Genomic DNA, 122,577 nt, shown 5'->3' on the forward strand with positions numbered 1-122,577 from the left:
CTACTCTGAAACACTTTCATGTGTTGCTAAGCACTTAGCAGAAGGATGGATTCATTCTTTCTGTCCACTCATGCATCTTTTATTCTGATGTTCAAGGATTATACCATTTTTTTTTGCAACCTTCAGTCTGTTTACTACATTTGATCTGAAAAGTTTGCTGCAGGAACATGATCACATGTAGTAGGGGCTCAGACTCCAGATACAAACTCTAATCTATACTCTGATCTCCTTCATGGAAGTGAGACATTCAACACGCCCTTACACCACACCACACACTACTTCCTGAGTAACACCTAACGTTAATCGTTTGGTCTGGAATCATACAACATGGACCTAATTACTAGGGAAACTGGGCTGGCAGTATTTAAGTGGTTTTAGAGCTAAAGTACCAGTGACAAATTTGGGTGACACACTGATTTCTTGAGAATTAGTTACTCAGGGTTCTATTTTAGGCCCACTGTTTACTTTTCTCTTTTATGTTTTAAAATATATCTTTTCGTAACATATATCTATCAAAGCATACAAGACAGCCCACTGTGTTATCAGCCACTCTTTAACTTTAGCTGTAGAAAATGTAATGGTAAACATTATCTGACTGATGTTCTGCTATTATTGCTACAAATGCGAGCTCAATTATATCCAGACTGATTAATTTCCAGTGTGGAATTTATACATGTGAAGTCAGTGTCACATCAAGCAAAAATAATCAATTACACAACATTAATAATATATCATATTCTTTACTAAATGTCAGAATATTACTGGATATTTCTCAAAAACTAAATAAACAAAAAACATGTTGCTCTTGGAGGCTTTTGAAAAAGTTGTTTTGGAAACAAGTGGCCCAGGATATAGTCATCATGGTTTCACAGCTGTTTCGTTTTTATGAAACAGTTTTATGGGAAGAAATCTCTTCGGGCCTCAAAGCATCACGCGACTTGCATGTGCAACTTGTGATTTTGCCCACTCTGCCAAAATCCCCACAGTTCAGCTCCATCCCCGGGGGCACCGTTCTTTGGCTCTGCCCAGTCGACAAATGTGATTATTCTGCTGCCGGTGTTTGTATAACTAAAATTACAATCTGCAGTACATGTAGGCCTTCTGTACACATGTTAATGAAGCAGTCAGAGTTAATAAACATGGTTGCTGCCTTCTACAAACATGTGGTTTAGAGATGTTAACTGCAGCACTGCAGCTGTTAAAATATAAGGTATTCAAATGTTTTCTTTTATGATAGATGTGAATGCTGAATAATTTGTAGACATGAAAATGAAATACTTTGAGTGTGGATCAGTATACTTTGTCACAACCATCCTGATTGTTTGGTAATCTGTCTTCATAGTACTGTCTATCAGTGATAATACACTGTTAGCTGCCAACATAATATCTTATACATGGCACCAATTCTGCAGCACAGAATGCTTAGCAATGCCAGCCACATCCAATCAAGACATTGTTCCACAACTCTGCAGAGGTTACCAAGTAAGAGGACAGAGCAAAGGAGCTCCATTTGTAATGAGTCGCAGTGGAATGCAGAGCAGGTTAGATAGAGAACGAGATAGAGAAGGAGAAAAAAAAGCAAAAGACGAAGCAGGATAGGACTGGATGAGGTTGTGAGAGCGGATCGCAGGATTGTGTCAATGATAAGAGATGGCGAAATCAATTTGGGACAAAATGAGAAAGATTGATTTGGGAGTGAAACAAAGAAAATAGTGATAAGGGCAGGTATGGGAGGAAGGAGGGAGTGAGAAGGAGGGAAAAATGGACTGGTGACAGAAAAAGAGATATCACTTATAGGTGACTGGATATGACAGACTGACAAAATTGTGAAAAAGCACTAAAACTGCACATAAAATACTTTATGTGCACACATTTAATGTGTCAACCAAGGATTTTTTACTACAGCTTTATAATTTTCCAAAGTTTATTTTTCATTCTTTCGATTTTTTTCCCATTTAAGTTTAGTTTCAGCTGAAGCTGATTTTATCTTTTTTACCTTATAGTCTGTAGATCTGAAGCACTGCCATCGCATTTGTTAATCTATTTATTCACTTTCTTACTTACAAACTCAAAGTAAGATTATTTGTCCCCAGTGGTTGTTTGGATGAATGAGAAAGTCCACAGAAGAGGAAGCAGCATCATCCACTCGCCTCCTCATGGCAGAGCTGCTGAAATGTGTGGGCTGCTTCATGTATTTAACACTGTGCGCCCTTGTTTGGTTTTTAATTTTCTTAACCATAAGAATCTTGGTGAGGCAGTTAATGGAATTGTTCTGAAGATCCCAGATGGCTAAATAGTTTATCACACTGGAATTATTAATACATTTATTAATAATACATTATGATTGAGTATAATACGTTATTATATTGTTATTATGAATATTGTTGAAAGTTGTACCATATATTTCTATTTAAAAAATTACTAATTTAAACACGTGGTCCTTATTTTTGACACAAACCCACCACCATACTTTGACCTTGGCTGACGGTCACACTGTCCGACATGAGTGCATTTGTGAATCAGCTAAATTCATTATTGCAAACGTTAGTACAGTCTGTCAGTTTGTCTATCTGTCTCCCTGGCCCTTGCTCTCTCTCTCCTTCACTCATCCATTTACTGTCTTTTTACACCTCAGGCAAAAAGCGAGGTTGCTATTCTCATTAACCTCCCTGCCTCTCTCCAGCTCACCTCAGGCCAGCCCCACCTTAAGCTGCACTCATTACTGCTGAATCAAGCTGGGGAGACGGAAATTGAAGCTGGGAAGCAGAGAAAGTACGAAGGGGATAGACAAATAGTCGGCTGGAGAGGAAGACTGTCATAATGGGTGACAGAGAGGGAAATAAAAGGAGGAAAGAGACAACAACTGGAAACAAAAAAAATCAAAGAAATGCAGTGAAAGGGAGTGATTCACTTTAGTGTGGTTAAATGAAAAAAGGACAAAAGAGACAGATGACAGGGGCAGAGAATCCATTAGGGAACTCGGGAGTGGTTAAGATGATATGTGAGCCAGTCATAAGCATCCATGCTCAAAGCTTAAAACTATGGCACTTGGCATGATTATCCATGATAGATATCTACCTTCAGATACCAGTTATTCATCAATGCCACACTTTTGTTGGCTCCAAGACTACCAATTCAGGCTCGGAGCAAAGTGTTTCATGGCCTCTCCAATCTTTTCTAAGGATTCTGACTGGACTAATCTCAACCAAACTGCTTTTGTGGACCTTTCTGCGGCTGCCTTATGGCTGAGTCACAGTTCAATAATCCCTCCAAACGTATCATTGATTAATGAATTGCTGCTTAAAGTGCAACAGTTATGGATACAAATGGATGCAAAAGTACTCTTGATGATAATGAAGCACACAATTTTTCCTTCCCACCACGGAAAAATTCTGTTTTTTGCTGCCCATTTGTTTCAAGATCTATGGGATATGTGAATGATTAATGGCATAAGGACTGCTCTTGAAGTACTATCATTAAGAATTTTTTAATTAGTAGGGGATGGTTTGCGGAGTGAGACACAGCACTTATTCCCGGACTGAGGGAAAATGACAGAGCTCAGCAGCAAAGGCCTCCTCATGGCCTGAAGGCAACCAGCGGACGCTAACTAAGGAACTGATGTGACATGAAACATGACCAGCCGATCCGACATCAGTCTGCACTAATAAAGTAATTATACTGATGTTTTTTTGTGTCATTGTACTTCAGTAGCCCATGTCAGTGACTTGCATCTAAGTCAGAGTGTTTCAGTGATGGAAAAAATTTGGCGAAGTAAAGTGAACGAAAAATAGCAGTTGCATTTTGAAAGCCATAAAACAGAGAGAGAGAGAGAGAGAGAGAGCGTTAGGCAGCAGACATGATTAAATTCCATCATCTATTACAGCTCGGCTCGTGGCTTTGATCTGGCTTCAAGGCCGCACTCTCTGACGCGCTCAGGCTCCATTCACTTCTTAAAAGGTGACTCTCCCTGCACTGTTTCATCATTCATTTACTATCCATCATTCTCTGCCTATGGGGAAACACATCCATGTATATATGCCTGCGTGCGCCCACATACACTTACCCACACACTCATCCTTTGGTTAAAGCAATTAGCAGCCTTGACCAAGATGGAGTACATTTACATTTTGACCCTCTAAGGGAGAAACCTTCAGTTTTTTCTGTATTTTGACTTTTTCTTCTCTCCCTTTTCTTCGACTTCTCTCCATTTCCTCCATCTCTCTGCAGGCTCTCTTTGTCATCTCCTCTTCAGATTCAGATGCAGTTCCTCAATTTCAAGGTACTTTACAAGCGTGGCGTGTTGCGGCGGCAGCAATCAGCAGTGAAAACAATTGTGTGCTTAAAGTGGATATAACAACATCAACTTGTGAGGCGCTAACAGCAAGGGTTGTATCGGCGGTGGAAATGAACCAAATTAATAGGTTATGGTTAATAAATCAATTTTCCTGAATTACAAATGTGAGGCATGTTCCCACCTGACTTTTTCTCTCAGTTTGGAAAGTTTACTGGATGATGGAAAGGATGAAAACCAATTAAATTACAGCAGGTAGAGCTTTAATGTCAATCGACCTCTGTCATCTTCTTCTGACCCACCACTGCCCTCTTTTTCCTTCTCATCTTTTTCATATCGATCAAACATCCTAAACCCCAATCCGCTACCCTTTTTCCCACCGATCCAACTATAAATCTCCATCCATAATCCCCTACATGAATCTCCCATCCTATTCTCCTCTCCTTCCATCTGTACTCCTCCATTTCTCCAGGAGCAGGAGAGCTCACAATTTCCTCTCCAGCTTCTCCCTTTTTTTTCCCTCCTTCTTCCACATCTTCCTCTCTTGCTTTTCCCTCCCTTTCTTTCTGCTTCCTTGCATCTCTTGGGATAACATAACTCAGAAGACAAGCCTTCTGAGACCAAAGGCTCTCGCTCGCTCTCCCTCCGTCTCTCTCTCCTTCAATCCTTCTCAGTGGGGTTCTCAGAGGGACAGTGATTACAACCAAGTCACTGCCGCCTCTGCCATGCCAATTAATGTGGGGGGCTTAAAGACGGAGCAAGGGGAAAGAGGGAAAAAGTGCCCGTGCCCGCATCTCCATACATTACCATACTAAACAGGTTGGTGGGGTGTCTCAGCCCAACTGGTGGCTCTACAGCAGACACTTCAGGGACAGGTTCCCCCTGCCAGACATACTCCAAGTCAGTTATGTTTGCATAAACTGCCCCGCTCCTCAAACAAGCTCGGCGAGGTGTCCTTCTGTGTTTGTCCTTACAGTCAAGGTGCCAACATCTGACATTATAGTATGTGTCTGCTTTATACTATATATTAATTGGGTGTGAAATTACTGTCATTTCAGCCCAGGCACTCAAGGTGTCTCAGTGACTCTGATCGCAGGCGAGGTATAGTCTCAGGCATATACCCTTACTGCTCATTTGAGTATAAGCCTATACAGGCATACATATGTACACATATGCTACAATGCACCTTGCAGAATTTTAAATAGCTTGCTGCAAAGTGTGGTTAACTTACAATCCATCAAACTAACCTCACTGTTCCTCCCCCTGAAGACTGATGATGCACTCAGTGGCATTGTGGCCAGTCAATCACATTCTAGTATGCCTCATGACCCCATCATACATCAAACAACCCTGATCACTGTGACTCACCTCATACTCAAAGAAGCCATAGGAATTAAATAATCATTCTATTTTCTTAACTGCACCATGACAGCGCCATAAAGCTCAGTACAAGAAGGACTACAAGAAAATGGTCACTCACCGAAGTCATGAAAAATGCAGATAATGAGAGTGTAGCATTTCTGCAGCAATGATTGGGATTATTAAATCCATTTTTTTTACAATAACTGGTTGCTGCAGCTATGAGAACCTTCACTTAAGAAAGGTTAAGAAATTAAAGACTGAAGGTCAAAACAGAAAATATACAAAAGGTCAAAGCTCTAAGATGATTACTCTAATTAGTGTTACCTTCGAAGAAGATGAGGTCTCCCTCTCCAGAAAAAAGTCTCCTGCTCTTCTGTCAGTAAGAGGGCCTGGGAGAAGCTCTGAAAAAGCTCTAAGCCAAGTTTTCTCTGGCTCATCTTATATTACCATACCATTTTCTTTTAACAGACCTAAGAAGCTGTCCTGTCCATTGCTTTACATCCTCTTTAACCATTTCCCCAATACAAAGCCACTTGTTGCCACTTGTCAGCCCACATTTAAAATTACTGAGCAAGCACATACACACTAATTTCTAACCTCAAACATGTACTTTCCTACTATTGTCTAGTCACCTACTTTTTCTTTTCTCTATTTTATATTTCTTTTATCTATATTATAAGTGTCTTCCTCCAGCATGTAGTCTGAAATGAGGGTCCACTATCAATCTCTGTAAGTCATCTTACTGAGTTTCTGTGGGCCCTCCAAGTCTCCAGGAGCCCGCAAGTCCACCTCGATGCTCATATTAATGCTGCACATTGATGAAGGACTAATATGATTGTTCACGTTCTTCTAAGCAGAGTTGCCCTTTAAAACATTGCACCAAACGTAACAACCAAGATGTCTCAAAACTGAGCAGTCAGAAGATATAAAGAGTTAATAACTGGCTCTTATCCATTCCTGTTTATTTGGCTTCCTTTTTGCATAGCGGAAGGAAGTGGTGACCCGTTGTCTTCATATACAGTCTATTCTTTGCACCCAGTGCTTTTCCAGCCAACCATCAGCATTGATTAAGTGCAGAGAAGGAAGCTTCTTTAGGATATACTGTTAAAGTAGAGAACCACGGTAAGTAACATAACAGACACTCAAAGTAACAATGTTTATGTACATGTGAGCATGTTGTGTATCTACAGTAAGTGTTGCATGTGTAAATTTGTTTTTTGCCTTTAACTACAATGGAAAAAGCAACACCAGTTCCTTATTCTGATGCATGTCAGTCTTTCCAAAATTGAGAAATATTCCTCTGTCTCAGCCCCCCTCTAAGCCAGCTTCCACTGTGCTCAGGATGTCATACAGTATGATGGGAGCTGGCGAGGTCTGAGGGTAATTGGCTTTGTAAAATCTGAGTCAAAATGCAAATTTATGTCAACATTTTCGCAGGTGTTTCTACTTTTATTGAATAACTTGGAACAAACAAACTGCATTTTGTGTCAGGTCTATAAATAATATCCATGAGTAGATGGAAACCCAGCTGAATTACTGATTGCAATCATGAATACCATTAATGAAGCTTTTCTACTGCATATACAGTATCTCTTGTTTGGATCAGAGTTTTAGTGTCACGCAGAGGCAATGTTTCTATGCTAATGTGGAAGCTGTACAATAACTGTCCTGCGGCATTTCAGTGCAAATACTGTATGTCCAGATGAAGAGGAGGAGGAGGAGGGCATGCTGATTTGAGCAATAGTGTACCATACTGTGCTAGGCTTAATTGTTTTGTACAAACAATAGCATTTAGTTAAGGGTGTGGGAGCCATGTTGAATTGGGTTTCATCTAGCTATCTATTTATCTGTCGCTGTCATATCATCTGCAGTATCCATAAATCATACACTTTGCATCAGTTTGCTAAAAATCAGAAAGTAACATTCAAAAATAACACCCTAATGAGCCAGTGGTTAACATCATAAACATGACTGGCTCCTGATTCACTCCACTGTGTCAAATCTAATTAATAGTGAATAATAAGTATTTACAAACAAATCACACACTGTAAGTAACTAATGCTGGGCTTTGATTAGCTGAATATTAATCTGTCGTGGGTTTTCTTAGTGCTTGCCCATTCATCTTTCATCTGAGGCAGATATGCAGTCAGCTAATCCCCAACTGTATTTATTGTAATTCTGTCCAAATACCATAAATCAGCTAACGGTGCTTTATAACTTCTGCACTCAGCAGTAATAAAGCATTAATTGGTTATTCGGGGAATAAAGAAACAAGTGTATCAGTCAACAATAGAACAATACATCAGATAATATAAACATCATTGGCATACAGTAAATATTTCAAAATTGACCCAGTGGGCACTGCATGAGCTGTATGTTGTGTGTTTCTGACCATGGAGGTCTGCTGATATGATGCAATATGACCGTACTTAATGAACTGTCAAATGTTAGGGAAGTATGCATAAATTTGGCAAGTTTTCTGGGACTTTCACAGCTTCCTGTGTAGTAGCTGTGTCTGTCTTGGGCTTCTAGCTTTCACGCAAGATGATTAGCTCACCATGTGACTAGCCTTTTAAAGAAAATTAGATCTTCACTTTAGACAACTGCTTCTCACACTTCTAGTACCAGATGTAGTGCACAGACTAAGAGACTTACATGTTTATAAATGGTTCATTAGTACTTCTGCATAAAAGTCTTCCTACATGGGTTTATGTTGCCTGCCATTAAGTCAGCAGTGTGATTAAGTCAGATGGTGTGTTTTCTCCAGTGCTGTTACAATCTGCTCTAACATTCTACCCAGTCCACCCAGTCTACCCACAACTTCTATGTATGTGGGCACTTTTCTCACTGTCTTTACAGGCTTCTCCTCCTCTGATTTGACAATATTCATTTTCAGCAATTGAGCAACATCTGCTCATCAGCAGCACAACCTGTCATTCTAACTCGTTCTGTTCTGTTTCCATTCATCGTCTCCAAACGTCGCGCACCGAGCCCATATGGCTCCACCTGCCCCACACTCACCCCCGCCCCACCTCTGTCCCTGTAGTTATTATGCCTGCCTGTCCCCCAGTGGACTGTTTTCTCTGAGTACTGCAGCAACACCGAACCGGCCATAAATCACATTGCATTATCACCGCGCCGTGCTTCGCCTTGTGCTCTGCCCGCCCACCGCGCGCCTCTGATAGGCCGGTGAGGCTCCTTGGCCGGCCTCTCCGAGCGCCACATCGGTGCAATCGTAAATCCCGCCTCCTGACTTGGGGCCGGTGATTGGGAAATGGGCTCTCCTTGAACTGTCAATCATGCTCTTTCTTGTGCGCCTCGCATTCAGTGCTGCTCCCTGCGACGCGCTGAGTGTGGAGCGACGAGACGCGCTGCATACCAACAGAGACATACGGGAGCAGGCTAATTAAGGCTGAAGTGGCGACTTGCGACTGGTCAGGACGCACAGACCCCATCCTGTTCTCTGACAAAAAAACATATTTATGTCAAGTCATTGGACAGTTTCAATTTTACCTTTTCTTCCCATGCATTTTCTAAAATATTTCCTCTTTCCTTCAAGGCACTGAGAGCCAAACTAAGTGTCTAGGATATTTGTTTTTTCTGCTCTGATATTTTTCTGGTTGAGAGATTCCACACAGGAGAAGACAAACAGCCCTCTCCGTCTCTCTCTCCGACTGGGGTCATCAAAAGGAAAAGTCAAGTGGACAAGACTGATGTTTTCGTCCAGTCACATGTAGAAAGCGTTGGACGATTGCTGTTGACATTCATCCACTGGGTCGTTTTTTATATACATATTCCCTGCAACGGTAACATAAAAGGAGGAATAGGCATTTGGCTGCAAAAACAAGCAGAAAATCTATCAGAACTCCATCATGGGCTGCCCCCTCTTGCGGAACGCGTTTGCTGGTTTGATCCTGGTTCTGCTGTCGAAAGGTAAGTTCTTTCGAGCTACTTTAGTGATGTGTTGACGGTTCTGTGCTGCTGCGCCTCTACGCATACGTATCTTCGTCTTTCATTTTCTGAAGACGGTTGTGGAGGTGAATACTAATGATGAGGAGGGGGGCTCTACCTGCCTGGGAATCACGCGTGTCTGCTGTGCCACTGCGCTCCAGCTTTCCATTTGCTCACGCAGCGATATATACAAATGTAGAGAGAGAGGGATGCTGTGTGTGTGTGTGTGTGTGTGTGTACGCGCGCGCATGCGTCTGTCTGCGTGAGCGCGTGCACGTGAACGCAGCGCCAGGTTCATCTCCAAGTCCACTTCGTGGTTCAATGTAAGCAACGAGTGATGCATGTTAAGATGTTTATATGAAAAAAATAGACTCCCATCGCCAGTCTTCTGTGAACATTCCTTTACGTGACATGAATTGCCTGGTATCCCACGCACACGACGCACCACCAGTGCAAGGGGGGGGGGGATTGTGGGTGGTGGTGGTGGGGTTAACATAAGTAGAAGCAATGCAGAGAGACTCAGGAGATAAAGATAGTGTTTTGTTCTCTCTTCAAGACCAAGGTCGAGAGAGACACAGAGAGAAATAAATGGTGAAGGGTGGACAGTTGGGGGGCTGAGGGGGTCAAACATGCGCTGGGTAGTCAAGCCTACATTTCCTCTTTTATCACTGGCATAAACATCTTCCCACAGCTCAACAAAAGAGATAAACACACTTCATTCATCTGCTCTAAAAATCCTGCAGTTAAAACCTTTTACAGTGTCCAGATAACTTGCACAGCCAGAACATTCAGATTGCATTTTAAACTGCTTCATTGTGAATAACATAAATAGATACTGCTGTTATGTTGTTGTTGTCCACAGGGAACGCTGACAAGGGAACATTTAAAATCTTCTTGCATTTTTCATCATGTCATCCTCTAATATTCTAACCACGCTATGGGATGTCCCACCATGTATTAGTTGTGCGCAGCATGCTCACCATGTAGTCTAATTTCCCCCTGCCCATCTAGCATGAACACACACACACAGATACACACACCTGGCTCAATTAGTCCTGCCTTCGTCCTTTGGGAAATCAGTATATAAATAAATTACTCCGGCCTTTAATAACAATAATTGATGTGTCAGTGCAATAAGATGTGAGGTTAACAACCTGCAGATGCAGACGGGCTATAGCCTCCTGCTCCTGAGCTCCTTGTGGGCAGGGGAGCCCAGCTGGTCATGGTTGGCTTGCCACAGCAAGCCCCTTCTCCACACCAGGCAGAGAGCAGACGGACAGCCCTGCAGGACGTACACAGCACACAAACCAACCCTACAACCATACTGAGTCTCATTTCAGCTTTCAGCCCTCTGAATTTGTAACCTGTGGGTTTTTGGAATATGAAAGTATGACCAATCATGTAAGCCACAGTTGAGGAATGATTGGATATTGATGTGAGTTGTGCACATTGCAGCACATGTGAATCAGATTCATCTCGGAGAGGAATCCCGCCTGCTGCTGTGAGTTGCTGCAGGTCCACAACACGTCCGTCTTTTAAGGTAGAAAGCATGCATTATAAAGGAAGAACATGACTGTTAAAAGGGCACAGTCCACTGCTTGATAAATCATGCAGCAGTGGAATAATCCTTTTTATCTGTGCTCCAGAGAGTCGGCCCGGTGTGGTATGTGGTTGCTTAAATGCTTCACCATTGTTTAGCGGATTGTGTGTGAGTTATTATTGCCAGGTTAATGATGTATAAGAGAAATTTCTCTGAATGACTGTACAGTAATTTGTTCATCTGAAGATATTTCTTCCTCTTGATAGTGATTTTCACCCATTTAGCCACTTGACCTTATGCACGACAAATATTTATTAAGAGAGTGTCATTTTTATCTTTCATACCCTCAGAAACAGATAGTAAAATGTGTTTCAGACCTGTGCAATGGCATGCCAGCCAGGTTGAAAAAGGGCTTTTTCTATCCTGCAAAACACAATTAGGCTATTCAAAGGTTTCCTACTGGCTTGGCGTGCACAAACCAGTCCATGGGTGAGATGGCCAGCTCCTGGCATGCCATCATGCCTTTCCCTTCCACAGTTATTCTCCCTTTTTTTCCACTTAAAATGTCTGAGAACCATAATTCACTTGGATGGCCAAGTGCCCACTTATACATACAGTTAAAATATGTACATATTTCTGACATACAAGCTGTCTGCAATTAATCAAAACCTGTTTCATCTATGAGACCAGACACTGCGAGGCTTTGCTGTTTTCCCGATGATGGAGCATTAAGGCTGTGAATGTATCACACATACCTCCAATTAAACAATTTACCCTCCACTCAAAGGATTTCTCTTGTGACAGAAACTTGCAAGATCTGAATGAGAATAATGCTGTCATTGATTTAGTGAAAAGTGAAGATGACAAGAGAAATTGCTCTTGCTTACAGTGCTACATGGTCACAGCAGAGGATGTTTAAGGTTATACATTTCTGCCTTACAGATATCCATTAATGCAATTATTGCAAGAAATCCCACTTTCACACTGTACTGTATACTGTCCATATATGTCACTAATGTTCATATGGTCCAACAGATGGGTCTTCTCACCAACATGCACTGCTGTGATGGAGGTTCTGGTAAGAGGAAGTGTACAGGGCAGAAACACAGGTGAAAACAGACGGGGTCTCTTTGTAGCCCGCCATCGGTCTTGTTTCAGCAACATATGGGGGCCAAGTGGGGTCAATGCACATTGCACATGTTAGCATGTAGCCACCTTCCTTCTTCCCTGCCCCCTCACACACACACACACACACACACACACACACACACACACACACACACACACACACACACACTCGACTGGATCACCAGTGTTGGCTTGGAGATGAAGAGAAGGGAGATGCCAGCATCAACAGATGCCTTGCTCCTATTCTGGAGGGGCCTCTGCTTTTTCTCCCTCCCTTTGAAATCCATGGTTTCTGTGTGCTGTTGTTCTCCATGTTTGGCTTAGAAATGCTGTGCCATTTTGGCAGGCTTTATTTATCTGCAAGTGTGTGAGTGAGAGGGCCTGGATTTGGTCTCAAGAGCCTCAGGGACAAGGGTTGGAGGTTTAACCAGCCTGGAGTGGGTCTGTGGTCTGAATGTTTTTCCCTTGGGTTTCACTTTTTTTCTATTTCTCTTGCTGCTCTGTAGTGGCCTGTGGTGCTGTGCATCCAACATCTTCCACTGAATCTATTCCTCACACATAGTTGAGCCAAGATAGTACTGTAAGAAAATCCAGCTGTGTTTTGACCTAGGACTGGCAGAGACAGGTGCTGTGGTGGAAAATGAATAGATGAGTTCAGTGTTTTATGGTAACTAAATTTTAATTAATGGTTGAGGATTGATATATCAAGATTAAAACACCCTGATAAAGGCAGAATGTTTGGTGAATATAGCATGGTGTACTGGAGAAGAGTTGATTTTGATATATTCCAGTGTTGTTGTGTATAGCAAAGTTAGGAAGTGTTATTATGGTAAAGGAATCAGAGCGCAAGAACAAGTTTGAGATTTTCTAATCTTAAAGCAGCAGAAACATTTGGGAAATGTACCAGAAGTTACTGAAAAGAGTAAATACCACCACTGATGATTTAGTAGAATCACTTTAGAAATGAAACAGCTATTATACCATGACTTTAGCCTTCTGAGTACAGTGCAGCGAATCATGTCATACCTAGCAACCATTGACATTGTTTTTATTGGATTTCAGGTGTTAAAGATTCACATCAAGTACTGTGAAATACAATCAGTTCAGGTCAGTCTTTATTGTCCCGCAATGGACATTTGACTTGCAGAATGTCAAAAACAGAAACACCAAAGCAGTCATCAGTAAAACAGATTAAAAAACAGGAATATGATTTAGAAAGAGTAACAAACCATAAGTAAAAATACAATTGTAAGAATAGATTAAAACTGGTAAGACCAGCAAGTAAGAACAAGTTAAAAAAACAATAAGACAATAAGACAATGTCTTTTTGGTAACTACAAAGGTTGTAAATTAAGTGATCTTATTGCACATTAGGGCTGCACGATATGGTAAAAAAAAATCATATAGTGATTATTTTGACATTATTTTGATTTTACAATTGGGAAATGATTCACGATTAGTGGGAATGGTGTTTTTTGCATCACTATTTTCATTTTCACTGAAAAAACTATTAAAATCACGATGAACAAACATGTTTTCTTACATCTGGAGAACAAGATTTGTAGGCCAGGGCATCTCTGTAGCACTACAGTACTTCATTATAATGCTGTTTTGTCACACATTTACTTTATCAAAAAATTGCAGCTTATGCGATTTGGATATTGCATATTGCCGTATAGCCATATTGCAATTTCGATAATATTTTGATTCATTGTGCAGCCCTATTGCACATACAAATTATACATTTGTGAATCTATTGCACCTGGCTTTGGGGAGTCTATACCGCTGCCCTAAAGGAAGCAGCTCATCAAACTCTTAAGGGGTGGCAGGTATCAGTGGCAATACCAAATGACCAGAACATAGAGGAATGTTGAGTTGTATTCATTATCATGCCGTCACTATGTGGATTTTGAAGCATTTCCAATTACAAGCTAGACACAGATGAATAACCCCTGAGCTGATGACCCCATGACCTGCCAGGCTGAAGCAGAAGACTCTCATAGCAGCTATCTGGCCAGAGCGGTGACTGAGAGGTCACAGGTTCAAATCCTTTGAGGATGGTTAGCCACAGTGTTGCTGCGGACGATAGGCGGGTGCAGCACCACCTTGCTGCCCTTGAGATTTCTCCTGTCGGTTTTGATAAACACTTCACTGGGCCTCACATATTGGTTCGGGGTGTTGGCAATTACATATAGTGTCAGTGTCATAAATAATGATTACAGCAAGGCTTGTTTGCAATTATAATTACAGTTATAATATATGGAGTTCGGTGTAATGGAAAGGAACTAGGGCTGTTTTCAGCTCGGGACAGGTAGTTATACTGTGTTTAATTACTGTAGTAATTCGCTTCGTTACAACCTCCCCTCGTCCTCCCCGTGTCCCAGTCCCAGCTTAAAGACCTGCGTCAGTCCGGGTGTGAATATGAACATTAGCTGAGAGTTCTCACTGTAACAAATGAAAAAGAGCTATGTTTTATTTAGTGCAGGGGAAGGATCATTCAAGAGGGAGCAGAGTGGCTGTAGAAGCAGGAATATGTGGGGGCTCGTGTACCCACATCAACCACTGCCCACACGGACACACACACACCCACACACACTCTCACACAGAAATAAACGTATGCATACACTGTGAGGAATAGCTCCTTTACTTGGGCCACTGGGAGGATGAATACAACAATTCCCCTGCTAAAGGTGTGAGCAGTAAATCTATGGAAAGCCAATGGAGCCCAGCAATGAAGGAGACAAGGGGACGTCTTTATATATATATATATATATATATTCAATAGCATTCATATAGAGAAAATCGAATAAGTCTTAGCACAGTGCAAATTTCTTCTCTTTGGTTTCTGAGGCTTCAGTCCACACTACAGATTGAGCTATCTGCAGGGAAAAAGAGGGGGGGGGGGAGATGTTTTCTTGTTTGGTGATGTGCAGATGTTACACATTTACGAGGAATGAATACTGTTAGAGGGGGAGTGAGAGCGCTGTGTGATTTTCTTCCTTCTATTCCTCTTCCTTCTAGTCTTTTTTGTGCCAGGGAGGGATTGGAAACACAATTCAGATTAGTGCAGGCGGCTTGTCCTAGGGGAGCCGGGAGGGACGAGGGTCCCGCTTCTCTCCCTGTCCTCATTACCAAAAGACAAGGAGCTCGCCGGCAAATCAATGGAAAAGGCTTAGGCACTAATGCAGGCCATGCCTGGTGATGGGACTTAGCTTTGTGTGTGTGTGCTTTTTTGTGTCTCAGTGTGTTCATGTGTTTATGTGTGTGATCTTTCCCTTGTGTGTGTGTATATATATGTGTGTGTGTCTGAAAGTTTAATCATTTGTGCTACAACAGAAGGCTGGAGAAAAACATTAGTTTCAAACGACTGCTGAATTGCTCGCCGTTGGAGTAACCTCAAAACTCCCGGTTAACTGCGCTGATATTTACCACGGGGACATACGATAGCACGGAAGCCCTTTAATTACGCAGAGATAACGTCAGATTCATCAGTGAATCCATTTAGTCCAGTACTAACACTGTTACCGTTGTAATTATAATTGCTCAGGGCATTGTTGCCATGACTACTACTACTTCAATAGCCTGCAGTTGTGTACAACTTCCTTTACACTGACAAAAAAAGAGCAGCACCTTGGTGTTTCCTGTCAACAACCCCCTGCAGCGGATGTCGGCATCAAAATATGCCGAACAATCCACCTGTCTCACGGCTCAATCTGTGCCGCATCTGTTCTTGCTGTAGCTGATGCTGTTGTTGTTTTCACATTTGCCTTCATCCCACACTCGTGCCTCTTGTTTTGTTTACACAGGTAAAACTACTGGGTGCAGCAAATGCTAAATAATGGTTTCATGTTGTGGATTTTCAGCCCCTCCGCCGCCTCTGACATCTCATGGTGCTGGAGGTGTTTCTGGGTCTGTGCAGAGGGGAATGGAGGGCAAGAGGGAAGAGAGGGAAATAAATAAAACTGAGGAAAACAGATCAATAAATATTTCAGCAGCTGCTCCCATCACAGACTTCTCCTGAAGCCATAAGAGGTGGAGAGAGAGCTAGAGAGAGGGAGGGCGGGATAAAGTGCAAGAAAGAGAGGGAGAGAACAGGGGTAATTGTGTTCCAGACTCTCATTCACAGTGAGCGAGAGAGATGGAGGGTGAAAGAGAGAGACAGAGAATAGGGATAATTGTGTCCCAGACTTTAATAGACAGAGAGAGAAGGCATGAGTGAGGGGTGGAGAAGCGACACAGGGTGTGCTAATGAGCACTACATACCAACATTGTCTCCTATGGGAACAAAAAAAGGCATATGAGAGGCTGGGTCCCTGGACTTTGGCACTACATAATAGTGACTGTAAGAATCTCTCTCTAATTCTAATTCCTGTCAGGAGTTAGCGACAGACCGTGTGGGTGTGTAGTTTGTGTAGCAAGCAGTTCTAAATGATAATGAGCCAGTCAGTAGCTGAGACAGCTAACGTGTTGCTGTGAATCAAGCATGGCCAGCGTCAATGCCACCATGCTCCAATCATTAGCTGATATGTTCTCACATTGCCATGAAATTTGCACATACAAAAAGCATATTATATGCAGTGTGTGTAGTGTGGTATGTATGTTTAATGCACACAGCGAGAAGCAGGGCCGGGGGGGGGGGTTATGAGGGTGGACAGGCTGGAGAGATGGAGGAGTTATGAAAAAATGATTGAAGGAAGGCTGCTGGGAGGAAGCAAGGGAAGAGAGACAGATGGTGTGAGGGAAGAAGGGGATGAGGGATTCAAAGACCCGCAACAGGCAGTGATCGAGATGGATTGATTTCACAGGCAGATGATTAGGTGGTATAAAAAATATGGCAGGTTTATCCTGCCAATGAATACTGTCTTTGGGTGATATTGCTGTGAGTGGGAGTAGTAAAATTGTTTCAGGGTCACTTGTTGTGTGATATTGCGGCATTAAGGAGCTGTTGCTAATGTGATATGGCACTGGTTAGGGAGTCATTTCAGCGAGGCAGCACACCTCTAATAAGATGCTTATGCAGTGCGCCCACATCATAATAAGTGGTTTGGAGCTTGTCAAGAATCCACAGATTACATAAAATATTATATTTAGATATTCTTTAAAATTTCCAGCATACACAGCAATCAAATGCTGACATTACATGTTTCTGTTGCTATTTAGAAAGCTACATATTTAGGAAAACAAACCATGCCGTTGCCCGGTGGTAGTCAGTACTTGGTGTAGTCATTGCCCTCCACTCAGAGCGTATGCTGCAATTTAGAGATATGCCACAATTCTCCTGTCGTTTAAGGCTGGCACATGGCTCCAGCTCCAGCTGTGGAGGTGCCGGTAGGATTTTCTTGTAATAAAGTGTCCATATTAGCGCGACATCCTGACAGTAAGACTCAGTTAAGGAGAATTTCACCAAGGATTTGGCCATGACAGCCCATAAATGGACTTACCGGAAATGTTCCACAGTGTCTTTAAATATTTTGATTCCTTTCTCCATGTCCTCTGGGTATTGGGTGTTAAAGATTGCTGCACACATTTTGAAGCAAAAGATCACAGGAATAATTTTTGAACAAAACATATTTGTGATATTGTGGTGCTATTGTGGTAATTGGGATGTTAGGTGAGATTTCATCAAACATTTGTGCTGCAATAGACCATTAATTGGGTTTGGGAGAAGACGCTGCTCTGTTATCGTATTATGATATTTCACTAATTAGATGTGGGGTTGGATAACGCCAAAAGTCTGTGCTGCTCTTCCCAGTTTTGTAATGCAGTGAGTGAAATTCCATTAGTGCTTGGACCTGCATGGGGGCGGTTGTGAGCAAAATATTCGACTCAGACATTATTTAAGACATTTCCAGAATATGGTGTGCTTTTAAATTATGCTTCAATCATACACTTTATTCACTGAGGGATGTGAGTGAATAGGGCTATCTCATTTGTTGTGCAATATCATTCCTGGGGTGCCAGTGTGATTTCCACATTCTGATTAAAATCTTTTTCTTTAGACATTTCAAGGCTGTGGTTTAAAAGCACATGTCAGTTACTTTTTTTTCCTTTCCTCTTGTGTTAGAGCAGCACTAAAGATGAAGGAATTTGGCCAAATTGTACTCATTAAAATGCATATCATTCCAGAGATGCAAGTCAAATTTGTCAAATATGCTGGAAGCGCCAAATAGGTTTAGTACATAAAAACAAAAACAAACATTTTAGAAAATCTCCCTTTAGAAATTACTCTGTGAAATCATTTTGTCACAGCAGCAAAACATCACACTCTTTCCCCATCAAGGGGGTACTGACTGTATCGATGTGACCTTTATCTGGCCAGCAGACCTCCAATTCCATTAAGAAATAATGAAGGTGTCAGAAAAGGGCAATTAGCTGCTTAATGTTGGGCAAAAGTACTCTAATACAACATGTTTTTGCTGACAAGTCAATATCTATATCTGACAACAACTGCTGTACTTTGAGACACTGTAAGAGTTATTGGAATTGTTGATATTATAGAAATTAATTTGTAGATTTTGGTTCCACTGAGCCTGTTTTACTGCCCCTTTAAAAAAAACTGTTGTGCATTTCTGCTGCGATAGACTGGATGAAAACAATTCGGTGATAAAGATGCCTTCAAATGGTACAACAAAATGAAAAATCTAGACTGAGCGATGATGTGATGAGAGGCCACCAATACAAAATAAAACGTGAGAAGGTTTAAGATAGAAAAAATGGAGTTTTGCATGATATCTGAACCATAGAAGATAAACAACCCAATTCAACACTTGTTAGTAAGATTCAAGTTAGTATTTATCATAAATAAATATCTGCTTTATCAAACCTGCAGTTACCTTTGTTTGTTATTTCGGGTTTGACAGCTGTAATCAGAATTGATCTGTATACTGCAGGGAGGCAGCTAAATCAGACATGACAAATGTGGGGCAGACAGTGCAGGTGTTTTCTCAATCAGGCCGACGTGATTGATCCTCTCTTGAATCCATCATGATCAAGCCTTATTGACATTGGGCTTCTATTAAGATTGTGTTTTTTTTTTGATGGGGGAGAGAGAAAAGAAAGATAGCAGCTGATCGACTACAGTGCAAAAAGTTTCAGCAAAAAAGTTGCATTTCAATTCAGTCCTACAGAGCATTTATAAATCCAAAAATGTTGGAAGGAATTCTGCTGCTGCTATTGATTTGCCTTTAATTAGATTTTTTTACCACACGGGTTTTATGTGGTGGATTAATGTGAAGAGTTATGATGGCAGGTGAAGACTCGCCTTAAGGTTCAATTATTTCAGACAGTTAAAGCAATGACATCATATGTGTAATGGATTGTACTTGATTAAAACATGTTTTGTCTCTAAAATTTGGTATGAAGTGCTGAATATGATGCACTTAAGCAAATATGTTTGATATAATGTACTGAATAAGAAACACTTTAGCCAATGCCTGTTACATTTAATGCCTCATTTGTGTTCCCTTCATCACAGCGAGGTTTTTATTCTCAAGTATATAGATGTCCGTTGTCAGCATTTTGACAGTGCAGTTTGATGTAGCGCAGTGATTTCTTTCTTAAAGCAGGGACTTCTAAATGAGCAGAGATTCTCTTTTATACAAGTGTGCTGTGCAGACTGAAAGCAAAGATGGCACAACACAAGTTGTCAAGCCATATAGACTGAATGGCTTTGAAATACTGTGTCTTTGAAACTGCAACATTTCAATTCAAGTACTGCAATTACACAGTCAAACATGGAAGTGGATAGAATTGCATTACAGTAGTGCCACATTTATTATAATGTAAAACCCAGACAGTTTGTGTTCCATAAGTTATGCTTTAGTGCTCAGCCCCGGGGACCCCATGTCCTTCCGACTGTGCCCACTCACCCGTTGCTACTTCCTGCTCTCAGCTCACACTTAAAGACACGAGCGCACAACCTAAGGCCATCTGTTTGCTTTTTCTGGGGCAACTCGACGCCTACAGGGGTATGGACATATGTGATAAAAAGTACCATCAGATTTGTCAACCGTCTGTGTATGCCCTGATTACCCGGGGAACACCACATCTTCACAACTTGTAATAAAAGCTGTGCTTCGCCTGCTGTGGTGCCCCCTGTAATGTACTCCCTTTGCAGCAAGTTTAATGGGAATGTGCACAGATATTAATAACTTAATTCATGCCAGACTCGTTAAAAGATGACACCTTCCAATAGTCAAAAATGGTATATCACAGCAAATGTTGGTGAATATACTCTCCATGATGACAGGCTTACATCACTCTCTTGTTTATATTTTTATTTTTATTCTATTCTAATTTAAAATATTTGTATATATGTTCTGTGTGTGTAGCGTGAAAGGGGCTATAACTTTAATTTCATTGTGCAGCCTTGTGTTGTAGAATGCCAAATAAATGTACCTTGAAGCTTGAGCAAAACCATTTCATTTAGTTAGTTTTTAACACGATATGAACATAGTGTCAAAAGTTGAGATACGATAACATTGAATTATTGCCCAGCCTTACATCATACACAATACATATACAAAAACAGCAATGCTATGATGGGTTCCTCACTGAGTAGAACCAGGAACTAGCCATACAAATTACACTGTAAATAAAAGTCACACTTTTAACACTAGAACCACCAGGAGTCGCTGTATACCTAAAACCGCCAACGGGTAAAATTTACGCACCATTAGAATGCATTGATTTTGTGATTGTTTTATGCTACATGTTGCTCAAACACACTTTGCGCAGACATTCAGCACCTTGGGTGTGCACTTCCCACAAATAGCATCCCAGCACTTCAGGCATTTACAGAATGTTTTATTGTGTTTGCATTCCGCCTTCATCATACAGGTAATTTTCTCCTGCACTCTTCTGCACGTGTGAACGTCCATGCGCGGTTGATGCCATCCACTCCTCGCTGTTATAGTTATATTCTAAACACAGTCAGAATTTAAATGCAGCATACAATTTACAAAAAACAACTGACTATTGCAATGTTTTTATAGGCCTAAATGAAAATAATAATGTAGACTAAGAAGCTAAGGTGTTCTACCTGCTTGTTTGTTTCGGACTGGCGTGCATCTGAACAGTTACGCATACAAAAATATTTATTTAAAAGAAACAATTCTAATCAATTCAAACATTCAAATTAGATTTTTACCCAATGAAAAAAATGTATAATGATCACTTTTGCTAAACAATTGGCCTACACTGCAGTCAAAAAACATAATGAGGGAGTCACACGCTACCTGAAGGGAGCACAAAACACACCTGTGTCAGAGGGAAAGACTACTTTAGACCAAGTCTGTTTCATAAATGTTTATAGGCTACATTTGATAATATTAGTATAATAGTTATGCCTCACTTTTCACAAAGGCTCTGGATTGCTGTCAGATGATGACCCGTCAGAATCAACCCAGGACATGTCGCTCAGTCCTGAAACCTCCCCACCATCAGACTCTCCTTCACTCAATGCATTCAGCAAGTCTAATGCATTGAGTCCTGTTTTGCATTCATAACTCTCTTTCTCTTATCCAAATTAAAGTTTAGCCAATGACTAGACAAAAGGCGCCAATAGAATGCTTATCTAAATGCTCAAAATTAATAGGGCGAAAATTATGCTTATAGGTATAAATGCCCATTTTTTAAAATCTGGCTTTATCTTGACAATTTTTAACAATAGGGGGTGCTACGTAACACACTTATAGGAAAAGTCAAAGACTGGGGGACTTGAATATTGTATTGAAACAAAGTTGCATACAATCGAAAAACAGCCTCAGGTAAAATTTACCCGTTGGCGGTTCTAGTGTTAAACACAAAGGTGATATCTCAGATATCTCTAATGTCTCTGATAAGTGGTTTGGACACATTTTGCTATACATTTTGTAACATGTTTATTTTCCTGTGCAAAAGTGTGAGAAAACAAAATTTGCATTTGATATTGGGTTATGATTATTATTATTAATAAATAGTATACTCAAGGGATGCTGGTGTTGCACAGAGGAAAACAGTTGTCAACCATTTCAAAGACACACGTTTGATCCCTTATTGCAGTGATTCCGGCTTGACTTGGTGATCCTTTGAACATATTTTAATGTTGCTGATGGGAAGCAAGTGAGGGATCTATATGTTTTGGAGATGTATGGTCTATACCTCCCCCTGAACTACTGTTTGAAAGAAGCTCAGGGGGAGGCAGCACCTGTAATGGCTCCTGCATTTAAGGAAGTGAAAGGTGAGAAGAGTGCTGCATTACAGGAGTTAATTGGCTGGGCTGGAAAGGGTAAGGCTACTCCTGGGATGGACTGGGCTTTGCACAAAGGATGGAATATAGTTGGTTGAGACAGAAGCACACCATATGGATGGCTGTGTCTGGCTGTGGTTGGTTGTCTTATTTATTAGCTCTGCCAGGTTGGTTACTACATTCATTTCATGCCTGTGTTACTCCACCTGCTTCTTCGGTTAAAGCTGCTGATTTTAAGTAGCTCCATAATCAGGGAACACTCCCTCAAAGTGCAGAAAAAAATAATAAAGCAATACCAATGTGGTGTTATAATATGTAAAATCTTTCCGTATTAGCTTTAAGCTTTTGTGCACACATTTTGCTTTTGATATCATATGTTCCCTTTTCAGATATTCTGGGTTGTATTGTGCAATACAGATGTGCTTTGATATAAGCACAAAATCCTGATTTGAGCAGCAGAGTCACAACATAACTTAACGTGAGAAAAACGCAGCAGTGCTGCACTGACTAATACTGACTTACATCATGTTCCCTGGCATGTTAGCTTTATTGCCATTTCTCACCAGTGTTCCTTGCAGTTACTCATCATAATGTCAATCACCTCTGAGTCACTGAGTGATTGAAGGAGAACTTATTAGAGTGAAAATAAAAATACATTAGGACTAAATATATTGAATATGACAGCCCTCCATTTCCAAAATAAGACACAAAGAAAATATCTGGGTGTTGGATTTGAGTTGCATACAAACCCACACATTTGTTGTGTCACATGCCCATAAAATTGCCTGGACAAATTCGGCCCTGTCCAGAAAGGTGAGTTGTTTGTAATTAACGACAAACCAAACTGAAGGGTGGTGGAGTCGAGTGGCTCGAGAGAGGAGAGGAGTAAAGTGAGGAGTCTGACCTCTTGGCCAATCAGTGAGGATAAGTTTGGAGGGAAGAAGAGGCTCTCAGCTGCAAGCTTTTTCTCTCATATTGAAAACAAACCTTGAACAAAGAATTAAGCCCAGCCTCAAGCATCCAAAAAATAAGTTGCGCCGTAAGATTTGACACAAGCATTAAATCTGGACCCAAAATCTGTTGTTCCTCCTTTGCAGGTTTCCATAAATAAGAGAAACTGCAACAAGTATGTCTGAGAACTGAATCCCCACTTGGCCTCTTTCTGTGTCTGCAATAGGATGACCTACCTGTCCAAAAGATTGTCTGAGTCCATGATCCAGCTGCTCAACCCTAGTCTCGTCTCATGGTCTGTCAAAACCCACTGGGGAAGCAGCTCTCCCCTCTCTTTTTTCTCTTAGTCCTTCCCCCATATCAAACAGACAGCCACTACTAAAAGATTCATACATGTGGACTTTGGGTCATTAAAGAATGATCCACAGCAAAGCTGTTTTTCACCCTCATAATGAAATCCAATATTCATGAAATGGATTTTCCTCTCTGCTCTCCCACTCACTCTAGCCACAGATGTGTGTTTGCTGGTGTATTTAGTCTATGTTTGCACAGCCTTGTTAGGCAAGCATGGGTTAATGGTATCCTAAAGGCGCATTTTCAGGCCACCCATTTAATTACACAGGGTTGACGGATGACCTTGCCATACATTATCTGTGTAAAGCAACATAGAGTTAGGGCATATGTGGGCTTTTCTAAGATTGGGGTCAGAGTAAAGAGTAAGTAAAGTTAATCAAAGCTTTGTTTATGCAAGTACGGTACTCACGGAGAGCTTCCAGTTAGAGGTAGCAAGACAACATAATCAGCTACATGTGTATCTGAAACCTGCACTATGCAAATTTTGACATTAAAATAATACAAAAGAATTTTCATACCTCATCAATCCAGTTTCTGATCCTGCTTGTGCACATTTTTTATTTTGTACTGTTGAAAACATTGTGGTGGGTTGTGGAGATGACTTATCAGTCACTGGTTGTCTTACCCAATATCAATTTATTTCTTTTGGCCTTATTATTTTGTTGTTGGTTTTTTTTGTTGCTGTCATGTGATTACCTCCAGATCCTATTTCAAAATGTAATTATTTCTCATGTAGTCAAAGAATGTGTTTCTACCCAAACAAACTTTATATTAAGTCTAAATACAACAACACTTTTAAATGTTGTCTGTATCAGCCCTCCCTTACCTTTACTGATGTCAAACTTTCAGTTTGTGAAAAGCTGATTAAATTCAATAGAATTTGATTTCCTGCATGCATGAGGATCAAATAATCACACAACATGAGTCAGAAGTTAACAGACACAAGTCCTTCCCACTTACAACACCCGATATCCCCAATCCAGACAACACAATGTAATAACCCTCTTGTAATACCAAGGGACCAAAGTAAAGATCCTTCCTCTAATCAGCCTGTAATTCACTCTGGCACTGGAATTGTTCTGGATCTGACCACTAGATGGCCTAAAAATGTAACCACTTTTTTGGCACTTGGGCTAAACATATGCAGAACTTGTTAATAAACGTGTGAAATTATTTATCTATGTTGCATATTCCATTTTTACTGTTCTTCCACACCTGTGCTGGCCTTTACAGATGCTGATTACCTCAGCCTCAGGCTAGATAGTAGACAGCTCATCAGTATGGGTTACAAGAGTTGGGGTGGGACCTTCACCAACTGGGGAAAGAGGGTGAAGAAGCTTAAAAGCTTAAAGTTAATTCAGTTAAAAATAATTTGCTTCTGTAGGTATAAAATGGCCATGTATCCCTAATTTAATTTCTAGGGTTAGCAGTCATACTAGATTTAAAATAATAGCAAGTGAGTGACATCAGTGTTGATACCCCAGGGCAGTATTGGTGGTTGAATATTCATTAAGTCATATGGGGGATTGCGTTCTAAAATGCAAAAAAACCAAAGGGAATTATGTGATGCAAGACAGTCTTCCTGCAATACTGAATTAAGGAAGAATATGTAAAATCTGGAACCTCTGTGATTAAAATTGTGCCAACAAAATACCACTATCATCACTGGCATCAGCAGCAATTTTAATCAAGTCATCTTTTTTTGTCATATCATCAAGACATTATGCCACGTTTGATCCTCACCACCTTCATTATGATAACCACCAACACTGTTATCATCAACACTGATAATCAGCCGAATCTTTCCTCCCCATCTTCTCACTGTTATCTCCATCTTTATCACTGCTGCTAATTCCAAGCATCACACTCTGGTCTCTGCGGCACAATTGTGTTTTGTTGTCACAGCGAGACAGTGTTTTTTACCACAATTACATACTCCACTGAAGCAAAGGAGGTAATCCTTTCTCTCACTGTCTTTGATTATATTTCATTGCACTCATTCTTCAACCCCCCACCCCTCCCCCCACCCACACACCATCTTCTGGAATCTGCAGCAACCTCCAGATGTAGACATCTGTCCTGACCTCATCTATGTCAGGGAATGTCTTTTTAAAAACTTGTTTCTCCATGTTTCTCTCTCTCAGTTTCTCTTGTAAAGTCTCTTTCTGTGCCTTTGGGTGTTCCTCTCTCAACCCATCTGCTCCCCATTTCTTTTTCATTCAATTTGGCCCGTGTCTTCATTCTTATGTGCTGGACCTCTGTTGCTCTTCCACTCTCACTGTGTCATAAACTGTGAGATTGCTGTCTAGCACTGGGCATACTGCTCTTTATGGAGCTGTTTGGGTTGTGTAAAAGGGGTACAGGCGCTTGAATTGGAGGGGTAGAGTGTGATTGTGTATGCATGTGTTTGTACACATTTGTATGTATGTGTATGTAGCCGTCGTGCACACATGTACATGTGTACATTTGTTGACCAGTCCTATTCTCAGTATGAATCCAGACTCCTGGAAGAAGGACTGATATCAGAGGGCTGTTGTGCATACACACTGGAGTATTCATATGTGCATGTGCAGCATGCGCTCATGGCTGCATCGGCACGTGCATGTGTGTGACAAGAGAAGGATGGATCACGACTGTGATGCCTGAGGCTTTGAGCACAGCAGGAGGCAGGGTTAAAAGGTCAACTCATATAAAGCATGAGTCACCACAGGAAGTGGAAGCCAGCGGAGGGTCCAGTGCAATGTGCACCCCCCACCTCCTGAGGGGACCTCCACCCACAGGGACAAACACCTCGTTATCTCCTTCGTCGTTATCTCTGTTACTGTCGTCCACACCTCCATTGCTGTCACTGCGAGGGAGAATAAAGTCATCACACCCACACACACTGTAGCGGGAAGGGGATCGTTTCCTCCATTAACAAGTGTTTTCTAATTGGCTCTGAGCACTGACAGACAGCCACACACTGAACAAGAACAAGAGCTTTCTATAAATACAGTCTAACAGGCTTGCTTCGCCCCAACGTGAAGTGTACTGAGAGGAACGCACACCTGTCTTCACACACACACACACGAAGCACAAGTTAGACAAACAAGTGAATAAATCAGAGCCTAAATATATCGGGAGATCTGGATATGTATTTTTTTCCCCTCTTTTCTTTTGCCTCACCCTTTCCTGCCTTCTGCTTGATCTTTCAGCCTCAACAGGAAAAGAGAAATTGAATTAAAAAGTGCTTTTGATATCTCTTCCTTGCTGCAGATAAATAAAATGATCAGACTGTCAACAGGATGACTTCCGCCCCTGTTTCACCCTCCTCCTTCCATCTCTTCGCCCCCACCTCCTATCCCACCCCTCTCCTCTGATTGGAATCTGGAAAACCATTTGCTGTCTTGCTCTCAGACCCAACTCAGGCTGTGTCGGGTAGTCTGCGCACGTCCCCCTCAGTGCTTCTCCCCTCGTTCCCCTCCCTCTTTCCTCCCTTCCCTTTTTTCTCTCTTATTGCTCTCTCCTTTCGTCTTTATCCCCCCGCCGTCTGCTGCAGGCTCTGTGGAGAATTTGCCCAAATTACCTGTCATACTGGCAGCTACGTGTAAATAAGCCCGGAAAGTGTGTCGCTTTCTCAGTGTCCCACCTCCCTCCATCTTCCCTTCTTACTCCCCTTTCCTCCCCCCACCTTGACGCTATCTCATCTCACTTCAAACCGCCACCCCCCCCTTCTTTTCAATCCATCCACATCTTTCCCCCATTTTTTTTTTCTTGCCCTCAACCTCAATCTCCCCTTGCTGTTTATACCTACTTCTCTCTTTCTCCATCTCCGCTCTCTCAGTTCGCCAACAAAGTCTTTGTGATTCTTTCTAGTGGGGAAAATGAGTTTGTTACCGACTCTGTGGGAGATACAGCATGCAGAGAAACAGGACATTGACTACCTGTCATTTGGCCTTGGGGCTTAGTGAATTAGAAATCGCAGCCTTTGGTCCACTGTCCTGCTAGCGTCAAACAACTTTGAGTTGTCCATCCTGCCTGGAGGAGCTCCCCAACCAACCAGGAGCTGTGTTGCATGTGCTTCTCAATGGACAAAGCATGACTGCTCATGACTGCTCATGACTGCATGACTGTTAAGATGTACCGACATGGTGCAGCAAATGTCCATCCTATTTACTATGTTTATCCTATTTTAATTCTGTAGGTGTACACCTTTCTTTAATGGTGGTTGTTTTGGTGTTTCAACACATTGTTAGTCAAGGTGGGTGGAGGTGGAGGTGTGCGAGGGAGGTCAGGGCCAAGCTCTCAGTTCAATTTCTGCTTCGGAAGGTGTAATCATCTCTCACCCAGGGGTTACAGGTGCAAAGACTGTGATTTGGAGAGAGGGAAGCAGAGGCAAAACCTGGAGGAGGAAAGCAAGTGAAGTGGAGAGTGATAAGGAGGAGGACACAGAAAGTGGGGGCTCTTAAACCTTGTCCAGGTAACAGAGCTGGGCTCTCACCAGCCATTTTGTAAAATGTATTGAGCGCCCCCCCTCTCTCAAAATTATAAGCCAATAGAGACGTGTCATCCTGATAAATGAAGAGCGTTCCGGGTTATTTCGATTTTTAAAAGGAGCCTGTCGGGGGCAAACACTCCTAATTCAAGGACAGAGGTTTTTAAAAGCAGGACTACTTCATTCATCAAAATGCAGTGTCAATTTCATCTCTTTAGACTGATTCAGTACAGGCCAACAGAGCTGGAAATCACCAGGGTTTGCCTACACAAATCCACGAAACCACCTCCGCCTCTGAAATTCTCTTATGAAATGCTCTTATCCTGAAGTCCAAAAGCTCACTTTCAATTATCATTCAGTCCGGGATTTCACGCTGCGCCTCTCTTTGTGATCAGATAATTCATACATTTGTTCTTCTTTTACACCTTTTGTGGGGACCATGAGTGTGAGGCGCCGGTTAAGGTTTGCAGAGATGATAGCACCTGTTAGCTAAAGAGGGTTCAATCATGAGCAGTCACACATCACCTCACTGCGATCCCACCATGTGGGAAAGAGGGCAAGATATGCACACTGGGCCCAAGCTGCAGTGGGGAAGAAGTGTAGCTCTCCAAATTGGAGATGGGCTGTAGCTCTGGTAAAATATACTGTATATGGAGAAGCAGCAGGGGATAAAACATGGTCAGGTAGAAAATTAAGACCTCAGAGCATCCTTTGCGTGTATAAGTTTCTCGGAGGGTATACAACATAGAGCTTCTGCACAAACATATGGATGCAAAAGCACATACACATACATATCATTCCACAAACTCACTTCCACAAATGCTAATCCTTAGCAGTAATTTAATATATGCATAGCAGTCCCCTGAGGCATGGCACATACATGAGGAAAGAAAGAAAAGGGAGAAATCCTCCTTCTAGTGACTCTTAATAGCATACCTGTTGCAACAACGCACTTCAGGGCCTTTTTTCACATGTGCAGTTTTCTCAGACAGGGAGGAGATAGGTGGGTGAGCATTTGTGGAGGTACACTGAAAGAAAACAACACGCGCTGTTCCCCTGCTGGACCATCTCTTACCTGTGCAGCTTTTTCTCTGAACTTAAAAGACAACAGTGGATCTAAAAGGCAACAAAGGGTAGTGGGGATTGTGAATTCCAACCTGCTGCAGCTCCAGACTCACACACAAACTGATTACATATAATAGTGTGTTGCAGGCAGTGTCTTCAGATTTTTCTTTTGGGGCTACTCTCCATTCACATTAGTCCAGTACCTCTGCCAGTCAGTCAGCCAGGCCAGTCTGAAGCAACAGAGAGGACATTAGAAACTGTGACAGCAAACTGAGATAGACGCCTTTGATCAGGGCAGCTTTGTGACTCCACACAGCCCTATTTACTCTGGTCTCACTGACACACAGCTGCCCTACTGTCACAAAGCATGGAGAGGCCTCAGGACCCTCTTCCTCACCTCCTCTATGGCCCACTGTTAGTTTGACAAGATGAAGCCAGGCTTGATTTCTCCCACGGCTAGTGTGCCAAAGAATATCTGCAGAACAAAAGCCCAAACAAACATTCCCAATTAAAAAGCATTCATGAAAATGTGGGAGCTAGAGAGAAAAATATTCTATCAGCATATTGTGCACCATTACGGTGCACGAATAAGGTAACATGCTTTTCCTAATGAGCTCAGGATAAAATTCCCCACCATGCCATGTTGGCTTTTCATGGCTTGATTTCACATCCATTTATCCGCCCCCTCACAGCAAATGGGCTTGAGAATTTATGCTTTTCCACAACAGTGGTGCTATCAAAGCGGAAAGCTGCCTTTGGATGGGAGAAGAGATAATAAAAGGGGTGTACGACTGGATCAATACCACAGCACTCGCTTGTGTTCAGCCAACAGCATAAAGGCGTAACAGGGATTGAAGCGCTTGAGCCAGATGGCAAGAAGACAAGGTCTTGTAAAAAAAGTTTTGTAGGTTTAATTTCGTTTCCATTTCCTGAAAGAGTAATTTAGGTGCACGCAGCCAGGACATCTTTGGCTTTTTTGAAAGGCCACTGCATTATGTTTACGCTCTGCTGCTGTTTGGTTGAATGTCTTTCTCTGTTTGATCTTTTTTTTTGTTTGTTTGTTTTCTTTTCACTCGTGTACGCAGGACACAGACACCAAGGCGGAGCTGGATCACATTCAGCTTTGGCTCTCCAAAGCTGATTGAATTCCTAAGCCCATTTCCCTTCAGAAAGGGAACGAAAGAAAGCAAAAATGATGCATCTCCCATTCGCTCCAAGACTATCTTCTGCCGTTTCATTCTCTTCCCAGTTTAACTGTGTAACAAAATCCCAAGCTCAGATTGAATGATATGACCTTCTTATTCACTCTGCTGTTGTACATAAGATAAGCAGGAGCCTTTTTTCAGCTGTGAGAGTAAAAACAAAACTTTCATTTGATTTCCTCCGCAAACCTAATTTGAACTTTTTAAAAAGGATGAGCTGAGTGAGGGCAGGGTTTTGAGTTATTGATTTCTGCATATTTCCTCGAAGGGAATGCTTTGCAGCTGTACAAATGAGCACATAATGGTATCCCCATGATGCATTTTGATTGGATTACTCCAGTATCCAGGAAGATGCCTGCTCAATATGTTGGCAGTGCAGTGAGAAGAGAGTAAGTGGACATGCTCAGATTGGGATTGATTTGGCAGACCGCGTCACTGGAGGGCTTGTTGCTCACCAGTGTTTCCCTGGCTGCCAAATTATCCTGAAAACCCAAGCAAATTAAACCTAATGTCTGTCTTAAGAGCTCGCCTGTGTGTGTTTGTGCAGCACAGTCCAACAAATGCATCATCTGTGGTGAGTTGTGGTGGAATTCTCAGAGAAATTGTAGTTGCAGTTGTGAATCTCTTACAGGAAGTACATCTGCAAGGACTATTAGTCATGCATTTGTTTTGTTTTCTTCATACAAATGACACATAAAGGGCAATTCTATTTGATGTGATTCCCCAGGTGGATTAGCGCTGCAGCTCAGTGGGAGACTGAAGCCTGTCCACCATAGCCTTCCTTTGCTGCTAAGAGGGGTCGTGGATGCGCCACAGAGAATGGCTGCAGTCCTGTCAAGCCCCGTACATTTTATTAGGAACAAAACTGAGTGGGAGGAAGAAGAAAAATAAAGAGAGTGGAGAATGGGGAGAAAGAAAGACAGAGGTTGAATAATAGGAGTATTTGTTGTAATGGAGACAAGAAGTCATGGCAGTGTCAAGGGAAAACACTTTGCTGATGATGGAAACACTGAAGAGTATTGTTAGCCTTTGTGGAGAGTGGTGCAAATGAGAGTTAGGGGGAAAAAAGGATTGGCGTAGGGGGATAATGAGGTGGTCAGGGTTGAAAAGACAGCCGCACATTGTACAGTGAGGATGAGAAAGAATCACAGAGGGAGACGAAGAAAAAGTGAGATACAGATACAGAGGCAAGCTCGACTCATGTATTATTACTGACCGTATTGATTGAGCTGGGAAGGTAGAAAAAAAGAGAACTACTGACTGTCTGGAAACCAAGTACTGATGGATGGGAGGATGACAATAGTGTTATTCAGACGAATGAAGCGTTCATTCTGTGAACAACATCTTAGAGCCTAGTGAGTATTCGGAAGCAGTTTATATAGTTCATCCTAACTTTGTAAACGACATCCCTTCATAGGTTTACATAAGAGAGTTGTTGTTATCCCTTTAGGTTAGAGGCAGATGATCTCCTAACAGAATGATTGTCATAAACACTCCCAGGGAGGGCAAACTGCATGTTTACCATCGCTGATTGTTTTTTGAATGACTAATACAAGCAAATACAAAATGGTTGTTGTTGTCTGTACCACTTTCCCCCCACAGGCCACAACCTCTCACAGAGGCAATTAGGAATCAAGCAAAGATGTAGACATGCGAACAGAGGGAGTTGCACGTCTGGCTCCCTCTCCCCCCCAGGGGAAAACCACTGTCTGTGACCTTGAGCGAGGTATGCAATTTTCAGTCAGTGAGCATGTGACAAGTGCAGCAATTGCGATGAACAGAGAGTCTTATCAATGTGGGAGTCATCTCATCAAGCTGACATGCAGATAATAATACGGCTGAAATAGGAGAAAGACAAAATGTTTGGGAAGAAAAGTTTTTGGCTCAGCACATCTGTCTGCGGACGAGCTCTCGTCCTTGGCCCCAGCCAAGGTTTAGTGCATGTTTGTGTTGATTCTCTGTGAGTACCTTCAACGTGCCCGACAATGTGTTTCGATTGTGCTTGCGTGCGTGCCCGTGTGAGTCTGCACATGAGCGATCTGTGGCTGGAGCCATCCCTCAGGTGTCTGATATCTGATCGCCTGGATTGATCGGCCCAAGGAGAGCGTGACATTCAGCTCGTACTATCATGCCGCAAGCTCACCCTGTGAAGCAACGGCGGTAGAGCCCTTTGTTACAGGAAGTTAATTAGGCCTGCTCGAACTGCACAAGTGAAAAAAAAGAAAAAAGACAGGTTAGCTACTAGGAGTTGCGTTGATTTCCCAGCAGTGAATAACTGTACAATGGAGCTTTCCAGAGCTATGATGGGGGGGTTGCGGGGGTTTTCCCTCTTTCTGCTCTAAGGCGAGTCCCTGGGGATGCCAGCTCCGTCTTCAGACGAGACGCAGAGGCTTTTAGTGGGGCTCCAGGCAGCACAGGTGGTGCCCCTGCATGCATTGATCTCTCAGTGCTTTTACTATAGGGAGTGTCATCCGTGACAATGGAATACACCCAGGCATGGCTATAAGACATGGTGCATTAGAGGCACATAGTGGAGGCTGCGCACGGAATATACAACGTTGCTGTCAATACATCTTTATGTCAAATGAATACTGCATGAAATGCTGACTTTACTAATGGAATTTAATGGTCCAAGATAGTGTACAGTACTTTTACCTTACTGAATGCGTAACAGCAAATCTCAGGATTCCAGGATGGCATCATCTTACAAATACTGCCACTTTTCTGTACATTTTTGTAATTTTGGAGTAAAATAAATCTTTTGACTGGCTTAAAACAAGGTTTAAACATTTCATGTTCTCCTCTGCCCTTAACTATTCAGCAGTAAGCAGACCATCCTCAATCTTACATCCTCTTAATTTATTTTCATCTTTGTTTTTGTGTTTTAAATGCCTTATGCTGTATTTCTTATTCCTCCTTTTTTTCATTAACGTAACGAATTGCATTTGAAATACACTTGACCTTGCCTTACAAGGCAGTTCTGGTTTTGTGTTATGGCCTGACGTAATATAATGTTCCTTTATGTGAAGGCATTTAGGACGAGAGGTCATGCCCAGGCCATTTATTCAATAAATGTTTTTTTCTTTTTCACAACAGAACACTGGGACACCATGACAGCTGTCTCCCATTCAGTCAAACTGTTTTTCTTCTTCTATAAGATCCCTCTGACAAAACTCTCTCAGTAACTGCCAACTGGGAAAAGTTCTCCCTCTGCATACTCAAGAAGACCTTTGGTCATATAACTTAACATGATAATCATCCTATGGAAAGGTTTTTTATCAAGAGTTTAATTCTATTAAAGAAGAATTAATAGTGGGAGTTATCGTGAGCTCCAGAGTGGTGCCAGAAGTCGCAGTGGATCCCCCTGGATCTAGATCAAGAGTCCTTCTAGTGGAGGATCCCACAAGACATAATTAACATTATCTTGGCTGACTGGCTGGAGGGACATATTCTCTCTTTAATTCCACCACAACGTCCTGAGTAATCCCCAGTCACGAACCCCTCTTTAAAATGTGCAACCAAAGAGCGGTCATTACCGACTAAATGAGGGAACTCAAGGTTAGTAAAAGCAGACAAAGGATTTCATAGATAACTGATGAGACATTATTCAGTTTTTGTTTCTGTGTGTATCCACTGTGTTGTCGTGGTGCCAACAATAATAGTATTTTTCTAGCTGGCATTGCCTTGATACGGCTCATCTCTGCTGACATCGTAGTCCACATTGTGCATTTGGTCTGGCCAGCAGCCATAGTCATCAGTGGCAGTTATGCCTGTCTTTGATCATCAGCTGGAAGGGCAGAGCCTCACACTTCACAGCACCTGGTTGCCTCATGCCCCTGCATACCGTACACCTACCTGTCTTTCCCTGCAGTCTGCCGTGTCCTTCCAAACTCCTTTAGCTGCTGCTGCACTCCAGATGTCCACCACGGCAAACAGGAGCAGGGTGACTGTGAAAAAATGTGTAAATATAGTCTAGTCATACAGGTACATGCTGCAAGACTAGATTAGATTCAACATAACCACAAGACCCCTGTGCCTTGTTGTTAAAATGATTTCAACTTACATAAAAATCTGTTTCCTACTAAAAACAATGTCAAAAGTATGCAAACTCTGCATTATGTGTAATTCTAATTAGTGGCTGGAAGAATGAACCACAGAAGCAGCAGGTTCAGAATAAGATGAATAATAATAAGATAATAATTTTGTGGTGAGGCAGACTGCATGTGACACTATTGAACATGTGGCCTCAGAGGCTGCCCAGCTGATGTAATTGCATATGTTTTAGTCACTACTTGTTTAGCTCCCTAAGATCAAAGGCCATAACCGACATTTGTTTAATGTGTGTGTATTTTCTGAGGTCAATGCGTCCTTTCCTCACCAGTCATTTGATGCAGGGCACCTACTAAACCTTTCATAATTTGCTAATGTAGCACTTCAGTTCTGAGGTCAGTTGTAATAACGTATTTCTCTGAACATTTAGCCTTATCTGGAGTTTTGCTCAGAAAGCACTATTAATGTTCCATTCCAATTTGTTATTGGTAAACACTGTGAAATTGCATGAGTCAACAGCTTCACTGTGGACCTGATTTGCATGACTTTGCCTTTTGAAACAACATCCTCCCTCTTAAAGTATGTTTTAGTCTGCACCATCTGGTCCTTAGTTCAGTGCTGTATCAAGCACTGAATAGTCATTCTCCCATCAAGAATGGAAGGTTTCAATTTTCTTCTCACTATGGGCGTCTGTAGCATTGAGTGTCAAAAACCAGAGTAAATTATATGATGTAGGACTGTATTTCATCTGCTGTGCAGAGTAAATCCTAATGACTATTTTGTGGATGGACCAACATCCGTCTTCCCTGTAGATCTCTTGTTCATGTCTTTTAGTTTTTGCTGTGAAGAGTGTTTATTTTTCTCATCCTAAAATGCCAAACTTTACAGGCCATAAAATTCTCTGCTACATAGCAGTGGCAGTGAATGTATCTAATGTGTATTTTTATCACACCTTTGAAAATGGGTGGCTGCCAAGTGGAAGGATAATAAGATGTGGAACGTGCGGGTGAATTTTAAAACAATTCCAATTTTGTCCTCCGTTTCCATTATCATAATCTTCAAAGATGCTTGTCTTGTTCATTTTGCTCATGACCCTGGCAAGTAAGTCATTGAATTTCCTGAAATAACTGCAAATAAGAGAGCCATCATTAAGATCCCCAGCGTGTAGGAGTGATAGGACAGCAGAGACTTAGGATATGAAAGGACATCCAGTTGATGGCTTTGCAAATGATCTGAACTCCACTCATGACATGAATGCAAATCTGTCAAGTTTTCCTCTTCCTTCTGCAGTGCTGACTGACCCCCATAATTAGATGAGTGCTGAAAGATTTGCTCAGATTCTGGCAGTGCTGATGTAAAAGAGTTCAGTGTTTTTATACACAGTTCAAAGGTTGCAATACACAGGGCAACTCTGATAGGTAATGTTGTACCTTGAGTTGACTCAGCACAGTTGTTCTAATCTCATTGGAATATTTTATTTAGAGGACCCCCTCTAAAAATGGGCTCAGGTAGGTGTTGCTAATGTTTTAAATTTTTCTGTATCAACACTTAATACTTTCACTGCCTTGAACTGAGATGTTGTACTAAAAAGGCTTTTTGTTGATCAAAAAATATATGCCAACCTTTACAAAGCATCAGTGTTTGATGTTATCTTCACATAGGTAACCACCCAAGAGCTTTGCCTAAATAATAGATTTTAAAAGCAGCAACATCTTCAGATTTCTTGATATATATCAGGAAACATTTGAATAAGAATAAGTAAATAAGAAACCAACAATTTGGCTAAGAATTGGATGAATGGACTTTCAATATTTGATGGTTTTCAAAATTCTGTTCTACAGACACATTTCAGTTGGTACTCAGAACCTCGATACCAAGCCCTAGTCACCCAAAGCAACAGCAATTATGTCTTTTTGTAGAGTGTAACAGTTCTGGTAGGTGCAGTGTAGACTCAAAAGCAGAACTCTCAGGCGGAGCAGGTAAGGCTTACTTCAATAGTCAGAAAACAGGTCAGCAACAGACAGCCAGCCAGCAAGGGAAACAAAAAAAAGGATGCAGGCAAACAGTCAAAATCCAAAAAATAATCCAGAAAAAGATAATGAACAGACAGACAGAAAAGAAAAGAAACTAAACAAACAAGGGCAGGACCGTTATTGTGGCTTAAAAGACAATCTGGCAGAGGACTAGTGTTTGTGGGCAGGTATATATACTGAGTGGCTTGATGAGAGATAGGTGTGGCTTGATGGAATGAGGATCAGGTGTGCAGGTAGGTGTGGAGATCATGTGACTGGGAAATTCTGAGAGCATCTGAGAGCGGGAGCTTTAAAGTTTCTCTCCGCTGGGTGTGGCTGTCTAGAGGTTTATGTGTATGATCTGTGTAGAGAACGGTGTCAAGTTAAAAGGAATTAGTTAGCATGCAAAGTCTCTGTCTGTGTGAAGCATAACATTAACTAACATCAACTTAGCATGTGGCTACCAAAAGACCTAACAGTGAAAACACATCACAACAAAAAAACTCAATGAACACATCAGTACATGTACATCATTAAAACTAAACAGTTCTGTGCTTAGCCAAGTACACTGTTATGCTATAGCTTCACATAGCTACATAGCTATGTGAAGCTATATAATGCCCAGTTAAGTTACATTACCAGTCCAAGGAGGGAAAACGGGTTGCCTTGAACGTGCTACTGCTGTTAGCTGGTGGTCAGTCTGTTGTAGACAAGCCAAGCTGGAAAGAATTGTGGTTCCAGGGAAAGTCTTTTGCTGTGTCTATTGTCTGTTTATGCAGATGAGTGAAACCCAGTCTGTTGTCCTCCTTACAGTTTGCTCGGTGCTAACTTCTTTAGTTGCTTTTAAAGTTTAGCTGGCAGGCTTTGTGTAATAGCTGTTGGCACTAAACTTTGTTGCAGAGATCTAGCAGTTGCTCACGTCGCTGCTGTACGATCAAAGAGTTTGGTTCTGCTGCGTGTTTCTGCTCTGAGCAGATTACACGTCAGCGGTACATGGCTAATCCAGGAGGAAAGAGAGAGAACAAATGACTGCTGACCTTTTTATTGACCTGGTGTCATCCTGAGCACAGGTCAGACTGCCCATTAGCGCTGTAAAGCTGCGTTCAGTGCTCTCTGGATTTTGGATTGCTGAGTTCAAATGTTCTCAGGATTTTGCAATACAAAAGAGCTTGCAGTCTCCTAATGAAATCGCAGTTAAAAATCACACAAATCAATGAATTCATCTTTGGAGTCCCAACAAAACAAATCCAAATTATTCAACCTTTGCATATTCCTTGTGTGCATTTTCAAACCTCTCTTTATCAATATGCTCACAACATAATACAACAAAAGAGAAAAAAAAATGTCTTCAAAAATAACTATGGTACATATTATTATATTTATTTTTTTACATTGTCACACCCATATATCTGTGGATAATGGGTAATTTTCTGGGCAAAGTCTGGTGAACTCTGCATCCCAAGCAGACTTGTTGAAAGTCCACTTGAGGTCTCTTATGGACTTAAAGAATTGTGGTTTTGGACAGCCCTCAGCACTCACGGACTTCCTGGGAACGCGTCTGTTAAGTCTGCAAGTCTGCAAGTGTGGTTAAGTCCAGACATTTGGATTCAGCCACAGACAACTTGTCCTCATGACAATAGAGCATATGAATTTCCACTCCTGAGAAGTGTTGGTATTATTCTACACTTTTTAAAAATGACAAGCGTTGATCATTGCTGAGCAAGTGGCATCCTGAACACATAAACCATGTGCTGTTTTTTCCTAGAGGAGACAATATATAACTAGTTTTGCCTTCCACATCATTATGAGGGGATCATTAGGAAAGGATAATTTCAGACCATCAGATCATCAAGGGGAACTGGCCAATGAACCAAGCTAAAGCCGTTCCACTTGGAAATGAATTAATGATAATACTAAATTCGGTTTCATTGTAGTCTGTGTAATTTGCTGATTGTGTTGTTGTAGTCTACAGGCAGGACTTAAAACTTTACTGTTAGATGAATGGGAGGATGTGCAACTCAAAATCTATTTGATGAATCACTTTTTGTCTTAATATTTACTCATTAGATTCAATTTTCACTCTGTAATAACATATTTAGAGAATGTTATCAGTAAAGTAAATATTGAGATAAAACAGGATAATAACAACCTCTGCAGCAGCATTCCAATGGGAATATGATTATGGTAATTGCATTGTTCACTTTTAGTTACATTATTCAACAGTTTATACAGAATTAAGAATCACTGTCTGCTTTTTGCATAATATATATATATACTGTATATTTGCAGGGTATCACTCATTATCCCGCTACATTGCTATTTACATGTTACATAATCGTTTTGACTGCAGAGCTATGTTTCTGTTTCTTAAGATAGGGGATCTTTGGCAGGCCTGGAGCTTCCATTACAGAGTGTTACGAGCTTCCACCGAAACACACAAAGCCCCAAGGTGAGTGGGAGCAACCATACTTGGCCTACTTAGTTGAACTTTCCTTGTTCCCTGCTGCTCTCGCCAACATTTCTTCCCTTAAAGTCATATCATCAGGATTTGTTCTAATGTATTCTTTATATCTTTATGTTTGAATGTTTCTTGTGTTTTAAGATGTGGTCATTATTTTTACTGTCCAACAGCACAAAATGATCATAACTTGTGTGTAGCTGTATAGTCTCGTAGTCTTGTGATCGACAATAGAGACTGAAATATTACTTTACCAGCTGCTGAGATTTCAGATTTTCTAAACTGCTTTAATTTTCAGCTTCTCAAGATGGTCCTATGAATAAGTGAGCTGCTGTAAAACATATTTCAAGCTATGAAGGCAAAAAGCCTAATTCTTGAGCCAAACTAAGAAATGGCAATTAGTGAAACATTATCTTTTGAGTAAATGATACATTTGGGTCTCTGCTCTAATTAGCTAACCTAGTAGTCTCTATTTTGAGAATTAACTTTATTATTTTTGTCAGTTATAGGGCACTAAAAGCTGTGGCAGAAACATGTTTATTTTTCTCCTTAGTGACTGCTAGAGATCAGTTAGAATTTTAAACATATTAAACAGTAATATTCCAAGTTGTGAACTATACAGTTATAGATATGCAGTTGTCTTTCATTACCGAATATGTGTGCACACATTATGTCAGTGTGACACAGACAAAATCAATGCTCTAAAATCCTCTTAGCACATTTTATTTGTTTGAGTTTAAAACTATCTCATGCTACACTGCACTAATGAAGTCTCACTGTATCCCATCTGCAGCTGAGACTATAATGTCATATATTTATGTATAGTGGAGTTTGTCATGTAGTTTCTCCTTGCATTGTTCATGTCCTTAGAACATGTGCAGAGACAAAGAGCTGGTGTAGAGACGAATCAGTGACATACACATACTTGCCAACCCTCCCTATTTTCCTGTGAGACTCCTGTTTTTCATTGCCGTCTCCCGTATTTCCCCCCAGCTTTGGTTACAAAAACCTCCCTATTTTCGGGGTCTCAAGGTTGGCAAGTATGGTCATACATAAACAATATTTGTGTCTTTACACTAGTGTCACCCAGACAAATTCCAGTACTGCTTTGAAAGAATGCATAAAAAGTGATTTTACTTCTAATTATTAATCTGATAGAACTACTTGCTGCCGCTGTAACCCTGAGGTGAGCGGTACGGGGTCGATGAGGGCTGTATGAAAAAGCTTAAATGCTTTGAGAAGCAAATCCTGCGCTTACCCTCAAGATTCTTTGCTGTAAGACTTGGTGCATAGCAGTTTGGGATTAAGGGACATAGCTGGGGACAAAGAAAACTGAGTTGGCTATGATTTGCTGTGTTATATACATACCAAGCACAGTTCTACCTGCCACTGCAGAAAACTAAAAGCAGTGGGAAGAAAAATGCAATGCAGCACTTTGATCCATTTTCAGGTGTGTCATGGCCACATGGCGCTACTGTGATATAAGTTTCCTTAGAGGTACAGTAAATAAATAAAAAACAAAGTCGCTAGACCACATTTGAGGTTATATGATTGTAATTTAACTCAATATTCACATAGAGGACAAGGTAACAAGCATAAAATCCCCTACACCTGGCTGTGGCGCGTGTCCAACTGGCTGTCGGCAGCGTGGAGCCGGCAGCAGCAGGCCTGGGGACTAAAGCGACATGCCACATGCTTTTTTTTCCTGCTGGTGCTACTCCCATTGAGACTTATTGTTTTATTCTCTCATTTATTCGTTTCATGGCTGCCTTAATCCAATGCAATTTAAGCCACTTACATTTTTCATACAGTGCACATTAGCGAGTTAGTACTGGCTGAGTGGGCCAGGTTAAGGACCTTCCTGAAGGGCATTGTCACTGTGACACACTCCCTCATCTTGGGACTTATCCACTGTCTTATACACTTTGTTTTACCCCTTTACTCCCTCCCAGTGTGGAGTGGATGCAAGGGTTACTTCATGCTGGGGCTCCTCAATCGGTGGCTCAAAACCCATTTGCAGGCTTGAATGGCCTGGTTCTAGTCCAAAATACAGCCTTTTGTTTTGTCTTTTTTCTCTTTTATTGACTAGACAGTATATCACACTGCGTGAGAGGAAAGGCCCAGAGTGAGGTGATACTGGAAATAAAGACAGACATAAATCTCTCAGTGGCTCACCTAAGCCAAAACATAATGCTATCTAGTAAATGACAAAGTTGTGACTTTACATTAAAGAGGTATTTCACCGCAGGAAAGATGGTATTTTCATAAAACTGGGCTGTCGATGCGGTATAAAGACGCAAATATTTTTTTAAATTGGTGGTACATGACCAGAGAAAACACAGAAAAGGGGCTTTGGTATTCCCGTTTGCTCAAAACGTAGAAAACCTACAACAACCAGAATGCACCAGGCCCATTGCCTTCCAAGGCCACTTCCACTCCCAACTTCTACAAACAACCGGTCAGAGCTACTAATGTTAGGCTAAACTCTGATAGCCCCGTGGCTTTGGTTGTTTTTTCCAGTTTCTTTTCGGGATCCTGAAGTATGTCTCAAGCACTCCCCTGTCCAAAGCTTTGGTGTAACACACAATGACTCCACTTCTGTCTCCATATGCCGTAAATCCTCTACACTGTAGTCTGGCTCATATAAGTAGGCTGAATGTCTGATTCCAGCATTACACTATTAAAATCATTTTCTTCCATATCAACAGGCACATTACCTTCTGCCAGTGGTTGTTCTTGCCAGTTGATTTTGGACAGGATGTTTTGATTTTGGAGTGTTGAGGAGCCGCCCCTCTCTCGATCTGACTGTCCGTGGAGGCAGGCATACAAAAAATGCAGAAGTACAATCTGTAGTTCAAACAACAGCCCTAGAGCTGGCAAAAATCGGAATGCGTCATCCAGCGGACTTTTGTTGGCAAATGAATGGAGAGCTCTGGGTGTAGGCAACATGGAGGGAAGTAAATCATTGTTAATTTGAAAATACTACCCTCATTGTAATAATACAAAGCTGGTTGAAAATCTTGAAAAGTTTTCCTTTAACATGACATATACAGTAGTTGGCAGAACAGAGAAAATTAATAGTGAGGTTTTATGTGTGTGTGTTTATTAGCGTGTTCAGCCCTGATAAGTATGTTCAACCTTGTACAGAGACCCTCCCCTTGCTCACTTAATACAGCTTGTTAACTTATGTGGTGGCAGTCCAAGGCCAGACCTTACTTTACATTCAGTATTTAGGAATACATAATAGTCGTGCTTTACATATAACGCTGTGTGTGTGTATTAAGCAGCCCGGGTGAGATAAATATATCCAGGTCAGGGTATGGTACAAAAAAAGATGTTAGCTGGCATTTTAAACATATAAAATATAGTGTATTTATTAATCCTGGTTGCAAAGGGTTTAATGGCGTTGCACTCCATCACTCTTTTGCTCACTTTTCCCCCTCCCTTTCTCTCATTCCCTTGTTTTTGCTGCCTTCATCCTTCTCCTACATCCCATTGGTCTATCACGCCATCATGGCGGTTGTCAGAGATGGAGGAGAGTATTCTGGCTATAGAAACTCAAATCGATCCGCTCGCCCGCAGTCCACACCCAAACCTGCTGACTCCCGGCAGAAAATAAAGGGAGACAAAAAAAAAAAGTCAACCCTCAGCTCTTTTCTTCCCTCCCCACCCCTCCGTTATCACAACCATCAACAATACAGGTCACTCCTTCACTCTTTGGTCCCTCTTTCTTCCTCATGATCATACCTGCCATTTTCCATCTCACCCATTTTCTCTCCCGGCAGCACTCCCCCTATATAAGATGTGACTTTCCCCTGTGTTTGCTCCCCATGTTCAGCATTTTTTTTTCATCCCAAGATCCAATTTTCCAATTCCCCTCCCCATCTCTCATATTTCTTCCTCCCACCCATCTATCTTTCAACCTCTCCTCTTTGCATCTGCTCCTTTCTGCTTCCCTCTGCACATCTATTGCTCTGTGTACACAAACACAGACGGTCAAACACACACACTCATACACACACATCCATTTCTCTCTGTCTTCCCCCCTGCTGATTGTAGCCCATATTGAAGGCTCAGTCATAGGGGATTAGCCACAGACTTGATCAGAGTCTCTGCGGTTGCCAAGGTTGAATCTGTGGCATGAACATTTACACCAGACACTTAATAACACACATGTTGGGGTCTTAAGCCTGATGTCTGTATTTCAGCTTTATGGGGCAGGCTGGACTACTCATTGTATGCTTGTCTTCAAATGAGCCTGTCCTTTTTTGAAGACATTAGTATGAGAGGCCTGCACATCACACATCATTTCTGCACCACCAGTAAAACATTTCAACCTGAATAGGTTTTGTCATGTGCCAATTACCTGATCTCATCATCTTTCATTACCTGGTGCCCTCCAGGTGTTACATTATTCAAGTCAGTAGGTTCACAAAATCAGTTAATAAGTTCAGTGTGGGATGGGGGCTAGTTCTAAGCTTTGTCAATATGGACATGCTACACATCATTAGATCGGTTAGATTCTCCTCAATTCAATCGTTCATTTCATTTTACGGATACCATGAGCACCAAAGTATAATTCATTCAGATTTACCGGCATGGTAAACAACAGAGATGGAATTACAGGACTGTCCCATATAGACACCTGTCCCAAATATAGGCAGGTTGAGTTCAGTGATTGAAGTAAATAAAATCCTGGAGTATTAATTGAAGTTTTACAGTATATAATATTTGAAAGAATACATTATTTTAGTGTTTACTCACTAAACTACTTTAATCTGCACACCTTGCTTTTCCCTTCAGTTCTCTTTTTAGATATGCACCAACATATCTGTAATACATACATAACATATACTAGCTGCCATTAGCTAGTTAGCTAACTTAGCAGTCTTATTAGCTGACTCTTCCCAGCTTGGAAGCTCAAATTACCCAGTCTTGGTGTTTGTTAACAACGCTTGCAGAGGAGGTTAGGACCACCGGGAGGAGGAAGTTTTCAGGCCCGGGGCGGGGGACCCAGTGGGGGATGCTGCCAGGGAGCAGGGCCGGAATGAGCAACCAGAGCTGGGCGAGCAGGCAATGGAACCGGGTTTAGCACCCTCCCACTGAACACGGGATCAGGACCGAACACAGCCTCCGAGACCGACGTAAGTCGATTGACAACAGTGCATACAGTACCAAGGTGATTTATAGTGGCAAATTCAGATATGTTCAGAATAACGTTACCACTTTTACCATCAGCAAACAGGCGGCTCGCTCCATGCCCCTTGTAAAATTTATATTTTAAAGGGTCATTATTACGGTTTTGTATTTCTCTGTAATGTAGCACAGTGTTACCAATGTTACTTATAACATTCTTTCTCAGCCCTGTAACTCAAAATAATACATTTAAATAATTAATTTAATATAATAAATGTTCTACGACTAGTCGACTAATGGCTTGAACTAACGACTACTAGTCGACTAGGACAATCTTTAGTCGGAGGCAGCCCTAATACACACACACACACCTACACCTCTGTTTCTTACTGCACACCGACTTGCCCCGCCCCGCCTCTTTCTGTTTCTCTCTCCCTGTATGTGTCTGCTCTGTTGACTTTCTTCGTAAGCAGTATGTTTCATAAAGTTGCCCAAAAAACACGACTCGTGCTTTAGATTTTTTCACCTGAGATTCAGTTCAATTCAGTCAACAGCAGGTGAGCTGTGTATGGAGGAGGCTTGCTGTTAATGACGTAGCTTATCTAAATGAACTAAACCAATGTGGTACCAAATGACATCAGCACCATACTTGCCAGTTTTGAGACCTCAAAAAGAGGGAGGATTTGGAAACCAAAGCGGCAGCGGGGGGGTTCTTTCCCCAGAAAATTTCAGAGACTTTGTTTCCTGCATTCTGGTGACTTTTTACACTGCAACAGCATTTTTATGATAAATACTTTTGTTATATATACTAAAGAATATATAATAATTCACACCTGTATCGTGATTGTGCGTGAATCTCTGTCATAAACTAATATGAAATGGGGAATTCTTCTTTCCAGGACATCTGAAATAGTTAGAGTATTTCTTTCTCTTAATACTCTCCATTCTCTCTCTGTCTCTCATCGAGGACAAGACACGAGTTCACCAGAGCGAGTGGGCAGGCGAGCGCGAGCCTAGAGGTTATTTACTTGCATATTGCCAGAAACAGGTTGTGGTAACAAAAAGGGGGGAAAAAGTGTGAAAATGGGTCATAAACTGTGATAATGATAAAAACTAGTGTATGATCAGCACCAACAGGTGCACTTACAAGCTTTTACAAAACAACGGCATAAGTAAGCCTACATTAAACAGAAGACTCTCTCTCTCTCTGTGTTTCTCTGCAGAGCATGTGTGATTGTCACTTAATTGATCGCGGATGGTATCGTTTTCTCGGACAGATGAAAAAATAAAAATAAAAAATGCTAAAATGGGTCACCAAATATACTTTGGCGGCCAATAATATACCTGGGCCGCCCGCCCAAGTACAGTCTATGTGTGGGAAAAACTAAAGTTCACTACAAAAGAGATAACTGTCATTAGAAAAAAAGACGCTTAGGCCTACCCTTAGCTTTATTAAATGAACAAAATTAAAACAAACCAAGGTCTTTCTGAAGATGGTAACACCTTAACACATTGTACCCTTGGTATTTTGGAGATATTTAATCAGAATGTTTTAGATAATTATTTGCTCATTCAAAATGGATAACACTTTGGAATAGAACTCTTCAAATATTAACTGATCAAGGATTTCAAAGAGAAAGTGCAAAATTTATTTTATGAAACCTACAAGGAAATCCAACCCACTGCTGTGAACACTGTGTGCACATGTGCCCTAGAATTTCTAACATTTTATCTTTCGGCTAGAGGAAAAGTATGATATATACATATTTGAAAGGATTTACTAATTTATAGGGCTGGACCTGAATATTTGACTATTCGGATATTCGTTTGTTGGGTAGGTATTCGATTTTCAATTTGGGATTCGGATATTCACACACACACCTACACCTTTGTCTCTTACTGTACACCGCTGCACACACACACACAGCCTGCCCCGCATCTTTCTGTTGCTCTCTCAGTGTATCATACAGGGTCTGTTTACTTTCTTCATCAACATTATATTTTATAAAGTCACCCAAAAAACACAACTTGCGTTTTGGATTTTTTCACCAGCAATTCTGTTTTCACAACAGCAGGTGAGCTGTGTGTGGAGGAGGCTTGTTATTAATGACGTAGCCTATTGAAACGATAGAAGCCAACGTGGTACCGAATGACATCTGCACCAACCACTGTTGCTTTACCTGGTCCGTGTTTGTAAAATATCTACGTCTGTCTCTCTCTCTCTGTGTTTCGCTGCAGACCATGTGTGATTGTCAGTATACATGTATGGGAGGGGTAGAGCGAGGGGAGATCAATCGATCTATCGCGGATGGCGTCAGTCTCTTGGACGGATAAAAAATAAAACTAAAAAGTCATGCTTACCTGTTTTTGAGCACTAATACAGAGTTCGTGTGATTTGATGCATTGCATATTCACTGTCCAATAAGCAAGGCGGGAGCACATTACACATTCAGTTTTCCATCATACAGTCCTAATTTATAGAGCGTTTTCATCAAAGCCTGCGCCAAGCTGCAAGATGAATGGGCGTCATGTCTGATGTAGATTGATACTGGACGACAGGAGAATCAGTAACAATTCAGCTCATGTCTGTTTACAGTTTGGTATGCAGCCATGCTATTACTATACAGCGGCTGCCAATGAGTTGGTAGTCAGAAGGCTAAGAGCTTCCCTTCTCCCTACTATGATAAGACAGATCTGATCCGCTTCATTGCTTGGCTGATGTCAGCAGTATCATTAGAATAAATGAATCACCATATTGCACTGTCTCTGCTTCTTCGCTTCATGCATACAGGAGGAGGCGTCTATTGGCAGAAACCTGTGTACACTATCTGTTATTTTGTTTTTCATTTATTGACCTCTGTGCAAGAACACACGCATTTGAGCTCTCCAAATGCAGTAAAAAAAATCCCCATTTATTTACACAAATGAGTGTCCGTGTTCCTTGTTAGGCCTCCAAATGAGGTCTTAATTAGTTAATTGGCTTATTACGCCTATTGCTCCCAGGGCAGCCGCTGTGGGTTGGCTGTCATTCATTGGAGGCCTCCACAAACAGTAAAAGAGGGGGAGTTGTCCGGACCAATGAGAGACACAAAGGGGAGGGAACAGGAGGAAGCGCCATGAGAAAAATGTGGCGGTCACTGGTTGATTTAATAAAGTGTGGCAGTTCAGTAGCTCGCCATTACAGAGTGGGACGGTCACAATCTCTCAGTCTACCCTCAATCTCACAGAGAAACAGTGGGTGAGGGGTGACTTTCAATTAGCAGAATGAGCCTAATTAATCAGTGAGGAGGTGATATGTAATGGGAACCAGCAGCATCGCCCGCTCATCACTGCTGCTTCTGTCGCCATATCGCAGTGACCTTCACTGCTACAGATGGGGACCCACAGAGTGCACACATGACAGCCCAGAATCACTATCACCCTTATTACTGAGCAATATGGTAGAAATTTCTTTCATTGTCGTACATATTGCAAGTGACCTGTGCATGATGGCATTGTCAGCTACAAGGTTTGCAGCATGAAAGGAACACTGCATTTATATTGACTTATCAAATTTGTAAACCAGATTTATCACATGGTGTTCCCCAAAAAATGTAACACACAGGTCTAGGTGCAAGATGCATACTATTTTCCTTGTTGCTGTACTTGCTCTCTCTCTCATATAACTGGCCCAGCAGAGTGCTGCAAACATTTCTGATTGAAGGAGATTCATCTTGATTGACGGAGCCTCCTGGAGCGGTGACTTGGAAGGACTCAAGAAGACTCTCAGAGCAGGAGAGTTTATTAAAAAATCTTAGAGGTTATATTTCAGGCCAAGCCCAACATTCATTATTTTATTATAAAGAAATTGACTTAAAAATAATGAATGCCCAAGGATGGGCATGTTCGGTTCTGTCATCATAAAAAAAAATGCACTGGTCGTTTATTTAAATGGCAACCTTACAAGCCATTTCTTCTTTATAACATTTACAGTATATATCACCACACAATTTTGTTGAAGAAAGGTTTCTTTTAACCAAGAAGGTTAACCTTAACCAAGTAGCCTTAGTAGCTATACATAACCACAGCTCAATAATAGGGCTGGCACATCACAAAACACCCATATGAGTAGTTTTTTTGGAAAGGTCATAAGGTTTTCTAATGCACTAAGAAACTGCTTATTTTGTTGGGAGTATGAGGGTATGTCTAATATGAAGAAGGAACTAATTAAAAAGTCCAGGAGTTTTATTCGGAAACCAACCATTAGATTCTCAAGCAACCTAGTATGATCTGTCTGACTTGAGGTGATGCAATGGGCCTCAGCGGTAAACATTTCAGCTTTATATTGCCTCCTAGACTGCACAAAAAGCTGTGATGTGATGCACTAATTACCCTGATGTGTGTAATTTCATGTTCACATGTTCAATGTGACAATGTACAATGTAGAGGCATGTGGGAATGCACATGAGAGCATAGAAGTATTTATGCATGAGTAAATGTATGTGGAGAGCTTGTTTTGTGTGCATGTTTGTGCTGTGCATATGTATGAGGTGTGTACTTGAGTTACTGGAAATGGTGTGGGTGTTGATGGTGCATTCATATTGGCAGTGGACTCCCTCTTAAGGCTAAAATGTTTGCACTTGACTAAAAGCAGAACACCCACACGCGCCCAAGCTTTTCATAACTAGCTGGCTGTTATACAAGTTGAATGCTGATGCTAGCAGCTCCATGGGATCTGTCCTTTTCTTTCTCTTTCTGCTTCTTTCTCTGTGGTGATAACAGCATCATAGATCTCTTCAGAAGCAAAGTTTCACAAATGGTGTTACAAGAGCACAGATTATCATCAAATCCATTTGCTTTCTATTCATCACCATAGCATTGTGTTTTGTTTAATTGACTGTGAATCTGCTGGTGTGCATCCAGCTCGTGTTCGGCAGACGCCAGGCTTCACAAATGAGTCTGGGGGGAAAAAAGAACCGGCAACAAATTAGCCAATTCACATGCATGTCAGGGTGCTGCATTTAGGGTGACGGTGGGAATGATGGACAGCAGAAAAAGAACAACAGAAAAACAATCACAACTGTGAGATGATCTAATGGCAGCATCATTTCTTCTTCACTGTCACCCAGGATCATTGTAGGGAGTGTCCGCTCCTCTGCTCAGCAGCTCTCATTCTTCTAATTACAGAGGTACAAGCTCATAAATACACGCTTTTCTTTTTTTATCCTGTTGTGTTTTAAATTATGCTCTTACACTAAAAGAGGTACCCTGAATTAAAATGAATTTGCAAGACTCTAAATGGAAGGTGAAGAGACAATTATTTTGAAAGCAAGAGAAAGAAAACACACAGTTTGAGTCACTGCAGATATTTATGATTTCCTTGATTTGACTGAAGTCCCCAATGAATGTCGGGGAACCCAAGCGTCTCTATATATCTCTGAAAAGGCAACCAGTGACATGGAGTGGCAAGGAGGTCACAGATCACTGAGTTTAATTGTCCCTGATGGGCGGCACCCAGGGCAACACTGGAACTGCTTTACTTGACTTAGTCAATATGTGCTCGTGTGTGCCAGTGTGTTCGCGTGTGTGTGTGAGAAAGACAGTAAGCTAGAAAGAGAGAGAGAGACGGAAAGTGACATTTTCCTCCTACTTCTGTTTTAACTCTCATCCCATCAAATGTCCCATCACGTTAACATCACTTTGTCACTCCCTGCACAACACAACTCCAGGGCCTGTTTCATTAGCTGCTATTTTCAGCTGCAACCCTTGTTGTCTTCCTTAAATTATACTTAGTTATGAGTTATGAGCCCACCGACTTTAAGAATCTTGTCAGGATTTCAGTCTCATTTGACCCATTCCCCAGAAGGTGGTTTGTGGAGTGCAATCATGCGTCGGCTCGGGCTTGCCGGCTGTCGCTCATGTTGACAGTTTTTTTTTTCATATCCTCACACTTAGCGGCAGGCCACCATGCATTTTTATGCTGCCATCAAATGGAAATGAGCGTTGATATTCCTATCTTAGTTACATTAAAAAGTTTATAAGTGTGACTTGACCTGGCAGGGTAGATGCACTGAAAGCCAGCTTAGGACCTCTTTTGACAGTGACAGACGCAACCTCTTACTTCAACACTCATGTTTTCAGGTAGCTGTATAAGTGGCCCTGGCTGTTCAGATAATTAGCAAATCAAGTGGTTTCTCTATATAAGTCAGTAAGCCCATCATGTTGCCTCCTAGCAAGCTGATACTGACAGGCATGCATTTAATAACTATAATTAGCAATATCCCCTTTTCCCTCATTCTGACAAGAGTTCATCTGCATGCAAAAAGTACTGTTGTGTAAAGATTTATGTCCAAGCTATTGTATTTCTTTGCAGTGAAGGAAAATCCCCATTATCCATATAACTATGACAGTGTTTATCAGAGCTGTATCCATTTATTTTCTTACAAATTGCCTAATAATTACAAAGAAGTGGTAATTATCCACTGTTACCAATATCATAGTATCAATAACTTTGATTCATGACTACTGACTTCATGAAACACATGTCTACACTGAAACAGCTCTTACTGCAAAAAATGAATACAATGATTTTTTTATGTGACCGGCCCTCAAAAACTGTGTTGCTGCTAATTTGCTTGATTTGATCATTCATTTTGAAACGTTTTACTATCCAAATACATACTATCCAGCTTATTATCAGGTGACAAAATATTTTGACATGAGTCCCAACTCGAAGTAAAAAATACCTTTTCTTGTCATCAGGCTTTCAGAAGAAAGGAACCACTTGGATACCACTCAAATATTATTCTTTACATGTAGTAGTAGTACACAACCATATATCTGTACCATTTCACAGCCTAATTTAATAAAAACTCTAAAATAGACTAAGTAATTAAATTTCATTTGTTGATACAGCTGGATAGGATTCTTCTGGGGACAACTATATCCAAGTATTTTTTCCACAGAGCAATTCACCACCTGGCATCAAAGTCTCCTCCAATATCAGCGCCTCCTGCATCAGCCCAAGCTGTGCCAAAAACTCATTAGAACCTCCACCGAGCATAAATGAGTGTCACGGGACAGAGGGAACAGAGAGTAAGCAATACAATTGACTTTCAAAGATTTGAGCAAGTAGAGCCCACACATCGATACAGAACCAGAATTTTTACCACATGTGGAATTGGATCTGTCACTTTGGATTGGAGAAACAATTCACAAGGGAGAGCGATAGGATGGTGGTGTAGGCTTAGCAGACTGATCAGCTGGGAAACAGGTAGCATCAGAGGCAGGGAGCATCACGAAACACCAGCTTTGATGGATGAGCTTTAGACCCACGCTAATGCTAACTCCTGGCAACGCGGCATCGCCTGTCCCCGACCATGTTCAACTGCAACGAGAAAATGGGGGTACAAAAGGCGTTAAAGGAAGGAATCACAATGAAGCTCACCGGCCCCCTTACACATCTTGACTGTGTAAGGGTGACATCCAAGCCTGCTATTTATTGGTGTTGCCTGTCCAGTGCATGTGTAATAAGTCTGCTCTGCTCTGCATGGCAGGGGTAGTAACATGCTTGAACGGACTAATTAAAGGGATCACTGTAAATCATCTCTGTGGATGCCTAGCGGACGAGCTCCGTCCAACACTCTGACCTTTAGCCTTTGCCAGCCAACTCTACTCACTACACCAGCCCGCTGACTGGTCCACTGAATTCAGGCTAACAAGCTATTAGACCATCCAGATGGTTATGGTGGCTGGGGGAACAGGCTTAAAACAAGGCTGGTCCTTTGCTGCTGCAACTCTGTGTGTGGCAAGATGTCTGAAGCCATTCTGGCTCCCTAGAAGCTGTCTCCAGCTCATGGTTGCAGGCTGATATGAAGTAAAAAAAGATTCCATGTGCTTCTCCTTGAAGTCATTTCACAAGCACTTATAATCTCTTTAGAGGGAAGAAGAAGAAAGCTACTGCTGTTGCTCCTTTTGTTTCCCCTCTTCTCCATCAGAAGCATTCTGGAAAGGAAGCAAACTGGAACAAAGAGACAACGGGGACCAACACAGAAAAGTAAACCTGCTGATTTAATCAGGTTGCTATGCCTGTCTCTCACCAAGTGAGTTTTATCTCTGCCTCCAAGACAGGAGGGAGCTCCGGCAGCGGCAACCAGCATCTCACTGATCTAGTGTAACCAAGAGAAGAGATAATGTCACTTCTCTGGAGGGCATGCAAGTTCAGGTACTGTTTAATTATCAGCTCATTAGGACATGTCTTCGAGACTTAAAAACTGAATGAAACAGCCAGTGTGAGTTATTATCAAAATTACCAGTTGAATTTGGTAATTAAGGCCGGGAGTGGAGAGGAAATATGCAAGCCAGTTGGACTCTCAGGAGGCAGTCGGACCACACCTGGTGCTGGCTAACCTTCTCTTATGAGATGCTCTAGCCCACAGAGCCTCAACATGCTCCCACAGCTGTAGGCCCAGTAGGAGATCACGGCACTAGAGGACCAATTTAGAGCCAAGTTGGACGATTGATCATGGAAATAAGACTGAGGCTGAGCATATGAAACACATAATTTCATGCCAGTCCTACTCATCGTGAAATCCTGCAGGAGGGAAACTGGGTCTCAATGTGCTATGCAAGCACTCCAACAGCGCCTTGATGTAAATACGTGTTGGGTAACAAGGAGGAGGAACACAACAGAGCCAAACAGGAGGCAGGTTTTCCAGCCTCCGGGGAAATCACAGCTCCAAGCAGCGTCCATCATCTGACAGAGAGAGGCCCTCATAAACAAGGCCGGGGTATTTAGGCGGAAAAAAGGAAAGCAGGGGGCTTTGATTTAATCTTCATCAATGTCAGGCACTTTGTGACAGCTGATGGGGAGATATACAGTGGACTGTGTACCATTTAACCCACATGACACACTTCCTGATTTACACTGGCGGTCTGACAGACACACTGCCTAAACTGGGTGAGCTGACTGACATAGTGACTCACAGCAACACAAAGTCTCATCACAGGTAGGGGAGGACCCATGAGGCTATTCCTGGAGCCTCCCACACTTCTGAAGGTGTAGGCCAGGATGTTAAGAGGCCAACAGAGAGGGTTGTGTGTAAAGATCACTCTTCTCTGGTCATAATGAAAGATTGAGTGAACTGCAACATCATCAATGGAGTCAAAAAGCAGCACTCTCTCCAGACCTGAGGGGGTGTGTTTGTCTTTTTCAGATCAATAACCCCTACAATGATGCCCTGAAAGACAATTTATGAGGCATAAAGGACAGACACATTGGTTCAGCTCCAACTGCCCATCCCCAGCCCCTGAGTTCCTCTGTCTGATTCTCTTTATTCTATTTTTTACCCTTTCACACACTTTCGCCTCTGATTCCCCCTCATTGTCATTTGATTTGTGCTGTCTTTGCTTATCTCCCGATTTGGCAATCACATTGTCTAACTACTCCTCCATCTTCTAGTGTCATTTTTTTGTTGTCCCTCTTCATCTGTCGCTTGTCATCTTCCTCTGTCCCTCCTTTATCTCTCGACAGCTCCACACATCTCTTTCACCATCCTTCCCTCTTTCATTAACTCCTCCTCTCTTTCGTCTGTCTCTCTCCCCACTCTCCCTCTCTCTCTCTGTGCCACTGTGCCAGCTGTGTGATGAGCCAGGGGCTGATAAGCGGTGGTCAGCCTCTCTCCAGATGGCAGCCTGAGCAGCAGCTGCCTGGGGGGTGCGAGGGTGGGGGGTTGTCGGGGAGGAAGATGGGGATGATTACAGTTTTGTTGCTTTTCCAGGTGAAAATGGGCACAGACAAAAGAAAATCAATTGTCGGCAGCATGCTATGGTCTGCCTGCTGAGCCACTGTGCGACACACACACAGGCAGCCTCTCTGCTGTGTGGTTTCTGTTCTGTCGCCGGAGGTGCTGTGTCGATGGTTCAGCTTTGTGGAGTCGTCGCTGGAGAACGCCGCCTCTGGTTCTGGAAGTGCTGTGCATGCCTTCCCATATGACATCCCTCTGCCATGGTAGCCTGGAGGAAAGAGCCTCAATGGGGGATCGCCTCCATATGCGGAAGAGGCAGTGATCTAAGTGTGAGCAACGCCATTTGTTCAGGTTAAGCGGACTTATGCAACCCCATGAATTTGTCGAATGATGTCTGGAACAAAAAACATATCCTCCCACAACATTTGCTTCAATGTGAGTCATTGATGTGCCATCATACCCTGGTACGTGATGTAACCCTAATTCCTTTCGTCAGCTGGATATAAAATCAGTGGCCTTTTGTTCTAGCCAATGTGCTCAGTCACGGTCCTGGCTTGTCTGTATGGGTATTCATAGTGTGGGTCTGAGTGAGGGGCCGTTGCAAGGGAAGAACACTTAAAACTAATTTTTTAGTTTTAAGTGTTTTAGCAGTTTGAGCAGAGCCAAAGTGGAATTCCTCACATGACCAACTTTTGCAATCAACACACTCATAAATCTTTTAAATAAAAGTGAAATTCAATACAGACTGTTGTGTAAGCAGTGTCTTTTTCTACCCACCACAAGGAAAATTTTACACATACATACTGTATGTCTGACACATACCGACGGACACCTACTCATGTGCATGTTCACCTCACTTGCTCTGTTGATCGCCTCAGATTGTTTATACCAATTCCTCCCCTCTCCTCAGTCCCCCCCTTACATTTGGATCCACACAGGGGCTAAACTCTCCCAGCACCATCCACTTCAAACAAGGCCTGTTTTCTTAGAGCTGTTGGTGGGAAAAGCCAGCGCCAGCAATGGAGGGTCTCCAAGGAACTTGTATGAGAGGCATACAAGAGAAAAAGGGATGGGATAGTCAGATTGGAAAGAGAAGGATTGGGAGAGAGAGGGAGAGAGGAGAGATACCCCCTGTGCATGACAATGAGGAGACCATTCAATTAGCATCGCTTTATGGCCCCTGATGTTGATTACCTCAGACAGGCCAGCAAGTCCCATCCTTTTACTGATTAAAACCAAGAGGAGCACAGCAACGAGACACTTGGAGAGATTGGTCAGACAGTGGAGGCTTTCTAATTTCTGTTTCATAAGCAAGGAGAAACAAGGTCAATGTATTTTCTGAAACTAAGCCCACTTGTGTCTCCAACCACCAGGTAATTCGATGTAAATGGAACACAAGCTGGGAAAAGCAGTAACTAGATGTCTTTTTTTAAATGGTCTTAGTACGTATGTCTCGCATGATTCTCATCCGACAAGGAAAGTGAAGCTCGACACGTTATTAATTACACTCAGAAATGTCATTACTCCCTACGGGGTAATCAGGCCGGCCTCCAGAGGGGTTCTGTGCTGATTGCCAAACAGTGACAGTCTTTGATGATGGTCCGGTAACGCGTGTGTCATGGCCGATGATTCTCAATTTAGAGAGCGGACGCAGCTTGCTGCTCCGTGACTCCAGTTCATCAATGCAACAGTCATCTTATTTACCCTTTAAATGGACCATCTTTCAGTTTATGCAGTCACTACTGTACACAGTCTTTCAAATCATAGCAGGTATTTCTCACTGTGCTGCTACTCCTCCTGTCTATGAACAGTGATATGATAATTGGTCCCATCGTATTTTATTCTGCAGGAAAAACACTGTCAGAGGCTATAAAAGCTGTAGATATGCGAGTGTTAGAAAAGCTAGATCACTGTTGTCTAGTTCGGAGTTTTGCACCATCAGTTAGGAGGCATCCAACGGCAGCAGGTAAATCAGGAAGACATGCAATGCACCCAAATGTCTTGTGCGTACCTAAAAATATTCAGCATTTGTTTGAGTTCTCACCTGCTTTCATGTTTGTCCCACCCTGTTTTCATGGCATCACTCAAGGTGACACTGTCATCAAATGTCGAGTAGCATAATTGTGGGCACCACAAAATAAACACTGACATTTGTGCCTCAAAGGCCACATGCAGCAAAGTATGTGTCTTGTCTGCCTGCTAAAAAGAACTGTGACAGACAGTTTTGACATCCAATATGAGGGATGAGGTGAGAAGAAGTGGGAGGGAGAGAAGGTGAGGAGCAGAGTGAGGGGGCAGAACAAGTGTGTGGTGTTTTTAATCACAATTTTGCCAGTGCCACGGCCTGCATGTCAGCTATGTTTGTTGCTTATTTAATAATTCATCCCAAAGCCACTGACCCACTCAATTAAATCCCCCACGATTCCGTCTTACATTTTCCCTTTTCTCCAAGAATGTAGAGAAGACAAATAAATATTGCAATTTCAATATTCAAACAGTTGCGGGGAGGGATAAACAAGTGGGGGGAATTGCTAAATATGATTGCCTCGGTAATTAAAGAAAGAAGACGAGAAAGGAGTGGAAGAAAGGGAAAGGGGAATGGACGGGAGGATGTGTTAGTCATATCTGAAACGCATTTGCAACAAGATTACATAAAGAAAAATAGAAGCGGATTACAGAGGGGCGAGAGGAGAGGAGGAGGAGAAATGGGAGAAGTAGGAGGAGGAGGCAGGAATTGGATGAGGTCTCGGAGGCCCCGAGGTGTAGATTTAGACCGCCATGACCTCACCGCTGAAGCCCAGCAGATGAGGTGTGCGCGTGTATTTGTGTATAGGTGCGGCTATTTTTGTGCACAGATTTGTGTGGGTGCACTAAAGAATGTGTGTATGTGTGTGAAACAAAGAGAGATAAGAGGGAATAAGGGTGAGATATAAAGCAAATGTACACAGAATGTTTATGTTGGTGGTTTAGTCTACTTTTCAGTATTAATACATAGTGGGTGAGAGCTGCTGTGTGTGTATGTGTAAAGGTTTGATTGAGTGTGACTCAGTTTTCAGTAGAGGTTTTTTTTTTTTCAGAACGAGGATACCCATCAACCTCCCCATTGAGTCCCTCGTGGCCTTTGCTGCCACAGCTTTGATTGGGGGGCATATGCCTGCTCTTGTGTGTGTGTGTCTGTGTGTGGTGTGTGTTTTGCATGTGCATTTTGTGTGTGTTTATAAGCATTGTGTGTGCATGCCTGTGGGTGCACTATGGTTCACTGCTCCTCTGAACCCCATTCAGTCAAAAGCGCAGGCAGCGATGGAAAGTTAACAGCGGGTGGACGTTCACTGAGGTGGAGGGAGGGTGGAGAGGTGTGTTTTGCGGGGCATCAGAGGGTGGGGAGTGTCTGTTTTTGAGTGGGGAGGCAGCTGGCAGATGGAAGTGACGCTGGCAGCAGTGCAATGATGGCGGAACAGGGAGGAGAGGATGGGGAGCCAGCAAGCAAGCAGCGAACTAGATCAATGACATGGCGGGCGCGGCTAGAACAAAGTGCTCCGGCCCTGTGTGTTGATGTGGTGGAAATTGCATCTTCAAGGAAACGTGCTTGATGAGATTGTGGGATCAATAGAGGACGGGGGCTGCCAGGCTGCTGAGCGGCTGGAAAGGCGAGGGAGGCCGAGGATGGGCCTGAATGAGAATGAGGGGCGCAGACCAAGGCTCCGTAACCTTCCTCTGATGGTCTAATACAATATGTCACCTCAGTCACTAGAGGGGCTGAGCCAGAGAAGTGGGGGAAAGGGGCCTGCCAACAGTAAAGGCTGTTAAGGTCTTTGGAATCCAGAAGCAAATCAAACAGATTCAATTCCGCCACAGCAATCCTGGGATTGGTTGAGAGGCTTTAAACAGGCCGTTGTGCGTAATGAGCCTGTCATGCATGCTCCAAATATAAGTGATGTCACCAATCAAACATCCTGTCTCAGTTACATTAATGATGTACATTAATGGGCAGGAAATTGGATCACACATTCACTTGTCCATAGATGCACATGACCACACAGATATACAGAGCATACAAAGTAGGTTGATGGACAGTTAAGGTTTGACTTTATTTTACAGTGTACATTGAAACATAATTTAAAGCGCACACAGTTTCTCTTTCCCTCTGTCTCGTTCTCTCAAACACAGAGCATCCTGTCTCCACAAGTGCCTGATTACACACTCATTCATAAGGTCTCTATCAGACAAACACACACATGGACACACACACACGCACACACGAACAAAACACTCATCCAAGTCGAGCAATGCGGCAGAGATTTTTCCCCCTCCCCTCCTATACAAGGCTGTTTCTATGGCAACAAGCTCCAGTTTCTAGCACTGAAAAGTGGAAACTTACAGGAAGTATGAGTGGCCTCCAGGGGGCAGGAAGGGGGATGGTTGGAGGACTCAGTTGGTGGTCTGGGGAGGTGGGGTGGGTGTTAAAGAGTTAGGGTTCAAGAGGGTGGCTGCAGGCTGGGGATAGGCTTCGGGACTGGAGATGCCCGCTAGTTCAGTGTACGGTCTCAGTAGTGACCAATTATTCTCTCTTTCTTTGTTCACCCATCTGTTCACCCGTCTTCCTGGCTTGCGTTCCTCATTCAGCTAAACCACTTTTAAATTCATCAAGGACGCCTGATTGACATCAAAGCATCTGCTGCCAAAATGTATTGCCATGCAAATGGGGGGGCTTTGTGGCTGACATGTAGGTCAAGGGTGCTTGGAGACAGACGGCTTGTTGCTCATTTCTTCCAGTGTGTCTGTTTTCTGTCTCTCTCTTCCCATTGAAATTCCTCAACAAGTCCTTTTCCCTCCTCCCTCAGGGCATATAGAATTATTCTGCTCACTTTTGAGCTGGTTTCATGGAAGATTTATCAATGTCTTACCTATAATTTTGACAACGGAGTGACCAAGGCTATGTAAGTGCTTGAGAATCCTTCAGTCCTGAATTATAACCCTAAGCATGGAAAAACACATTACGAATGCAGCACCATGCAACTGCAGCTTGATTATCTGCCGCAAGAAAAGTTTTTTTTCTTTCCCTGAATATGACTGTCTGTTTGTGTTGTGGGGAATTTGCCTGAAGGGGACAGGCTGATAGCTTGGCAGTAGTGCTGGCGAACAAACTGGAGGCCATTTTCACACCTAAGTCTTGCTTGACTAAGTGCAATATTAATGTCTCTCTTCATCGCCATCCTCTCCTCTCCCTTCACCTCACCTCCTCTCTGGAGAGATTTGCAATGTGACTGTGACAAGCATCTAAGTTTTTCCTTTTCTATCGTTTCATTGCTCTTGGTTGCTTCGGCTTACACTTGCAGTATCTCTTTCTTTCACCTTCCTGTTTTTTTGTTCCTTTTCGCACTCATTGCCATCTCCTTACCCTTCCTTCTATTGTTATGTCTTTCTTTCTCCAGCTCTCTTTCAGCCTACACTTCAAAATGACTGTGATTGACATATCTAAGTGCAATCCCATAGCACACATGACTTTTAAAAATGAAGTTTTTACGTTAAAGCAAGACATACACACATGTTTAAAGACATTTCATTCAGCATTTCCCCTTCACTTGATCCCGATGGATTTACAGGTTTGTATAATTGTCAGCTGGCTCACAAAGTAAAGTGTAGAGAGTGTAGGTGTGAACTGACGATATTTATGAAGGTTGAACTCAAACATTGTACTTGCAACAAAGGTACATTTGGGATACTTGATAGTGCTGCTCACTGACAGTTTATGTAAGCATTGCGGATTGAGCAAGGACTGCTGAGACATGTGGCCAGGGTTAAGAGGGAGAAAAAGCTTTTTTCATCATGGACTTACACCTCAATCTTCATCATACAGTAAGCTCTGTTACAGCACTCCAATTCCTCAGCCCTTCTGGGAGAAAGTAAAAACTCTCGACAGCCTTACTGCCTTTCCTGTTAAAAAATGTTAAAGCAGTACTGCACTATGTAGATATATAATTCGAACAGAAAAGATTGGGGTGGATTGGACTTGGACATACAATTTTTTGCAACTACATAATGCACCTCTGAGCACTGTCTGAGCCACCAGAATGGAAAGAGATGTCTTGCTCTCAGTGGACCAGTATTCGGAGTGAGTGAACTGGAATCTGGCTGGCTAACTTGAAATTCTGTGATCGACTTCAAAACTTTGAAGATGCCTCTGACCAGCTTCTGTAAATTAGTTTTTCTTATTTTTCCTCCACTGCATTCAGCTCCTAATCCTCCCATGAGTCAGTGTTTCTCTTTCTCTCTATGTTCCTTTGGCTTGTTTCCTTCCCTATGTTTCAACTCCACACTCCCTCTTTTCTCTCTCTCTTGCTCCATGTCTCCCTTGTTTACCTTTGGTCTCCCTTGATAGGACTTAGAAAAGCCCAGTTCTTCTGACCCTTGGTAACCTGTGCTGCCCCCAGCCTTTCCATGAATGAAACAAATCTGATGATCACTTCTCTCTTTTGCAGCAAACTGACACACACACACCCCAAATGCCACAGAGCGCAGGATTCGGCTCAGCCTAGCTGCCTGCCAACCAATTGCCACACCACATCACCAACCCTTCCACCTGTCCCTGTCACTCAACCGTGTGCCTCTGTGCCTCAATTTATTCACGTCTACTTCCTTCTTCCATTACGTTCCACACTTAGAACAGTTTGCTTTTATCACCTTTAATTACCACCTGTGCCAAAGTCCTCCCTCCTATAGGGCTATGACCCTTGATTGTCTTATTCCTCCACCTCCTCCTTCAATCCTCCAACAGCAGTTTACCCTTCTCCAACTTGTTTGCAATTATCACCTGAGTTTCTTTTTTTTTTTTTTACCTAATTGTTTCTTGATATTTTTCATCTCTTTCCTCCACTCTGGACCCTGTGCAACCCAAGTCCCCACTGAGCAAGCTTTCTGGTCCTCTAGATGTTTTCCACTCAGCTCTAATTAAAGGCTCTCTGATATCAACACCCATTTTCTACTACTCTGAGTCCTCTTCCTTGAGCATGTAGCAGCCATGTGATCTCATTAAATACGTTACATAATGAATGCCTACCGCTTGCTAATGGGTATCTGTCATTTAGTCTTATGTCTTCTTTTGTTGTACTACACTGTAGCAATATTTCCCAGATCAGCAAAAAGATTTAAGTTGCTTTTTTTTTAGCTAACTGTTTGCACAATGAGCAATTTCTTCTCTTTTTTTGTACAAGCTGGGTAGTTTGGTGAACTGTGGGCTGTTTGACTTGCAGACTGTGGTACTTCTGTGGACTGTGGAGTTTGTTTTTCTGCAGGTTTGTCTAGACAGACCCAATCAATCCTGGGTTTTCCTACAAATAGTCTTCCCTTCCATTTCAGCACTTCATTATATAAGAGATATTTTAGTGTCGGGCCCCAGCTGTTTTTCTAGCTTCTCCACTAGGGTGTGGGCGTGGTAGCAATGGAAAATTGAATGCCCAACCGAAGCTGTTGTGGCTGGAGCTTTCAGCTGGGTGCCTCCAGTCCTTTGCCTTGTTTATTGCCTAATTTGTTGCCCTAGTGTAGTTGGGTTAGACATGTCATTCTGCTAACAGGCACTGCGAGCCACAAGGTCAGTGGTTAACAGCTCCTGTGAACTATCCTGCTGCCTCCTGAAATACACATTTTTCAGTTGAAAGGTGTATTAAAAGCTTGAGGAGACCCATGGGCTTGGAGGTTAAAGGCTGTGTCAACAAGTTAGAGTTGTTTACATTTGAGCAAGACTTGAGGAGAGCAGGCAGGTTTCACACTGTTGTACGGGAGGATTGTACAGACTCCAATCAGAACTCCAAAAAGAAGACAGAGGAAGCATAACTAGTGCTGTGTTTCCAGTCATTATACTGCTGTCCGAACAGCCAGCTGTAAACCCTCAGACCCCCTTGACAAGTGTTTGTCCAGAGAATAGTCAAAAACAGCCATGTTGAACAAGGCTTAGCCTCTCAGTACAGGTGTCAGGTTGTGTTAACAGCAGAGCACTTATTTGTCCCATTCATCTGTAGCGTTTTTGACCTCTTATCCTCTATCTGAGCAGCCAGCATCCTTCCTCTGACTCTTCACCTCAATTTGCTGCTTCACATCCACAAGGCCCGGGCTTCAAAGTTCTTGTGACTGGTGTGTCCATCTTTCCTCCTCTTTCAGAAGTTCCTTTTGAAGTAGAAGTTCAGTCTGGAACATTTCACGACCAACTTATTTTCCAGCCATTTCATTGATTTTCTATTGATTCCCATCTGCCTTGGTCAGGAAAAAGAGAAAAAGAAGAAAGACGGCGAGGAGGGTGGTGGATCGATGTTAGCTTGACCTCCCATGGGGGGATGGGTCAGATGCGTTTTGGATGAAAGTCATTAACCATTTCTGGTTTGCCAGACTGAGCTAAAGAAACAAAATACAGATAATGATTTGGTTTATATTTAATTCCAAAAGCGACCTCAACATTCAGATTTCCATGCAATTTTCAGCAGTCTTCCTTCATAGTGAACTTCCAAATGCTGTGACCATGAGATGTTGGTTGTTATTGGAAATCATTAAAGGACATCAATTTGTGAGCTCAAGGCCAACTTCGAAAATGTTAAAGACAAATATCTGTATCCAAAGTAAGCACTGAAGATGTACTGCACTGCATTACTAAATCTTTCCCTGTAGCTATTTCTCTACTTTTATTGTGTCTCTGAGACTGGTGTCACATGCTTGACACACTGAACAGGCATTTAACAGGAGAGCATTTTCCATTGTTTTCCTATATGATGCCAATACAGGAGGCGAGCGATGTGGAGACCCAGAGCCATACAAATCAGAATCCCAGATGCTTTCCCTTAAACATACAATCAAATTGACATGCTGTTCATGCCCATGTAATCAGGCAGCCAGTCATTAATTATGGTAGTGTAGTAGACCTCAAAACCTCAATCCACAAATGGCACAGCTGCATGTAGCAGTCTCCTCTGTGTACTCTGTATCTCCATGCTGTATTCCTAGAGCGACTCCATACAGCACTCCCTCACCAGTCGTCCTCCATGGCTTTGGCCAAGCGTGCAAATGGCAAATGGACAGCGGGCGCCCCGGCGGCCCTCTCAGCCCATGTCTTATTCATGAGCAGGGGTCGGTGCGATGCCCCTCGTCACACACCATGTCAGAAACACACTCTGGCCTGTGCACCAGAGCCTCTTACCACATTCCCCCTCCAAACCTCTTCCTACCCACTAAAACCCCCGTGACATTTTCACTTTACGTGCCGCTGTGCTCCTATCCTGCCTAGCAAGGAAAGTGATAATAGTAATAGCCAGCTGTAACGGCAGGAAACACTCAGCTGAAATGTAATCCAGTGCAACATCCAGCTCGCAGCTAGTCACCGCTCCTCTACACAGATGCTGCGTGAATATAATAATGTGATTACTGGTGGTGTTTTCTTATATTGCAGCACATCAGTGAGGAGAATGTAATGTTGTGGTCAGGCTTCAGGCCAGAATGCAGCCTGCCCATCCCACCAAGCATCTCATAAAGAGCAGAGAGTGGAGCTAAGCGAGGGGGAGTTGAGGGGTCTAGATGATTACATGGCTCTATGGTTTCATGAAGATAGGTCCAGCTTCCCTGGCAACTATGACAGCAGCAGTCTGACATTCAGGATGAATACTACACAGGCACTGCTAAGCCAGTCAAGTCAATAAAGTAATAAAGTCGTATTGAGCACCAGACTTTGCTTAAAGGTCAGGTCATTTTTGGTGGCCAAGCGAAGGTGTTGGCTGTACAGAAGGTGGTGGCATTATCAACAATAATGTCTGAGTTCCAGAAAGGACTACAACACTAATTGTATTCATTCTCAAAGTACAAATATATTTACAAAGATCTTTTTTCACTTTGACCTGATGTTAAAGCAACAATATTGACAACAGACTTTCTTCTCTCAGAGTCTATCCTGAGGGGCAAGCCGAACTGAAGAATTTCACCTTTATAGCAGCTTCATTTTTTTAAGATCTGGCAGCTTCATTGAGAATCAACTGATCGATTCATTTTAACAAGACACCAGTGATGGGCTCTCTGCAGGGTTTAAACATTCAATCCATCATGGCCATGGCGCTCCTTCTTTCGCCTTTTACTCAGCTCTATCCATCTCTTCCTCTTAACTGGTTTGGGGAAGAGAAAATTATCTCTTGATTAAAATTTAATTAAAAGCCATTTAACTTTTTCCCTCCTCCTTCATTGCCCTTAACAGAAACAACTTTCCCCTCCGGGCGGGGAGCATCTCACTTTAGTGGCCGAGAAACCACTCAACACTCCCTGGGACACTGATTATTTCCCAGCTTCTTTCATTACACCTATAGATCAGCGCAATCAAAGTCCAAAAAGGGGGTCATAAAAATGCCTTTTTCCCCTTGCAATGGTAAACAACCACTCTCTGGTGGTATAAATGGAGATCTGTTGCCACACCAACTATTTACAATTACCTATCATGTTGCTACCCCACCTCAAGTTCAAACTTAAGTCCATGGAAGCAGAAATCAACTCTAATCCACTTATCTCATTGATTCATCCAGCGCTGACCCCTCTGTCTTGCCTAGAGATCATAACTTGGGCCCTGTCTCCACACTGTCCTGCTTGGCCTCAGTAACATGCAATGGCAAAGGTCAGGAAGCAGAGCAACTCTGGGGTCTCGGCGAGGATCCCATCCTCTCAATTAATCTCCTCCTGAGTCTCCCGTGCCCTTAGGGGCTTGGGATTTAATTAAGTAATTGAATAGATTCCCATTTGGCTGGCTCATGCCATGATGGCTCTCCCTGTGGAAGGTAGTGGAAGTAGCATGTATGTGTTTGCCATGTGCTATATCTATCTCTCAGTCCTCTTTAACCACCACACAAACACAATATTTTGTGCTTATGTGTGTCAGTGTGCCTTTGTGTGCTCATGTGTGCTCATGTGTGCGTGGGGTCATCCTCCGGCTGTGCTGCTGCTCCTTAATGACCCGTGCAGTGCCTGGGAGCTGGGGGTGTCACAGCATCGTGACTAACAGCCTGGGCAGATTGGCTGCTGCCAAAGCCCCGGCCCCAGCCAAGCCCCCATGCACACCACACTCCAACACACACACACACAAACACACCCATACATACAAACACACATCACTGTGTGTCCTGCTCTTTAGATTCCTCTAAATGTGTTTATGTTGCTATGGATGGCTGCCTTAAGACGTTATTATGAATTTATGTGCCTGCAGGGTAGAGATGTGTGCGAGTACAGCAAACATGTATGTGCTGAGTGCATCTATATAGAATGATGAGATTGATTGTGCAGCTGAATAGCAGGAAAGAACATGTTCGGGTATGGCATGGGAAAACTCTAAAACAGGGCCGTATTAACCTGCGAAGGGGCCCCCGGGGCAGAAATGAGCCACCATTATGTCCTCCCAGTTAATATGCATCCTGTTGCCTCCATCAGGTACAGACATGCACATGACTAGAGATGCTGAACTATATTAAACCTAAAACCCCAGAAGCAAACCAGTACTATGCTATGGTAGAATACAATACTGTCCAAGCTTTGCTTTATATACTAAGTAAAGTACAAGTACCTCAAAACTGTACTTCAGTACAGTACTTGAGAAAATGTACTAAATCACTTTCCACCCTTGTATAAAAAACCTTTTTTCCCATATACAAAAAGGAACCATACAAGAACTTTGCCTAAAACATGCTCCTAAACTTGCAAATCTGATTTGAATCAGCAACTATTTGATCAAAGAATAAGTAAACAAGATTACAAAACTGACTAGACATTTGATGTCATGCAGCTTTTGCTTCTTTACAGTTTTTGTTATGGACACACGATGGTTGGTAGACCCTCAAGCCTTTGGGGTCACTGAGGGTCTGGGACCCCAGTTTGCCTGGTTGGTAATCCAGACTTAAATCCATAAGAAGTCTGTGCATACAAGAAACAACAGGCCAGCCTGAGCGACAGCAAGTGTGTGTGTGTGTGTGTGTGTGTGTGTGTGTGTGTGTGTGTGTGTGTGTGTGTGTGTGTGTGTGTGTGGATGTGTGCATCATTACATCTTTCTGTGTGTAGGTGCGTGAGTATGTTTTTTTCATTGTACATGCATTTGTGCTGGTGTGTATGTGTGTACACTTGCATTCTGGGCAAGTGAATGATGAACACTGCAGTGCTTTGGTGCAAGAGCTTGTGGTTAGAAATCACATGGGGGACCCAAGTGACTAGATTCGCCCTGCACCCCCTCCTTCACAACACACTCACACACACACACACACACACACACACACACCACCCCTTGGAAATATAAAGAAAGAGAGTGAAAGAGAGAGAGAGGTGAAAGGAAGAGATCCTTTTAACTGGGTCTCATAAATCACAGACAGCATGGCAGGATTATGTTGTCAAGTAAAAAATGCGTGTGTGTGTGTGTGTGTAGGTGTGTGTGTGCACATGCCCCTGTATGTGTCTAATGTGGTGCTGCCAACAGTAGGGCAGGTGGCGAGGCATTGACACAGCATTGTTCAGTTGTTGTTTGTTGGAGAAGGGATACATAAAGCCACCTCACAAGGCCGAGACAGCTGAGCAACTTGAAAAGGCTCATCTGAAAAACTGAACAGGTGGATGAAAAGCTGAAACAGAGATGTAAAGGTTTCCCAGTGAGGTAGAGGGGGGCATAGAGTGTGTTTGTGTATGTATGAGAGAGACTGAGAGTGTGAGAAAAGAATTAGGATGGTTCAGTAGATTCATCAAGAGAGAGAGAGAATGGAGAAAAATGCTAGAAAAATACATTTTGATAGCATGGGGGAAGTGAAGTGGGAGTACATTTAGAGACAGAGGAGGAAAGATGGAACGAATGAGAGAGAGAAATGGAGGGGAGAGAGTCCATCATAGATATGTGGTTGCAGGCTTCAATCAATTATTAACGCCATGCAGATTAGCAGCCGAGCCGACAAACGATGCAATGATGGCTGTCAGTTTCCCCCGCACCGCCGCCTACCTCAGGGAATGATGGAGAATGAGAAAACAACAGAGGGAGAAACAGAGAAGGGAAGAGCAATGATGAGAGAGGAATTGGGGGAAAAAAGTTGGAGCAAACTTGTTTTGGGGTTTGTTTATTCCTCTGGGAGAGAGATAGAAGGAGGGACCAGGACTGTATGAGCAAGTGAGGAGTGTGATGTGTTAATATAGGCAAGGAGATGAAGTACAGTCATCATCAGCTGTCATGATTGGATGAAGTAGAGTTTAGTTCAGTTTAGAGTTGAGAGAGATGAAGATAGATATCCTGAAGTGAGATTTGTCAACTGGTTAAAGATGTTGCTAAACCTTCTTTTTACCAAGGCCGCTATTTCTTTAATATCACTGCTTGTTGTCCATTTGGAGCAATGTTGCAAGTCAATGAGCATCACTGCTTTTTATCGTTTAACTAATTTATCAGGAAAATAAATCAGTGGATTTTTAGATTTTCAAATGTGAGGATTTGCAGCTTTTCTTCGTTTTACATCACTGTAAAGTGAATATTGTTAATTTTGTGATGGGCATTTTTTCTATTTTCTGACATTTTATAGACTAAATTATGTATTTATTGATTGAGAAAATGACAGATTAATCAATAATGAAAATAATTATTAGTTGAATTAGATTGCTATACATTTTCTTTGTCATTTAATTCCCTGGATTAGCCAAAAATAGACATTCCCATCTGTTATTTCTGTTATGAAGTCTCAGAAAAGCCAAATCAGTGCACATCTTTTAAAACCATCTTAAAGCCCATTTGTTTTCTTTGTCTTTCTCTTGATTTTATAACTTTTTTTTGCATACACTCTCCTTGTTCTTATTTATTGACTTCTGTCTATTTTATCTCCTTCTCCTTTTTTTCTTCCTGTAAAGTTTCTCAATTGAATTTCCAGATAATTCAGTATATCACTTTATACAGTATATCACTGTGATGATGTAAAATTACATATAATGTGAGAGAAGATTGTATCCATGTTGCTCAGCTTTTTAAGGTTTGGGAATGTGATTGAAGGGAGCCACACAATAAATGTTCTGTTTTTCTAAAAGAGGTGCAAAAACATGTGAGTCAATTATGACAAAATAAATTAAATACGTTATATAATATGTTTGTTAATGTTTCAGCATATAACCCCAGTCATTACACCTCCAGAAATGGTGTGAGATTTTAAATGGAGTACAGCAGCCACACAATAAATCATATAACACCAGGGAGAACAGATATAACTTAAAGTCTACATCAATACTTTGTGTTGTTACCCTGAACATCCACAACACCTTGAGTCTAACCTTTTTTCTCAGTCTCTTTTTTATCACAAGTACTATGTCTAAAATGTCAAAAGTACAGCAAGGCGATGTTGCCCACTTTCCCAAAAAGTTTAGGAGTAGAGGACTTGAACTTCTGATCTCTGGGTGGGAGAACAGCTTTCACCTGGGGCAACGAAAGCAACCAACATTGTCAAGGGAGATGATGATGATGACGAGGCAGTTTGTTTGCAGAGGGGAGAGAGACATGAGAAAACGGAGGGTAAGAGAAAGGGAGAAAATGGGAGAAGAAAACTTTGGGGGGAAGGATTGCTTGGCCTCAAAATGTATAATGGTAGAACTCTCAAGGGCACCACAGATGGGACGCCCTTGAGTTAGCACAATTAACCTATATGCCCATTGGTACTATACATAGCTCTCTGTAGAGGTTACCATAGAATAGTGTAGAGCAGTACCATTTGAGCTTGTTAAATCTCCCAGAATTCATAAATCATTCAGTGTTACCTCAGGATGTGCTGACCATATAGGGACACCCACACAAGACACACTGAGTACACAGTCATCTCTCTGATGTCCCTGTATTTACAGTATTCTCTGTATTTACAGTATGATGTTAGAGCTGAGGGTTGGTAACAAACATGCTTATCTGAGATTACACCTGAGCTCAGCACAGCAGCAGGCTGCAGGGAATGCACCTTTAAAGTATCACTTTAGTTTATTCTGACACATTTTTGTAATTGTGGCCCTCTTCCCTATAAATATTTATAACATTGTGCTCCCCAAGTTAAGTACTGAGATTTTCAAATCTGGGATGAGCGCACCCAAAATGTAAATTTTGGTACGCTCATTTTCACTTTTACCTCCAAATAATGTGGTTTAGATCAGTGGCTCTCAACCTTTTTACATTCTGATCCCTTAAAATGAAGCAATGTCTACTTGCGGCCCCTTGTAACATGTAAATAAGTTGTGAGTAGTTCCACCAAAGAATGATTTCCCTTCTCAGACTGTTTGAGTTGTGTATAGTAACATTTACACAATATTTTAGAGCCCTGAAAACATTAAAGAATCCAGTTTTTGAAACTGGATATATGAAACAACAATACATAACTTTGCGTAGCCAAATGTTTGTCCTCTCTTTTATCCTGCATCTTGTGAAGCCTCAGGTTTATCCTGTGACCCCTTGGAGGGGCCTGACCTAAGGTTGAGCACCACTGGTTTAGATAATCTTGCTAAACTGCTGGCCTGTTTACAACTTGTCTGACGGACTAAACATTCATTTCCTGCCCCATGTAACTTAGTTATAGAGTATGTTGCTATGTCCCCAGTTGTCGGCAATTACTTAGGTAAGTACAGTGTTATCATGGCTGATATAAATGATGGACTAAACCACAAAAATGAGATCCAAGTTGTAATAAACAGAAATTATGCTTTTAAAAATTTCCATTTAGACCTTGGATGTTTTTTTACTGAACAAATAATTGTTCCAAACCTTGCTTCTTCCATCACCTTATGCACACTTCTATTACTGGTGCCTTTACCCACTTTTGATGCCTTTTTAGGCTCTCAGAAACCAAGGGCAGAATGAATTAAATTCTGCAAGGTGTGTGAGTTGAATAAAAAAAAGAAAAAAATAGATAAGGTGTGGTGCTGGTTGAAAAGATGGGGAGAGAAACACAACTTTGGGGGTTGTTTTCCTTGCCTGAAGGCTCTCTTGAAGGGAAAAAGGTTTCAAGCTTGCCAGAAAGAAACAAGGCTTTGCAATTAACCAGAGAGCCACTGGGACAAAAAAGAATGGGTGGTGAGAGAGTGGTAGAGAAAAGAGCAAAAAGAGATAATACATTAAAAGAGAGTAGGTGTTACATGAGCTCACACTGGCTGCCTGGCTGGAGTGTGTACAGTATTTCAGGATCTTCATGCAACATAGGGGGAAGTGAGGTTTAGGTGAGGGGATATTCAGCAATGTGTTGGTTTCTATCCTCTTTTTAAAGGTGATGGCAGACAGTCTATCGCTGCAGCACTCTGTCTTTCTTTTTCTCTCCCTTTCCCTCTTTGTTAAGCCAGGGCCCTGCCGCCAGCAGCTGCCTGCTGCACCATCTGTGGCTGCAAAGTGCCCAAAATTCATTAGTGGAGAGAGGCAAGGGAGACCAGGAGCAAAAATCCACCAGGAGAGTGCCACAGAAAAAGAGACAGGGAGGGAAGAGAGGGGACAGAGAGGGCAGGAGCAAACAAGGAAGCAGACACTGACTTTTAAAGCTTTTTAATGAAACATCTCTCTCTAAAGAATGTGGAAGAGTAGTAAAAGGAGAGAAAGAGTGGAAAGAAAGAGACAGACTAAGAGCGTGAAAATCGAGTCAAGAAGGTTGAAGTGCACTGAGAAAACGAGAGAAGGGAGAGATGATGCAGAGCAAAAGAGAAAAACAGGAGGAATGGAGTGAAGCAAATGGAGAAACGAGGCAGAGAGGAAGTGACAACAGAGAGAAGCTCGAGGAGAGGGGAGATGATGAGAAAGAGGAGGAGGACCAACAGGGGTCTCCATGTGACAGCAAGATGTTCTTTGTGCCTGTCAGAGTCTGACTAAAGATCAGGATTTGTGTGACACATCTGTACAAAATCTCTAACGACAATCTGTCTGTCGCTGTCTTTAACTGGTTAGCTGTGTCTCTCACTCTCTTTTTTTTAAATTTATATCCATTACCTGCCTCTGCTTTGTTTCTCTCTTGCTTGTAAAATTACTTAATGCTTCATTTGACATAATCTGCAGTGATAGGTCACAGGAAGCAGATAAAATGCAGCAACGGTCCTGAACCAAAAACTCAATGAGTATGGATTTATCCTGCCCATCTTACAGGATGCTATTGTCTCTCTTTAATTTCCCGCTTACAGCCATTATTTTATTTGTGACCCCTCAGATTTGTATTATCTTTTCGGCACTTCATTGCATTTCCCTTTCGCCTCTTCATTCTCTCAGTTCCTCAGCATTCCACAGCACTTCCTCCCCCTCCATCTCTCTTTCTGTCACCTCCTCAACCTCCCACCTTCCTTCATCCCCCCCAACCAGCTCTTACACCGTCATCTATCTGCAGCACTGACTCATGATTCCCACGAGGGCTGCGGGGTGACAGGGATCATAGAGCTTTGTGGAACTTGTGTGCTCAGATAAGCTGCTGAATTAGAGGATGGAGAAGATCAGCTGTGGCGTTGCAAGGGAAAGGAGATGAGCAAGGAGGTGAGAAGATAAGAAAGTAGCGAGGTGTATAGAACAGAGGAGGAAAAGAGGTTGAAAGAGGATGGCAAAAGGAGAGAAAAGAGGGGACAGGTTAGGTTAGGATGGGGGAAGAGAAGATGAGCAAAGTTTTTGGAAGGAGAAAGGAGCTGAGATGAGGATAGTTATGGTTGCTACGCCTGTCAAGTTGAACATTTTAAGTCATTTTTTAATTAGGTCTTTGATTTCAGACAGAAGTAGACAAAAGCAGGCTTCAGAGACTGATTTTGCAGGCGAAAAACTGAAAGTACATCAGAAATAGAGCTGTAGCTAGCTAGTTAACTAAGCTAACGTTTAATAGCTCCATGAATTGGTTAAAAATGCTGTCTTCCTCAGACTTTAGTGTTTCCAGTTGACTTATTTTAAAACAAGAATGTAGTTAAAAGGGGCCACACATGATTTTGTGCTAAAAGACTGAGGCTAAGCTACATGCAAATAGTCAGCATCCTCACCAGTTAAAGATCTACAAAGAGGACATGGAAAGAAAAAAACAGCATTGTTGTGTTGCAGTGTAGAGATACTTAGTGATACTGTCGTAAGGCGAGGTGCTATATGGAGGTATGTGGACCCAAAAGCAGATGGCAAGGAAGCGGTCTCAGGGTGAAGTAGCCGGATGACTACCGTGTTTATTGTTGGGTGGAATGCAGGCAAGAACAGGCAGAGGTGAGCAGACAGGTAATGAGCAGACAAAAGCCAAAAGCCAAAATCCAAACCAGGTTCACGGGAGAACAAAGAATCCAACACAACTTAGCAACAAGGCTCGGCAGGAACAACACCATATGTACAACAATGATCCGACACAGAACAAAGAAAAGACCACGACTAAATACCCTAGGGGAGGTGAGATAACAAGACACAGGTGCCAACAATCAATGGAGGACCAACAATCAAAACTGGAGGGAAAACACAGACAGGAAGTAAAAACACAAGACACACAAGGGAAGGAGACTACTACAAAATAAAACAGGAAGTGATAACACCAAAACCACCACAGATACAAGTATCCATCCATCCATCCATCCATCTTCTTCCGCTTATCCGGGGCCGGGTCGCGGGGCAGCAGTCTAAGCAGGGACTCCCAGACTTCCTTCGCCCCAGACACTTCCTCCAGCTCCTCCGGGGATCCCGAGGCGTTCCCAGGCCAGCCGAGAGACATAGTCCCTCCAGCGTGTCCTGGGTCTTCCCGGGCCGCCGCCCGGTGGGACATGCCCAGAACACCTCCCGAGGGGAGGCGTCCAGGAGGCATCCGGATCAGATGCCCTAGCCACCTCAGCTGGCTCCTCTCGACGTGGAGGAGCAGCGGCTCTACTCGAGCTCCCCGTGTGACTGCCTCACCCTATCTCTAAGGGCGCCCAGCCACTCGGCGGAGGAAGCCCATTTCGGCCGCTTGTATCCGCGATCTTGTCCTTTCGGTCACTACCCAAAGCTCATGACCATAGGTGAGGGCAGGAGCGTAGATTGACCCGTAAATCGAGAGCTTTGTCTTTCGACTCAGCTCCTTCTTTACCACAAGCGGTCCGATACAGCGCCCGCATCACTGCAGACGCTGCACCGATCCGCCTGTCAATCTCACGCTCCATCCGTCCCTCACTCGTGAACAAGACCCGAGATACTTAAACTCCTCCACTTGGGGCAAGGACTCCCCACCCACGCGAAGAGAGCAAACCACCTTTTCCGGTCAAGAACCATGGCCTCAGATTTGGAAGAGCTGATTCTCATCCCAGCTGCTTCACACTCGGCTGCAAACCGTCCCAGTGCATGCTGCAGGTCCTGGCTTGAAGAAGCCATCAGAACGACATCATCTGCAAACAGCAGAGATGAGATCCTGTGGTTCCCAAACCGGACACCCTCCGGCCCCTGACTGCGCCTAGAAATTCTGTCCATATAAATTATGAACAGAACCGGTGACAAAGGGCAGCCCTGGCGGAGTCCAACATGCACCGGGAACAGGTCTGACTTACTGCCGGCAATGCGAACACAGCTCCTGCTCCGTTATACAGGGACCGGACAGCCCTTAGCAAAGGGCCCCGGACCCCATACTCCCAGAGCACTCCCCACAAAGCGCCCGGGGCACACGGTCGAATGCCTTCTCCAGATCCACAAAGCACATGTGGACTGGTTGGGCAAACTCCCATGAACCCTCGAGCACCCGATGGAGAGTATAGAGCTGGTCCAGTGTTCCACGACCGGGACGAAAACCACTCTGCTCCTCCTGAATCCGAGGTTCGACTATCGGACGAATTCTCCTCTCCAGTACCCTGGAATAGACCTTACCGGGAGGCTGAGAAGTGTGATCCTCTGTGATTGAACACACCCTCCGGTCCCCTTCTTAGAGGACCACCACCCCGGTCTGCCAGTCCAGAGGCACTGTCCCAGACCGCCACGCGATGTTGCAGAGACGTGTCAGCCAAGACAGTCCCACAACATCCAGAGACTTAAGATACTCAGGACGGATCTCATCCACCCCGAAGCCTTGCCACCAAGGAGCTTGCCAACAACCTCAGTGACTTCGGCCAGGGTGATGGATGAGTCCGCCTCGGGTCCCCAGCCTCCTTCCTCTTCGGAAGACGTGACAGCGGGACAGATACAAGTATGATAAGTAAAAAAAATAAATAAAAAAAAAATACAGATACAAGTATGATAAGTAAAAATGTACAATTAGTTATGTTATTGGCTTCTTAGCTTACATACTTACGTTAAGCTAGAGCAGACAAAACACTGTTTAATGCATTTCTTACACTCTTGCTCTTGTGTTTTTGGAAAGACTAAAAAAAGATGCCATCTTACAAACTTTTTAAATACCAAGTATCGCTCTTTCTACAATCCCATGCAACACTGCTTCATCATATGGAGAAATACAGTTGCTGGGCTGTGTTTGGACAATTGCTGTTTAGGGGAGAGGATTAGCGAACGGTCCATTGTAAGTCCTCAGATTTGTACGTATTCATGTATGTGTAACATTTCTATGCATCGCCATAAGTACATGTGGCTTCTGCATGCAACATTGTATGCAAACATAAACTGTGTAACCTATGGCAAACAACAGATCAACAGCAATACACACAGACATTAGAATAACTATGCAAAAAATTATATGGAGCTACATAGAGAGAAATAAGGAGAAAACAGAGTGAGGAAAGCATTAAAATGAATTTAGGTCCTGACAACGTGTCCACCTCAGTGCATAAAGGACTTAAACTGAGAAAAAGTCCCCCTAATAAAGGTACAGCTGACAACTGCTGCAGAGGTAAAGCATTAGGTTAGAGGTGTGAGGTCAGAAAATGTATTTTAAAAACAGGAATGAGCTGCTGCTTTGACTCTTCTCCCTTTTTTATTTCTTCATCTTCCTGTCAGCTTCTTTTCTCACATATTCCTGTTCCTCAAGGAAAATACATTTTTAATGCTGTTAAAACACACTCTGCCCATTTTGTGGTTTGATGTTTTTTAACTTACTCAGATAGTCAGCCAAATGTAGATGATGTGACATCACGCATCTTGGTTAGCAGGGCACTTTTTAGCTCTGTACTGTACAAAATCAACAGTTTTGGCTTCAGTCCAACAACTTTACTGGGAGAAATTCAGTGCAGACTAGACTAAGATACCAATTTTCCTCAGCTGACTGCAGCCTCAGTTGAACAAATGCAAAGCAGGTTTAAAAAATGTTACATTTCAAGGACGCAAGTAATATTTTCTTTTCAATCTGACATCTCACTCTCTTGCTCTAACAGTGCAATTCTAGGAACCACATTAAATCACTAGCTTTAATAGAAGTAGATGAGGCGGATTGGCAAAGTGGGCACACCCCACCCCTCACTCACAATTGATGATAAATTACATAACAGTGTAAAAGAATCCAAGGGTGGATTTTTCCTTGAAAATATTCACCTAATCTTCTCCATCATCTTCTCTTTGTTCAAAAAGTTTTTTTCAATCAGGCTCTGAATGTACCAAGTCAGGCACAATCATGTCTTTCTGGAGGTTAACTTAAGTCTCTGGGTTGATTTTAATCCTTTACTCTAGACTCTTGTGCAAATATAGGGAATAAACATCTGGCTAATGTTCATTCAGGTCATTTGCCGATGAAGTCAGTGCCAATGCAGTACGGAGTGAGTAAAGATAATGAGACAGCTTGTAAGAAGGTTAGAAATTATGTGTTAAAAAGCGATCTCACTATGACACATTCACTTGCTCACTTGCTGAATAGTAATTATGAATGACATGTAAATTAAAGAAGCTGTCTGATAGTCTTAAGTGTGTTTTACGCTAAACTGAGGCTATATAAAAACTGTTTTGCTACATTAGCAGGCAGCTTAAATGGAGGATACTGCTATTTCCCTTTCCCTTATTTCTGTTAGTTTTGTAGTATTTTTTGGGAAATATTCCTTACAGCATAGAATAAGATTTCACTTGAGCAAGATTCATTGCCATACAAATTCATTTTTACTCAGTCTTGGGCATTCGCAATACATTCTGGCAGCTGTGCATGTTTTATTATTAATATTTCAATTTATGTCTCAGGAAGATGGCTACATCTCGATGCCCCTTTGTTCCATAGTGTATTGTATCTGTAAAGTGTACAACACTTGAAAATAAATGATTCTCCAGGTTTTTTGCTGTTATCGACCGTTAGAACTGGTGACAGAGCAACTGAGAATGTGTGTGTGTATGCGTATGCATTACCAGCTATTATATTTCTACGTGGGTATATGCATATGCATAAGGAATGTCTGCAGTCTTCACATGCTTGTGTGTGCTTGTGGCACAGTAGTAAAATTGTTTTTGCAGCTCATTCACACATGAGGGAGAGGGGAGCCAGAGATCATTTTCAGTGCTCCACATGAAGGAACATTAATCCAATTCAAACAGCTCCAAGGAGACGGCCCTCTAATAACTTATGGTGACTTAGGAATTTGTTTATGTTTGTAACAGTGCGCTGAAATATTAATAACCTCCACAACAGGAGCTTTCTACGAGAAAACACAATAAGAAAAACACACAAGAAACTGATGTGTAGAGATAAATGAAAAGCAAATTAGCCAGTGGCATTGTATTTAATTACACATTACTTCTGTCACAGCTTTAGTTATGCCCCTTATTTCCTCATATTCCTCGATAGCCTCAGGCTTTGGTAAAACAGCTTCATCAGTAACATGAGCCAACAGATTCATCAGTGGCTCAATCCACTAGGGCTGACATAAACGCACAACTTAGTTTCGCCCCAAGTAACTGGCTGCATGCTTGTTTCCTCCTCAAACAGACTATGACACATTAATTCACCTTTACCTCTCTTCTCATCTCTCTTTTCTTGATTCTCAGTATTTTTTCTGCATGTCATACACGAGAGCCCTCTCAGTTCTGCTCAGCTGCAAAGATTAAATGGGCTCTTTATCGATTGCTCTTTTCTAACGCACCGGCCTCTCCAAAGATATACCCAAAAAAAGCATGTCATCACCCAGGCTGAAAGCAGGGGTTGGAGGGTGAAAAGGGAGGTAGACTTGTGTTCAATGCCAGGCATATTTTTAACTTCATCTTTGCTCAACAAAATGAAGAGAGCAACCAGGGACCATGTGAGCAAGACTATAACACTGTTGAGGGAATTGGTAGGGGCTTTTCTGCAATTGAGCAGCAGCAGCATGCTGGTGGTGCCAAAAGCTAGCCGGGGTGTCATCCGGCTTCCATCTGTTGTGAGACAGGGATGCAGAGAGAAAGAGAAGGGAGCTCCAAGATTTGTTGAAGGAGGGTACACTCTAGCCTAGCGAACCAGGTAGCTCACAAAGGAAAATGACATTGACCAAACTCCCTCCAACTTACAGCATAGGCCTGAGCTTGTGGTGGCGGTTTGAATGTCTCCCACAAGCTCTCCAGCACAGCTGTAGCCAAACATAACTGGCACAGCGGCTATGTGTGCAAGAGCTAGCGGTGCCGAGTCACAGCAGTGGAGCAACAATGGCAAGAGCTGCTGTGATTCAGAATGCAAATGAACCCCATCCACAGCTGTAAGGATGGCTGTGGGCACAGCCAGGCGGAATCCAACAGCACACAAACAGACGGAAGTGTGCAAACACGTGCACGAAAACACACTTAAACACTCACACACACAGATTCATAAACACGCACGTAGCAAACGGATTTACAGAAGCTTGCAAATACACATATGCACATTCATTCTAACTCTCTCTCTCACACACACACACTCACACACTGATGCTTACTTCATCTGTACTTGACAGCATCTTAGTGCACTGCACCATGCCTCCCTCTTTTTTTCCTCCTTCTCCTATTCCATCCCTCAGGAGCTCCCTCCTAAGCAGGTGTTAGCTGATTTCTGTTCCCTCAGGTAGTTCTGTTTTGTTCTTCGCAGCAAGTACTGCTGCTGTAAATTATCCTGACAGCACCTTACTCCTGGGCTCTGGCCCTCACCTTCTCCCCCCTCCTGCTCCCGACTCTTTTCCTTCTCTTTCCCTGCACCCTGTGCTTCCATCCTTCCCTCCCTGCCTGGATCTCCTCCTTTCATCCTCACTCTCTTACCACCCCCTGTGTTGCAGGTAGTGAGACCCCTGGATGAGCAGCCCAGTGGTCCTGAACAACACATCAGCCCACACACACACAAACAAATACACATGCATGCTGAGATGGACCTACACATACTTTAAAATGTTCACTCAAACACACATGCCAGGAAATATACACACATGCATGAATTCATGGATGCACACATGTGCATGTAACCCAGGTGCACTTGAAAGCACAGCATCCCAGCAGTACACTCAGTTATGTGTGCATTCATTGAGATTGAAGGTGTTGATGTGAAAATGTTGCTGCACCCCTGCAGCCAAAATGTTTTCCCCTCTTGTTTTGCTGTGCAAAACGCACAGACAAAGAATGACTTATTTTAGATTGCTCATTACCATGGCGGCTTCAGACAGCGGCTAATTGCCTTCCATTCAGTCATCACAATTAACTGGTCTTATTACTCTGTTTGAGTATATTACATATTGTGCATATTTCCACAGAAATATGTCATTATCAGTATGAAATGAATGGTGTGTTGGGGAATTAATAAGCAAAGTCAGTGGTGGTGCCGTAAAGGCTTATGCATACAAAAAAAAAATCTAAACAAAAGCTAAATGAGATCTTTTATTCAGCTCCACATTGACTCGAGATTTTGTTCAAAATTCACTGAATGCGTTTTCAGCACATCATCTTTTGTCTTTGATAGAAAGTGCATGATTTCAGCTCTTTCAGTGTAAGTTAATGTCGAGATTAACAACAGTCGCAGTAGTTCTCAAGCTCTCGTTAAACTCTGTTTTTCTCATTAGTCCTACTTTTCAAGTGTGTCATAAATGACCATTGGCAGCTTGGATTGCCGGTCATCCATTTCACACACATACTGCCCAACACTCAACTGACTTTTTGATGCCTCATTCTTTTTGACTCCACTTTACAGCCAATGGTCCTATCGAAAATAACAGCTCCCATGCTATTACACTCCTTTGTCTCCTGTCACTATCGCCCGGTAATTGCTGTTTTTATTGTAGCCTCTTAGAGGCTCAAGTGTAAACTATAGGGTAAGCCTCGTCACTGGGCTGGAAGCTTAACCACATGGCTGGAAATATTCATTCAGTCTCACAGCATCTGACAGAGCTCCTATAAACAGTAAAAATATAGAACACCAGAACATATTCACAGTTTTATTACACAGCTTTATTTTTTACTTATTTATTTATTTTGACATTATAGTACAAGGTGGGGCAATAATTCACTATTATGGTTTATATACTTCAAGTTGAATTACCTCTTGGTGATATTATCATATTGCATTATCATTTTTACAAGATTATGTTGTCTAAATCAGTGATTCCAAGCAAATCACGACTAAGTTTTTGTTTTACATGTGAGTCTTGTCTGCACAACAGTGGAATACAGTTCATTGCGTTAAACATTAACATTATGTGATTTAGCGAGACTGTCCTCACAAGAAAAATGACAGCATCACTTGTTTCAGCAAATGTCTAAAACAGCTTACATTCATTACATACATTGGGGCAGTACCTCATTCTGTGGGGACTTGGTTTGGGAATCAGAGGATTCCCGGTTCAAGCCATTGTATGCTGCAGCCCCATCACTCTGATATCTCTGTACAACAATTAATGCATAGCTATAGGTCCTGAGTGTTTGTGTATTTCAGGCTTACGTGTGTGTAAAAAAGAAAATAACAACAGAGTGTAAAATTTTTGATTTTTTGGTTTTTGATTAATAAAGTAGTTCTTCTTCATTCAAATGACAAACGCTTGTAGCAAATAAATTAAGACTGTTGTCCATTGGGTGCAAAGGAGGAAGTCAGGTGACGTTGTTGTAGACCTCAAGGATACACGCAATGCATTTGGGAGGGGACACATTGCATGTCAACATAATTCATAATTCATAAACATAAACTTTACATGTAGAAAACTCTACATTAATATAATATATTAGCCTACTTAAATATAGTACAGATTTTTATCATAATGTCCAGTAAAATAGTCATACATACATGAATACATGACAATGAGACGCAAATATTTAGCTAATATTTCAGCCTATCCATCTATTCTACCTTTACTGTATGTTTTTACTATAATATAACAATAAAATGTGAATTTACAACTCAGATTTCCTCAGTGCCATAGAAGGCTCCATGCTGACGTTACATATAGGTATTCTATTCCTTTTTGTTGCTCATAAAGTATGTTTTTTCAGAGGATGTTAGATGCAGAGCTACATGGGGTGAATCAGTATTTAAAGCTTCTCTTTTAAAGCAGTGACAGCACTTGCCCACAAATCTGTCAAATTACCAGTGCACAGGGTGTATTTAGAGGAGTCTACAGGGCCTTGTGTAAGGCAGGCGTGTGTGTGTGTACTCACTGGGAAAGGAAGTAACAGTTTAACTACTGTATTGATTTCAAGAGTGCTAAGGGGTTTAGGCGTCAGTCCAAGGAAAATGGGGAGTAAAAGAAAGCGGAGTGGGGCTCATTCCTGGTTTTAGCACGCTCGGCTTTTCTCCCACGCTTGATTCAATGGTAAAGGTCTGTGGCTGCCCATTGAAGTTGTACAACTGCTGCATTGAGTACTGTATGGCTCTGTGCACTGTGCAGTGCTCTATTGATTGATGTGTGAAGAGGGATTAGTGGGTGGGAGGGAGGGCTAGGAGGGAGAAGAGGAGATACTGGATGGGAGGGAGAGTCGGGCAGAGCGACCAGAGGCAGAATCGTGGATGCAGCATGTGTACAATAAAAAGGGGCAGATGTCACGTCTTTGGTAAGGCCAAGTTAGACACCAGAGGGTGATGCCCTGCTTTTCTGTAAATGTTGATGGTTTTAACATGCTTCTGAGATCAGGCTGTGTTAGCAGTTATATGTGTGTCAGAATAGTTGCAATATGTGGGCACTGTAAGACCAGCTAAATATATGACCTTGAATGACGAGCATCTAAATGTCCAATCAATCCTCTTGATGCCTCAGAACAAGCTCACCAGAGTAGTTAATGTCGAACTAAGCCACGGTCACGTAAACACTCATTTTAGTCATTCCACCACATTCCTCCAACAGCGAAAAACATCTTTGGTCTGAGACGGGGGAAAAATGACATTACCAGACAGATTCAAAACAATTCATTCACCGTGACTTCTCTGACATTTCTTAGATTTCCTGTCAAGTGGAATCCTACTGACATCCATTTTGCTTCACCAGCAATTGTGAAAAGCAGACGACCTGCATATCCATCTTGCTGTGCTGTTTGAGCGAGGCATCCAGGTGGTTTCTCACTCCTTGCCCATCACTCTCTCCCTGCTCTCCTGTTGCTCTGTCCCTGACAGGTGGTGCTGAGGGTGGAAAGAGCCAGGAGGAGAGTCTGGGATTTCATTGATAGGGAACAGAGCGGCTGAATGAGTAGTGGAGTGAAGGAGAAGAGGAAAAGGGGGGAGGTGGGCAGGAAGATGGGGCTTCAGAGAGGTGGACATGAGGTTGGATTTAGGCTGTCCAGAGTTAATGGGATCAGATGAGGAAGAGAAAGGGGTATCTGTGCCGGTTAATGTTTAATCCCCCACCCCCAACCCCTCGTCTCCTGTCTGAGGCTCCCGGCATCTGATAATCCTTGGGCTGCCTCTCTTCATCATCAAGGTGTCAGAGGGAAGTGCCTCTGTAAATATTTAATTGGCTGCAGCATGCCGGTGTTAATTATGCGGGTGTGTCTTTGCTTTGCTCTCTGCCCCAGCGTCACTGACTGTGTCCTCGCGCGTTTCTCTCCTCTTCATAATGATGCTACTCTATCGCTCCTTCTCATACTGCTACTATTAATGCCAGTACTGCCGTTATCACCCATTACTACTGCTACCACAACTGTATACCTCTACTGTTACTACTGCTTCTGTTGTTGCTACTACACAACGCCTTGTAATTCCATATTCCACTACAGCTTTTCCTCGTTCTCAGTGACGTTTCTTTTCAGGACCTCACCCTGGCTATCTATTTTCACCTCTCACTTCCAACCTTGTGCTATGTCTCTCTCCTTCTCCTTTCAATTTCAAAACCACGGCAGCCTCCGTTAAAACGGATTATTTTTATGGGTTTCATTATAGCCTGTGCCGTTATCCGTCCCGACGCCAATCATGCTTTCAGAAGAAGCTTTCCCTCCTCTCTGTGTTTGTTTGAACGTCAAGGGCAATGCGAAATAGATGAACAGTACAAAGACAGCCTTGCAAGGACTACGCAGGCTAAAGTTGTACAGCTCAATAGAGCTCTACTCATAAGTGTCTGCCAGTAGCAAGTGCAATTACAAACAGGCGCATGTAAAAGTCAAGAGAATACAAATCACATAATAGATGTCTCGTGGGTACTGAGCAAGCAGCCTTGGAACGCTTGTACAGACAAAAGACACAATGGACAAGAGCACAGAGACAAAAACACTGGACCACAAGTGGAGGGAATTATGTGAATGTCTAGCTATGGGCCAGCAATAGATAAAGTGTTATTCACAGATGAGCAAAACAGATTCCTGCTTCTGCAGGGTGTATAACAGTTGAAAGGAAGACCTACACTATAGGTGAATAAATAGTCTGCTAGGCCAATGTTCTCCTGTGTGTAATCCCTCAGGCATGTCCATAAAATTTTATTCTTTTAAAAATGCCAGACAACTCTAGACCAGAGGCTCAATACTGTGTGCAGACAAAGGCTTGAGGGGGGTCATTTGGACAGCATACAAGTGTGTATGTGTGTCTGTATGGTATGGAGATGGGGGTTCCGTTTTTGTGCCAAAACAGCAGGTCATAGCAAGGACAAGAGATACCAGTAACCAGGAGAGACTGTTTCTGCTGTAGACAACAGTGAGCAAGGAAATTCAATATGCCTGTGTCCACACCAACACCAGAGGCCACTGCAGTGTTCACCACCAACACTGCTCTACATGGCTATTTATCATTTCTCTATTCATACTCAGCTCAGTAGTGTTTTATATAGGCTCAGGATTTTTGTTTCTGATAAAAAAAAAAAACTTTTTTGTTTTAGTAAAGTAGTGTACTAAAGCAGTAAAGGAAAAAAGCTTTCTTTTGGAATTCACATTGTTTTTGTGTTTCCGCATTTAGAGTATGCAGGGTTGCCGGTGGTTTAAGCTTCCCTGTTGGCAAGCAGCCTTCTTTCTAGAGTGTCAATGGGCAAGACTCCTGATTCCTCCTGGTGGGTGCAGTTCATGAGCCTGCATGCTGAGCCCCAGGAGGGAGCAGAGAAAAAGCAGAATTTGAGATAGGGATCAATAAAGCCAAAAGTAGCCCAGAAATTGTGAAGTGAAGTCTGAAGATTCTGTTTTGGCCATGCAGCAGCACACTGCTGGTTGCACTCTGGACTCATTATTGTTCTGTTTGATCATGTCCATTGTGTTTGGCTGGCAACATTTGAATTAATTGCCTGAAAGGGATAAATAATGTGGATCACATCAAAGTGTGGGAGACACATGCTGTCATTCAGCCAAATGATGTTTACATTTTTTTTGTTTTACACCCAACACTCCCACTCTCCCATTAATGAGATGCAGATGCACACTTTATATTCCTTTATCTGTAGAAGGAATAACCATTTACCTCCATGTATTATTGTATTTTATTTGACTGCTTTGGCCAACAGAATTTCAGTGTGCAATATTCCTGAGACAAAATCCTGCACTCCTAAATTTTGGCCTCAAAATCTTATGGAAACAGTTGTATCAGATTAGGCAATGCATCAAATGTTCATCATTGAATTTTAACCAACAAAGTGGTCATTATCAGATGATGCTGTCAAACAATAACAAATACTTATCAAAAAAGTAGGAAATAGTACCAATGAGGAATAAAATTGTGGTTGTACTTTGTTTTGTACATTGTATTAGTTCTCTTGTACTGTTCTGAATCTCTGACAAAGTTTGTGTTTTTAGCCACTCTAGCAGCATGTCTCTAGGGATGACAATGTCGGTCAGTCAGTCCACCAATTTTGTCCAGACTAAATATCTCAGCAACTATTTGATGGATTGCCATTAAATTTTAGTACAGATATCCATGGTGCATTTAACTATAAATCAACAGCCAGTTCTAGGCATGTAGCCAATCGACATTCCTGAGGGCTTGGGTTGTATGCATCGTGGTCTGCATTAGGTTTTCGATATTATCTTGGTGCCAAAATAAAGTAGTCCAGCTATCAAGCAAATATGAATATATGATTGCTTCTCGCACAATTCTTTGCTTGCAAGATGAAAAAAAAGGGAGCATGAACCCCAGCATTGTCCTGAGGACAGAGGTGGTCTCCGATCTCTCAAATACAGATGCTGGTGCTGTTTGGTCTACACAAACTGTTGATTTCCACAACATTTTCACTTTTAGTGATCACCTTAACCTGTGCTAAGTTCAAAGCGACTCGTTCACTGTACACTGATTATTCAGAGTGAGTGACAGAGGTCAAAAAGGTTACACAGTAGTGGGTGTATGCATTAGGGAGAGTGGATGCTAGATATTTGTGTATGTGTCTGTTTCCCTGTGTGTAAATAAAGTCACATTTGTATTTTCCACAAGGAATGTGAAGTGAATCTTTGCTGTGTTCGTTGTCACAATGAACTCAGACAAACTTTCACCTCTGCTTGTTTGGCTCATCGATGAGTGCGTTTGCATATACGTGCGTAAACTTGCGTCTGTGATTGATCCTGTGAGTCAGTGTGTGAGAGGAAGTGTGGGCTGAATGTGTTGACCTGGTTATCATGTTGTGCGATGCCTGGGAGTCGAGGCAGGGTGATACAGGTTTTAGAATGCGAAGTGCCAATCGAGCTGTGAAAATGGGAATTGAGTAGGGAAATGGGAATAGCTCCCCGCTGGTTTGTAACCTTCGCAATGTTGTTTGGAGCATTCAGCGTATGCATTCATCATTCATTCAATCAAAATGTATGCGTTGCGTGTGTGTACCTGCGGTTACATTATGTGAGAGGGAGCGTCTTTTCTCTACGTGTGTGTCTGTTATTGCTTATGTGGGGTAGTGTGTATTTATGACAGCATGTCACACCCGTCTCCAAGCCCCAAGCCGTGGAACTGAATTGAATTAACCTAAATAAAGACTAGTGTGTAGAGTACAGAGTACTTGAAAGGGAACAGCTGAGGGCTTGAGCGGAGGACTGTCTGAGTCTAAGACAGGAAGCATGAGCACAGCGATGCTATGCAACATTAAAAATCACAGATAAACGAAAGCTTGTGACAGTTTTTTAACATTTTTTAACACAATGGCTAATGTGCACCGCCCCTCCCCCAAGGCTTTCAGAGAGAGAGAGAGAGAGAGAGAGAGAGAGAGAAAGAGATGGAGCCAGTTCTGGGATCCGTGGCTGGCCCAGATAGCACAACAGCAGTGGCGGCAGCAGCACCCATTAATGCGATTACAGCTTTTAGCGGCAGATTTTCAGGGCCAGTTTTCTTTTGAGGCGTCATTAGTTTGTCCTCGTTTCTTTTTCTCCACCAGTATGTCACCAAGCAAACGTACACATTCACACCCATGAGCAACAGACGGCTAGATACTGTAACTGCTTATATACGCAACCATGAGCAACAAATGCACTGGTGCACACACACAATCATATACACATGAATATATTAATACACAAGCATGAATATAGCCTGTATTTACTATGGCGTATCCACACAAATATGCCAAACCACACTCTTACATTCACAAAGATGCAGAAAAGAAGAACAGGCATAATTAGTCTATTTAAAAGCTGATAAATTATTATTTAGTATAGTTGGCAGTTTCTCAAGACTGTCTGCTATGCAGTTTGAAAACCTTTTGATTAGCAATCCATGTTGTGCATTATAATTCTGAAGCCTCTCTCATTATTCTTTGTAAACAAACCATGATTCCACAAAGACCCTCCTTTAATTTAAAACCCACACTTCCTGTGGTGCATTGCTGTCATGTTGGGTCTCATATCTTAGCAGATTCCCATTCAGCATGCTTAATATGTCTTTCACTTTGTGCGGCTATTACAAACCTTGAGGTGCTTCTTAGCTCCTCACTGCAGTGGCTTCGTTTCATAAAGTCACCATTTATTAAACCTCAAGGCTAGACCACAGCAAAATCCTATTGAGATATTGAGGTCATCTTGCAGGCAGGGGGAGAAAGAGATTGTCGGAGATTGAGGGAGGACACAAGCTGAAATATCTGGTGTCATGCTGTGATTTGGCAGAGTTTAGATGGACAGAGCCAGGTGTCTTATTGGGGAGCAGTCTGCCCCAGTAGGCAATATCACTGCCAGCATATAACGTCTTTTGTTATCTTTGTTTGCAGTCCAAGCAAGTTCACAAAATGACTTCAAACTGACTTCAAAGTTTTTTTTTTCTCACCTGAGTGTCTCAAAGACATCTCACAGATGCCACTTTCATATTTCCTCTTCAGCTAATGGCTCTCAGGATGTGCATCTGTTATTGTGTGTGTTTGTGCTTTTGTAAGCATGTGCCTCCATTCTCTGAGTGTGTGTGTGCGTATTGGTAGGCAGGATGAGCATCCCTTCTGTTACTGTTGCTGTCCCTTCATTTCACGCTCCGGCAGTTCCGCGTGAATCCTCTTCCCTTGGCTCATTATCAGTGCTGTTCAATGAAGGCGCATCCTACCAGAAAGCAGGGTAAAACCAAATCATTATTCAAGTATGAGGGTCAGTGCAGACATTGTGACTCTTTTGTTTAGTATATTTATTACTTTCCCTTCAGAAATAAGTAAGCAGGATGCAGAGCACATCCCCGCCTAACCTGATTTGGTGAGGTAGTCGATCCTCAAGCACCTGACCTGAGATTGATGAACACCAGTGGAGCGTCTGCTGCTATTATTGGATGCTCATTGGTCTCTTCTGTTGTTTTTCTTGGCAGGGTCCAGTGTGCATGGAACAGAATTCGGACACCTGCCGGACAACATTACAGTGTTGGAAGGAGAAAGCGTCACTTTGAGGTAACTCTTGATCCTACACCTGCACCTACTAATTACATGAAAAACATGTTTGTCCCCTCCCAACCTGTCATGCCGCTCTAATTGGCAATTCTCTGTCACATAACTTCAATTAGGCGTCCCACATTGTGCCATATTTTCCAGCTCTTGTCTGTCCTACAGCTAATTGAATAATAATACCTGTCAGATGTCACTGGAGTCATCCCATCTGTTTGCAATCACCTTTTCCTTTTACTTAGATGTAACAATAATGATGCACAGGTCAGCTTGTTGCGTGGACCTCTTCAGCGTCCAACCACACCTGCCTAACTGAGTGATAAAGTAGAAATCACAGCTTTCCCCAGCTCCCAACCAAGCAGAAAAACAGCCAACTTGCTTTTTCCACAAGCGTGGATGTGACCTGGCTTGGCAGTACACTCAGCAGTGCAAAAAAAAATCAAAGTCAACATTACTTTCATCACCTTAAAGCCTACACCTCTACAGATCTCTGAACAAATTCCTCTTTTAGTCCTTTTTTCCCTTGAAAGAAGTGTTGGCTTTCCACTAAAATCAAATGTTATTCTGAAGCCAAATACAGTTCTGTCAATATTTGTTAACATCAAGTCTCTCTCAAAGATGGAAATCAAAGAACCAGGATGCTGATCTATAATGTCATCAAGATGTGTAGTCTGAAGCTGTTCCATTGACACTGTGGAGAAGTCAAATCTATAGAATTTATTTGGCCGTTTTCACACCTAAAACTCTAAAGTGAATACACCTGGGAGATAAAATCTGTGCTTTCAATGTCACATATTAATCCTTTACAGTTGGGTATCAGGAAAGCTGTGCAGTAGTGTTACATTACAAACATCTCTTTCTTGTAGCTTAGAGGTAGAGCAGGTGGAAGATTTGCCGTTCAAGATTGGCGGTTCAATCCCTGGTTTCCCCCAAAGTCGAAGTGTCTTTGGGCCAAATTGCTCCCGAAGACTGTGCCATTGGTGTGTGCATAAATGATTAGTTTCTTTCTGATGAGCAGTTGGCACCTTGCATGGTAGCCTCTACCATCAGTGTGTGAATGGGGTGAGTGTGATGTATGTATGCAAAGTGCTTTGAGTGGTTGGAAGACTAGAAAGGTTTGGTCCATTTAGCATTCTTGTTTCTGGTGCCAGCTCCCATGACTTACTGGTGCATAGAACATTAAAAACTTTTTCATGTTAGTGGTGATCCCCTTTGGTTCTTTAAACCAGTAGTTCCCAACCTTTATGACTTATAAACAAAAACTATGCCACTAACTGTGGCTCCTCTACACAAGTTGCATAAGTCTACCAGTTTTGACCAGTTCAACCAAAGGCTCATTATTCTTTCTGAGTTTTTATTTTTTATTTGAATACTTTTTAAAGGCCCAAAGAGGTAACATTATCCAGTAACTCACAGGAAAAAAAACACAAGGATTAGATCAAAGTTTGAAAATCGGTGAATAGATCGGTGCAGAAAAATGTTTTCCTGCTTTGCTCTCCTGTTAACCATCTCCCGGCCCCTCAGGCTTGTTTTGCTTCATCAGTAGAGATGTGATGGCGTATTTTGTAATTAGATGTGTGAAGTTTAGTCTGTACTGGACGGGCAATAACTGACAAACAAAAAGACCAAAGAGCTTTATAAATAAACTCCATTTTCATGTAAAATCACTTTTGCCCAAGTGGCACAAATACTTGTGTTATGCTTGAGACAATGCCATTGTGTTGGCTTTGATGCGGGCCATTAAGATGAGGCACATTTGATGCTATTATGGTGCTCATTTCCTCTGGGCTTGCAGTCCTGTAGCAACATCATCAATGCAGAAGTGATTAATTTTTAAAAATAGATTAATAGAGTGTTTGTACACAGATAATTCATTTATGGTGGGATTTTTTACTATATTGTCTCTTTATGTTAAACCCACCAGCTGCAAATTGAATCTTAATCAAAATAATGTTTTTTTCTTTCTTTGCCTTTATTTCATAACAGAAGTTAGGAATGGTTTGGCCCTTAGGTCATGTGTCAACATCAGCCCACTGCTTTGTAGCCTATTTGTTAAAGACTTCCAAGCTTACCTGCACTGTGGTTGTTATGCATTGTGGTGTCACTGCCACTGACTTGGCAGGTGATCTAAGATCTACCTCAACAGTGATATTTATCCAGGTCATATCAATTAAACATGAGGACTACAGAGGCATTTTCTCACAGCTAGTTGAAGCTGGGTAAGGACATCTAGTGGCCAAGCCAAGAACTCAAGTCACACCTTCAGGCCATGGTTCCTGTTTTGAAGCATGTCACATCTTTTTGGAACAACAGTAGTGATTTACTGTTTTAATCATCACACCATTATAATATTTTACCTTCCCATATCTGTTGTTATTTCCACATATTTTTACATTTATTGCCATTAACTTTACTCATGAGTTTAAGCCAGTTTTAGGCGAATGGCCAATCGAGGAGTGATGCATGATCATTTGAACTGTGTTACCACGAGGTTACAGTAAGGTGAATAAGGTGAATAATAAAGAAAAACACAAATAAATGAGTGGAGAGTCATAATGAATGCAGATGTTATACAGTGCAGGGCACGAGGAATGAGTGGTTTCATTTGGTAGAAAACGATGAGAATCATATGCTATGTCCTATGCAGTCCCGTATTTCCGTATTTCCACCTATGGGAGATGTTCAACTGCGCTCCCCACCATCATCAAAAAACCAAAAGAGGGAGTATTTTTTGGTGTCCCATCCCTTACATAAACTTCAAGAGACTTGTACAGTCTAATCTGAGGTGCACTGAAGCTCTTCTGGTGACTCATGGATGCTTAACACTGTACTTGGACATTTAATGTTGGTTTTTCCATTGATACGTCACCCATTTGTATATCTGTAACAATGATAAATGTAATGATAAAACACCTCTCAACAGTATTTACTATCAACCCTAAACATCAAACAGGCCCCTTAACTGTTAATCACATCCTGTCCTCACACAGATGTCGGATCGATGAGGAGGTGACCCACAAGGCCTGGCTGAACCGCTCTAACATCCTGTTCACGGGCACAGACAAGTGGTCGCTGGACAAGCGTGTGACGTTGGCTAACAGTAACAACAGTGACTTCTCCATCCACATCGACAAGGTCCAAGTAACCGACGAGGGGCCCTACACTTGCACCTTCCAGGCCAATAACAAACCTCGCATCGCCCACGTCTACCTCATTGTCCAAGGTCAGCAGCTGAGTTGAGACAGAATAGGAATCTGCTATAAGTGTTTACTGTATCTGGTACAGGTGCTGGTTCATTTCCCTAATATGTCTGCAGATTTTATTGCCACTGCAGCTACAAAGAAATATGTGTGCACCCTGTTACTGTAAGCAGCCTTGGATAAAAACATCCGCTAAATGGCTTAATTATGCATTTCGTCATTCATCCAAGCGTAGTGCTGTCTATTGGGTGTGATTGAGGTTTGACATCAGGGGAAGCAATTAAGATTTTCTATGGTTACGTTTCAGTGTTCCTTTCCTGTTAAATCATGCTTAAATGTATGCTTAAATGTATGATAGACAACTTTTTTATGATGTTTGAGCATTTAAGGTTGGTATTTATGGTTATATCAAAATGTAATTACTTGATTATGTCTTGAAAGCTCAATTGGCCTATGTGTGTGTGTGGCTACAGTAAAGCAAGTCTAGTGTAGGTGACAGATAACCAGAAAGTCAGTTGCAATAAGAAGGCAGAGTCCAAGCCCATTTGTTATTTCCATGTGGCCAGTTATTGTTACTTTATAAACAGAAAGTTAGGCAGATCAGATGGATGAGGATGTGTGTGGAGGAGATGAGGTACACAGGGAGGCTGTCCAACTGCCTGACTACATAACTGACAGTGCAGGACAACGACTGAGGCTCAGTCATCAACTCAGCAGCTAAGTGAGTGAGAGTCCGACTGATCCTGAGTGACACGATGTATTGGCACAGGACTGCCCAGAGGATGGATCTCAGACTTTTCCCCCCTGCGTGCATTCATTTGTATGCATATTTTGGACTGTATGTAGTGCAGATAGCAGTTATACATCACCAGCAGAATGAAACTGAAAACCCTTAACAGGATACATTAGGTACATTCTGCTGGAATGAAAACACAAGGCCTGGCTCACAGCTCATAGGTGGCGGGGACAATGTCAGCTGCTTACTAACAGAGTTTTCACATCGCACTGCAGCCAAACAAACACTCTTGTCTGCAGGGTCCAAAGCTTGGCATAGATGACCATATATACCTAATTCCAAGTCGCCTGCAATTTCAGCCCTAGCTTGATATCGCACAAAATAATTACACCCTCAAGTCAGTGCATCAAGCAGAAGCAGGTTCACTGCCACTCCAATCTGTGCTTTATCGCTGCAAGTATTCAACTCCAGCTAGATAGAGAAAAATAGGATCCTCAGTAGATGTGTCGCAAAAAAGCAATCTCAGGGCCAAGCTCATTAAAAACAATGATAATGGGCTATTTAAATTCAAGGGCCATCTTGTTATCAAACTAACTACATGCATAGCGCTCCAACAGTTTGTGAGTTTGGGACAAAACGGTATTCAGGAGTGGTCATTCACTTAAAAAGTAGAAGTAAAAATTTCTGGCTACAACTTCTACAAAGGTCCTTCTTTTTTTTAAAGATCAGATTAGATTAGATGTCAGAAGAAGGAGATTTTAATGCCCATTTGCAGCCATTTAGAATTCAGTGCATTTTAAGTAGACGGTCAAGCATATTGTTGCACAGTTCAGTAAGCTCTCAGGCACAGATCATTAATCAGCTGATTGCCTGTCGGTCTTAGGTGCAGGGATTTGCATCATACTTTAAACACCTTAATAGGCTGTAAGGCCATACCTTATCAATAATTTATGAAATAAAAGGGGATTTTGAGGTCATATTATAATAGCATGATCTTGTTTTTCAGTGCCGGCCAGAATTGTCAACATTTCAAAAAACGTGTCGGTGAACGAAGGAGAGAATGTAAACCTCTACTGTCTGGCAGTGGGTCGGCCTGAGCCCACCGTCACCTGGAAAGACCAGAAATGTAAGCTACCCCTTCTTGTTTGCTTGTCTTCAGATCCAGAGATCTCTTGTTCACAGCTTCACCTTTATCTCCCCGTCTTCACATTCATCCCTAACCCTGTTTGGTCTTTTATAGCCTTTTTTTTTTCCTTCCATCCTAAAGGCTTATCAGCGTTCAGCCCATGTCCACATCTTTATCCCCCATTCAGTAGTCATCATTCTTAAACCCAGCTGTGTAGTCTGTCCCCATCTTGAATTTATACTCTCGTATTTTCCCTATGTCCCAATGTTTTGTCCCAAATAACCACACATTATACATAATTATCCCCACCGCGCCACCTGTAATCATCAGCATCTGTCTTCATCCACCATGTCAACTGGCATCACGATGCCAACTGACGCTAACAGCCACTTTTGGCATTAAGTCAGCTATTTTTAGCTTTCATCAGTGTGTGGAATCAGAACTAGTTCAGGGTGGTCAGGATGCATGGCTTGATATGAAGTCAAATCCATTTGATTTGATCAGCATAGCATTTATGCCCTATCTGTTCCCATCATTGTCACCACTAATGTCCAAAGTCAGGCAAATAACCATTAGGTGGCCTCTAGAGATTGGATGGTTTTAGGTTTTATTAGAACTGTAATGTTAGTGCTGTGTCATCTGTTTGCACATAAAGAAAATTGCTGTGTACTGAATATACCACTGTGCTATGACTCAATATTCCTAGGTGTATTTTACTACAGTAATTGTTAGCATTTAAGCAGAGAATGCTCGTCTCATTTGACTTATGTAGTTTTCTTATACAATGTTTGTTGTTCCTGTCAGTTTGGCTGTAATTTTGTCTTTTTTGCATGTGCAACACTCATTATTGCATGTAGCAAAATATCAAAACTGAATAGACATACAAGACGTTTTGTTTTCAGAGACAAGCATATTATCTATTTTGTCTGATATGCCTTGGATAATCGGACTGTACTTCGATATGCTTTTTGTTGTTTTCATTTCCTTTATGGATTGGGTTTCATAGTAAATATAACAGAAGAAGGATCATTATTTTTTACTTTAAAGTGTTTTGAAAGTCAAATGGTGGTCTCTTTGTGAGGCTGCATCAGTGTCACCAAAGTGATGGTTAAAGCATTTTTATCATACAACAGGCTGAGTTGTAGCTTGACTACAACAGCAGCAACACAGATCAAATGCAGCACAGAGACAGCAATAATAAATTGGTCAGTACTCAACACGATGTAATTATACTGTTAGGCCAATAAATGCACAACCTATACTGTACTGCTGTACTTACAGACAGCTTTGAGCTTGCTCAGAGGTCTGTTCCTCCTCCTCTCTCCTTTGTTTGTCCCTGGGTTAGCTTGCTGTGCATGCAATGTCCTTCTCTGCACAGTTAGTATTTGTGAACCTACACAGTACAGTACCTCAGGCAGGGACAGGAGAGGAGAGGCAAAAAGGAAAGCATGCATGAACGCACACCTGCAGCAAACACAACCTTACGTCACAAACTCTGTGCAGTTGTCCTCACTTGCAAGCCTACAGCATTTCTCCTCTGTCAGCAGTAATCCTCCCTCTCTAACCACCCCCACTATCTCACACCACCTCCCCCCCTCTCTCCCCCTATAACCCCTCAGCTTGCAGAGAAAGAGATAGGGGCCGCATTGCTATTCCATGGGAGTCTCTGCAACCAAGCCATGAGTTGCAGGAGACCAGGGGCGGTGGAGAAAGGGGGGGTGGACGAGCCCAAAGAAACAGCAAGAAGCTGCCAGCCATCTGTCCCCATTACTCAAAGACTACATAGAGAAACTGCGGGGGGGCAGTGTATGTGGAGGTTGGGTGGAGAATGTGTGTGTGTCAGGAGGTAGTAGGATAGGAGGAGGTGCACCTCAGAGGTGAGACCTGCTAAAAATCTTCAACCCCTTTGCAACTTGTCCACAGTTACCAGAGTCCTTACTAATAAACAGATAGTGATGCTGTTCTGCACTGTTTGCATGCGCTGCCTCTTTCATTTTCACCAAAGCACAGATATAATCTGTTGCACCCATTCACTCTCACTGGCATCCATCAGTTGACCCACGCAGAGATATACAGGCATTCTGTCTCATTCAGTCAAATATACCAGCGCATCAGGGGCTTATCATTTGACATCCCATCCGTTAAAAGACACACAGGCACACAGGCTTAGCATGAATGAATGGAGGCTTGTGGTGGTAGGGAGGACGAGGACGATATTATGATAAGCATATAGAGTGTATACATTTGACAGAGACTGATTGGGATTTGGGAGTTGTGACATTACTAGTATGTGTTGTGTACATGTGGACCCAAAAGCTTGACTCAACAATGGAGCAGGTAGGATTTTCTATTTGTTACAATTGTGAGATTACAAATTAAATATTACATGCCACATCTCACATGCCCATTAAGATAATTAATACAGTGGAATGTATATGCAAAGTAGCCATTATTCTCTGGCTACATATCAGTAACACTAAACTGCTAAAGAAAAATTATTCACACTGAGTCAAAGTTCAGTTCTGATAAATGTATTGCTTATTTATTGGACAATTGCAAAAGGATAAGAAATACATTCTGCAAACTACCAGTAGCCTAAGCCTACAGATGGATCTAACAGGATGTAAATATTTTAGGGACATCCTGTAAATTCTTTGAAGCAGCCTTTTGTCACTGCCCCCTGCTGCTGCCGCCTGATCTTATCCACTTTCCAGGGAAGGTGTAGTTCATCTCAAACAAGCAGATTGCGTGTGGGTATAAATACTGAGTTGGGTTGATGAGGGACAGGTGTGGCTCAACGAGAGAATGAATAGCAGGTCTGCAGGTTGGGTGTGGAAATCAGATGATTGCATAAGGCAGGGATGTCTGAAGGCATCATGTCAACAGCTGGAGAGACAGCGTTGCCAGAGAGTGCAGTCAAGTTTATATTTCAACTGTAAAATGTCCTGTTCAGAACACAATTCTTTAATAAACAAATGTAAGGTGTCCTTATTAAAAATATTTATGTGTGCAGTTCCCCAGTAGCTCACCTGGGAGAGTGCACGCACCATACACAAGGCTGAGTCCTTACCACAGCGGAACAAGATCAAATCTACAGTTTAATTTTAAAAAACGGCAAATAATTTCCTATAACAGTTAGGCACTGTAGTGTTTAGCAAACATTACTCAAAGATGAGTAAATATTGTATTTGTTGGGAACTATTTTCAGCCATGGATTAAGACATATTAGTGAGTATTTACAGCAGGATGGTGTATGTGGGATTGATTCAAAATACACTACAGTGTTCATGTTTATGATAATAAAGGAACATCAGTGCAACAGTGTGCCTTATTGATTTGTGTTTTAAATAGTTTTTGGACAACAATGGAGGTTTATTGCACAGAGGAATAAGATGTATCAGGCTTTAGCTACACAGACAATACGATCGATTTATTTTTGGTTTTGGTATTTTCATGGGATTTGTTGACCATAAGACATTTAGGTATCAGCCTCAAAAATCCAGTATTGGTCAGGCTCTAATAGAAACAAAGGAAATGTAACTAAGGAAAGAATGTGGAAGAAACTACTTGGATAGAAAGCTATGGAGTAATTTTAGGCATGTGTGAGGAATGCCAGAGCAAGGTAGCCTTCCTGGTTTAAATTCTGTTGTAGCTTCATTTAGCTCAACTAACACACCTTTCAGCCCTTTACTCTTACAAATGACAGCTTTTACAGTCTGTCAGCCTGTCCATCCTTCTCTGTTTTAACCTGACATTAGACCTCTCTGCCTCGATGGTAGTTTTTGTAATGGAAATGGATAAGAGGAGCTGAGAAATCAAGTGCCCTGATGATCTAGTCAGGCCCAAAGTGCTGCCGGGGAAATAGAGCACGGTTTCATTGTAGGGCAGTCCAGAACCCCAGATCCTTTTTTTCCCCCTCTCTTTTCAGGTGCAATCCAACTATCTCTGGTGGTCAGGAGTCAGGCTCCTTCAAAAGCCATAAGTGGTTGATGGAGCAGTATTTTACAGGCTATTGTAGGAGTGCCAGGGGCCGGCTCCAGTCAGATATGATCTCCCACCAAAGTGGAGAGAGGTGTGCGATGCCGGTCCAGAGATCTCGGGGGATGGAGAGGGAAGGAAAGAAAGGGAGTGCGAAAGGGCTGCTTTGCACTGTCATTACATCACACATAGGTGCTAGGGAAGAAAAGTCCATGAAAGAACCAACCACATCAAATACCCAACATGACATCTCTCTGTTTGCCTCTTTATGATGCTGTTTCTCTCTTTTTCCTGTATCTTTATATCTGTGTATCTCTTTCAGTCTCTTGCTCAGTATCTCTTGCAAATTACCACTCTCTCTCTCTCTCTCTCTCTCTCTCTCAGTCTGTAATACACTTTCTAGCGCTCAATTGCTCTCATTTTTTATTTTCTTTTTATTTCTTGGAAGTCATCTGTAACAGCGTGTGTGTAATTTCTCCAGTGCTAGTTGTCTGATCTTCTATCTTTTTCTCCCCTTTTCCCCTCTATGCCGCCACAGCTTCCCCCCTCTGGCAAAGTTGGGTACTCTGCCTGCTTGACAGAGATGTCACAAGAGAGCTATACTTATTAGACTAATGGAATGAGTGAATAACATTGCACCCACCCCACCCCATCACCGCGGTTGCTGGTCTGCACTCACTCGGGTGGCACAAGCAGCCATCACGCGGTTGTCGCTTGCTGCTCAGCCTCTGCCGCAGCAGCTGCAAATAATCGTCTCCAGCTCAGTAGCTGCACTAATAATCCACCAGTATAATCTTCAATTAGAACCGCCGCGCTAATCTCTGACAGGAATAATCATGGCGTTTAGTGTCTTTTTGTGTGTGTGTGTGTGTGTGTGTGTGTGTTTGCGTCGATGTTGCTCATAAAAGTGCTCAGGAGCCGTTTGTGTGTTTGTGAGGGGAAGTAAAGGTCCACTGATTGACAGTGGTTGTGTGTATGTTTAGGGGGGCTTTGAAAGGGAAAAGTGAGCTGCAATTTAAGAGCTGGATTTCCTTGTTAGTGGTGAGATTATATATTATGTCGTGTTCCACAGTCTGACTTCTTTAATGGGGTAAAGGGGAGAAAAAAAGGCCTAATGGTTTTGGAGGCTGTGAGACAGCTGGCTGCTAAGACTTGCAGGGAGGAGGGTGTGCGCTCTCACTCTCATTCTTCTTCTCTCTCTGCTCTCCTCTCTCTGCCACTGTCGATCCAATAACACCCCCAACATCCATTCCCTCACATGAAGGAGCAATAACTTGTAGTTCGTCCCTTCGACTCTCCCCTCTGAAGAGATTCTGTGGCTGTTTGTCGCCCTGGGAAAAAGAGCCAAAGTGTGAGACTGACTAATTTGGTTTTGGGTGCACCTGGGAGTTTGTCAACATCAAATAACAGCCAAATATTCTTCTCACTAGTAATGTAGTGAACAAGCCGTCACCCCCTGGTGTGTCCACTGCTTGGAAGCAAAGCTTACAATTTCCCCTGACACTATAAAAGTGTCAAATCATGTTTACTTACTTTGCATCTATACAAACATTCACCAACCGACCCGTTATTTTACTGAACAAACCAGCTTGAGGCCCTTAGTTTGGGTCCTGAGACAAATATTATTGAAATATAATCAGTCTTTCTTGATATTAGATATTTCATTAGGGCTTGTTGATAATTCAGTATTAATTTTTTTGTGGAATTGTATTCTTATTAATTTCATGTTGTTGTTTTCTGTTGTCCAAATGAATGATTCCAAGCAGCAAATTGTAATTAAAATTAAACAAAATGAGAACATTTTTGATTGTTGTCTGATATAACCCAGTTCATTGAATTAAATATTGTTTTGCATATTTTATATATAATCTTACTTTGTGATATATCAGTTTGGGACAAATGTCAAATGAACATCATGATATTGACTTCCACCATATCAACCTATATGTCAGTATGATCTTAAATCATCTTAGCTGTAAGTTGGGTGTCAGTCCACCTGTAGCGCCTGTAGCCTGATACCTTGCATTTGATATATAGTGACTTTTGACATCTGCCTAATGTCAATAGATGGGTTGGTGAGTGAGGGGGAGTTCCTAGACATCACAGAGATCAAGAGGCAGCAGGCTGAGGACTACGAATGCATCACCAACAATGGAGTGGCTCCGCCCGATCAGCGCAAGGTCAAGGTCACAGTCAACTGTAAGTATCTCTTTCTGTGACACACAACAGCCCAGTGGTGATAATTCAACTTACACTGGACCTCCCATGTTATAGCACAATGATATATTAATGATATATGTAAATACTGTAGATGCATTATTATGTATGAATTCATACATCTTAATTTTGTTCTCTCCGGGGTTTTATTATTTGCAAGTGGCCTGACCGAAGGCACATGTACACTAATTGCTGAATTCCCTCCTTCCATTTGTCCATTCTTTCCTCCCTCGTTTTCTCTGCCAGACCCTCCCATGATCACAGACATGAAGAACATGCCAGCCCATTTGGGTAAGACGGCCATCTTGCGCTGTGAAGCCATGGCAGTCCCACCAGCTGCCTTCGAGTGGTACAGAGATGACCACAGGTGAGCTCACCCAAGAGTTCAGTGCATTTTTTTTTTTTTGACCATGTCCACACTAAGCCAGCTGAACGTAAAATGCATGTTTTCCTATGGCCTTTGGGCCTCACTAAGCAAATGTTTTTCACACCCAAAATTAAGCTTTTTGCCACATGCTCTACAAATGGAAAAATCCCAAAACACCGGCCTTGCATTTTAGTGTTGATCTGGAAAACTGAGCGTTAGAAACAATGACAATGGGGGTGTAGCGGTGAAGTTAAGAACTTTTCCTCTAACCCACTTTGTGAGAACTCTTTTTAAATGTCGGTAGAGCTGATGACATAGGTGTCAGTATTAACATGTATTTTTGATTTGTGACATTGACATTGATTGACCAACTATGCAGCAGCACAGGAATAACAGTTTAACATGTAGTTATGAGCCTCAAACGAATCTTTGTTTTTACCCAATCAGTTGTGCTGAGCAGAATAACCAAGCTGTATCTGTCCCTCTTCTTAAACAGTTTGCTGTTTAAGAAGAACCAAAGAGGACGGAAAAGAGATTATTGTTTTGGCTTTTCAAGGTGAACAGAGATCTTTACAAAAACAAACTGAAAAATCTAGTCATTTTCATATAAAAAAGCCTTTTCAGATTCAGCCGACTTGCTGTGGACATAGTCTTGGCTGCCATCCATTTGCCTAACCTCTGACATTAGTATAGGTCTGAGACAATCATGTATGTTTTTTGCTCTCTGAAAAAATATTGCCTTGTTGGAAACCTATTTGCTCTCTATTACCTACACACAATCTGTCCTTCCAAGTTTGCAAAAGGTCCCAGAGAGCATAGAAAAGTTAGGGTGATTTGGCATGAGGCAAAGCAAGACACAGAAGTACTTAGACAAGCCTTTGCCAGCCAGAGAGAGCTGTTAATAGAGTATAATGGGTCCCAGCAGGAGGTCTCTGTTATTTATGGACTGTTAGATTTCACTATTAGTACAAGGTGAGACAGAGCCGATGTGTGGAGGGGGACTGTGTTGCTTGGTCGTCTCTGGAGAGACAAAGAAAAAAGCCTCTTATGCAGGTTGAGTCACTAGGTGTGATGTTATGTTGTGTTATCTTTTTTTTTTTCTGTCACAAACTTTTTCTCTTTTTCTTCCTGCTTCCTTCCTTCGCTTTTGTTTCCCCACCACCACCACCCAGGCCGGTAGAGAGTGACAACACCCTGAGGATCAAAAACGAGAGGACGCGCTCGCTGTTGCTGTTCACCAATGTGACAGAGAAACACTTTGGCAACTACACTTGCTTTGCCTCAAACCGTCTGGGGGCTTCCAACGCCAGCATGCTGCTGTTTCGTAAGTTATCACACAGAACTACATGCAAGTGCATGTACACAATGACACAGTGTACACATGTATGCAAACCCAAGCTTTTCACATATACACTCTCACATTTATCTCATGACTATCAATCAATGTGCAAGAGTTTGAATAGACGTTACACAATACCACAAAACGATACATATGCAATGAAACACTGTTTTTCTCACTTCGCCTCGTCTCATTTTTGCTCTGCGCACAGCATTTTCTCAGCCCTCTCCTCCCTCCTTTTTCCCATTTTCGTTATTCTCCGCCCCATTAAAGCTTTGCTTGCCTATATTACCATCTCTCTCTCTCTCTCTCTCTCTCTCTCTCTCTCTCATTCATTCATTCATGCTCTCACCCTCCATCTCTCGTCCATACACATTCCTGCGTGCACACACACAGACTGTCGCTCTGCTCTGTCCCGTTATGCAAGAAGTTGTCATTTCACTCCAAGCCCAATTCACATTAACCGTCCCCAATGAGCGATTTCCTACCCTTCCATTTTCTGTCACCCTCTCTCCCCCTCTTTAGTGCATTCGGCATTACCATCTTAAGTGAGTCCTTCATCTATCCCCTTTTCTTCTTTCATTCCTTTACCCATTATCTCGGCCAGTCTCCCTTCAATGACTCACTCCCCCGTCAGACCCATACATCTTCCTGCTCTCTTTTTCCACCACCGCTGCCACTTCTGTCAGCCTATCTCTCCATCATCTGTCCTTTTGCCTCCTCTTTCCTTCCTAATCTCCTCCTGCCATCATTAGAACACAACAAACCCCTTTCTGTTCTGGACCAGGCATGGAAAATCAGACCATAATCGGACTTTTGTGGCATTTCTATTCATACGCCGTCCCTCACTGTCATTGCCTCCCCTGACTTTGTTTCCCTGCTTTTGTACCTTTTGTTCACCATTTTAAAGGTGCCACATGTAGCATTTTAACATCAACAACCCACTATCACATCAAAATTGGCATATTATTGTAATTACCTTCAACCATTGAGCCCATTACTGAGACCATTGGCAGCTTAGCTTAGCTTCCACTCTACACTGTCACATTATAAGCCACCAGGTTAGATTTTGTAAATCTACTAGACTGCCTAATGGCACAAAACAGGAAGAAAGACAGTTAATTAAGGTTTTCTTGCAATTGTCATTTCAATCGTGATGTAATTTCATGTCCCAAATATGATTTTCTTGATGGTATATGGTGGTATATCAGAGGTTATCACTGCAGCATTTATGGCTTTGTAATTTGAGATTAATTGAATTATATAATTCAATAGACTTTCTCACCATGGACATTTTGACTTTTCAAACACAGGTGTAACTAATAACATTAATTATAGCTGCATTCCATTTAGGTTTTCCAGTTCCAAGGTGCTTGTATTGTACATGCTAGCTCACTGGCTTAGATTTCTGGTAAATGTGAATAGAACAAAGCCTTCATAAATGTTATTAGTTTCACAAGTCAAAATATCACCCCCGAAGGTCTACAACACGTTAACGCCAGCAGTTCATGGCTTTGTAATTTGAGATTAACCACATGGTACTGAATTAAGAACTTCAATAGACCTTTCTTACAGTTTTCATTTTGACGTGTCAAAAGGTGAAATTAATAACATTAATAATGGCTGCATTATTGATTGATATGATAAAAAACAACACATTAAAGAAACAGCTTCAGATGGTGCAATGAGTGTAAAGCTGTTGGAATATGAGAAATGTAGTTAAAAAAATTTATAACACTATTTTACTATTGTAGAACACAGGATATGTCTTAATGGTTTACAGTAATTATGCCAAGGCATCAGAATTAATTTGGTTAATTAATTGTAATATGTTTAAAAAATGTATACAAGCTGTCACAGAGACCCCTTACTTCTAGCAGTGTTAGTAGCTTTCTGTGTTTAATTATACACATTTCTCCTTTTTCCCCTCCCTCCTCTCTTCTTTTGGTCCTTCTGTTTTCATCCAGGACCGGGGGCCATACAGGGGCGAGGGACCGGTTTACATGCAGGAATGAGTGTCAGCCTGTGTGTTTGGGTTTCCCTCTCTGCTGTTCTTCTGCTGAAGGTGTAAAGATCGAGCTCCACCTGGAATTGTCCCTAAACGTCCCTGAAAGCCCCCACCCTTCCCGCTGGAAGGGTGGGGCCTCAGAAGAAGGAAATGAAATTCTTTAATTACGAACCCATCACTGTGAACAAAAAGAATATGCATTAATCCAGGAGCCATTGAATCATTGCATAAAACACACAACCACATCACACCCCACCCCCCAAAACCCCAGCACCCTCAATTCAATTTCAAGGTCAAATCATTGTCATCATCTCTTCCTCCCTCTCTCACACACACAGTCTGTCTCCCTCTCTTTCAGTCTGTACTTCCCTCCTCACCTTGTTTTCCCCTCATTATTACCACTGGGCTGATGTTGATAGAGAGTGTATATTAATGATTATTGTGTCAGTGAACAATGAGAAAATAGATAATCTAACAACTGGATGATCATTTATGTAATATACTACATAGACTAATGACTGACCTACAATGTTTGCCTTATGAAAATGATAGATAAAATCACTATTATGGTGGATATTTATGGAAATATAGTTATAATGTGGTACTGGCGGTCATGTGACCTTTTAAAAATTGTCCAATTGGTGACCATGTGAAGTGTCACCCTTTGATCACACACACACACCTACACACACACACGTATGGCTTTTTGATTTTAACTGTGTAGCAGTGAAGCTGCTATGAATGATGTCAAAATGTAGAAAAAAGGGTGGGTGGTGACGGCGTCAGTCTTAATTACCCCTTTATGTAATTTGGGGGGTTTATACCAAGGTTTCGCATGTAGACCCCCTCACTACCCAAACCTTTTTAGCCCCCCCCTCCCCTCTGTTCAACGTGCTCTGTCTAGTCGACCTTCGCATCGCTATAGTGTTCTCTGCTCCGTGTCACCCCCCTCCTCCCTCCGTCTTCCGCCCCAGTGTAAATATATGCAGTACAGAGGCCACGCCAGCGACCTCAAGTTGCTTGGCGCCCAACGACATCTCCCATCAGCCTCGACTACGCTCCAGTTTTCTGAAGCAGCAAGAGACTGTCCAGGGACAACAATATCTTCTGTTTCAAAGCTGCAGCTCCATTCTCTTTGTCGCTTGTTGATAGCATGTACCGGTTAGAAATGTTCCTGTTGTGAGTCCATACTCCCTACACTCTCTCCCTCCTCCCTCCCCTCCCTCTCTGTCTGTTTTACTCTGCAAGGTTACCTGCTTTTACTTTTTTGGTGTTAATAATAGTACAGATGATGATGATGTTAATAAGTATTTGAATAACTATGAATAGTAATTCCATGTGAGAAAAAAAAAAGAACAAAATCTGATGGTAATGAGCCGTGCGTGGGGAAAAAACATTTTGTACTTTACTCTGAGAAGTCACACACATTGAACGACTACAATGAAAAAACAAACAAAAAAAGATGTAAAGTTTTCGAAGTGATGTGCTCTATTTTGCCATGACAAGCTTTTTAAAAACGCATTTGAAACAGTCTGAGGGATTATTTCATCCGAGTCCAGAAGCATTGAATGATGATGTAATTTATAATTTGTAACAGTTTATGTATTGGACTCTTTTTGTCATGCTGTTAACTGCATCACACACACATTTACAGCATATTTGTCCACTTATCATAGTATGTCTCTCTCCGACCAGCTAGATTAATGATTTGGATCCATGTCAGTCTCTGGTCGTGGCTGTAGTCGGTTCTTGTTTGGCCAGACTGCAGGGAGATAAAGATGTAATTAGCCATTACCTGTGGCTGGCTAAGTGAAGGAGCCTGGGCTCCACCTGTCCCTCCTACCAGCCAGTGATGGCCCCCATAAATCAAGCTCAATCCTGCCACTGACAGGAATCCTCTTCAAGGACAACCTCGCCTTGGTGTGCCAGTACTCCCTCCAATGTGTACCTGCGACATGCAGGCATGGGCACTACAAAACCCCCATGGCACAATTATCCATCCAGTTCCCCTGCACAGCACAAACAGTGGGAGGTAAGCCCATATTTCAACACGGTGGCACTCGTTTCTCTGCTGAAACACTGTGCCACTTACATGCAGGGACTATATGCAAATTTGCCATAACGAGCCTGCACGGAGAGATGAGTTTATCCCGGCTGAACCCTGACTACTGCGACCTTAAAGGGGAATTACTCAGTATTGAATCAATTGTCTGAATGTGTTATGTTTGATTTTGTTTCAAACCAGCAATAACCCCTAACTCTACTGTGCAAAGTATCAGATATGGTTAAAGCTGTGGTGTAATATCTGAAAAGTTTCCATTAACAAGGTATATCAAATGAGTCTGTTGTTGTACTTTTACTGTGTACAGTACTCTGAAATGATTGTGAATCTCTGTTTAAATGGCCCTTAATCTAAAACACTACATGTTGTACTCAAAAAGTCTTGCCCTCTGCTATGTAGTCGGGTTGTCTGTGTGACAGAACACACACTGTTTGTGCATGCATTTTGTTGCTCCAAAAATAATGACGGATTCCATTTCAAGCACAAGAGCAGGTCATTTGGTCAATGGCTTTTTTCTGTCTCATCACTTTTTCATCCTCTCACTCTCTGTCTTTCATGCTGCTTTTCTTTTTTTTTACTAACATACTGTTACATGTCACCGTCCCACTGGGTTTGTCAGTGGCATATAACATCTGTATGTACATAATCTGTTCTTGATGAAGAAAAAGAACAAAAAACGGAAGAAAACATAAAAAAAAAACACGGACAAAAAAATAACTTGTCATGTTTCTCAATGTGGGTTTGAAAAAAGCACGTCAATGTTCGTGTATGGGTGGATTTTGAAAAAAAAAAAACAAGCCAATATTGTATGTTGTGTTCAGGTTTATGGGTAAAGGGTCCATATGGAGGGTAATTCGGGTAATATGACTTGAAATCGTGACTGGTGATAAACAGAATGTGGGCTTTTGTATAAACAAACAGCAAAAGAACATGTTTTCATGAGTCATGATGTATGTAAATGAATCACACTTCTGGTGCAAGAGAGGAGGACTGGAGATGGTGTGGGCAAGGGGAGGCTGCAGATCCCCTGGGTGCGCAATTGGAGGGTAGTTGAGGATGCTGTTGAGAGCGCACCCGGTCTGATGGGCCTGTGGGAGGATACACTGACAATGCAAAGCTGAGAGCCAGAGAGAGATGGGTTGACACTAACCAGACAGTGAACTCTCCATTTAGGGGAAGAAGACAGATAGGCGCTCATATTGCATTTCCAAACTTGGGCGCTGTGGTCTTTCCCAGGGGAAGGTGTACCACACACTATTTATGGTTGCACTATGTAATATGAATAGCATTAACATAGCCTTGATCACAAACACAGCCTGGCCTACTTCAAGTGTATAAATAACACCCCAACTGGGGTTCAGTGAGTTTACAGTGATATAAACAAGACGTTTGCTTGGCCCCTAATTACATTTGGTGCACCCTGATGAGAAAGTGTTGATTGGCTCCTGCAGCTGAAGGTTATGATGATCTGTTTACAGAATCTTTGTTAATAAGGTACCATGAAGCTGTTGTTTAGAGCTCAGAAAACTAGGACGTAGTAGTAGTTTATAGTACATATTGCACTTTTGTTTATTTGTGTACTTTTGTTTGTTTTTGTTTATGCTAAGATCTAATCAATGCACATGTGATAGCTGGGAAAGGAGGTGAATTTATATAGTTGTAAATGAATGGCACTTTATTTGTTAACATATCAGTGCAGTGTTATAACATGGAGTTTAGTAATAGGGTTTGTAATATACTTTGAAATACAGTATATTTAACAGTTTCGGAGGACTGTGCCTTTTCTGAGAAGAGTCAGGTTATGAAGTTCTTTAGTGCTCTTTAGATACTGCACATCGTTTCTGAACTTCTTCTTTTCCTTTCGGCTGTTCCCTTTCAGGGGTCGCCACAGCGAATCATGTGCCTCCATCTAACCCTGTCCTCTGCATCCTCTTCACTCACACCAATTAACTTCATGTCCTCTCTCACTACATCCATAAATCTCCTCTTTGGTCTTCCTCTAGCAGCTCCAACCTCAGCATCCTTCTACCAATATATTCACAGTCTCTCCTCTGAACATGTCCAAACCACCTCAATCTGGCCTCTCTGACTTTATCTCCGAAACATCTAACATGAGCTGTCCCTCTGATGTACTCATTCCTGATCCTGTCCATCCTCGTCACTCCCAAAGAGAACCTCAACATCTTAAGCTCTGCTACCTCCAGCTCTGCCTCTTGTCTTTTTTTCAGTGCCACTGTCTCTAAGCTGTACAACATCGCTGGTCTCACCACCGTCTTGAACACCTTTCCTTTCATTCTTGCTGATACTCTTTTATCACACAACACACCTGACACTTTTCTCCACCCGTTCCAACCTGCTTGCACTCGCCTCTTGACCTCTTTTCCACAGGCTCCATTGCTCTGAACCGTTGACCCTAAGTACTTAAAGTCCTGCACCTTCTTCACCTCTGCTCCCTGTAACCTCACTGTTCCACCTGGGTCCCTCTCATTGACACACATGTATTCTGTCTTACTGCGGCTAAGCTTCATTCCTCTGTTTTCCAGAGCAGACCTCCATCTCTCTAGATTTTCCTCCACCTGCTCCCTGCTCTCACTGCAAATCACAATGTCATCCGCAAACACAATAGTCCATGGAGATTCCTGTCTAACCTCATCTGTCAGCCCGGCCATCACCAGAGCAAACAAGAAGGGGCTCAAAGCCGATCCTTGATGCAAACCCACCTCCACCTTGAACTCCTCTGTCACACCTACAGCACACCTCACCACGGTCTTTCAGCTCTCATACATGTCCTGCACCACTCTCTGCCACTCCAGACTTCCTCATACAATACCACAGCTCCTCTCTCGGCAGCCTGTCATACGCTTTCTCTAAATCTACGAAGACACAATGCAACTCCCTATGACCTTCTCTGTACTTCTCCATCAGCATCCTCAGAGCAAATATTGCATCTGTTGTACTCTTTCTAGGCATGAAACCATATTGCTGCTCACAAATGCTCACCTCTGCCCTTAGCCTAGCTTCCACTGCTCTTTCCCACACCTTCATTGTATGGCTCATCAGTTTTATTCCTCTGTAGTTGCCACAGCTCTGCACATCTCCCTTGTTCTTAAAAATTGGCACCAGTACACTCCTCCATTCCTCGGGCATCCTCTCACTCTCCAAGATCTTGTTAAACAAACTAGTCAGAAACTCTACTGCCACCTCTCCTAGACACTTCCATACCTCCATAGGTATGTCATCAGGACCAACTGCCTTTCTACTCTTCATCCTCTTCAACGTCCTCCTCACTTCACTCTTGCTAATCTTTGCTACTTCCTGCTCCACACCAGTCACTTCTTCTACTCTTCGTTCCCTTTCATTTTCCTCATTCATCAACTCTTCAAAGTACTCCTTCCATCTTCCCATCACACTCCTGGCACCTGTCAATACATTTCCATCCCTATCTTTAATCACCCTAACCTGCTGCACATCCTTCCCATCTCTATCTCTTTGTCTGGGCAACCTGTACAAATCCACCTCTCCCTCTTTAGTGTCCAACCTAGCATACAAGTCCTCATATGCTCTTGTCTTTGACCAACAGTAGTCCAATTTCCACCGGTACCCTGTAGGTCAACAGCACTGGTGGCGGTCGTTGTTAACCCGGGCCCCGACCGATCCGGTATGGAAGTCATTTTCACTATTCGCATTTTTAATTTGGCATGTGTTTTACGTCGGATGCCCTTCCTGACACAACCCTCTGCATTTATCCAGACTTGGGACTGGCACAAGAAGACACTGGCTTGTGCCCCCTTGCGGTTGCATTACATCGTTTCTGAACTGATACAGTGATATATTCAAAGAATTATGGTGCTTTAAACCCAAGACTGTAGAATAGCAAAAGAAGTGTAAGCCCGTGGAAAGTTTGAATGTACTGCTTTCTTCGTTCTGTATGTGGCAGGCTCAGATTTTAGCCTTTCCTACAACACCCTCCCTACATAGAACAGATCCCAGACAGACTTTCAATTCAGAATGCAATGGTTAATCAATACATGCGACTGAATGGCTTTGGAATAGAGCAATTTCTCCTCAGCCTGCCTTAGCAGGTCTATAGACCAGCCTTAGAACAGAGAGCATAATTCATCATGCCTGATACAAGACACCCCTAATTGTGCATCGATTTTAAGCCCTTCTCTGAAACTATTTGGGCAAGCTGTAATGTCAGCTCAGTAAACTATGTGTTCAGAGCTACCGTTCAGATCCAGGGAATGAAGAATTAATCATTTGTTTTTCTTTTCAAGTCAATCCAGGCTGGTATTTGTTGTTTGTTTTGCTACATAATATAGTGTTAACCGTACATGCTCCCTGGGCTTTTTCACTGTATGTACAATTTGGTGGGTGCTGCAATATTACATTGTATTTTGTTAGTAATGACAGAACCTGTATCATTTTGCAGTTGCCAATGTCAGCATCTACTGACACTGTGTATCTAGAGGCTTATGTCTGGATGTAAAATACACAAAGATAAGGTGTGAGCATGCAATACAATTGTAAGGAATTACAATATATGTAACAGATTATAATTTAATAATATGAGAAATTGCAGACGTTACAGCGCCAGAGTCAGTATACCAAAAGGATATGCTACGCAGAGTGACAATTATATATGAATGATTATCATTGTTCTAAATCCCCTGCTCACATCCTTTACAGAAAAGCACGCCTAATTCCCATATATTATCCTAATTATCCATTGTTTACCAACTATCTACAGGCTCATTCAGTTCTCATGGGCAAAGTCAATGTTGCAAGTCTATAAAGGCCCAGTACTTTTCCATTACCACAGCTAATGAGTGCATTAGTATACAACATACTAGACAAGATGGTGAAGAGGAAGGTCTCTATAACAGTCAGCATGAGCACACTTCAGGTGTTTGAAATTGTATCAGTTTTTTTGTTTTATTAAAAAGTCACCTGACAGTTCCAAGATGTAGGTCTAGATTAGGATTAGTGTTCCATAATTGCTATAGTTACATAGGTACAGTAGATAGATAGATAGATAGATAGATAGATAGATAGATAGATAGATAGATAGATAGATAGATAGATAGATAGATAGATAGATAGATAGATAGATAGATAGATAGATAGATAGATAGATAGATAGATAGATAGATAGATAGATAGATAGATAGATAGATAGATAGATAGATAGATTTTAATGCTGTGTTTAGTGTTAGTAATTAGCTGAGAGTAGTTAAATAGATTCCTTATGCATATCATTCAGTTCAGGTGTTCTGTATATATTTAAAGCCTCAGCTTGCAGCAAAGATGTTGGGCCACAGAGCCTAGCCCTATTCCTTACTGTGGCCACAGATGGCGTCTTGTCAATCACTCACCTCTCAAAGAACAGGAGCGTCTGGCTAATTAACAGCGTGCTGCACTCCACCAGTTGAGCAACAGCAATGTTCGCAAGGACCAGGCAACACAATGGAGGCATCTCGCCCACCACGTCTCCCCTAGTCATTAAGTCGCCCACCTCACATCTCCAACATAGAAATAGTCCTATTACTTGGCCTCTCTGAATCACCAGCCCACGCCTGGCATTTTCCTTGTCAATCAACCAAGTGGTAAATATTGGTTGTGGTGCTGAGAACTGACAGGGGAAACTTGGATTTCTTTCACAAGTGACAGCACCAACTACTGTTTTTGTGCTGATTTATAATGCAGTTATGAGATGTGTACGGATGCCGGGCTGTGGTGAAGTCACCGATGCAGGCTACAAGTGTCTTATTACCGTGTATGGTGCGCTGTAGGCTGGGATGCATGACAGGATGTATGATAGGGGCTGGTCATGTGCTGTGTGCCTCAAGGGGGCAATAAAAGTAAACAGACTGCAAGAAACTTCAATGCAGAGTAATGGAAAAAATGTCTCATTTGGAAACTAATAACAAATTTTACCTGACGAGAACCCACCGTGTAAAATTGAGGGAATGAGTTGGCTTAGGTTAGTGTCAAATGTGGAACCCATCTCTCTCTCTTCTTCTTTTTCTCTTTTCTCTCTCTCTCTCTCTCTCTCTCTCTCTCTTTACACGCACACACACACACACCTAGTTTCCTTCATCCAGTCCTCCTTTTCTTTTTGTGTGAAGATAACCTGTAAAAAGTTTTGCTCTCCCACCCCTCAGTACCCCCAGTTTGCCCACTCTGCTGATATAAATTGTGTGTTTGTACGTGTGTGTGTGTGTGTGTGTGTGTGTGTGTGTGTGTGTGTGTGTGTGTGTGTGTGTGTGTGTGTGTGTGTGTGTGTGTATGAATGTCTATATTGTATCTATGTGCAAGTGTGTATTGAGCTCCATATTGAGCATGAGTAATTCAAGGGGCTTCACATGCATCAGGCATCTAACAATAGTGTGTTTGTGTGTGTGTGTGTGTGTGTGTGTGTGTGTGTGTGTGTGTTCTGTACAGGGCAGGCATGTTTGGTCCATTCATAACACATACCTGAATTACAGGCATTTGTTACATTTCTCACGATCTCAACAATGTAAACACACAAGACAGAAAAAAAACAACTTAAGGAACAAACAAATTCTTCTTCCACCCTGACAGATGTTCAGTGCTGTGAAGCGATGATTGTACTTTTTTTTTATTCGTTTAGTTGCTGAACTTGTCTTCTTTGACTTTTATTTGGAGCGTGTCTTTTTTTTTTCAAAATCCATGAAGTGGAGTTAAAAATCATATCAAGTGGAGGGAGACAAAAAAATAAAAGTCAGTTTTGTTTTTAACAGAACTCACTGTGTGTGGTTTGTTGCTGGAAGCGGGACTCTCTCTGTTGGCCCCTGTGGTTGGAAAGGAGGTGAGGTCAGGCGAGTTGCTTCAGCTTTCTTTTTGCTTCCTGCTGAGTAAAGAGCCTCTGCTTTTGTTGTGTTTGCAGGTTTGTCTCCAAGGTTTTTTATTAAAATCTCTGAATGTTTGGTTTGATGAAACACTGTCAGAATAAATAACTTGCCAACAAATGATTTAAATGTTATTAGTTGGTGATAACTTCATATTAGAAATGATCTGTTGTCATTACCAATCATTAATATGAAAATTAGTCCTTTTTAACCAGTTTGTCAGGGTCCATTTTGATTAAAACTGGCTGTTGCCATGTGGTTAGTGTTAATTTCTAGCTGGGTTGTAGCTAGAAATTACACACAAGAGGAAACTCCACTTGTCCTCCTCTTGTCAATGACAAACATCTGTGTCTCCTCATCCTCATCATCATTTATTGTCAAACAACATGATAATGGATTTTGGGAGCTAATCTGCTCTAATTCATTGTAATAACAACATGTAATCAATGTTCTCTTTATTTAGAAGATGAATTTATTTAGTCTAGATAGGAAAAATCTATCAAGTTGTATCATATTCCAGTTTTTGGGTAGTAACATAAATAATTTCTGTTATATTTTTGACAAAAATTTCAATCGTGCTGTGAAAAAAACCCAAAAAGAAGGAAATAAGAGTATTGGATATTTCAAAGTTCAGACTTAGTAAATACACTTTAGGTGTGCTGGGGATTAAATAACACTAGGCTTTTAGGTCACTAAGTAATACCAGCAATGTTATGAGTACTTCACCAAGCTCTGACATTTTTGGTTTTTGAACTCACTTTCTGAGCGATGCTCTTTTATTTAGAATAATTCTCTGTTGAAAAAAAATGTGACTTTATTGTTTGAGTTGGGTCACTGTCACTGTTTTCAAAGTTCCTTGACTTCCAAAAAGTAAGGTAATAATGTTACGTAACACCCCTTTAAGTAATTGCAATTAAAGTGTTTTTACAGAGTAAATCCTCTGTAGTTTTCAATTTAGAGTGGCAAGTTTAAGGCAGACTTTGTTCCCCAAGTTGAACTGAATATATTTAAACTTGTGTGCCTCTTTGTATTTGCTTAAGTGTTAGGGTATGTTTTAAAGAAATACTTCATTAATAAGTTCTTGTTTCTCAGATAACTGGCTGTAAATACAAACTTTCAGTGGCCTAAGGCCTTTTGCAAAAACATCACATTCATTCCTTTAGTTATGTGTAATTACTTAAAATTGAAATACAAATATTACCAATCAAATTGATGTGATGATTTAAAGAGCCTCTGCACTACTGATAGAGGGAAACAGAAACCTGTAGAAAAACTTGTAGAGTAATGGCAGCAGCACTTGCTTACTGTTGCACTGTGGTTTCTGTCAGCATGCAGACAGAGGGCCTATTTGTTTGACAAGACACTGACATATGTAGTTTTTCACCCCAACAGTCTCTGAATTTCAGGTTTCTGTTGAAGAATGACCTATTAATGAACCATCAACTCTAACCATAGAGTGCAACAACAAAAAAACAAGCTGACACCATCACATTTTAAAGCACAGAGAGCTTCAGACTTCAGAAATTATTTCACCACTCAAGCTTGAAGTGGAGAACAACAGCAGCATGGCAAAACTGACTCACCTGTGTTTGCTTCTTTTGTTGGCAGGCCAAGTACCAGGTCAGTCTGAATACAAGTCAGTTATGTTACAAAATGTGTTGGCTTTGTATAAACTGCCAGCCAAGGTTCATTTATTAGCATTTAACTGTTGCTTATCTGTTAAGCTTGTCTATTCTTTAATTTCTTTGAGCATCCATTTCAAATGTTTGATATGTCATTTTAGAATGAAACAATATATTTTCATAATAACATAAAATACCATCTGTGACAATAATCAAGTAACATACACATTCCAATGATGAAAAATTATAGAATTAGTGCAAAAATCTTGCTCATCCTTTAGTGAACAAAAGCAGAAGGTATAGAGATGCAACCTGATTTGGGTCCATCATTTTTGTGTTTGCTGGTTGTCTTTGTCATCTGCACTCCAATTGTGAGTGACTGAGTGTTTTGCTTATCTTATCTGCAGTATTTCATCATCACACTTAATAATCACTTCATCACACTTAGCTAGACAAGCAGTCACTACAATCAGACAGCTATTCCAAAGCTTTTGAAATCTTTTGTACTCGAGTGTGTCTGCATTAGTCTTTGTCGAAAAAAAGAGGTTTTAAAAACACAGCATTTGTTGTTAGGTGAAGTTCATCATATCGTGAGCCATTCAGTTTGGTGCATTGTAAAATTATACTAAATTGACTTCCAATTTTGTTCTTCTGGTTATTGAGTTTTCTGTCTGATCGTCTTTGTCTGGCAAACCTCGCTCACAGCTGTCACCCAGGCATAATTTAAAGTATTTGTAGCTGACCTGCAGGTCTGCTCTACACTTTTTAAAAGTTCCTTGTATGACACATTGTATTAATGGCTCTGTCTTTAGCCCTGACAGCGACCCCAGAGGGACTGAGGGTCAGACAGTACCCTCCCTCGCTAAGTGTGACGCGGGGTGAAACGGCAACCCTGTCCTGTCATTTCAAAGTCGAATCCCTCAAGTATGGGGTTCAGTGGTTCAAAATGAAGTCAGAAAAGCAGCTCATCCCAAAGTCATCCAGGCAGATCGTTGTAGAGAAGAATCAAACCTCCTCCCTGGTGATCACTGAGGTAGCACTGGAGGATTCTGGGTGGTATTACTGCGAGGTGAACGTCCTGCAGAAAGACCCAGAGTGGGGCAACGGCACCGAGCTGGTCGTCTTCGGTGAGAAACAAATTGCTCGTTTCAGAAATTCATTAGGGTGGCTGTGCTTGGGTGATGTTGCCATGCTGGTAATTATGTCTCATTTGTATCTTTTGTGCACCAGAGCCACAGCATTTAGTGTGAGGCAGCTCGATACAAGCGCCAGTGTGGACCATGCATCACCATAAAAGGAAGGACCTGGCTCAATCTATAAAAATTCAAGTCATGTGAAATTCCCTCAGAGTTCATCTTTTTGCCTGAACAGTTTCATGACAGATCTAGAAATAATCACCCCGGCACCATGCGCAGTGCCTTGTATCGATCTTGCCCAGGGAATTGAAACTCACCAGAAAACAAGGCAGGGAAGAATGGCCAAATTATTATGTGGAAATCCTTCATGCGGAAGAAAAGCTTCCTTTTGATTTTCTCTGGATGCAAAGTTGCCTCCACCAAATAACAATTGATATTGCACGTTTTTACCCATTATAATCTTGTTTAATTGTTTTATTCCAGATGTACTCTCTTTAATACAGTTTCTATTCGTATTTTACAATTAATTTTATATTAATTAATTTATTTGTTGTAGGTAAAACATTTTGCAATGTTTGTCTTGAATGACATACTGTGCAAATGATAATTATAGATATTAGTAAAAGTAGTACTGTAGAAGTAGTAGAATAAATACTGGTAGTGACAGTGATTGCAGGATAATTCTGAGTAGCAATTTAGAAGTCTCTTCAGTTATGCAGGGTTTTTTATTTGTCATATAGCACATATTTAAATTTTTGTACTGTACTATTTTACATCCTTTATCTTTATGTCTCAGAAGATTTTACCAGTGTGCATTTGTGCACCATGCATACATACATTCATTTGTGTATTCTTATACTTTTCACCAACATATTTCCTCTTAATTCGTCCTTGTTTTTAAATAAATGGCTGCACTATGATTAATACCACTACATTTGTTTGTATTTCTGTCCTATTTTTCTTGCTGTATATTAGTATTTGCTGTTGCAATGACCCAATTTTAAAGTCTGAATTATCTCTCTTATATGATGTGTTTTCTTTGTTTTTTACACCTTTTCCACTTCTAGCACCACCTTCTGCTCCCAAAATTTACCTCCAGATTCCCCTAGACCCACAAACTGGTCAGTGGGCTCTCCTCTGTCTCACCGGGGGATTCCACCCCAGTGAGCTCACCCTCACCTGGACCTATCAGAGCACAGCAGCCAATATCGACCACCTGTCAGTCACCAATTGCACCCTTCCTGCAATCAACCCTCACAGTAACCTGTCTGAACACCCAGCTGACGGAGCCCTGCTGTCCTCAGATTGGTTGGTGAACTCCATGCCTCTGAGCCAGCCAAAGTGTTTCCAGATGATGGACAACCACAGCCAAGAAGTGTATCTCTTCAGTGTGTTTTTCCTCCCACTGAAACGGTCTTTGGACACAGGAATCACCTTCACATGTGGGGTGCAGAACCACCCTGCCATGAGCACAGCTCTGACTGCCTCCTTCACTTGGGGTAAATAAAAAAGGAGAATCAATTAATTTTCCAAATATGATGTTTTATATATTAGAAATTTGTCTTGGAAGCACTAGAGCCACTGGAACTGGAATTATTTTTTTACCAGTTTAAATTCCCATTTGGAAGTTTTCTTTTAATGATATTCTAAATGTTCCTCAACATGTAAAATGGGACTTAATTATTTACTTTGCTTCTGAGAAATCATGTTATTTCTTCTGTCAGTTTGGTGTGACAGATGGCTCTAAATATTACGATACACACTGCTTGCTTTGGAGAAAAAGCCAGTAAGTGGTATGAATCACTGCTGTAATAAATGTTTAGCACATGTCATTGGGGGGGTAACTGCATTTAGTTACTGAATTCATCTAACATTGACCCAGCATCTGAAACTGAACTGATCTAAACTGCCGAATGCATTATCAGGTTTCTACAAAGTGTAACCTTCAGCCTGCCATTAGCCTACCGAAATACTCCTTAGAAGTTGCCTTTCTCCCGAAACCTGCAATAACTTATTTTCTTGCCACTTTGGGGTAGTGGAAACAAGCTGTAAACACAAAATTGACATATCACCTTAAAAAGTTGATAGCAACAGTAACTAGCAACATTTGTGAATTTTACACATCCAGCAGGGAGCAACATTAGCATTCATTTGGAGTTGTGTTTTTGGCCACCTGACAAATGTAAGTCCAATAATTACTCTCCTTTTAGCTCTGCTATGGTTTATCAGAGTTTGCTGTGTCTGGAAATGACAGTGACAAGAGCAGTGAGACTGAACCAAAAAAGTAGAGTTGCAGGCCAGAAAACCGAAACAATGACCTGAAAGACACTAAAAAGCTCAGTAGAGCTGCAGGAAACGGCAGAGTTTTTGATAATTCTGTGTGGGTTCATCAATACAGGCTACCCCTTTCGCATTACACATTACAGCTATTTGATCCATTATTAATATAAAAATATTGATAAGAGCAGCTTTAAGTTTTTATGTACACAGGCTTGTACCTTTGACATTTCATCAAACAACCAAATATTTTCTAATACTGTTGCTCAACTCTTGTACTGATGACTCAACCAGGAGATATTCATGTCTAGCCAAGCCTTAGAAGTGCTCCAGGTGTCATTCACCTAACCATGTCTATGTAGAAAATAAACACTTCTTACCTCTTTGCTAGTCTATAGGCATATTCCATTCAAATAACACAGTCTGTACTGACACAGAGTTCAGTGACGACAGGGCCTCACATACCACAAGTCGCTTGTTCAGTGTTTGCCCTACTTGACTGTTAATGTGGGTCAGACATCGATCGTTCCAAGGCAACAGATTGCCTGCAATACTGCATACTTGAACAAATTAATGATTTTCCCAATCAATGTTTAAACACCTCTCCTCCCAGGGAGGAGGAGCATGTCCATCAACCAAAGCCAGTTCAACCTTCTTGATTTAATTCTGTCGTGTTCAATAACATGATAAGTCAGTGCTAATCAGTGCTTGCTTCTTTTTCTTCTTCTTCTTTTTTTTTTTGCTCTACTTTCCAGATGCCTCCCCTAACGAGCTGATTGTACACTTGAATATCCTCAAGATGTGTTTCCTCTCTGCAATGACAGTTGTTTTTTTATTGGAAGGTGAGTGAGTAAACCTCTTAGCAAGAATTACAGGAAGTTGTTAAAACATGATATTTAATTTATGTGATCTTGCTCTCTACAGCAGTCAAACATTTTTGCGTGCAGGGAAAATTATGTCGGCCATGTGAGTACAATATTCTCCTCTGCCTTTGGCAAACACATCATGTATAAACACACATGCATACACGCTCACACAGGGCTGTTTTTCTTATTGCCTTATCCCTGTAACCTATCACACATTGTTAGGAAAAAGTCAACACTGACGCAGCAACCAATTATTGTCTTCCAGGAAACACAAAATGAAATAGGAGAAAAAACAAAACAAGGACCGCCGGGTGTTCAGTGTGGCTCTTCTCAGCAGACCAACCTCTGACAAACAACATCACAAACATAAATTTAATAGAATTAATTCTGACACAGTTAATTCTGCACTATGAGTAAATGTTGTGTATACCTCCTACTCTCTCATATTTTACATTCGAAAGTTTCTACCATTTTTAAACCTTGTGCTGTATATTCTGCCTGGCTTTCTCACACTGTACTGTAGATCCTCTAAACACTGATGCAATGCTGATTTCTTCCTGCACATCAAAGCTGTTTATCTCTATAACTCTTTATCGCTGTGGCGTGCTGACTAGGGTGTTTTTGAATTTGCTCATTGTGTGCTGGTAGTCCGCACATCGGGTCTGTGTGTCAAAATGAATGCTTCATGCATGATCCACCTGTCAAACAGATACAGTGATCAGCTCAACCTCCGTGCAGGCCTAATCCTCACAAAACAGGATTACAGTTGATGCCAGCGCTTGCTTGTGTGATAGCATTGTTTATGTGTGCAGTGTGTGGGGTGAGATCTTGATTCACGTGTTGGTGGAAGTTCATTTTAAATTTAGGCCTGCCCACACTGCCAAGAGCACCAAATGTTGCCAGTAATAATGACCATAAAATTTAGAGCAAGATGATGAATCTACAGTATAACCAGATTAGTGATGTCAAAAAAAGGCTTTTTATCTGCTCAATAAACATGCTATTGCTCACACTTAATCCTTATTTTTATTTTAAACTACTTTTATGAATGTCATTATATATTTTTTTTTAAAAAGGTATGCATTTATACAACATAAGTGATGATCTGGTGGTCACACCTAAATTCATGTACTGCAGTGGATATTTACATGCAATGTAACATTCGTCACTCTCTTTCAAAAACAAATTAGTCCTTATCTCTTTTCTTTCACGCACGCACACACACAGAATCATCTATTACCTACCTGCTGCCATTACAAAAGAATATGAGTCATACATTATGTAAAATAAATGTTTATATGATTTGTGTATTAAAAAAGTGTTTGTGTTTCGTGTTATATAATTACAACCCCTGTCATACAGCTTTCAGACGTATATTACATTCATTCATACATATATTTATAAATGTAGTACCACATATGGTTTAAATATGGCCACATATGTCATATAACATATATAACAAATTCTAATCTAATCTAATCAAATCAGAGTATAAATATAAAATTGTGTAACCTCAAATCTGCATGAGAATGGTTATAGCCATGCAAGGCAAAATACAAAATACACAGATACATGTTTACATAAAAAGCAAACTGTATATTAGCTGCATACAATATATGTTTTGTAAACCCGGTCATTTTCAATACACTTGAATATTTGACTCTTTCAGATCTCACACTTCACAGTTCTCTTTTTTTATCATCTGACACATAATAAGCATGTTTTTACAAACAGATGACATATCCTGTTCATGGTTAAAGCTGGTAGGAAAGCTTTATCTCTTATTGCTTAGAGATGACGTCTGAAGCCGTTGCTTAGATATTCATTTTGTTGGTGTCTCTACCACAATACTCCACAATACCTGCAACTGCATTAATTCTGCTGTTATGTATATTATATAAGAAATATTTTTCATTTGAATGTGACAGCTAAAAGTAGGCTGTCTCTGTAGCTTTAGACTGCATACAAACTGCTGTGGCCTCCTCAGACAGAAAGAAGGTTTTCTATTTTGTCTCGTTTCCAAATAGGAAGTTCATCAGAGAGTCACTGTATACAGTATGCCAAGTTATTTTCTTACATGTAAAAACATACACATTCATTTCCTGCTTCCAGGGATGAAGAAATAACAAATTAGTGAAGGCAGCAGCTCACAGCCTCCTTTCAGTCAGCTTAGATAGCATTGATCTCCTCTTGTTTGTGTTCCTTATCTTTTGCAGTATTGTTAATTCTCCCCCTCAAGGTCCAGAGCATGTGACAGGACATGCACCTGTTTAGGCGACTCTTAACTTCTTCCATCACACTACCCACAGTCCCTCTCACAGCAGAGGAGGAGAGGTAGAAAATAAGAGGGTCAAGACAAGCATTAAAGGTGCTGCAGAGCAGGGCCTTGTCTCTCCAGTCAGGACTTTTCCATGCAATAAAACCAACAATGTGCGAGATGTTATAGGGGCCAAAACATAAAGCAAACACCAGCAGTGTTCCTAAAGCCATGCCAATGGCCCGCAGGCGCCGGCGCCGGTCAATGTGCTGTAGTTTGGACAGAATCCTGATGAAGTTGATGTAGCAGAAACTGCTAATCAGGAAAGGGATGCAGAAAAGTACCACGCAGAGCTCCAGACGCACAGGCAGGAGGATCTTCAGCTGAGCCTGCGTGAAATTCTCATAACACACCTCTTTCTTTTTGTCACCAGTGGCAGAGCTATTTGAGGCATTGTGGCCTAATGTGGAATTCAGAGAGTTTTCAGAGCCGATAAAGGGCACGATGAACACAATGCTCAGGTGGATGAAGGTGAAAATCCAGAAGAAGATGCTGGCAGCGACTGCATACACAGGTCGTCGCTTCAGGGTGTGCTGGATGGGGAAAGCCACGCCCAGGTAGCGCTCTACGCTGACCGCAGTGAGGAAGAAGGTGCTGTTGTAGATGGTCATGTAGAAGATGAAGCCAGACACTGGACAGAGGGCGTAGGGCATGTCCCAGAGCATGTTGTTCATCACTTCCTGCATCTTGAAGGGCAGGAAGAGGAGAAAGAGGACGTCAGATATGGTCAGGTTGAGGAGCAGGATGTCAATTGGTGTGGGTTTCTTCCTCACTTTCTTGCAGAAAGTGTAGAAGGCGAGGACGTTGGCCGGGAAGCCCAGCACAAAGGTAATGATGTAGACAGACAGACACAGCCCAGTGTGGCACTCCTGCATGGTGGCCTCTGTGTAAGTCAGTCAGTCAGTCAGTCAGGGATCAAGATGTGTCACATTATGCCCTTGACTCTGGAGGGAATGAATAAACTGCAGCACAGGGAGGTTTGATCTGTCAGGCAGTCAGAACTGCAGGAGACGAGGGCTTCTTATTGGGTCAACAGCCTGGAACAAACCCGGTGAGACAGCGTGGTTTTCCTGTCTCCACCGATAAACCAACGCTCATCGTTTCCTCGAGGGTTTTGAGCTCTGCTGATAAGAGAGAATGGAAAGAGATTACCACACTGCACAGCACAGTATTTCAACCAACTGTCCATTTGACACCTGGTTTAAGAGTGCACTGCTATACTTTTTATACATTAAATTTTAGCCTACAAGCTGAAAGACCACAGGAAGAAGCCAGTGATAAACTCTAATTCCTTTTTTCTAAATTCCCTCTTAATTTCTTTCTACATCCCTACTTCAGAATTTATTGTGGAGCTGAATTATCTCTTAATGAGGAGCCAGTGTTTTGGTCTGGCACATGGGTTTGTATACAAACTGTAATACTGTGTTATTGCTTCCTCCGTGTCGTAAATACAGTACAATGATGCTTTTATCATTAACTCCCAGCCCCTGTTTTCAGTATATGCACAAATACTGGACATGTTGTGAAAATGATGACCCTCATAAACATAATGACTTAACTACACCAGGGAAATGAGTGTCTCAAAGCTTTAGCTGGCACAGCTTCACAACACGCTTTTGTCATCAAAACAATGTCTGTATCTAATTCCTGCATCTCATTATAAAGGAAATACAAAATAAAGACAGAAGTAAATTGGTAGAATCTAAATCATAAGACAAAGAGAATAGAATTGTCTAAAGGAACTTATCATATTAAGAAAAGTTAGTTCCTTACCCTTTATGTGATAGGCTTCATCACATAAAACTGAACGTGTGTGACAGCAGCTCGACTTTTGTAGTCCAGTGACGAAGCAGGGGGAAATTTCTTTTTAATAACCGCCAAAGGAATGTGATGAAACCAATGAAGTGCCACCAATTTAAGCAACCTGAAGATTTCCTCCTTGACTGCAGTGGTGGTTTTTCAGTTCACAAGCTTTTTGAAAAGAAACTACCTAAAAAAAAAGGAGTAATTGTGGCTTACCTTATTCCACTGCGTGTTTCTTGGCACACCCACATGTGGTGATTGCTCAACTGTTTTATTTGATCACCTCTATTCACCAGCCTTCAGCTCCTACCTGCTGTCGCCTGGCACAGCCCCCTATTTACATGGCAATCTAAACATCCAGTCCAGATAATAGAAATTATTATTAGGGAGATACTGCTGCAATTTATCTCTCACGCTTGCCAAACATGGTTTCCGTGGTAACAACTGGCCTTTTTGCAATATGAGTGTCGCAGACAGTCTCTGCAAGCCTGTTTGATCGTAGGTTATTAAATCATATTTAGTTATCCATGCCCACTGCCTCTTTATTATGAAAGGAGAGAAAAGGCATTTTACACAAAAGAGTTGACTTGTTGCCAGAGCAGTCCCTCCCTTCACAACATGTGGTGAGGGCAGCAGGGCCTATATGGTTATTCAAACAGAGGCCTGTTGTTTGGATAGCCATATACTGTACACAATAATAAAAAACCATGACTAGTGGTTTATTTAAAGGAGACTGATTAGACTTCCCATTGTGAGATCATTCTGTATTTCTGCAGCTCACCGCAGCAGAAAAACACCCAGGGATGTTAGAGATCAGCACTCTTTTTAATATCACAACAACAGGGTCAAGTTTCTCTTGAACAGGTGAAACAAGTGAAAGCAGGTGCAATGGTTAGTGAGAGAAACAAACATTTGAAGTAATAATGACTCAGAGGTGTAAAAAGAGTCCTTTTGATGTTGCTTAATGTATGTAAATCACTCTGAGGCACTTTCACTTGAGTTTAGTCCTTAAACACTTGATTCTCAGGTGTGAGTTTTGGATATTTTGTTACTGTCTGACATACAGTAGCTCCTTATTAGATGTTTGTCCCCTTAACCATGTCAGTCACTTCTTACCCCTGCTATTGATTTTATTTCTCAACTTTTTACGTGCCTCTGCTCCCCAGACAAGCGACCAAAGAGAAAATGTTTCAGGCATTGCGCTCCTGTCTGAAATCATTTGTATTCCACACATAAATTTGGACAATCACATCTTATCATGCAAGCTGGTGTGTTCCACTGTGACAGCTGGTTTTACAGAATTACATCAGGGATTTTCTAAGATGCCGTTTGAGCACAAACTTTACTGTAACGCTTGGTGATATTTTACCACTGCAGGACAACCCACTTCAGTAATTAGCCAGAGACAATTCATCCTCTTGGCAAGAGCCAGAGGAGCAAATCAAAAGAGAAATGTAGACGGGGACTCATTTTGCACTTTCACATTCCATATTTTACTATTTCTTATCTTCTTAAATGATATCAGAGGCAGAATATTATTTCTCGCTTTAGTCTATTAAAGTTGTCTCCACTGCCAAAGGAAAATCTTTTACATAGGGCTCAATGTGTAATATAAAGCATGCAACATTTCCCGATTTAGTTAATAACTTTAACTAAACGTTAAGAATTATTATTAGTGTAAAGAAGGAAGGAAGAGGTGGAGCAAGGGCCGTAGCCAGTATATTTAG

General features: G+C 42.0%; 3 protein-coding genes across 7 annotated transcripts; 2 read left to right on the top strand and 1 right to left on the bottom strand.

Moving 5' to 3' along the window:
* The first annotated feature begins 8,749 nt into the window (after positions 1-8,749).
* Positions 8,750-102,023, top strand: iglon5 (IgLON family member 5). The gene is made up of 8 exons (XM_044208374.1): positions 8,750-9,586; positions 86,852-86,930; positions 89,915-90,147; positions 91,867-91,986; positions 98,032-98,163; positions 98,428-98,548; positions 99,721-99,872; positions 101,855-102,023. The coding sequence occupies exons 1-8, from the start codon at positions 9,526-9,528 to the stop codon at positions 101,956-101,958; spliced, it is 1,002 nt and encodes a 333-aa protein (XP_044064309.1). The 5' UTR covers positions 8,750-9,525; the 3' UTR covers positions 101,959-102,023.
* Positions 102,024-107,635: 5,612 nt separating this feature from the next.
* Positions 107,636-118,456, top strand: LOC122881779 (tyrosine-protein phosphatase non-receptor type substrate 1-like). 2 transcript variants are annotated; one of them, XM_044208381.1, is made up of 6 exons: positions 107,636-112,449; positions 113,264-113,578; positions 114,655-115,086; positions 116,620-116,706; positions 116,789-116,830; positions 116,996-118,456. In XM_044208381.1, coding segments are annotated over exons 1-6 (933 nt in total). In that variant the 5' UTR covers positions 107,636-112,394; the 3' UTR covers positions 116,998-118,456. The 2 variants fall into 2 exon arrangements, with proteins under 2 accessions (XP_044064316.1, XP_044064314.1); XM_044208379.1 differs by having other exon boundaries at positions 116,789-118,456.
* Positions 118,008-121,155, bottom strand: LOC122881778 (free fatty acid receptor 2-like). Of its 4 annotated transcripts, none has more exons than XM_044208378.1 (2): positions 121,067-121,155; positions 118,008-120,168 (listed from the first exon to the last, which is right to left on the bottom strand). In XM_044208378.1, the coding sequence occupies exon 2, from the start codon at positions 119,920-119,922 to the stop codon at positions 118,900-118,902; it is 1,023 nt and encodes a 340-aa protein (XP_044064313.1). In that variant the 5' UTR covers positions 119,923-120,168; positions 121,067-121,155; the 3' UTR covers positions 118,008-118,899. The 4 variants fall into 4 exon arrangements, with proteins under 4 accessions (XP_044064313.1, XP_044064312.1, XP_044064311.1 ...); XM_044208377.1 differs by having other exon boundaries at positions 118,008-120,171; positions 121,067-121,123; XM_044208376.1 differs by lacking the exon at positions 121,067-121,155 and adding an exon at positions 120,821-121,060.
* Positions 121,156-122,577: the final 1,422 nt, after the last annotated feature.

Source organism: Siniperca chuatsi, linkage group LG9, assembly GCF_020085105.1.
Source record: "Siniperca chuatsi isolate FFG_IHB_CAS linkage group LG9, ASM2008510v1, whole genome shotgun sequence".
Classification (NCBI taxonomy): domain Eukaryota; kingdom Metazoa; phylum Chordata; class Actinopteri; order Centrarchiformes; family Sinipercidae; genus Siniperca; species Siniperca chuatsi.

What these genes read in the sequence shown, in the direction of transcription:
- iglon5 (XM_044208374.1), top strand. Translation starts at nt 9,526, where the DNA reads ATGGGCTGCCCCCTCTTGCGGAACGCGTTTGCTGGTTTGATCCTGGTT. An exon ending in GGAGAAAGCGTCACTTTGAG is followed by an intron (nt 86,931 to 89,914) that starts GTAACTCTTGAT and finishes GTCCTCACACAG; the next exon opens with ATGTCGGATCGATGAGGAGG. An exon ending in GGTCAAGGTCACAGTCAACT is followed by an intron (nt 98,164 to 98,427) that starts GTAAGTATCTCT and finishes TTTCTCTGCCAG; the next exon opens with ACCCTCCCATGATCACAGAC.
- LOC122881779 (XM_044208379.1), top strand. Translation starts at nt 112,395, where the DNA reads ATGGCAAAACTGACTCACCTGTGTTTGCTTCTTTTGTTGGCAGGCCAA. An exon ending in CACCGAGCTGGTCGTCTTCG is followed by an intron (nt 113,579 to 114,654) that starts GTGAGAAACAAA and finishes TTCCACTTCTAG; the next exon opens with CACCACCTTCTGCTCCCAAA. An exon ending in GACTGCCTCCTTCACTTGGG is followed by an intron (nt 115,087 to 116,619) that starts GTAAATAAAAAA and finishes TCTACTTTCCAG; the next exon opens with ATGCCTCCCCTAACGAGCTG.
- LOC122881778 (XM_044208378.1), bottom strand. Translation starts at nt 119,922, where the DNA reads ATGCAGGAGTGCCACACTGGGCTGTGTCTGTCTGTCTACATCATTACC.